General features: G+C 38.1%; 2 protein-coding genes and 1 long non-coding RNA gene across 9 annotated transcripts; 1 reads left to right on the top strand and 2 right to left on the bottom strand.

Annotated features, from left to right (window-relative positions):
• Nucleotides 1–17,048: 17,048 nt before the first annotated feature.
• crema (cAMP responsive element modulator a) lies at nt 17,049–28,707 on the bottom strand. Of its 4 annotated transcripts, XM_056238735.1 has the most exons (9): nt 28,561–28,707; nt 27,254–27,353; nt 25,820–25,936; nt 24,958–25,043; nt 24,210–24,358; nt 23,164–23,352; nt 18,287–18,443; nt 17,537–18,167; nt 17,049–17,495 (listed from the first exon to the last, which is right to left on the bottom strand). In XM_056238735.1, the coding sequence occupies exons 2-8, from the start codon at nt 27,341–27,343 to the stop codon at nt 18,023–18,025; spliced, it is 933 nt and encodes a 310-aa protein (XP_056094710.1). In that variant the 5' UTR covers nt 27,344–27,353; nt 28,561–28,707; the 3' UTR covers nt 17,049–17,495; nt 17,537–18,022. The 4 variants fall into 4 exon arrangements, with proteins under 4 accessions (XP_056094710.1, XP_056094711.1, XP_056094712.1 ...); XM_056238736.1 differs by lacking the exon at nt 25,820–25,936; XM_056238737.1 differs by lacking the exons at nt 23,164–23,352; nt 24,210–24,358; nt 24,958–25,043; ... (1 more) ...; nt 27,254–27,353; nt 28,561–28,707 and adding an exon at nt 20,971–21,186.
• A 2,494-nt stretch (nt 28,708–31,201) lies between these two features.
• On the top strand, nt 31,202–122,990 carry pard3ab (par-3 family cell polarity regulator alpha, b). 4 transcript variants are annotated; one of them, XM_056238728.1, is made up of 25 exons: nt 31,203–31,552; nt 49,637–49,738; nt 60,544–60,727; nt 60,845–61,026; nt 62,349–62,492; nt 66,468–66,547; nt 67,418–67,501; nt 68,257–68,382; nt 69,453–69,847; nt 72,435–72,574; nt 72,674–72,802; nt 73,400–73,435; nt 75,477–75,665; nt 77,458–77,628; nt 78,393–78,543; nt 84,256–84,439; nt 84,684–84,817; nt 87,355–87,399; nt 88,364–88,594; nt 88,736–88,955; nt 97,395–97,502; nt 98,320–98,550; nt 117,862–117,979; nt 120,830–120,951; nt 122,032–122,990. In XM_056238728.1, the coding sequence occupies exons 1-25, from the start codon at nt 31,433–31,435 to the stop codon at nt 122,456–122,458; spliced, it is 4,053 nt and encodes a 1,350-aa protein (XP_056094703.1). In that variant the 5' UTR covers nt 31,203–31,432; the 3' UTR covers nt 122,459–122,990. The 4 variants fall into 4 exon arrangements, with proteins under 4 accessions (XP_056094704.1, XP_056094706.1, XP_056094703.1 ...); XM_056238729.1 differs by lacking the exon at nt 73,400–73,435 and having other exon boundaries at nt 31,202–31,552; XM_056238730.1 differs by lacking the exon at nt 87,355–87,399.
• A 1,863-nt stretch (nt 122,991–124,853) lies between these two features.
• LOC130073375 (uncharacterized) lies at nt 124,854–125,073 on the bottom strand. The gene is made up of 2 exons (XR_008804337.1): nt 124,980–125,073; nt 124,854–124,949 (listed from the first exon to the last, which is right to left on the bottom strand). It is a non-coding gene; the product is annotated as an uncharacterized LOC130073375 (long non-coding RNA).
• Between the last annotated feature and the right edge of the window lie 7,734 nt (nt 125,074–132,807).

Here is a 132,807-nt window from a genome sequence, read left to right as displayed (position 1 = left end):
CTGTAGTATCCAGTATCCCCTCCTCCTCCTCCCTGACTCGAGGTTGCCAGATCGGCTGCAGGATCCAGCAGGAACGTGACGAGCTGCAGCTGTGGTAACTAGAGCAGAGCTGGCAACCCGGATGCCGCAACACTACTGACTTCGTGATTGGTAGATAGGTGGAGGGTGGAGCATCAGACCAAAACACAACATGACAACATCAACATCAGTTGAGGGCTGCAACTGCAATTTTTAAATGACAATATCCTGGCCAGACTACTGTTGTCAGTGATATAAGTATTTGAAATGTACATGGTTTCTTAATGTCTAGTGACATTTCAGGGCCATTTTATGATTAATTGAAATAAATTTCTTACATACAGCTCCTTTAACTCCCGCATCGCGATCGGCATCTGATGAGTTTTGTCGAGTTGATGTCAATAGCGCGCGCTCTCTGTAGGCATATGCTAATTGACTACATAGGCTACACGAAAAAATCTAAATAACTATATAAATGCTATGCTAAATAGATGCTAAAACACTCTGTCCTGATCGTTTTAAATACTCGCAATTCCAACTCCTGACTCACAGTGGTTTTGACGAAACCAGATGGTTTTTATACTGCCAAGGGCGTGGTAGCTCGTACCAAGGGCGTGGTGAGCTGGAACCTGCTTACGTCACCAACAACCGCCTATGTCACGAACCCCAGCAAACATCCAATAGGAAAATTCAACTGCAGTAGCCACCGTTCAACCTGAAGAGGGCAGCACTCAGACGTTTTTATACCATATATTGTAGAATTAAAACACTTTATATCCAAATGTCAAAAAAGTTACTCGAATCAATGAACAGCATTTATGAAGCTGCATTCTTACAGATTAACTAAAAAAAGTTGGTTTAGGGTTTAGTTACCCTTTAAAGGGTTAGTTCACCCAAAATGGAAATTCCGTCATTAATTACTCACCCTCATGTCGTTCCAAACGTAAGAATTTCTTTCATCTTCACAACACAAATGAAGATATTTTTAATGAAATCTGAGAGCTTCCTGCCCCTCCATTTACAGTCTATGCAACTACCACTTTCAAGCCCCAGAAAGGTATAAAGGTACATCATTATGCTGCGTTCACACCAGACGCGAATAGCTCGTCAAATTCGCGCCTACCGATTATTGTTAGATGTTTGAACTTTTTCCAACATAAACTTGCTGTATTTATAAAACACAAATTGTATTAATTGTAATCGGTCTGGTTTTGTGTTGTGTTGTCTAGAGCAGGGGTTTTCAAACTGGGGGCCACCAGGGGGCGCCAAGGGGGCCGCAGCAAGTTGGAAGAAAAGTAAAAAAAAAGTAAAAATATTGATATTTATATTATTATGAGTATTGTAATGAAATAGCATTATAATAATTTGTGCATAGCCTATCTGAACATTATACTTGTAATGCTAATCTTTTAGAGATGCACCGATTGATTGGCTGGTGACCGGAATTGGACGATTTTCATGTGATTGTCGACCGGCCGATCAGTCTGACATGCTGATTTTATGCCGGTCTAATGCACTCGGGCGCCGCATGATTAACATCGCGCAACATCAGCATCCCACATGCACACGGAACGCACATGTAGGAAACCTCGTGAATTACGGCCGTTTCAGATCTCAAGCGCGAGAGGCGCGTATTTTTTCGGCGTACATGTTATCAATGAGTGCATTCACAGCGCGAGCAGGAGCGTAAGCAGCAGTGAAGCGGGTTTCGGCACAATCTATTTTTGCTGCGCAGCTCACACTCAATTAAAGTGAAAGCACACTTTTGATGGACAAAATAAATATGATTTCACACAAAAAGTGCCTAAAATGCACATAATTTGCATGTCTAGTGTGTTTTAACAAGAACTGGAGTAGGCTATGTCAGAAAAGAAAATGAAGACTCAAAAATATTTATAGAAAATTTACCCATTTAAACTAAAACTTGTCTTAATTATTCAGTTTGGGTAAAACTATATGATGTTATATATATATTTATATATGCTATATATATATATTTATGAGAGAGAGAGAGAGAGAGAGAGAGAGAAATATTTGTGTGTTGTAAAGTGGTTAGAAAAAAAGGAAATCAGGTCGGCTAAAATCTGTATCGGCAGGTCAAACTCAATGAAAAATTGTAATCAGCCTAGCAAATTGTAATAGGTGCATCTCTATAATCTTTCTGATAGGCTGGTATCAAACACCATCACATAATCTGATGTTCACCTAAAGGTTTTATTTATTTATACATTTGCTGTAGTAGTGTCGATGGGTTCAATAACACATCCTGCAGAAGGGGGGCCTTGGCCAGAAGCTAGTGGTATTTGGGGGGCCTTGGCATGGAAAAGTTTGGGAACCCCTGGTCTAGAGAACCAGCACTCCAGGATTTTTCGAGAAAGTTGGATCTGCGCAGCCATTCCTGCTCTATGAAACTCTACTGTTAGCAACTGGACACAACTGATCCACTCGTATCCTGCAACTGTTCTTCATCTGCTGAATGTTGTTGACTCGAGCACTGCTGTACTGTTGCAGAGTCGAAGGTACTGAATCAACTTAACTGACACAGGACTTACATTCACTGACATGTTCAGGATTTGAAGTATTACAGACCATTTGATAAGCAGCTTTCATATAATTCTGATGACAGAAATGCCTATAGTGTGCATTCATTGTTTATTTTAAAGGTTAACATATGATGTAAAGGGGCTTGTTCGTTAATAAAATAAATAGTTTGTTAAAACCACTGTTTGCATTTTGCCTTTATTTTTTACTTTACAATGAACAGAATTCTGCTATAATCCCAGACTAAGGTTACAATTTAACTTTCTGGATTGTTTTGAAATAAAGTTTTGAAAGAGTAATATAGAGTGATGTGTTTATTTCAAAGTGAATTTATTCTTTTCAGATTAAATGATTTGTCAGTTTATTTTACAGTTCTTTAAAGTAGGTAATGCAGAACCCTAATAAGAAAAACTGGTAACTTCTTTAGTGTTGTTTTTCTTTGTAAAAAGGTGTTCTATCAACACCAGGATGGTGTAATACTCGACTCCTAAGGCTGAGAAGAATTCCATGATGAGTGATTTTCATCTTCTTTTAAAGTGTTAGGTCGTTACAATTTCCAAATTTGCAAACTTCATATAAGTGATGTTGGTCATCTAAACATGAAATCTGTATGACACACTTTATATAACACGTATAAAAAAATGACACAAAATGTGTATAAATCCTATAGGACTTTAATTTGACTAGCATATGATTCAATATAAGAACTTTAAATGATTTGTTTATGAATAAGTTATTTTCTACTAATACCATATACGATTGCATATGTTTGTCATGTAAAACTCATATGATTCAATATAAGAACTTTAAATGATTTGTATATGAATATCGGGTGTTTTCTACTAATACCATACACCATTGCATACTTTTGTCATGTACAACTCATATAAGACTTTTTACAGTATTCATATATGACGCAAAAATCCCCTATAAGTTGTATGTGTGCTATTTAGTATGAAAGGGGCCATAATCGGTCTGATTTTGTATAGGACATGTATTGGTCTTACATGAAACACATAAGGTAATTCTGTCCAATTTAAGTAAGGAAGATATATGGTTGCTGTATATGAACCATGCAGGTTTTTTTCATATGGGTAGACGGACTTACATTCCCATTAAGTTATGAAAACGTTATTTCTGAATGTTTTCTGAACTTTCCAAAGATCCGGGGCTTTTTTTAAGTATTAAAGAAAGTTTTTTTCTTTGTTTATGTGAACTTTAGAAGAACATTCCATTCTATAATTTTGGAAATGTTATGAAAATGTAATTCTTTTAATGTTTTCTAAACGTTCAAAACATCCAGTTTTTTAAAAAATGTTTTAAGAACGTTTTGTCTAAACATTTATACATAACTTTTAAAGAACGTAAGTGAACATTATGGGAACGCTCTCTTAAGTTTAAAAAAACTAGCAGGGAACGTTCTGGAAAGCTCTCTTTAAAATATACTGTAAAATAAAACCTAAAAATAAAGGGAAAGATCTTGAAAGTTCTCTTTAGGTTATAAAAAAGAGCCTACAGAGAACGTTCCTAGAACGTTCTTATTTGGTTCCCAAAACAATAACCAAATGGGAACCATAGCATTAGGGGGAAAGTTCTGTGTTTGTTGGGTTCTTTGTTAGCTGGGATTGAACCTAATGCATTACACTAATCAATCAGTACTTTGAATTTCCATTTTGTAACAGCAATTCTTCTGATTCTGAATTCAATTCTCTCATTTTCTTTCTATCACTCACAACTCTGCGCATGTGCTCCATTCCATGCCATCTTTACACCAAACATCCAGCGTCTCAAGGCAACCATTAACCAATCCAGCTAACAAAAATAAGTTGTCAGAACGTTTTGCTAACATTCCCATTAGGAAAACATTATTTCGGAATGTTTTTTAAACATTGAAAACGTCCAGTTTTTTTAATTGAGAACGTTCTCTGCAGGTTATTTTTAGGTTTTATTTTATAACCCAAAGAAAACCTTCTCAGAACGTTCCCTGCGGGTTATTTTTAGGTTTTATTTTACAGTATATTTTAAAGAGAGCTTTCCAGAACATTCCCTGCAACTTTCACTAAAGTTCTTTAAAAGTTGTGTAAATGTTTAGACAAAAAAACGTTTTTAAAACATTTTTTAAAAATGGGATGTTTTGAACGTTTAGAAAAGATAAAAAAAAATATGTTTTTATAACATTTCCAAAATGAGAAAACGTTTGGAACGTTCATAAAACATTCAGACATAACGTTTTCATAACTTAATGGGAATGTTAGAAAACATTCAAAGAACAAATTTTTGTATCTGAGAATGTTCTATGAACGTTGTCTTTTTGTGTTGTATTCAGGTGTTGCACCTGTTATAACAGGAGACTTTGTGTTTACAAACTGATAATAATCATAATATGATTGTACTAAATTACTTTTATATCTGCTACTACTATATGTATTAATAAATTATACACTGCGGTACTATGTATTAATAAATTATACACTGAGGTAACGTTACTATGTATTTAATATATAATACACTGGTACTATGTATTAATATATAATACACTGAGGTACTATAGTAGTGAGTTAAAACTACTCACGAGTAGTTACAAATTTAAAGTGAATAGTTACAATTTTATTTACTCTAGTAATGGAAGATGGCATCCAAATACAAAAAGCACAGGGCTATGAGTGAAGAGGAGTGGATGTCACGCCTGTGAAGGTTTGCTGTTGTAGGGGTCTGGCCTTCTGAGGCAGGAAACAGGCCGGCACCCCGCCAGAAAAAGTGGCATGACCTGTATCAGTTGCACTTCCGACTCTTCTGCCATGTCCAGCACTGTCACAAGTGCCATGACAAGGACACCATCGCCTGCCTGCAGTCCCAGGATGTTCATTCAGACTGTCTCTCCTCTGTCTCTTCCTCCCTCTCCTGTGTCCACAACCACATCTTCGATACCATCGGTAGCTGCTAGAGCTGTGAGAAACTCTTAAATTAAGTGGTTTTCTTCACAATGACACTTAACTTCAAATAATCATCCTTCATTATTTGCCTTTTTTATTTATAAAGGAAGTGTCCGCTGCTGCTGCCGCCTCCTCCTCTGGTACCTCCTCTGCTCCTCTTGCCACTGCACCCTCTGGTCCATCACCTGCCACCACCAGCTCAGCCGTCATTCCAACTCCCACCTCTCTCCAGGTCACTGATGGACCTGCTGGACCTTCAGGGCCTGCATCTGTTGCACTTGAGCAACGACTGGTAATTATGCCTGTCCAGGGGCGGATCTACCGGGGTGGCATAGGGTGGCAAATGCCACCCTAAAAGAAAGCCTTGCCACCCCAGTTGGCAGCAACGAATTAAAAGTTATGGCCAATTTGACAATTTACGAGCGCGAATCTCCCATGTCCGACTGCAGTGAATTCGCTACGTGCACAATATGACGACCGTTGATGTTCGTACTTTAGTGTGTGGGCAAATACTTCCGGCGAAAACTTCCGGTGATCTGACCGCGAGAGCGGGAGACAGCGAGAGCAAGAGACAACAGCGACCGATTTCCATTACCAGAGAGATAAGTTTTCAACCCGACCAAATTTTTAAATGCATATCATTTTCAGTGTGTTTCACCTGTGCGTTTCTATGCTTTATATTACTGCATTTATTTTGTGCAAGTGAGATGAGTAAAGCACATCTGTTTCATATATCATTATCTGCCTGGTGTTAAGCAGTAGCCTACAGTATTCCACAGTAAAACGCTCAAGTTGGGTGCTCAACAAAATAATATATATAAAAAAGGGAAAAAAGGTCGGCACACCTTGGCTCCAAAAGTTAAACGCACCCCTGCCTTTATACTCACACAGGGCTGGACTGGCCATAATATTATAACTATTATTATATAGTAGTGTAATGTAGACAGACACTATATCACAACTAAAAGAGTTTTGAGTTTTTCTTTGTTGAATTTGCACACTGAATATGGGTTGGAGCTCTTTATTTTGAACTCTCAAAGTGTACCAGATTGATGAATTTAACATTAAAAAGCACTAAATTTTCTTACGGGGGAGCATGCCCCCGAACCCCCCTAGAGGGACAGAGGTGCACTCACCGCAGATTTTCCAAAATCCTGTGGGAAAAAACGCTATTGCTATACCAAAGCAGCTTATAGCTTGTTTTAGCATTCATCACTGTGGAGTGGGGCTATAATTCAACCTAGTAGTTGTTAACAGGTTTCAAATGAGGACACCACTGCACCCTCTGTCCCCACCAGCATAGCCTCTGCTCCTCCTTACTTCCCCATCGTCCCAGCCTCTCTTCCCACTGCTACAACTACAAGTCCCTCTTGGACACCTGCCATGACTCCAGCAGCACCACAGCAAGAGCTGGTAGGTCTTTTGTGACATGTTAACAGTGTGAAAGATGTGCTATTATTTACCAGGCTGTGGATGAGCGCAGTATCCCAGGGATGGACAGAGTGGACAGCCTGGCAGAGTACTTGGTGGCAGGGCTGGACTGCCCATCGGGCATACCGGGCATTTGCCCGGTGGGCCGACGTGCTTTGTGGGCCGATACATCTTTTCTTTTTGTCTTTTTTTTTTGTCTGAACGGCCCATAAAACTCGTATATCGGCGGCCTATTGCGTTTAGTTTTGTTTAATTGGCGGCTCTGGGATCTTTATGCCGGTGTAATGCATTGGACAAAAAAGTCAGCGTAGGTTTTTCTTTTTCTCACAGACCGGCGCATGATGAAACGCGTAAATCAGCAGCCCATTGGTTATTTTCTTGATTGACACTGGGCTGGTCCAATCACATTCACAGCGTGAAAAAAGAAACTTCAAAGGCCCTTCAAGTGTCTGATGAGGATAGTGAGGAGGATAAGGAGAGAGATGAGTGAGTGCAGAGAACTGTGGTAAGCAGAACTAGGCTACTGTCACGACAACACTTATGGTGTGTTCACACCGAACGCGAATAGAGCGTCAAATACGCGTCTATCGCGTTTAGTTAGACGCTTGAACATTCGCTCGAGTTAAAATTTTTCAACTTGCGCGGAAGACATTCGCGGCAAACGCGTCGCCCAATTCGCGTCATTCGCAACGCCCGGCGCGAATGATGCGTCTATTCGTGTCTTTGCATTGACTTTGTATGTAATCTACTCGCCCAAATAATTAAATTCGCGTTCGGTGTGAACACACCATTAGGCTATGTAGGAACCCACTACCCAGTTACGCATTATTTACACATCTGCATATTTGACGATTACGCATTTTATTAGAATTGTAATGAGACAATAATGAGACGAGTTTGTAAACCATATTTTTCTTCAAAAGAAAAGCTCGATGCCGTTTCCGTCAAAATAAAAGATCATGAGCTTATCTCTGTATAGAAATTAGTACGAAACTAATTATGAAAGTTGCTTTTATTTTTCAGTGCATTTGTTTTACAACATATGGCTATTACTGCCATGGGATTAATATTATAACTATTATTATGTAGTAGTGTAATGTAGACATACACTATATCACAACTGAAAGAGTTTTGAGTTTTTCTTTGTTCAATTTGCACACTGAATATGGGTTGGAGCTCTTTATTTTTTACTCTCAAAGTGCACCAGATTGATGAATTTAACATTAAAAAGCACAATTTTTTTTCAAAAACCCCGAACCCTCCTAGAGGGACACAGGTGCACTCGCCACAGATTTCACAAAAACCTGTGGGAAAAACCGTTATTGCTATCCCAGCTTATAGCTTTCTTTAGGATTCATCACTGTGGAGTATAGTTCAACTTAGTAGTTATTTTCATCGGTTAACTCTTACTCACTCCTATTCACTTATGGCATTAGTGGTTTTAATAAGAGTTGGTATACATATTCAAGGGCGTGCAAAGTTCGGTTGTGTTATATAGTGGGCCAGTCTGGGCCAAAATGCCCGGGCCTATTTTTTGTCCCAGTCCAGCCCTGCTTGGTGGGACTGAGGAACGAAACTGGACAAACACTTAACTCCCAGCAGGCCAGTACCATCATAGCTCTGAGGCAGAACCTTCTACCGTAGGCCTATGACCAGCAGCGTGTAGCGTACTCTCCACGGTACAAGTCGCGCCTGACAACAAGACGCTTCAGGTGCTCTAAAAAGAAACCTGAACTTACGCCAGGTGTGGAGAGCATGACACGTTGCGTCCTAGGATCGACAGGATCCCCTGCCCAGTGGCCTGACTGTTGTCGTCTGGTAGAGAGCATTTTTGTAAAACTCTGTGACATCCATAAATGTCCAAAAAAAACAGGGTACATATGCACTGACTAGATGGACTCTAATTCTCAGAGACTATAGCAAGATCAGACAGCAAGTCCTGGGTAATGGTGCAGAGCTCTACTCTGCAGTTGTTTGATGTTAATCAAACAACTCTAATTCAATGGCACAACAAGCGACTGAAGAGGCAGGAATGTAGTATTCTGCTGCAAGGGGTCAACTTGCCTGCCTCCATTCCTGTTGCTCCCGTACCTCTCCCACCAGTACAGGTATGCCCCACTGCTGCACCACCACAGCCTGCCCCTCAACATCAGTACCACTTGCCTCAAAGTACAGCAGGACAAGCAGTGGTCAAGAGGAAGTCTGCAGCTCCGGCCCAATGCACAGATTCTCTGCAGTCTATTCAGTTCAATTTTCATCCCACATAACACACTGTATATTACAGTTTTTTGTGTGAGCCTTGTAAGGAGTGTTGATTTTGTTTTTTTTTGTATAATTTTTACCAGTTGATCAGAATCTTCTACCTTTATTGCTTGCTTTATTTATTTATTTTATATTTGTATTTTATATTTAATTATTCAATTCATTTGTATATGTGCCATGCTTACTGTGTGTGTGTGTGAGAGAGAAAGAGATAATTAAGATGTATATTTTGTAATAAATTTTTTATATATTTAAACAGCAAGGCCTTTATTTATTGCCAACATTCACTCAGAGAAGACAATTACATTGTTGCAGTACTTTCAATTCTAATTTCTTTCATGTTTAAATTAGATTGTATTAATGAATTGGGTATTTTTTCTCAAGCAAATATGTAAAATACATACATACAAACAACACATGAATATAGTTATAACTTTTTATACATTTAAGTCGAAACATATGGTAATATTTCAGTTAGGGTTTTTGGTTAGAGATATTTCCATCTTTGCGTGTTTACTGCAATTATAATGTATCATCAGACATTTTTATCGTGTGTGTGTGTGTATATATATATATATATATATATCTTTTTTTTAAAAACATTTATAAAAGTGTGTCTTTCATTAATCATTTTGTGAGCCTGAGTCAAAACATTATTATAATAATTACTATTATTATTATTATAGGCCTATATATTATTATTATTATTATAGGCCTATATATCTAATGTGTATAGTACATTTCAAGGAACTCCATATTCATATGGGTAATAAATAAATATAAACATGTATCCATACAATGAGAAAAACATTAATAAAATAAACATATGAAACCATTTGAAATTCCAGTGAAATATCACTATAATATACAGTTAGAAAAGAGTAATTTAAAAAAGATAATAAAGATTTCTTATATTCAATGGTGAACTAATAAAATAAATAATACATTTCAAGAAACCACATATTCATATAATAAATACATTTTAACAATTATCCATACATGTAAAAAAAATACGTTTTTATAAAATAAGTGTTAAGGCATAAAAGCACATTACATTTATACATATGTGTTCATTCATTAAGAAAAGATTAGAAAAGATATTGGGTGATTTCAACCTTGTCCTAGGTGGGACTCGAACCGACGTCGTTCACGTCAGTGATTTGCCCATGAAATATATAAAAAGGCAATTTTCTATCAAATATGAATACCAATCTACCAAAAAATCACATGAAAGGTGGGTTTATCTTTTCCCTTTTTACTTTCCTTTTTCTCTTTTTTTTCTTCTTCCTCTTCTTCCCCTTCTTCCCCCAAGAAACAGACTATTGTTCCCCAGTTTATACTCGAGTATCTGTGTGTAAGCCTGGTGATGGATGGGCCAACCAGGGTGATGTGAACATTCCAAAATGAGTGAATGGAATGTTCACATTAACCAAGAAAAAACGTTCTTGATACATTAAAAAAACTGGACGTTTAAAAAACGTTCAGAAATAACGTTTTAATAACATTTTCAAAATGAGTGAATGGAATGTTCCTTCAACGTTCACAATAACCAAGAAAAAACGTTCTTGATACATAAAAAAACGAATCGGTTACCTAACGTAACCTCGGTTCTCTCTAGATGAGGGAACGAGTATTGCGTAAGCTAGCTTACGCTGCGGGAAAGATTCATCTTTTCTGAGAAATTGAAGCCAAAAAATTATCCTATAATTTTGCATCCATTGTCAACGCAGTTCAGCTGCAGCAGACCATAAGCGGGCTAGCTAGCAGCTCATTGGTTCGCTCACAGAGAACTGCTTAAGCCTATGAGGAGACGCGAATGAACTCTCGGCCAATGAGAGTCTGACCTGCTCTCATTGCGTCAGAGCCCGCCGAAACGGGCGTGGTCAGAGAGTATAAATTGTGTAGTACATAAGCACATGATAGAGAGGGACAGAGCGAAACCGGTCTGAGTGAATAACTCCCTATAGTGTAGCTCAACCAGAAGAGCTGTAACATACTAGACAGCTAGTAGTTTAGCCTGCAAGGCGGGAACTTCCAGATTGTAAAATCTGACAAAGGTGGAGGGGGAAGCCCATCCCGCTGCCACACAAATGTCATGAAGGGAAATTCCGCTGGACCATGCCCACGATGAGGCCATGCCTCTAGTGGAATGAGCCCTGATGCCCAGAGGGCATGGCAGGTCTTTTGATGCGTATGCGGCTGCAATGGCATCAACTATCCATCTGGATAGAGTCTGTTTCGAGGCGGCCAACCCTTTGGTGCGCCCACCGAACGAAACAAAAAGCTGCTCAGATCGTCTGACCGGAGCAGTGCGAGTAAAGTATAATCTCAGGGCCCTGACCGGACACAGGAGATTAGAGTCAGATTCGCTATCGGATGCAGGCAGAGCCGATAGGGAAATAACTTGTGCCCTGAACGGGGTACCAATCGCTTTTGGGACATAACCATGTCTAGGTTTGAGAACGACTAAGGAGTCATTGGGCCCAAACTCCAGACAGGAAGCGCTACTGGACAGCGCGTGAAGGTCTCCCACACGTTTCACTGATGCGAGCGCGAGCAGAAAAAACGGTTTTGAGTGAAAGGTATTTGAGGTCCACGGTGTTTAGCGGTTCGAATGGGGGGGCTTTCATGGCTTCGAGAACTATGGAAAGGTCCCAAATCGGCACCGAAGGGGGGCGTGGGGGGTTCATCCTTCTAGCTCCCCTGAGGAAGCGGATGACCAAGCCATCATTGCCCAGTGACTGGCCGCGCCGGGGTTCAGCGAATGAGACACACTCATGCAAGCGGGAAAGGGGACCGGCTTGGTAATGGCGGGGTACACTGCTGTAGTAGCCGCGTGAGCGGGGACTAACAGAGGGCGAAACTTTGACGGCGGTCCGGCCGCGGCGGGAGAGCGCCGTCTTTTCCTCAGCTGTGCTAGGCAGACTTCGAGTGATCAGGTTTCAGCGTGATCCTGGGCCGAGGCCCCCGGGGAGGCGGCGGTCTGTGGCGGCTGTCAGAGCGAGAACGAGGGCGGCCGCCCTGGCGTCGCTGAGAAGTCTGACTGTGCTGAGCTGGGCGCTGGGGTGTGGCTCGTGCAGGAGCCTGGTCACGTGAGCGGCCTGCAGAGGAGCTAGCGCGACGAGGCAGAAAAAGATTCATGGCCTGGGAGGCTTTCTGCACTTCGGAGAAAGGGTCAACGATACCCGTGACAGCAGATCCGAAGAGGCCGGATGGAGAGAGCGGGGCGTTGAGAAAGGCGGCGCGCTCAGAATCTCCCATGTCGGCGAGTGTGAGCCACAAATGTCTTTCAGACACACAAATGGCGGCCATGCATTTCCCCAGGGCTTGAGCAGCAGATTTTGTAGCGCGAAGGGCAATGTCCGTGGGGGGATTTTTTCCGCTCTCGTCCCACTCACGAAATGTAAATCGCCCTGTAGAATCTGAAGGACGGACATGGAGTGGAGTGCAGAGGCTGCTTGGCCGGCGGCTGAGTAAGCGCGGGCGTGGAAGCTCGAAGTCGCTCTGCAGGCTTTAGAAGGAAGCACAGGTGATGAGCGCCATCTCGTGGAGGGCGGGCATAAATGTGCGGCGACCAGGTCCTCTACAGGGGGAATGGAGAGATAGCCCTTTTCTGTGGCTCCGTCCACAACACGAAGCGGGGCGGAAGAGTCGGAGCGAGTTCTGGCAGAGAGCGGGGCGTTCCAGGACTTCGTGAGTTCCGCGTGCAGTTCAGGCAGGAAGGGCGGGGCCCGTTTAGTGACGGGAGTCGAGTGCTGGCGGAAGTAGCTGCCGTCCATACGGTTGATGGTCTGCTCGGGGGGAGGAGACCAATCGAGCCCTAGGCGTTCGACAGCCTGTGAGAGGAGGCGCACTAATTCCTCCTCGATTCCAGCGCGGGTCCTGGTGGATTCTCGGGCCGAGGAGGCGTGAGAACCGGACCATTCCTCACTGTCTGAAGCGAGAAGCGAACAGGTTTCCTTGATGTCCGCGGCGTCATCGGAGGCGACAGAGCGGCCACTCGGCGGCAACTGTATGTCCGGAAGCGGCGGAGAAGGAGAGCGGGAGACGACAGGCTCCGGCGGAATGAACGCTTCCAGCTGGGGTTCCGGCGGCCTCTGAGAGCGGCGTTTCTTCTTCGGCGGCGCGGAAGCAACTTTAGTGGCCTGAAGTCGAGCCCGCAGGGTCAACAACGGCATCTCCTCGCAGAGATCGCAGCCGCCATCGGCGAGGGCGAGCTCGGCGTGCTCCAATCCGAAGCAGAGAGCGCAGATGACGTGGCGGTCTCCAGTCTCGAGGGGAGCGCGGCAAGAACCGCAGGAGGATATACGAGACATCTTTACAAAGACGCTCGGCTCTTTTAGATACAATACACAATACAAGAAGCTTTTTGGTAAAAAGGATACAAATCCGTCGGATGGCGCTAGCTCGCAGGACGGCTGAAGGTGGCGAAGACGGCCGGCTTCCTCAGTCTCCCAGATGCTCGCTAGAGTTGCCTTTTCGACGACGGCGGCTTCTCTCAGGATCAGCAGATGCGTGTAGCCTCGCTGAAGAGATGAAAATCAGAGTTTGCAGCCTGAGAGGCGAATTTATACTCTCTGACCACGCCCGTTTCGGCGGGCTCTGACGCAATGAGAGCAGGTCAGACTCTCATTGGCCGAGAGTTCATTCGCGTCTTCTCATAGGCTTAAGCAGTTCTCTGTGAGCGAACCAATGAGCTGCTAGCTAGCCCGCTCATGGTCTGCTGCAGCTGAACTGCGTTGACAATGGATACAAAATTATAGGATAATTTTTTGGCTTCAATTTCTCAGAAAAGATGAATCTTTCCCGCAGCGTAAGCTAGCTTACGCAATACGAGAGAACCTCTCGTAAGAGAACTGGACGTTTCCAACGTTTATAAAACATTCAGAAATAATGTTTTAATAACATTTTCAAACTGAGTGAATGGAATGTTCCTTTAACGTTCACAATTAACCAAGAAAAAACGTTCTTGATACATAAAAAAAAACTGGACGTTTTCAATGTTTAAAAAACATTCCGAAATAACGTTTTCCTAACCTAATGGGAATGTTAGCAAAACGTTCTGACAACTTATTTTTGTTAGCTGGGATAATAGACAGACCCGGGCAGACAGTGCAAGAATGCAAAGCTACAGAGCTAACTTGATAACTTTCTAACTCTTGAAAGAATGAAATGTTTATGCAATGGGATTTATATGGTAGTGTGACCAAAAGTCCTGTTTTCCCAGGACATGTCCTGTTTTCACGTCCTGTCCTGGCTGTTAAAGTAATGAAAATGTCCTGGTTTTCAAAAAACTGCTGAAAGATCAGCTCTACAGCAAAATATAGATGGACAAACAAGGAGGATGAGAAAGAAAAACAGGATAAAGAGGAAGAAAACTAAAGATATAAATATATTTTGTTAGTTCGTTTTTGTAAGTTTGTGAGAGCTATTTTTGTTCAATTTGGAGGTATTTCTTTTAGTTATTTATTATTTATATATTTATTTTTCTAATACAGAAGAGACATTATTTCTATCATTATTTTTGAAACCTGTCATAATAAAACATGTTGAGTAACCTCTGAGAAGCCTATCTGAATTTGTGTTTTGTAATATAACAATTTTCTATCCATACAGAGGAGGCATAGCCTACTTTAAATGTATTAAAATTAATAAGGCATCTTGAGTAAACTTCGAGTATCATTTGAGTATGTTTGCCGGGCCGAGTGTCCTGGTTCTCGGTAATCAAAATATGGTCACCCTAGATATGGTAGCCTATATGATTTAAAGAATACAATTGTGATATAGGCCTACTATTTAAATACTACTGATATTTGGATCACGTATACTATTAGTTTAAGAATACTTAGTTACTAGTAACTAAAATAGATCGTTTTACAGTAATAGAGATTTTAATAATAAATGTAAAAACGGCTTGCCTTGAACGTCCACTAGATGACAGTGTCGTACAGGAACACAGTTTTCGAGCGTGTAAAACTATTGTGTTCCAGTAGAGGGCGCTCTAACACACTGGAATTTTCCATGTTCTGCCTGTTCGTGCCAAACGCATGACACAGCACATTCTAGCGCCCAGCCCGATCTGACAGTAATGCAATATCATTAAAAAAACATCACTTCATGCTGATTACAAAAGTCTAAAAAACACTCATATTCAACCCTTAGATAAAGCTAAAAACAGATAAAGATGCTTTAGCTATACCTAGGTTATACATGCAAAGTAACTTGCTATAGTAGAAGTAAAGTGAGGAAATTTGGAAGAAAGAGAGACAAATAAACAGAAACAAGTATGCTGAAAGATTTTAGTTTTATTATTTTTGAGATAACTGACTGAAACCATCTTAAAGCAGATTAAGCTTGTTTGCTGGTCTTTGATGGTTTAAACTGTTTCCCAGTTAGGCCCAGCTGGTGTTAATGCAGTTTAGCTGGTTAGCAAGCTAATCTCCCTGCTAAAACAGCCAACAGACCAGACCAACCAGGCTTGGAGATCATTTAAGATCAGAAAAGCATCTGGTTAAGAATGTGTACTAAACAACATGTTAAGGTTGAAGACCAAATTCTTGAAGGTCACACTCAGGGATCTGTTCAAAAATACATTAAGTAGCCTAGACGCAAGTATTTTTTTAGGATTTCAAAAATTTGTATAACTTATCTAACCTGGGACATTTACTGTTTTAATATACAGCTAGTTATAAATACTACACCTTAAAAAGACTTGGTAGGTACACAAATTCAGGTTTGACCATGTGGGAAGATATACATTTACAAAAATATTTTATTAAAAATAGATGTCAGCGCTCTGTACAGTGTTAAAGAAAGGCAGGGCATACAATCTGTTATATTAACATCAATCTGAAGAGTCTAATTAAGAGGTTAATTGAAAACATAAGCTATTTAAATATCAAACCAAATACATTTTCTGACCAGACTACATAAAATAGAACAGCATCAAAACACAGAAACATGATTGGCTGTAAGTAAAGATGAAGTCATGATGACTATAGCAGTCTGATAAACAGAAGACACACACACACACACACACACACACACACACACACACACACAGGCATCCTAACAGCTGAAATATGAGTTAGTGCCACCTGTCTGACTTAGAGAACCTGCACTTTTATTACTCATAAATAGCTCTTTACTTCCATACTTCACTTCTAATATTTTAATAAACAATGAAAAAGAAATCCACTACTGAGATAATATACAACATTACATCAAAAGCAATATTTGTGACATTCACCTACATGTAAGTAACATTCACAATTCATAATGTTACACCATTTTCCTTCCTTCACCATGCAAAATGTACTGTTCCTCACATTTTATGAATTGGAGCATATATAAAAAAAATGAATATTTTCAAACGGGTAGCTCCGCCTCAAACTCACTCCATTGGTTGATCCAAAGTTGCTATTTTGGGATGCTCAAACAAACAGAGCAATCAACCAACAAATGGATCAAACCAAACCTACTAAATTATAGTTTTTCTGCATATTAACAACAACTTTATATTACAGACATGAGGCAATTGACAGAGGTGTGCTTGTGCTTATATTTTTCTCATTTGTACACTTTTTGAATAAAAGTGTGGTGAATGAATAAAAGTAACTCTGTGTGATATAATATAAATAAAGGGAGTTAAGAGCAGTCTAAAAGAGATAGTTAGCCCCAAAATGAAAATTCTGTCATCATTTAACATACCTAACCCTCATGTCATTCCAAACCTGTACGACTTTCTTTTGCGGAAAACAAGAGAATATTTTGAAGAACAACGGGGTCCAAAACACTGGACACCACTGACTTTGACTGCATGGTCAAAAAAACAACAGCAATAAGACATAAAAAAAAAGAAAGAAAATGTCATCTTTTGTGTTCCACAGAAGAAAAATAGTGCACACAAAATTGAAATATTAGGGTGAACTATCCCTTTAAGCACTTTATGTCATTATGTAATCATCAACATTATGTCACGTTTCTTGGTGAAGTTATGGGTCACTGTTACATTCAGCCATGAGCTCATGACTGCTAATAAACAACTTAAAACAGTTCAATCCATCTAACACACATAATTTCACCGATATAAAAACTACTATGTGGAAACTTGTGTTTCACACTGCACACATAAACAGCATGACCTGAATCTGGAATCTATACAGAAAATATAGTGATTTCTGGGGTACTACATTACTTATTTATTTATTTATTAATAAACCATATTATAAAATAAATATTGAAATGTACAAATGTGATTGAAATCTAATTTACATGAGGAAAAGGACCCAATATACATTCAATAAACTGCTTAAATCACCTGGATTCAATCAGACTTACTGAAGAGAAACTCACTACAAATGTGACCTGCATCAAACAATTAATAAGTATATCACTCCATTATTTTACGTTGCTTCAAATAGGCTTACAGCGTATTTTCTCCATATTTATGTGCCAAAACTGTTAACATGCTGCCTACGTGAGCAGTGTGCAACCAGTTAACATCTACTCAATGATCTTTGCTTTCAACTTAAAGTAAAGCACATACATTTCTCCACACATATCAATGAAGAGTTCCAGTTTTTTCGAAACACAGAGAACAGGAATAATATATGCCAATCTTAAAATGTGTGTCTGTGTGTGTGTGTGTGAGAGAGAGAGGATAAACTGCAGACAGCAGTAGACCTCAGCATCCTCAAAGCAACGTTAGCAACTTCTTATAAAAACATTTGGCTAAACAAACGAGCGAAAACGATCAAATCCAGGCGGTGCGACAGAAGAGGAGAAGAGACAGGTAGTTTGTGTATCACACAGTCCTTGCGCAGTGTTTGTGAGGGCTATTCTGGCTTGTGGCAATAGATGTCTTTGAGAGCTTTGAGCTCCTCTATGAGAGTCTTGTTCTGGTTTTCCAGCACAGCGACGCGATTCTCCAAACACTTGACATATTCTTTCTTCTTTCGGCGACACTCGCGCGCCGCCTCCCTACAACACGCAAATAAAAGGTCAAACACGAGCAAGCTTAAAGAGATAGTTAAGCCCCCAAAAACAAAAAGTGCACGAGTTTCGCACATGCACACATTGAGACTCAGGTGTGTGGGTACCTGTTCTTCATCAGGCGGACTTCCCTCTTGCGTGTGGCCTCCTCTGCATTTGGCTGTGGGCTGTGCATGGCGCCCGGCGACGCTGCCATGACGACACCTGGTGGTAACCCGGACGACGGGGAGCGGATCTGATACGCTGGCATGTCTCCTGTGGCAGCTACATGCACAAATACACCAAAATGCATTATATATTTTGACAGATGAAAGGGTAACATTTTAAAGTTTGGTTGTATTTATTTACAATGAAATTGGTTACACAATAGTTGACAACATGAACTAGCAATGAACAATACATTTACATCATATTATTCATCGTTAATGTTCATTTACATACATGTTAACATTAATGCATTAGAAACTAAAATGTACAATATATTTAGAAATTAAACTGATTTTGACAAAAAAACTAAAAAGTGATGTAAAAATTATTGTTCATGGTTAGTTTATGTTAGCATTTACAACTATATTGTAAAATTTACCAATAATTGATGGTCAGTGATGCAACATACAATATTTTTATGGTTTATTTTGTATCTGAAAACCCATGAATGAAAAATGTAGATCAGTGGTGATATACTGTATATGCTTAGGCTAAGACGTAAAATATATATATAAAAAAGTGTATAATTCTGTATTATTGATAATAACAATATTTTTATTTATTAATTGTATTATTATTATTTCAAAACATATGGAAGCAAAGAGCTGAGTAAATCGTGAAAATATAATAATAATCATCATTATTTGTGCAATTCTGGTTATGGTTTCATCTGCAAAAGGTTTCAAACTCATAAATGAAAAATGTAGATCAGAGGTGATATATGGACTTGAGCTAAAACACCAAATAAATAATAAATAAATAATTAAGAGCATAATTCCATGTTAAATTATAAGTGAATGAAGTAGTTTAATTTATTGTATAATTAAGTGTATAGGTCTATATAATTCATTATTATTGACAATAATTATACTCAACAACACCAACAATTACTATTATTAATGTTATTTATTATTATTATTATTTCCAAACATATGGAAACAAACAGAAATCACAATTGTTGTTATCTTGAGAAAACAGTATGCAATAATAATAATCATCATTATTTTTGCAATTCTACTTCTGGTTTAATCGGAAAAAGGTTTTATCTGTGTCTAATAAAAAAAAAAAAAAGTGTAAAACTTTTTTATATAAATACTTTTTTTATTTTTTATAATTATTAATAATTTATCATTATTATTACTATTAATTTCCAAATATATGGAAGCAAACAGAGCCCATAAAGTAAGTTGTTATCTTGAGAAAATAGAATATAATAATAAGCATTATTTTTGCAATTCTTTTTTGACACTTAGTGAAAATTAGCCGACTAATAAAGAGGCACATAAAACTGGATCTAACCAATCAGCTTTGACTTCTATTGTAACCAGGCTTAAAAGAGCAGGTCTAATTGGACTCATTAGTTTATGTAATAAATCCAAAACAATACCAACGAACAAGCAGTTATATAAAAACTTTCACATCCACCCACACAAACAACATTAAAAGTACCTGAAGTAACATTCAAAACCCCAAATCTAAGTATAAGGTCACTGGTGAAGTACAGACAGTTTTAATGCAGCTATCAGTCAATGTTCCCAGCAGTAAACGTCCTTCAACAAACTGGATATGCCTTGACTTAGTGTGTGTGTGTGTGTGTGTGTGTGTGTGTGCGTTTGTTATCAGACAATGTGACAAAATGCTGATGTCACTGTGTGCGTCGTTGCACAAACCCCCGCCCCATTCCCTCCCTCTCTCTCCCTCCGTCTCGGCTTCGGCAGGCTTCCAGGAAACAGACTGACGTCAAACAGAAAGCTCCTCCCTTCCTCCCCCCTCATTCTCTCTCTGCTTTTGTCTGCCTCTCTCTTTCTCTCAATGATTCATGTGTGTGAATAGACCGGCAGATTTGCAGCCTGATTTCGTAAAACAGGAGCATGTCAATGAGTGTTTACGACTGAGAAGAAAGTTCCAACCACATAAAAGGAAACATGCAAAAGAGCCTGAAAACAAGTGTCAATCTCCCACTGTCTGATGTCCCACTTTCTCAAAGTGTTTACAAACTTTCGCACATGATATAACTTCTGTTTATTTTTATCAGTGTTGTAGGATTGTAATATTCCCTATATTAAATGTTGTTATTATTATTAATAATAATAATCTAATATTATATTCACTACATTAATTACTTTTGAGATTGTTGACATTTTCTGCAGTGACTACTCCATATATAAAATGTAAACAGCATTTCATAATTATTATTGTTTAGTTTTATATGTTTATAATAATTACGATATTTATAAATATAATCAATATTATTATTATATACTTATATTAATGGACTACATGGAATTTATAGAAACACCACATTATTTATTACACCACATTATTTAAATATGCTAGTAAAAGGCAAAAAAAGTTAAGAAGCAACTACAAATCAACTGAATTAAAGTTTAACTACCGATATTCACTCAAAAAACAGTACAAAGCAATGTCTATTTCATCATGCAACTAGCTTATTTACCAAATGACAAAATACAGAACTTCATAAATGCATACAGCATATATACATTAGCATCACTGACTTTTCCCTCATTAAACACACACACACACACACACACACACACATCTCTCTCTCTCTCTCTCTCACCTGACTCGGTCTCTTCCCCGGTCACTGCCATCTCTATGCTGTAGTAATCCAGTTGTGATTGTCTTTTGCGCACTATCTTCTGTATTTCCTCTTAAAGCTCTCTCTTCCTTTCAGCTGGTTCACTGAGTGAGTTTCTCTCTCATAGACTCTTTCTGACTGTCTTAGTTTGAGTTGTGACACTTAATGTTTTGCCATTAACCCTCCCTCTCTCTCTCTCTCTCTCTCTCTCTCTCCCTACGTCCTTCTCTGTCTCTCTCTCAGTCAGATTACAGGTTACTATTAAGGGCATTGACATCACTATGACATCACGGCAGTCTCACAGGGAAATAACACACTCTCTCTTGAGAATGCCCTCCCCGCACTCATGGTGTGTGTGAGAGAGAGAGAGAGAGAGAGAGATTGAGAGAAAGAAGACACTAGGTTTGTGATTAAACTTCTATGCTTAAATTCATGGCCCGAGGAACATTAAAACTGATTTCTAACAAGACTGCAACTGCATGGAATTGAAATGTTTTCAGTTCATGGTAAAAGAGAAGGGAAGAAGACAAGAGAAGGAGGGATACGTTATTGAGTATGTATTTTTAGAACATGATGACGCAAAAGCATTGCAGCTCAAACAAAAGGATACTGTGCCCATTTCACCTCATAACACTACACAGGCATCTGAAATGGTCATCTACACACACACACACACATAGAGACTCTCACGTCAGTCGTCATATTACTCTGTTTACATAGATGAATATCTTCAAGTATATCTCTAAAGGCCTGTTTCAATAGGTCAGAAATCATTTGAAACAATGCAGTAGTTTAAATGTTCCAACTCTTTGTAAATATTACAATTTTACCAGGAGCAAAGTATAAAACATTTATTCTTAGTTACTTTTATTCAACTAACAAATACAAAAAAAAAAACATTAAACTAGTCACTTTGAGGGAAAAAATGTTAGATGAACACTTCATTCACAACATTCCATTTTCTCGACATTCACTGGAAAAAGAATTGTCTTTCTCAGTATTTTTATTGTTTGCAGTAAAATGATTTTAACCCTTAAAATAAATAAAACTTGTTTTAGGAGAATATATAGAGTAGGCCTATATATATTATATTTGGATTTTGGATTTATGCTTAAAAAAACAATAAAAAAACTATTAGCAATTAGGGTAAGATAAACTTAAAATAAGTATTTTAAATATTCTCTGAAAACCAATTTTAATATCTCAAGGATGTTTTGATATTTTACTGTTTAAGAAAATTATTTTCACAAAAAAATGTAACTAGTTTTTTTTCTCACTTGCACAAACCTGACTGCAAATCTAACTAGATTCCCACAATGCAACATGTTTTGAATGTCCTTCCACAATCAGGGCCTGCTATCAGCTAACAGCTCATATATTTTCATATGTTTCCACTTTGCTGAAATTACAACAATTATACAGGGGCGCAAGAAGTGGGGGTGCTGCACCACCCCCTGTTTTCACAGGATTGTAAATGCAACGCAAATTATTGTTCATTTACATTTATACATTTTTAGCACTTAGTTATTTATTTGTAATAAACACTTTAAGTGGGCAATTAGAAAAGTGTTATGTGTTAAATTATGTTTTTTAAAACATACGTCATATTGTGACCGTTACAGTGTGCGTAGAAAGAATTCGTCGAGTGCAAGTCCACCGTCAGTGTTGTGTACGGTAGGCCCTAGGCAGGTTTTTTGTGTTCATTTCTATTTCCTGTCGCTGGGCAGGCACTTTTATTGTACATGACGGTTTAAACAGCTCCCTAACCCTTTTATTTAAAGGCTTAATGTGTGTCCCGTAGACCATTCCGTTGCATAACGATTGATTAAAGCTGTATCAATAATATCCGAAATTGTATGTGCAGTCAAATGTTCAGGACGGGCGTGTGTATGCTGTTTAAATGAGTGTACTAACCAATACGCTTGTTGTGTTTTGCGTAGTTTTGACGAGTTTAGACTTGATATTGTTTCTTATTCAAAAGTGGTGACCGCCCGACACACACACACACACAAAAACCCACAGCACCCCCAAACTTAAACATCTTCCTGCGCCCCTGCAATTATGACATTTTGTAAAAGATATTTAACCTCTTTCTGTCTGACAGACGTCAGAAGAGAAGTGATGTGGTTCAGATTAAAGCATTTAAAGATGTTCATAAAGGTTCCAGTGTCCTACCCTGAACGAGCACCTGTCCAGCACTTAGCAGTAGCTGTTGGCCAGGGTCTCCAGGCTGGGGGCCGTACTGCAGGATAGTGGCCCCGGGCTGGGGTGTGGCGGGGCTGGGAAGAGTCAGAGCCTGAACCCCTTGCAAGGCCTCTCCTCCAGGGCCGGTCAGCTGTATCGCTCCACCCTGAGTGAATGCTACTGCACAGGCACAAAACAAAAAACTGTTTATCTTCAATTTCCCAAACACTTGCTATAACAAATCCCAAGTGGTTAACACTTTACTTGAAGGGGTGTGCATAAGACTGACATGACACTTTCATAATCATGACATGACACATGTCATGAATATGAAGGAGGTTTTATGCATGTTTATGACAACTGTCATTAAGTGTCATGCGCTCAATTATGACATTTTAATGCAAATATGACATTGTTTGAGATGTCTTTGTTATGACAACTTGACATAAACCAATACATCATAACCTGTCAGTGTCTTGGTGACACTGACAGCTAACGTCAAAATCAACCACCTGACAGTTTAATGTAATGTTAACCCATAAAGCTAAGTGGTTTCTTAAGTTTGATAATTAATCTGCAATGTCATATTTATGACAGGTTGTGTTGTATTAGCAATGTCAAGTTGTCATGACAAAGACACTGACAGGTTATGATGTATTGGTTTATGTCAAGTTCTCATAACAAAGACATCTCAAACAATGTCATATTTGCATTAAAAATGTCATACTTGAGCGCATGACACTTAATGACAGTTGTCATAAACATGCATAAAACCTCCTTCATATTCATGACATGTGTCATGTCATGATTATGAAGGTGTCATGTCAGTCTTATGCACACACCCCTTCAAGTAAAGTGTTACCGATAAGAGTAGGTTTCATAAATTTGGCCAACATTTGTGCAATATCTAATGTGTTGCTGTTTAGTAAGAAAGGGCTGATGAACAACAAAACCCTTTAATTTGAAGGGTAATAACTTAAATTCGCACGTCATGCCGCACAATGAGATAATTATTTGAGCAATGAACTCAGACGTACTGTATTGCCCTGAGCTGGTCTGGTAGACTGAAGATGGTGCCGTCACCGTAGCAACACTAGAGGTGGGCGGGGCTTCTTCCTCAACTCTCTCCTCTTCCTCGATCTTTGGCACAGCAGGTACATCTGATGACAACTCATTAAGAATTTTCCTGAAAATACATTTTTAAATTAAAACATCTTTATCTGACAATGTAGATATCAGTATCTATCACGAAATGTCAATACATTCAGACAAGAACTATCATGTGTGCGGGTTTCTGGGTATTATTGGGTTTGGAGTATTTTGTTGTTGAATCCAGGGATGAAATGAATGATGTCAAGTTTTGAGATATCTGATTGGCCACCAGTGTGTTTTCTGAACTTATACAATTTTCGGTAATTAAAATAAAGCTGAAAAAATATATTATAAATATTAGATGAAACACTTTGACCTAACAAAAAATTAAAATTAAAATGAGAAATGTTGCCTTTTTGTAACTAACTGAAATTCAATCATGACAATTCTTGGAATAGTAATAGTTTTAGCATGTTATTGAATATGTTAATGTAATAAAAATTAATTAATTTAAAATATATTTTTTAAATGAATAAAAATGACACAAGCACATTAAAATTACTAAAACTTAAACTAAAATGAAAACTGAAAATATAAAAGTAAAAGATAATTCAAAATATTAATATTATTAATACTATAATAGTTTATGAATAATGTTAAAATAACACTGTATCGTTCAAGAATGGATCTCACCTATAAGACGGGCGTCTGGACAGAATCTCCCTCCTCTTCTGAGAATCTGATGGTGTTGTACCCGGACCGGCAGTATCAGAAGCTACCTAAAAACATTCAAACACACATATGTACTCGCCTTAATGCCAAATTAGCCTTTAAAAGAATCACATGTGGAGGGGAAATTTTCAGTGAATAACTAGTTATATGTCTGGGTGTTCCTAACACAAATCTTTAGTATTAGCTCAGCAGTCATACAGACTATAATGCTTTATTGTCATTTTAAGGCATCATTGAATGAAAAAAAGAGGATATTCTTTCAAAATCCATCTTTAGTGCTTGATGAAATATGTATTTTACATATGTGTTTGTCACTATAGATAACAATTGTGCCAAGTGACCATGAGTCTTCTATCTTCTCCTGAGCAGATTTGTTTTGTCTGACGTGAGCTTTGTGTGTGTGTGTGTGTGTGTGTGTGTGTGTGTGTGTGTGTGTGTGTGTGTGTGTGTGTGTGTGTGTGTGTGTCCAAGAAGATCAGTTGCATTGACTCTCACACAAATCTCATTACTGCTATACAGCTACTCTCACTCTTCTTGTTACTATGTCAATCTGTTTCTCCTTCATCCCATTGATCGCAGGATGAGTAAACGTGCTCTGTGATTGGCTACAGCTCTAACTGCCCGCAATGTGATTGGTCAGTCTCTCCAGGTGAAGGAACCGGTAAATGAATAACAGGATTGTGCTTGAATTGAGCTCACAGAACAGCACACATTATGGTTTAATAAGTGTGGACTGTATAGATGGTAACTTTTCCTAAGACTTATATTTACACCAGCCCTGTTCAAATGACATTACATACATAAAAAACCTGTATGTGTGTACCTGCACAGTTTGTATCTGAGGTGACTGTATAACAGAGGGCTGTGTTGTCTGAATGACTCCCTGCACATGTAGTGTCTGTCCATTAGGTAATGACACCACAGCTACACCCTCGTTCACCTGAGAGAGACAGACAGAGAGGGTAAGACATGTCTGAGGCTGTTTAACCCAGTGTAACTTGTTATTGTTCAATTCTGTCATCATTTACTCACCCTCAAGTTGTTCCAAACCTGTTTGAGTTTCTTTCTTCTGTTGAACACAAAAGACGGTAGCCATTGACTTCCATAGTATTTTTTGGTCACACTTTAGATTAGGGTTCAATTCTCACTATTAACAAACTATGACTTTTGCCTCACTAAACTCCTAATGACTGCTAATAATGGTTAGTAAGGTAGTTAAATTAAGTTTAGGTATTGGGATTAAGGGATGTAGAATAAGGTCATGCAGAATAAGGCATTAATATATGCTTTATAAGTACTAATAAACAGCCAATATCTTAGTAATATGCATGCTAATAAGCAACTAGTTAACAGGGAGAATTGGACCCTAAACTAAAGTGTTACCTATTTTTTTCCTACTATGGAAGTCAATGACTACCTTCAACTGTTTGATTCTTTAAAATATCTTCTTTTGTGTTCAACAGAAGAAAGAAACTCGTACAGGTTTGGAACTACTTTAGGGTGAGTAAATGATGACAGTATTGTCAACTTTGGGGGAACTATCCCTTAACTAAAACTAAAAATACTTTTCACAATTAATTGAAATAAAACTGAAATTAAATAAAAATATAAATATTTGATGAAAATTCTACGAAAACTATCAACTACCTTAAATACAATAAGCAACTGACTAAAATTAAATGGTTTAATTAGAAATACTAAAATTGCAAAAAATAAAGCTAAATAAAAACATAAAAAGTGTGCTTAATGTGCAAAAACACATAACAAAAAATCTAAACCTCAAACTAGAATTAAAACAAACAATATAAAAGCAAATATTAATACTTTAATAGTGTATAAATAATACTAAAATAACATCTTTTAATACAATAAAGTCACATTTTGCACAAATATCTTTTTCTGTTTACATTTAATCTGTAAATATTGCTGTCTATCAACACACATCAAGTCCCAGGATATTACCATGTTTTTTATGGTAATACCATGTTATGAATATGATAGTCGTCAAACCATCTTTTTGCTATGGTTAGGAATGTGTATTACAGTGTCTGTAAATAAGATTTTGAAACATTTTTCAAAATGGTGAGGAGAGACTCCTGATATGATTATAAAGCGCTTTGGGTGTACAATAGTACATAATAAAATGCTATATAAATGCTTCATTCATTCACTTTCACTAGTTTATTCAAACATTAATGTATTTGTGTTCAGTTTGGCTCGATCTTTATACAAAATGAAACAGGCGTCATATCTGTACCTGTGTGAGTGAGTCAGAATCTGACTGTATCTCACTTGTTATTTTCTCAGTTGCACTGGCTTCCTGTTGCGCTATGGTTGCAGTTTCCATGGCGATCGGCCTAGCAACAGAGCAGAGAGGAAATGCACAGTCAGCGCTCTGTAGAAGAGTCATACGTCACAAGATTTTAAACAGCCCAAGTTGCATTTGATGCAATAATCCATCATTTCAGCCAAAGGTTTGGCAATCCAGTGGGGGGTCTTAGATACAGTACCTGCATCAGGGTGAAACATACCTTTCCATAATCTTGTGAGAAATGAAAAATGCATGAAAAAAAAAAAGTTGAGACGGCTAAAGCTGCAATAATATCTACCAATTGGGTTTGATTAGGTCAGAGAGATTTCAAAATCTAAAGCACTTGAAGGTAAAACAAATTTATTTCCAATCAATACTGCAAGAGTTACATTGCTGCAGGTAAACATAAAAAAGCATTCTAAATAATGTAAAAAAAAAAATGAAAATGTAAAAAATGTATTATGTAATTTAATAGTAGTTTTTTGTGGGGTAATTAAAAATTTCACGTCACGCACACATCAGAAACAGAGCGCGCTCTAACGGCCGCATGCACTTCCTTGTTTTCTCTGCTTCTTGACCAGTGCACAAACTTTTAAACTATTCTAAGCAGACTCGTACAATTTATGAGGAAATATATTTGACTCGATTGCTGTAGTAGTTTATTGAGATTGTTCCTTCCAATGTTGATTTATGGCTGTTGTATTATGTCAGCGTTCTCTTAACTTCTGTTTCTTCTGACAGAAACAAACGCGCGCAAACTTTGAACAGCTCGCGCTTATGTAACAGCAAACGGTGGCACGAGGATATGACATAGCCTACATTTGAAACATTAATGGGCTCACAAATGAATACAGCGGTAAAGGAACTTTTTAAGTTATTTAGGCAAGCTGTGTAGGCTACTGTATATACTGGCACATTCCTGGATCAAGCTGCGTCATTCTCCACAGCCTCATTTAATTTTTAATATCGCCAACCCTGAATTTATTTGCTTTCGTAGGCTACTTATAATATGTTTCAGCTTAACTCGGACGAATAGTCTAAAACATTCAGAATATGAAACCTGCGCGTTGTTCGCAGTTTTATTTTATTTTCTACAGTAGTTTAGCTCTCTTTAAACTTGGAACAGCTTCGCCTCGCGCACATATTAGATTTGAGAAACTAATTTAACAGCAGCTACATGTCATGTTCGTCTTGCTGCGCTCATCTCCTCTTCTCTCCAGTGGCGGCAGATCGACATGCCAGCAATAACTTACCCGAGTTTTACGTAGAAACTCGTCACTCGTTACGGGTGAAGAGGAAGCCCGACTCGCTGCACACGTAGAGCCCACGTCAGCCCTGATGATGCGCCTGGGAAATGTGAACTATGCAGCCGGAGGCCCCGACAACACACACACACAAACACATGCTGGGCGGAGCCTAGGCGCTAAAAGGCCGCTGTCACTCACCAAATGCCAATATTTGCTAATATTAATTTATTTCCATAATGAAGTAGGCCTAATGTATTTGAGAGTTACATTTTATAATAAAATGAATCGAATTTAATAACGAGAAGTCATCCAGACTGATCAGACTTAGCCTACCTAAAGATAAACAAACAACTTTATAATCTAAAAATAAAAAAATACAAATATAAAATGTATTATATTTCAGTTATTAAAAATAATCTTAAATATTTGTACATAAAATATAAATTACAGTAAGAAGTTTGATGAAGTAGCGCCATCTTGCGCTAGAAGAACGACGTCATTTCTCGGTTCTTCAGTTCTCACAGTAGTAGATGTAATATAATGTGTAATGTTACACAGACAGAAAGCTATAAATAAACAGACAGACATAGATAGATAGATAGATAGATAGATAGATAGATAGATAGATAGATAGATAGATAGATAGATAGATAGATAGATAGATAGATAGATAGATAGATAGATAGATAGATAGATAGTTAGTTTTAGTTGTTTGTTGCAAGCGATTGGCACTTTGAGGTCGCAATGTAACATGTTGTGCAAAGAACTCACAAGTCAGTGTTGATTGCATTTGTTGGAAACTATTTGCCAAATTTGTTGGACTGGAAACCACACCGATAACTGAAAAACAGGAGGAGGCCACTGACTATGTCAGCGAAAAGCAGATGCTCAGCCATAAATGATGAGTCACTGTAGACTCCACCTCTGGGATTCAACAAAGATAAAACTTCATGGCTTTAAACATACATACAGCAACTCACAGAACTGACAGGCAGAGGGTCGGTAGAACGGTTCTCTACTTCAGTACTTCAGTTCTTCAATAATGGATCTCAAGAGCATCTGGTCATCGTGCCTCATACGTAGATCAAAGCATGCGGACGTAATCCTGCAGCTGTTCCTCTAAAGCTTCCCTCAACTGGGTGTGTAGAACTTAATCTGAATCAGGCCCTGAGTGTGTTTTTCTGTTCCCATGTTTCTATTTTAGTACAGCTTTGTCATACAAGCAGAAAGTTAAATGTGACACACACAAATACATAAATATATACACAATTGTCCATATGTCTGGAAGCTAATGTCCACATGCTGACACTGACAAATGATAGGAGTGATATTTAAAAAATAAAATGAAGCAATGAGTTATACATTTTAGCATTCAAACATAAAAATGGAAATAAATAAATACATCACTTTTTAAATGGAAAAATGTAATCGACATATTTTATTTTAGAGAGGGGGTTGCTCTTAAAATTGAGTTGAAAGATGATTGGTCGCCCGACTCGCCCCCACGGGTGAACTGTCTAGGACACTTGACTGACTATTGGATAAAGAAAAGCAGTTGACAAAATGACAAAGAAAAGCAAATGGCAAATTAATCAAGAAAAGCAACTGGCATTTTTTATTTTAGAATATGAGTTAAATTTTAAACATATTTAAAACTTAATTCATATTTTAAAAAAACAAAACAATTAAATGAAATCCAATTTTAAACAAACAAATAAATAAAAATTATAAATAATTAATAGACATTATAAAATTTAAATAAAAAAAAAATCTAAACATAAAAATGTAAATAAATAAATCACTTTTTAAATGGACAGATTAATACACATATATAATAATAATAATAATAATAATACATTTATTTTATATAGCGCCTTTCAGAAAACTCAAGGTCGCTTTACAATAAAGTACAAACAGCCTATACAAATATATGTATATTAATCTGTCCATATAAAAAGTGATTTAGGCCTACTTATTTTTTATGTTTAAATTATTAAATTGAAAACTTAATCCTTCACTTTATTTTATTTTCGTTTTCATACTGACATAATTGAATTTTTTTTTCATAAGTATTTCCAAGGCCAATTCTAAGTCAAGCCTTAAGTATTTTTCTGTCTCAAGTTGGAGTGAAATCTTAAATCTCTGTTCATAGTTGTGTATATGCAGCAGGTTAGTTTCATATAACTATATTATTTCGAGAGGTTGTTACTTGAGCAATAATTGCATAAAAGGCGTTATTTGAGGTTTTACTTGAATACGAAGGTCATTTGATCTTAACTGAACTTTTAAGATACTTATCCATGCAAACTCTGAGACTTTGATTTGTTCACAAGGCTCTAATTTGAAGTCAGATCAATTTAGTCAATGTTGTGATTTAAGAGATTGTGATTGCATTTCTGCATCTAATAAATGCGATGACCCCTGACCCTTAAACCTGACCCAACCCAACCCTCACAAATTGATATTAACATGTTTCACTATATATGTGAGGTCCTAAAACATGATTTATAAACTTTTCAAAAACAGCAAACAACTGAGAAAAAAAAAGAAAAAAAAGACAAAAACCATGTTGTCATCCCAAGTACAAGCAGTGACATTTACCACCGCCAGAGGGCGCGAGAAGCTCGTTTTTGTTGCTCCCGAACCGACTGAACACGGCGGGGTTCCCGTACACAGATCCCAAACACTAAACAGGTGGTCATACACCGCCACACAGCGCCCGGCCGCCGCGATGAAACGGAACGGGTACCGATTGTAACTTACAGTAAGCCGTCAAGGTGCTGAACCAAAGATTATTAATGATCTGGGCATCAGAGCACTGGAGCCTTTGATCCCGAGTTTCCCTTGGAATCGGGAAGGTCTAAGGAGAGTTGGAACTATGAAAGTGACGGTGTGTTTTGGAAGAACTCGGGTCGTGGTTCCTTGCGGAGATGGCAACATTAAAGTGCACTGGCTCGTTCAGCAGGCCGTGATGCGGTACAGGAGAGCGATCGCTAAGGTGAGCTGCTGTTTCAGTGTATCATCTGATTGTGCTTTGGAAACATAGTTGCGCCGGTGAGGGCTGCAAATATGGCGGTGTAGAGACGGAGTAAGTGAGCGGGGGAAGGGATTGGGACAGTCCGGACACTTCAACTCCACTGAACAGGGGGAAAGAACGCATTTATTCACAAGTTAATAAAGCTTTGTGCGTTTTTACCCTCTTTTAATGCGTTGGGCCGTCTTCTTTGTTCTTAATGTCTACAGCAGATTGCTAGAAACCAGTAAGAAATCGGGCAAATATGAAGTAGCCTAATATAAGAGAGAGCGAAGTTTACTCCACGTTTCAGATGTTATTACCCTACTTTGGGACCCTTTAGAAATGACATTATTTACCAGGGTGCAATATCATGTACATCGACTTTTTGTTTACATGTGGCGGGTTGCTGCAGCTGACGCGTCCTTATGCTATTTCTAATGAAAAAAAATAGTCTTGAACTTTTCTCATATGTGTGTGAGTCCTGCGCTTTGTTTCAATGAGAGCTACTGCTGCAGCTAGGCTAACAGTGATCACTGTGATATGACTTCTACACGGTTGGCACCGTCTAAACCGGGTTACAACATTTTTACACTTAAAGAGAGCGACGCGACAAAACCGCAACCCTGTCGTTGAGGAATCAACAAAGCTGTCTGTGTAGCGCGAGACAGAGCTCACTGTACGCGCGCCTAGTTCTGGACGTTCAGCTTCGTTGATTAAACTGCAAAAAAAAAACAAGTAGTTTGCTTTCTCTCTCTCTCTCTCTCTCTCTCTCTCTCTCTCTCTCTCTCTCTCTCTCTCTCTCTCTCTCTCTCTCTCTCTCTCTCTCTCTCTCTCTCTCTCTCTATATATATATATATATATATATATATATATATATATATATATATATATATATAGGCCTATATATATATATATATATTGCAAATTTAAAGTTTTTACATGCACAAAATGAACAGGGCTTAAAAATATCAAGACTCTAGACATGTCTAGACTAATTGGAAATGTTGTTTTATTCTACATAAGGGGTCGACCCCTCATGGGCGCTACCATGCTGAGATGGCGTGATTTTATTTATTTTTTTCCTTATAAACCAGTTAACGGTAGGGTAGGCAATTTATTTTATAAACACTTTTTGTTATACTGGTTGAAACTCTCTTCACATCCTGATAGCAATCAATAATAGAAGTGATCTAAATATTAAAACACGTACATTATATCTTCTGGACCAAAAAATATTCATCCAATCATTGCATTCGGTCACACATCATCAGTGCGTTCCGTAAGGCTATGCAGAGTTCTACCTGGAGCTGTTCACGTCCTCAGACTCGGATTTATGCGTTTTCTGTGTCAACAACAGTCAACTCAACACCATATCGTAATTGATTTTCGTTTTTGCCTACCAACGAATATGAAAACAAGATTATCAACGTGAAACGATTATTGTGCCGCTGCTGCATTCCGTCCCGCGCACCTTCCTTTCCTTCTCAGCGGTGCACTTCCGTTCCTCCATAAAAGCCCAAACTTGACATCCAAATCAGCCAAATAAGTGAGTGTTGTAAAATGCAGTCTATTGTTGCTAAACTGCGGGACGTGCTTGATATTAAACAGTGTTATTTAAAGCGTTTTAAGCCACGAAAAGGATACTGTTCCTTAGGCGGCCTCCTGTGCGCGCGCTCCGAGATGGGGTGGAACGCGCATAAGCGAAGTATACTATGAGCTTCAGATACACGCCTAAATGGTCAAATACACACAAAATTATATCAAAATGCCGTCTTGACAAGTATTGTTAAACACTGTCAGTTTTGGAATGTTAAATAGGCCTAGTTGAGAAAGATAACAATGTTGTGTAACAGTATATTGGATCCGTGCATAAACTCTTAAAGTGACAGCGTCTAATATTCCTGCTGCTGTCATGTTAATAAAAGAAGAAATGACAAAGAAAATCACTCTCTGCTCTTGACTGAATTCATTTTATAACTTTAATTCTAAGCATTGATTTGTATTTAATCTGAATTTAACTTCGTTGCGATTGAATCCAAGAATGTCTATTCAGTAGATGTGTGTCCGAGATGAACATAGACGTTAACAGCTTGGACTTGTGTTTTGACCACCATTTGGACTAGTTGATCTCCCAGAATACCTCAAAGTCTGATTTGCGCCGGTGGGAAATCAGGATTCAGAATCAGCAGCACTTAGAGTAATAGCGTTCAATACGCAGCTTTTAAAGTTAAATGATCCGAGGCCCAGAGATTCAGCTCGATATGGACGAGCAGGAGTGAGCGAGACAAAAGCATGTTTGTTCCCATGAATAAATAATTTTCTCCTTTAGTAGCGTATGAGCAGAATAGTTTACATGTATTTACAGTGCTAGCCACCTGTGAGTGTGTTTGTGTGTTGTGAAAGATTCCGTGTTAAATGAAAGTTATTGCCACTTTGTTTGCTATTAAAGAGAACATCTGCTGTTGTGCTGTGATGATGACAGTTGTTGTTATGATGATGTAGAGTTTTGTCATAATGATATAGAGTTTTATTGTAATGGAGCAGTTATTATATTCTTATGGAGTGTTATTGTTATGGCAAATCTGAGTTAAAGTCCCACTCCGATCATATTTTTAGCTATTTTTAAACATTCCCAGTGGTCTTTAAATTATGATTATGCCATTTTTAGCCAAAATCACAAAACCCGTGCCGTTTTCTGGGACTTCGCTTCAGCAGAGCGGCAGTAGCTCATTAGCAATTCGCCTCTGCGTTGTGGGCGGAGCCGTTGGCACGGAGACGACCCTCCCCCTGCCCGTTGCTGAGAGCTCTGTCTCTCCCGCTAGCTTACACCCCCAATACCGGTGGGGCAACAGTATTATATACACGTTAATTATTATTATCCGTAGTTAATCAAAGTTATCACCGATCACCGATCATTATTTCACTCCAAGACGTCGCGTGTGGAGACGCCCAGTGGAGTTACTACGTCACAACTCCAGTCTATTTTAGCCGGCATTTTATCGTCTGCTACTGATTCACAGCCATTTGAATGTAGAAATACTCAGAAATACAACTTTGAGCTTATTTTTCTCAAGGTATGTCCTCTAACATCAGAAAAATGCCACAAGAACATGTTAACACCTAGAAAAACATTATTTTCATCGGAGTGGGTCTTTAAGGATGGCCTGTCTGAGAAGTTTGAGCCAATTTGAGTCAATTGTCCTGTGCTGAAAACGTAAACAATTGGAATTGTGATCTGTATATTGAACATTGTCGCTGATAAAAATGTCACCAAAGCTAAAGGCTATATAGAAGAGGCTTTGTCAAAAATAGCAAGAATTTCTGAAAGTTACAGAAGCATCAAGATGATTCATAAATGATGAAGTCAATGTATTTTCCAGCCAAAATGCTTCATTTACAGCATGTCTTGAGGTTACATTATAGCTCTAGGCTATAATACCAGCTAATATGGTTGAAATGGATAAAATGGTTAGTTATTTTATCATTTTGGTAACACTTTACAATCAGGTTTAATTTGTTAACATTAGTTAACATGAACAATACTTGACATTTATCAAATGTATTTAATATTAATCTCAGCATTTTACTAATATATTTTAAAAATCAAATGTTGTTTCTTTTAAAATAAATGCTGTAAAAAAATATTGTTCATTTAATTTCATGCATTATTGCATTAAGTTATGTTAACAAATGAGACATTTTTGTAATGTGTTATGGTCTCCATATGGTTTCTTAAATATTTGTAAATATTTTAATATTTTAGAATTAGCTGATATTATGCTGATTTGGAGTGTTGTTATTATGAGGGGAAACTAACGTCAGTATGATGATGTGGCATGTTTGGGGTGTTGTTGAGATCATTTAGCTGAAATTGTGATGGTGTGTGGAGTGTCGTTGTGTGATGTTGCTTTATTACAGGGAAGTGGAGTGCTGTTGTGATGGAGCTGATATGCTGATGTCCATTTGTAGTTTATCACATGCAGGAAATGGAGTCATGTGAATAATTAAAAACGGTGTCTGTGCTCTGAGAGAGAAAGACGGGCAGAAACAGGGACGGTGTTAGTGAATGTGTGATCTGCGGTGTCCTTGGTTCTGTTATATTGTCACTCTTTCCATTTGCTTTCTCCAAATACCTCTGCTACTCTTTAACTACATTCAGCTCGCCTTTTTTTCTTTCTTTCTTTCAGCCGCTCTTTGAACCAAACACACAAACGGAGGTGTTCTGTGTGAGACTGTGGGGTTCGGTTTGTTGTCTGGAATTATTATCCATCAGAGCACCAGCACACATTATTCCTTTCTGTTTATAATCTCTGTAAGTTTTAAATTTGAAGGGTTATTAGTCTGTGTGTATGTGTGTGCTGTATTGGATGGGCCCTATAATCCCTGTTTGGATCACAGTGAACTAGAATATGACAACAGATTTACAAAAGAAATATGGAAAGGCATCAAACTGAAAACAAGAGCATTTAATGTAATCTTGCATATGAAATGGAGCTATCCCAGCTGATCTCTCCTCTGGTCTGTTGCAGTGTGTTGGCAGGTTTTCAGACGCAAGTGTTCATGCAGCAGCTGTGCCTATAGAAGTGGATTCTTTCTGACTATCTTTTTTGTATTATGGTGCTTTTTCTCTGTCATTTTGCTGTCAGCAGCTTGAAATCTTTTTTGTTGACATGCTGTTTGAGAAATGCATGCATAATAAGACCGAAATTGATCAAACGTTTAGTAGAATATTGGATTTCTATACATTTGAACGCAGAGGGAAGTACAGCATATTTCCCTCATTCAGTGAGTCATGCATACATGAGTTCAGGTCAGCGTGGGAAAAGTCCATCTGCTAAAGGGTATTAATGGAACAGCAGTTGTAAAAATGTATTTCACTATTGTTTACAACAGGATCTGCATTTTCATGGGTTAAAAAAGATTTTTGTTATTAGCGGTTTATTAGATTAAAAAAACAACAACTTTGTGCATCAAATCCCCTTTCCTGGTAAAATTGAAAAAGAAAAAAAGGAACCTGATTTTCAAAATTCAACAAATTTACTCAGTCTCTAACATTTAATTTATTTGAGCCACGAAATAAACTTCATAATTCCATAAAATACGTATAATGACCTACACAAAAAGCATTTCGAAAGTCTCCAGCGCATTTTATAATCACCCAAACAGCAAATATTCACCCCTGGAATATTAGAACTACAATCATCGATACTGTAACACGTTTTTTACATGATTGTTACATTTAATTACCCCTTAGCAGATTTTGACTCCTATAGATTGTAGTAATCACTGCTGAGTGTTCACTTTGATCCGATGACTTAATACGCTTCAAATAAAGTTGATTCTCTCTCACTCATCTTACGGAGGGTGTCTGTATCTGTAATATCTCTAATGTGAGTGAGTGAGTAGACGGAGGGCTCAGCTGTCACACTGACACAGAAAAATAGTTACACAAGCCAGAAGCCACTGAATTGTTTCAAAAGCAGAACTGAAGCCTAAAAAAATGAGGAATTGTGTGCTATAAGGATCTAATAAAGAATTGGTTAAAACAAAAAACTATCATGGTTGTGATCTGAATATGACTGGGAGGAGCTCTGATTTTGAGTTGATTGTTAATTGTGATTCATTTATTATATACCCAATATCATAAATATCTTAATTTTAGTATGAAGATATTATTATAATTTGTATTTAAATTATACATAATATTTTATTCAATATTTAAAATATAAAGAATTGTTTCTGTAGCTTGCTGAATGATATAGGATATATGTGCTGCACAATAGAAGTTACATAAATATATTTTATATAGAGCAGGGTATGCGCATGACGTCACCGTCGGCCGGAGTGAATGCGGTCACGCCCACAAGTGGCAAAAAGAGTAAGACTGAGCGGCAGCATTTGTTTTCAGCGTGAATGCCGTGAAAAACACACAAAACACATCTAAAACGGGAAAGAGCTTTGCGATTGACTGTACAACTAGATTTGACCAGAAATCTGAGGTACTGTATATTTTTACAGACTGCAAAAAGCTACAGAACAGACTATATTCTGCATAATTGGATGTTTTTAAATAAACACTGATAAAAAACTATACAAGTTTTAGGGCTGGACGATATGATGATATACAGTATAACATTAATGTAAGTGATCATTTGGATTTAGACCTATATTGTTTTTATATAAAACGTTTACAGGCAAATTTTCTTAATTTATTTCCCCGGCGTCGAAATCAGGCACATATAAATGTCAGGAAACACGATTCCTGGCTGCATGTCAATATCCATGGATCACTGGATCTTTGATAAGTTGCAAGGAACACTATATCGAGTCCAACTTTTAGTTTAAACTGATAATAGTTTGTTTTACTCGCGTTTTCGCAGTTTCCCCTATTAACTCCAGCCACGCAGCAGCTCTTCTGCCACTCAGTCCGGCTGAGGGGGGCGTGTTCCGGCGGGAAAGTGAAAAATCAATTCCCTCTATTGATAACATTTTAAAACGTTGATTAAATTAAGATTTTATAAATGAGAATTATTAGTTATGCTTTTTAGACATCCTTTGAGAAAAGTGATATGAAAACCCTGAAGAAGTTGCTGAAACACTGCTATATATATTCAACATGCTCATAGTGCTAAAACTATGACATGAATTTGATGTGAAACAATTAATTTAGTTTTGTACAATTTTAATAATATAAATTTCTCTCTCTCTCTCTCTCTCTCTCTCTCTCTCTCTCTCTCTCTCTCTCTCTCTCTCTCTCTCTCTCTCTCTCTCTCTCTCTCTCTCTCTCTCTATATATATATATATATATATATATATATATATATATAATGGGTGTAGCTTTAACAGGTAACCTACGAGGCCCAGGTCTCATTAGCTTGGTGTTCTAGGTGATTCCCAATCCTCCTGACACAACTAGGCTCTGCGCTCCAGGCCACCAGAGGTTTCGTCTTACCGTAAAGCTTATATTTGTACTTATTGTTATTGCTGTAAAAGGGGGAAAAAAAGAAAGAAACTTTTAGCTGAAGTATAACCTATAAGTGTGGATTGAAAACATCTGTCAGTTTACGTTTTGAATGTTGTGTTTTTGTAATGTTTTGTGGCATAGGAAAATCTTGACCTTGAGTTGTGATTGGCTTCCTCTTTTTTGGGGGGTGGGGTAGATCCTCCTATTTCTACTGAATCCTAGATTTCTCCACAGGGAATGACGCTGTTGGTGTACTAGATGTATTTTGGAAAACACAGTGTGTTAGTAAGTTCCCTGTGGAAAGAAACCCTCAGCCTCTTGCTAAACTTTCTTTGGAGAAACTCTCAGCTATAACCTTTCAGAAAACATTGGGGAAAACGTGCCTGTGGCGACATTTCTGCTAAATATTGTGTTGCGCTAACAAGCATGTTCAGTTTTATGCTAAACAGATGAACGTTGATCTGGCAGCATTTCATTAAGTTGGTTGTTCTACGTATTGCGGCAGTTTGGAAAGGAAATGTCCAGGTAATGCTTTTTTGCATTTAAAAATAAGTACTTGCACCTTTCATAAACCTAACCAGTAATGTTAACTAAATCAAAAGTGAGATAAACACATTTTCTAAGCAACCATGTCATTTTAGCTTCCTTCTACAAGTCTTTGAGCTCTTCTATCGTGACTCATGTCTCACGGGACGTAATCGCAAGTGCAGTGCTGTACCAGGTGAATGACAGAGCAAGTTTACTACACCAGTAATTTGTTTCATACTAAATTTATTTTTCATCCATTTTGTTCGGTTAGCTCTGCTGGTTGATGTCGTTGTACTGAAAGAATGTTGTGACAGTTGGTCGGTGTGGTATTAGCCCCGCCCCTCCGTCACTGTGATTGGACGGCTGGGTAAAAAGTGACTGTGATGAGCGCTGCGTTTTATCCAAAGTTGAACATTTTTCAACTCTCGGCGACCAGTATAAACGCGCTCGGCGCTTCAGCGTGAAAAAAAGTTCAGCGCCTAAAAACGTGGCGCTCCCATTGAAAACAATTGAAAACATACGCCAGGCGCGTGGAAAAACGCTTTGGTGGACACACGGCCTTATGGTGTGTTCACACCGAACGCGAATTTAATTATTTGCGCGAGTAGATTACATGCAAAGTCAATGCAAAGACGCGAATAGACGCATCATTCGCACCGGGCGTTGCGTATGACGCGAATTGGGCGACGCGTTTTGCCGCGAATGTCTTCCGCGCAAGTTGAAAAATTTTAACTCGAGCGAATGTTCAAGCGTCTAACTAGACGCGATAGACGCGTATTTGACGCTCTATTCGCGTTCGGTGTGAACACACCATTAGGCTACGCAGAATATGCACCGGTCGCGTGCAGCGCTGCTGCCATGTAAACAGTTTGCCCTTCCCCTACTGACTTTCACTTTCGGTGCCCGAATGGAAGTGAATCAGGCTTTGCGATTTTTTTTTTTATCTAGGCCTACATGAAATTCTGCATCCATTGTACGATTTTTTTTTCTTTTTTCGAAAGGGCAACCTGAGTCGAGAACGGCATATGGGCAGTTGCCCGGGCAACCTGAGCAACCCCCCTGTGCACGTCCCTGCAAGGAACCGTGTGAAGTCTTTTTTTTTACTCGATAATATGCTCTTTTAATCTTAATTTGTGTGAGAAGGAATATTAGTACAGTCCGACATATATGAATACGAAGAAATTAGTTTTTTGCCATTTAATAAATTAACCACAGTAGCACGCTTGGATACAGGAGTTTTTGTTGCATGCTTGTTTGTTTGTGAGGTTAATCTAGGGCTGCACGATTAACCGAATTTAAACCGGAATCGCAAAATGCACTGATATCAGAGCGGATCGATCGATCGGTTTGCAGTAAATGCTGCTCCATCTCTGCAAGTGCTGTGAATTTTTGTCACTTATAGCATTGCATACTTTATTCTTATGAAAATACCCAAGATGTCTAGAAAAATATTGTTGAAATCATGTTTTTTGTCTTCATGTTTCATCGGTCAAAACGTCTCTATCTGCGTTTTATTCTGCCGCAGCAATCTCTGGATGTCTTTATCCATATAAATGATTTCCTGGAACTAGAGGCCTGCATTTCAGCCCGAGCCCGACGGGCCCCGACTTATTTATGCTCCTAGGGCCGGGCTTCGGGCCAATTTTCACGTCATAGTTCACACGCGGGCCGGGCCTCGGGCCTGTTTTAGGCTTATCTTTTTTATAGCCTATTTTAGACATTAATTAAAATAAAACATGAGAAGATGACGATTGAAAAGCAAACATAGAAAGACGTTTTATAACCTATCACACTGACATATGACTGACACATGACAGTCTGCTCATGCTCACGCTCACGCACACACACACACACACAGGTTTCCCGGCAGCGCGATCTGAGATTCGCGCGACCGGCTCGTTCTAGTGTCCCACTATGGCAGCGAGCGTGACTTCAGCGCAGCTGGAAAAAGTACGACTGGATTAAAACCTTCCACTGTGGATGCTGTGCTTTTTCTTCACGATGCTCTGAGACTGTTCTTAGCCATGTTAGGAGGAGGTTGTTTTTTGTTTGATTGGACTTTATTTTCATGAGTCTGTTGGAAACTATTGGAAATGGCCATGTTCTGTAGTGAAGACTTGATTTTTGAGGTAAGATAACCTGCATGTTTGTTTTAATGTAATTTATTTGATTTGTTTAGATTGCATTCTCTGTATTGTAGCCTATATTATAAATTCATTTAGTTTGCGAGCGCTGTTGCGACTGAGCAGCAGAGCAGTTTGCCTCAGCTTTTCAAAAATGACAATAAACGTTTAAACTAACGTTAACTGTCTGTGTGATATGCTTAAGTTGTTTTATATCTATGGATTTTATTGTAGCCAAGTAAAGTGTTGATTTGAGAGGCTATAAATCAATCAATGGATCAAACATGTTTAACTCGCTGTCGGCTGCTTGGTCGTCATAATTTTTTTTGTTGTTTTTTCTTAATTAACTTTATAAAGAAATGAAAATAAACTTACCGGTAAATACTTTGCCATTGAAAACAAAATATATCTGGTTTACTGACTGCAACATAGGTCAGGCTGTTTATCTTTCTTTTTTTTTCTTTTTTTTTTTTACGGGCTCGGGTCGGACTCGGGCTGATCATTCTGATGAGCTGTCGGACACGGGCCGGGCTAGGGCCTGAGCGTCTCGGGGCAGGGCCGGGCTAGGGCCTAGATTTGAGGCCCGTGCAGGGCTCTACCTGGAACATCATAAGTTTTATGACTTCTCCAAGTCTCACTATGCACAAAGAGGATGCCCTCCAGCTACGCGTATGAAGGCAACAGACGTTATTTTACATGTGTTTAATGTATTCACTAATGTATTCAAAAATAGGAAAAGTAATATTTTTCTCTAAAGAAATTTTGAAGTAAACAACATATGCGATTGCGAATCCAGGGTTTTCTCCTGTGTAGAGAAGTGAGTTTTTTTTTGTCTCCCAGTGGATGCACAAGATCTCCTGACCTGATAGTCACAGATTTTTTTTCATAATAATTTAATACTTTATAATAAAACTGTGGAACTTTCTAACGATTTGTAGTGCTCAACCAAAACAGATGGATGTTGTTTGGATTGCGATTAGTGATATTGGCCTTTAGAAACTAAACTAATTAAAAAATGTAATTTAAGCAGGTGGTTACGTTCCTGCAGTCTGCCATTTTTGTAAAAAAAAAAAAAAAAAAAAATGTTGTGTGAAAACATTTCTTGTTAGGCTTTGTATTTTGTGTGCCCTGTGTGGAACATTATATTGTTTCAGTTACTGTACATTTTGAACTGATGAACTGAACTATGTGTGGTTGTTTTCAGAGATGGTAACAGACTTGTGCTACAATTCTGTGGCCTGTGCTACAAAACTTTCAACCTCTGTAGCACCAGTGATATGAGCAAAAACATTGACGTACAGCCCTGGGCAGGGCTTGACATTAACTTTTTTGCTCACTAGCCAATGTGGCTAGTGGTTTTCCAAAGTTACTAGCCACACAGCATTTTTACTAGCCACATTTTTGTTGTTGTGAAATTACCTGATTAAAGTTGACTATGGCGTGCTAAAATTTACTTGAACAAGATTTACAATCCTTTTAAATGTAAAACCACCGTACACACGCAAATCAAGACTAGGTATAACAATACAGGTCATTATCATTAGCTCTGATAAGGTTGTGTGTAAAGCTCCTTTAAAGCTCCTATAAAACCATGTATTAAGATGAAGACATAGCTTCTTATTGCATAATAAAAGTGGTGCATGGATGTAGAAGATTAATAAAAAATATAAAAAAATAAACTGAAAAAACCTTTAGCATTAGAAACACTGTCTGTTTAAATATCAGAATCAGAATTACTTTATTGAGCCCCGATGGGAAATTCTTTGTTACACGTTGCGTTTTCTGTGTCTTTGCACAGCAGAAACGTGTCTGACTGGTGTCTGCTGGTAACGTACATGGAGGGCTATCTCGGGATTCGGGCGTTGCAGCATAGACGGCAAAATAGGCTATAAGAATATTTCGTTCTGTATTGACAGGTGCAATATTTGATTTTTTTTAAATTATATCTGCATTTGCCAAAACCTATGGACTTTCAAACATAAAAATGCCATTTATTAATATGTGTTCGTGTCAACATGACATATTTTCCTATTCTATTTAGCCTGGAAACGCTTCCAACAGGCTTGCGTGTCGCGTGAGAAATAGGCGTCGGTTTTTTTTCTAGCATGCACGCGTTTTCGGCGCGGCTCGAGACGCGCGTCACGCAGGCAGTGTGCAAGTTCTAACCTGTTAACATGGGAGCCGAAATAAAAACGGACACACCACGCAGCGGAGACGCGCACGCCACGCAGCCAGTGCGCTTCAGATGCCTTTTGAAAAGACTACAATTATTCAACCCGCCAAAGTGGCTAGTTGAAGTGACTGTGTTACCCGCCACGAGCAAAATCCACCCGCATTTGGCGGGTTGGCGGGTGTTAATGTCAAGCCCTGGCCCTGGGTATAGGTACATTTTTTTTGGCATATGTTAAGAGAACACTTAAATAGCTGTTACGTTTACAGAAAGATCATCTCCGATCTAATGTGAAGAATTGGGTGAATTTATGGACAGAGTTGTGACATTTATGGATCCTCTTTCTGTACTTGAGGGCATTCTTGATATTACTGCAAGTCATCATGGCCAATTGTTACAATGTAAAATTGTGTTTTAAACCCCACAGAACACAACTGACATAAATGCATATGCCTGTAAAATAGCAGTGTGGACACAACTGTGGTGTAAAGTTCTCAGTACTGCTGTGGGTCACATACACGAATGAGTTCATTGGTTCAATGCTTCTTAAAGTGACAGTCACTCATTATAGATGGGCAGCACAGACCCACGTGATTCACTTGGTTAGTGGTCAAACATTCAGTGTCTGTTTAGGTGTAAATGTCAGAACGACCCTGCACCTTCATGTTTAGGAAATACACATATTACTTTTTATATATATTATTGCCAGTAATTTCCATTTCCATTTATTTTCTTGCAATAAGCTACGATTACTAAAATATCATGGTGTTATTAGTATGTATCAGTGTGAAGTCTGTGAACTATAACTAAAATGCTTATTGTAATTTGCAGATATAAAATAAGACCTTATTTTGTCCAATTATGAACATTTGTTACTAGTTTTGACAGGTTATGCTGTTCTTTTGGGTACCTATTCAGAACTTGTCCCCAAAAGAGTGGCAAAGCCTGCCCATACAAGTGAACACAGTGTGTGTGTTTGTGCAAGTTGTTTATCTGGGTGCCAAGCTATTCTGAATAGCATGAGATCCACAGAGGGGTATTTCAGGCTGCATGAAGCTCACCAAGGACTTATTCCTCTGGAGACGGCTTTTAGCAGCACGGTTTTTGCATTTGTGTGAATCTCCGGCTGTGTGAGTGTGTGTGCGAGAGAGGGAGAGATGGAGGGATTGTGTCTTTATATGGTTGTGTCTGTAAGATCTTTGTCACGATATTTAAAACATCAGCTCTAATGTCGCTGGAATAGTCAAAGACGGCAGCTTTCTGCTATAAGCAGCTTCAAGTGTTTGTATAAACATACAGGATTCAGTGTATATACAGGTGTTTCGTCAGCTATATGGGCACTTTTATGTCCCAGGGGCTCATTTCTATTAAAACTAACAGATTTAAAAAATGTCTGTTTTGTTATATGAAGCCTTCGTTTACTTTTCAAATGCTTTTAATGTATGAATCGGGATGCACAATATATTGATACCATGTCAGTTGATTTAATTGTGCATGCTCATTTTCCCTCCATTTTTTAACATTTAGATGACCTTTTTTGTCATCTAATGCTTACTTGAAGTTTTTCTTTAAAAACACAAATCATTTAACAACACTCTTAAATTAAAATTTTGCAGATCTCAAAATCAATATTCATTTTTCATATTGTACATTATAATATTGCGATGCCTAAATTCACTTGTTTAAATTCACATTTAAAACAATTGCTTTTAGTGTTTATTTTTAATTTATGTAGACAAAATTGCGAAGATTTTTTATCGGTTTGTCTGTACGGTGACATATACCGTTAACTTTTGAAATGTTTATGAAAAAAAATATTTTACACAAATTGCGAATGTCCCCGTTTTACTACTAATGAAGTTTTTGCAAAAAATGACTGTGCTTGGTCAAGATTTTCAGTGAATAACGACTTGAATTTTCTTCGCCACACAAAATGTAACAATTACGCATAATTCATAGGCTATATGGTGCTTTTGGGTCTTTTTTGAAGCTTGACAGCCCCACTCCTCATTCACTTTTATTAAGTGACTGGGATATTCTTACATGCCATTTTGTGTTCCACAGGAGAAAAAGTGTGTTTTGTTCAACCTGTTTCAATAATGACATATTTATCGTTTTTGAGTGATATTGCATTTCTGCTGGACTGGTGTTTCTGTGCTGAACCTGTGACTGGTTTTACAAGGTTAAGTCATTTTGTGAGTCTGTCCTGCCTGCGGATCCAGCTGAAGACGGATGAGTGTTAACCGACGTTCTATTTTTAACTGTTAGACGAGGCATTAATGGATGTGACTTAATTGAGTCTAGCTGAAATGAGTTTGACTGTGTGTGTATGTGCGTTCTGGGGAAGAGCAGCTCGGATGGAGAGCGAGTTTATGGGTTCATTCATTGTCATCTGTTCTAAAACATTGGACAAAGAATGACCGAATGAAAGAATAAAATGCAGAAATGTGAAAACATCAGACAGCATTGTGTGTGTGTGGGTTATGTAAGAGTGCAGCTGTGCTACAGGGATTTGCTTCACTGTGCTGGTGTACAGATATGCTTATGAAGGGGAGAGTGGGCCAAAGGTTCAGAGATTTGGGTGCGATTTTCAAAGTGTTTTAAGCCTTGGTTGGTATAATTACTTGTTTTGTGGATAAATTAATTAATAGCCTAATTGTTTAAATGATTCACTGTGAAAAAGCACCCAAATCATGATAACAAGGAAACATTTTATTATTGAACTGAACTTGCAAACACAAGGTGGTTTATTCATTATTATTATTATTATTATTATTATGATGGGAAATACTTTATTATAGATTTTATTGTACACTCTCTTAAAAATAAAGGTTCCAAAAAGTTTTTTTTTTTTGCAGTGATGCAAAAGAAGAATCATTTTTGGTTCCTCAAAAAACCTTTCAGTGATCAATTCTGAAAAGATCCATTTTTTTATTCGTGTAAAGGACCTTTATCCACTATAAAGAACGCTTTGTGGAATGGAAAGGTGCCATCATGGATGTTAAAGGTTCTTCGTGGAACCATAGATGCCAATAAAAAACCTTTATTTGAGTGCAGGTTTGGGATTAATTGCGTTTTCACAATATTCAGTGTGTAATCTTGATATTTATGCTTTTAATTTTTTCCTATAATTTCAACCAAATGGCAATTGAGAGAGACCGAAGTATGAGGGAGTAAGTTGCATTGACCGCACACAGATTTTTTTTGTGTGATTATAATATGATTATAAGGAGTGTGTTTACACAACACTGTTTTCAACTACAAATGGGAAACTTTTTAATGCGTTTTGGCCGTTCATTTAAACAACAACAGCATTTTGTGGGGAAAATGGGTTTCAAAGTGCAAGTTTTTGTCCATGTAAACTACAAAAACGTGAATTTGTGAAAACGTTGATGGCATGGGCATGCGTATTACATGTTCAGACTAGTGTTTCTTTACAAAGTGACATTGTCAACTACTGGCCTGACATGAATAATACAGCATTTTGAATCTCTTCTCAAATCTCCTTTCCTGTTGAATCTTATTCAATTTTATATTTTGAATCTTATTAAAATGGATTTTTTTTTTAAAGTGATTCAAATCTCCAATTCAAATCAATCTCCAGTCAATTTTAATTATAGAATTTCTAATTGAACGTTATAGGATCACGTCAATGAATCAAATTATGGTGTTTACTACTACAAAAAAATACTTTTGTGATGCAAATTTCTTTTTTTTTATCAATATTGCAATTTTTTATGATATTTGTTACTTGATGGTGGCGGTTATTTCTTTATGCCTTTTTGAACTTTTTTTTGTTCTGTTTTTCAGTTCACAAATGCCTGTATTATCGGTTTTTGGTTCCGAATGTGCCTTTGTTTTTCTCTGTAAACACACTAGACTGACGTCTTTGGCCACTGCACTCACAGTGACACTGTGTTCTCCGCGGCAGTAAAAGAAGTTCAACTTGTAAAAAAAAAACACGTCTCGTGTTTTTAACCGCAACAGTGCGTTCTGTGTGAACGGGCCCTTCTCTGTTTTGCTTCAACGACAGGTCTTGCATGTTACCTGGCTCTGTGATGATACTACATCATCTCTCCTGTATCCAAAATATTCCCAAACCACGGATGTTGATTATTTTTGGCCAAGTCCTTATCCTGTCCTGAATTCACCTTCCCTGTTTCTGTGCTTTCTTCCATGTCGTAACAGTAAACCCATTCTGTTCTGTTCTCCCACTCGATTTAGGCGAGAAAGCACTGACAGAAAAATCATGCTTTTACATCTTGTTTTTATTATGATTGATTTCCATTAATCGCACAGCCCTGTGTATATGACTGTATATATATCATATGCTGTCTGTTGTCATAACTCTGCAAAATATACGGCATTTTTTATCTTTCAAAATGTGACAAACAACGGTAAGGACGCATTCTGAAATATTTCAGATGCCCGCATACCTCTTTAGAGTAAACACTCATTAAGCCGAACATGAGTGTGTGTGTGAGTTTGCACTGTTAAATGACTCTTATTTCCTGTATCCTGCAGAAAGAGAGCCAGTTTATTGAAAAGAGTGGCTTTATAAAGACTCTTTCTCATGAAAACACTTTGCTCTCTGTTGGTGGAGACTGACGTTCCCTTGTTCGAGTTAGCTGACGTGTGCTTTCTCCGTCTGGAGATTTTACGAAGCTTTATTAGCATCATAAGTGAGGGATTACATTACCAAAGCATTAATAAACATATACACCCACACAAACAGTGTAAAGTAAGTTTGAATATCCGGTTGCTGTGTACATGTCTCTCCTCCTCGGATGCTCAATAAGACATGGACTCTCCCGTATCAGATACACTTACTTGTCTTTAAAGGCACAATGCTCTCAGCTTACACACACGGGTCTTTCTGAGAGTGAACTTCTCACGTTACTGAACGCGTCCTCGTTTAGGACTGTCTGCTTCTGAGCTGAGAGGAAGAAAGGAATGAAGGGAAGGCGACAGAAAGGGTGTGTGGAGAAAGATAGATTGTGATGATTAGAGATGTGGAAGCACCACTTCTCTCTGCAGAAGAGACTCAGGGAGGAAAAGGGCTGGGCTAAGAAGGTAGAGTCAGCGCTGATTGGTTCATAACCTTGTTACGTTGTGACATCATGACTTTTGATTGGCAAAATGAATCGTTTACTTACTTATTGTATATGGTTTTGACTCCGTGATGAAACTTTGTCACGTTACACCTGTGCCGTTTGTGCTAGGTGCGTGATTTCTGTTCTCAGCATCTTAAACACCTCATCAAATCAAATTATGGAGTTTTGTGGCTTTCAGGTTTTCTCCATAAGCTTTGCAGATGTGAATTTAAAATGTTCTCTTCCAGGAAAATGGACCAAAAAGTTGACTCACCCAGAACTACACAGATTTTTGCCCAATACATATTATTATTTTTACTTGTGTTAATTTGTATTCTTTTTATTTAAATTGTTGATATTATTATTATTATTATTTATTATTATTGGGGATTATAATTATATTAATAATGGTCTCTATGATTTTTTTTAGTCACTACAGTTATATGCCTCATTTAATATTTAAAATAGTAATAAAATAGTAATAAATTATTATGTATATAAAATATCAATTTTACTATTGAAACTTAATAATCATTATACTTATTATTATTTATATAAAATATGATTATAATAATATTACTTATTCATTAAATAGTAGTAGTACTAGTACTAATAATAATTAATAATAATAATAAATATACAAGTAATATTAAATTCATATTTTATATAAATACATACAAACTATTATTTATATAAAATATGAATTTTATTATTGAAAATTATCTTTTTATCATTATTATATATTTTTTTATTTATATAAAATATCATTTTATTATTAAGTATGACTTATTTATTGAATATTGTTATTATTTTTGTTTTATTACAGGCACCTGACTGGAAAATGCGTTTCATTTTTGATTGACAGATGTTGCTGTCCAATAGTTCAGTTCATGTTCTCTGTGACTTTGAACTTCAGTTGCTCTCTTCTGTGTGTGTGTGTGTGTGTTTGGTGGGTGTTGTGTAGTGGTTATAATGATGACCCGTGTGTGTTGTTCTGTCTGGGTGATGGTCTAGATTCAGGTGCATTATCCTGATTAGTTAAACCCTCATTATGTGTGTGTGCTCTTCCTCATTGATTAGAGTGTCCTTAATCTGATGGAGTCTGTGTGTGTTTAAGGGTGTGAATACTTTCACTTAAGTTCAAGTCAATCAAAAGTTGAACATGTTCTCCCTGTCTCTCTCTCTCAGGGTGAAGAGTACTGGGTTCAGGTGTACCGACTGGAGCACGGTGATGGAGGAATTCTGGACCTGGATGATGTTCTGTCTGATGTGGCTGATGACAAAGACCGAGTGAGACACGCATTCTCACACACACACACACACACACACACACACACACACACACACACACACACACACACACACACACACACACACACACACACACACACACACACACACACACACACACACACACACACACACACACACACTGCTCGCATTCTCTTCTAAAACAGGCAGCGCTCCTGTGTGTGTGTTGGTTTAGTAGTATGTATTTTAGTTTCAGGTATCGGATGACTCTTGTCTCCCAATAACCATGACCTAATTTGAGAATGGACTCACTAACACATCCACACACTGCTCTAAACTCCAATGAGTATTTCAACTGAGGCATCACTTTCAACCACGACCATGAGAAAATTCTACACATTTCTCTCCTTTTGTGTTAGCCTGGGAAAACCCATGACATCTTCCGGCAAATTTAGATTTGCTCTGAAAGTTAGTCTGGCAAAGAGCTCATTCAAGCCCATTTCCAATCCGCCGAAATCGCGGCACCAATCAGAAACGTTGGGGCGGGCTTTACATGATGACGACAGCGCTGGGATTTTGAAGCAGATTTTGTAGCCTACATTACAAAGATGGATGCTGCCGTCGAACATCACTCGTTCGAATCAGCCATCGCGTCTGTTTTAAGCGATTTGAATGTTTCCTTTTTGTTAAAAACCGAGCAAAGAACAACACTCCGAGATGTTTCTCCGCCGCTCTGCATACGTCATCTCCTTCACCGCTCTGATTGGGTTTAGGTCTATCCGCGACGTCCGTTGGTGACGCCCCTCTGGAAATGATTTATCTATGACGCTTTGCCAGACCATAACTCAGTTACAACTGAGAATGGTCTGGTTTTAACCAGGCTACTTTTGTGTGTTTGTTTTGCAAAAATTGAGTTAACTTGCCTTTAGCTTCACCTATAGGAGTAAAGAACTCTCAGTTCCACTTAACAGGTTACCATAATTACCATATTCAGATGATTCCTTAAAGTCCACAGACTCCCACACATGAACTGATGCAAAACAGAACAAAGGAAATGTGTGCAGATTCTGTGTGGAACTTGGTATTGTTAATCTGAGGCATTAGAAGTAAATATGCATGATATATCGGTGCAATATTGTTTATTAACCTGAAAGAGTTTTTTAACAATATATCACATCACACTGTTAAATATTGGATATTAATTTTGCTTGATTATTTACCCTATTTTTTACATTTAGATTAACTTAAAGGTAATCCTGAAAAATGCTAATAATTTAATAACACACTTTAGCAAAAAGCTAAATGATTTTTTTTTGTATTGTACGTTATAATGTTGTGATGCCTAAATTCACTCATAACATTTAAATCATTGATTTTAGTTTTTGACAAAATAATGTAGAATATTAATTTAGATTATTTGATTATTATTATTATTATTATTTTATTAATAATAGTCTCTATGATGTTCTGGATGTTTCCTACATTCCTATGGCTTGGGTCCCTCAATATATATAAAAATAATATAATAACAATAAAATAACAGTGATTTATAATCATTCATAAAATATTATTATATTATTTTAAAATATTAAAACATTTAAAACAATTAATTTTAGTTCTTAGTGTTCCATTTAAATAAATTATTTATTAATAAATACTATTAAGTAATAAATAAAATAAATAATTGGGGTCGGTAAGATTTTTTGGGATCTTTTTGTAATAAGTATCTTATGCTCACCAAGGCTGCGCTGATGATAATTTTTTAAAAAGTATTATTTATTAATAATTAATAATTTCTTTGGAAATTATTATAATTTATTATATCATTTAGGTTTATTAATAATTAATAATTATTATCAGTTGAAAAAATATTGTGCTACTTAAATTTTTTGTTTTTGATAAATAGAAATTGGTAACACTTTACAATAAGGTTCATTTATTAAACATTAGTTAATGTATTAACTAACATGAACTAACCATGAGCAATGCATTTGTTACTGTTTTTGTTAATCATTGCTAATGCAAATCCATCTGTTTATTGTTTGTTCATGTTAGTTCACAGTGCATTAACTAATGTTAACAAGATTTGAATAAAGTATTAGTAAATGTTGAAATTAACATTAACAAAGATTAACAAATGCTGAAGTATTGTTCATTCTTAGTTAATGATAACTAATGTAGTTTACTAATGAAGCTTATTGTAAAGTGTTACCTAGAAAGTTTATTTGAAATAGACATTTTTGTAACACTGCACATGTCTTTTGACCACTTTATGAGTCCTTGCTGAATAAAAGTAAAAAGTGGCTCATTATTACATTGGTATCAGACAGAACTTTTATATTTGTGCATCTCTTTTTAGTAGTACTGTATATTCAGAGTCTTTAAAATGAGCAGTTTCAAACATTTAATAAACAAAATGAATGAATAATTGAAATAGTAAGGAGGGATTTAGTTTTCTGGCTAAGTGTTTAGGTGAATGTCTGCCCCCCTCTGGCCAAACACAGGCAGTGCGCTGTCTTTTCCACATTTCGACATGAACAGATGATATCGGCTTACCGAGACCACAGACACTTTGCTAGAATGTAGTTGTGTGTTTGGTGTGGTGGGTGTGTCTGGGCGTGTGTGCGTTATTTTAGTTCTCTGTGTGAAATAAAAGACACTTCACATCTGTGCCTGAAGGAGTGTGAGATCATGGCACCGGAGTTATGCTCACACATTTAGAGCTGATAGTGTCTAGTTTTACCATAAAAAGGCCATCCTTTCTGTCAGCCAGGGATTATGTCACATCCTGGTATCTCACACAGATTAACTGAATGACTCACACTGCACCTGCGGTCACAGGAAACACTGTCCACAAACAGGAAGTGCTACAATACCGCTTTAATGTGGCTTAGTGTGACTCACTCAACCTGCAATCCCACAAAAGCACAGAAACTCAGTGTATGTGCAGAAATGTGGACAGGGACTGGCTAATATTAACTCTCCATGACCATTTTTTTGTATAATGGACTGTGGTAAACCAATGTCCATTTCAGGTGAAACGCACGGATACACACTTAGAGCAGGGTTTTGATCATTTTGTATTCTTAATTTACTTCTATTTTATTTTTCTATTTGTCCATTCATTTTTGTTTTGTTTTCTGTAGCTTTTTCTCTGTGATTATAAGTTTTAGTTTTTTGTTTTGCTTTTGATTATTTATTCAATATTTTAGTTTTGGGATTTTAATTACATTAGTTATCCACAACTTAAAGTAAAATTAGTGTGGTCATTTTTATTTTATTTGTCTTCTTCTTTTGAGTGATTTGAAAGTGACGCTTGTTTGAGTGTTTCCAGTAGAGTGGTGCAGGTATGATGTCACTGTGGGCCATCCGGCACTTGGCATCACACTGGTTTCCTCAACAAAAACCCAAAGGGGTTTTCTTTTTCTTTTTTTTTGTATTATAGCATAAAACAAGCTCTGTGATCAACAAAAGTTTATGATACTTACACGTTTTGTCCATCAAGATAATTGTCGCAGATGAACAGAACTTTCATGAATTTTGAAGCCTAAATGCAGTCGCCAGAAGTAAAAAATGTTAGACACTAAATGTTTTGGCTTACAAATTTACGTTCAAAAGTTTGGGGTCAGTAAGGGTACTAAGTAGGTTGTTTTCTTTTCATTTCTTCTTTTTTTTTTTGGTAATAACTAATACGTTTATTCAGCAAGGATGCATAAATTGATCAAAAGACATGTACAATGTTACAAAAATGTCTGTTTCAAATAAACTTTCTATGAAAATAAAAAACACAAAACACGTATTAAGCGACACATTTTTTGAGTTATGAATAAATTTTAGAAATTAATTATATAATGAATTAATATAATTTTATATATATACACTCACCGGCCACTATATTAGGTACACCTGTCCAACTGCTCGTTAACACTTAATTTCTAAGCAGCCAATCACATGGCGGCAACTCAGTGCATTTAGGCATGTAGACATGGTCAAGACAATCTCCTGCAGTTCAAACCGAGCATCAGTATGGGGAAGAAAGTTGATTTGAGTGACTTTGAACGTGGCATGATTGTTGGTGCCAGAAGGGCTGGTCTGAGTATTTCAGAAACTGCTAATCTACTGGGATTTTCACGCACAACCATCTCTAGGGTTTACAGAGAATGGTCCGAAAAAGAAAAAACATCCAGTGAGCGGCAGTTCTGTGGGCGGAAATGCCTTGTTGATGCCAGAGGTCAGAGGAGAATGGCCAGACTGGTTCGAGCTGATAGAAGGGCAACAGTGACTGAAATAACCACTCGTTACAACCGAGGTATGCAGCAAAGCATTTGTGAAGCCACAACACGCACAACCTTGAGGCGGATGGGCTACAACAGCAGAAGACTCCACCGGGTACCACTCATCTCCACTACAAATAGGAAAAAGAGGCTACAATTTGCAAGAGCTCACCAAAATTGAACAGTTGAAGACTGGAAAAATGTTGCCTGGTCTGATGAGTCTCGATTTCTGTTGAGACATTCAGATGTTAGAGTCAGAATTTGGCGTAAACAGAATGAGAACATGGAACCATCATGCCTTGTTACCACTGTGCAGGCTGGTGGTGGTGGTGTAATGGTGTGGGGGATGTTTTCCTGGCACACTTTTGGCCCCTTAGTGCCAATTGGGCATCGTTTAAATGCCACGGCCTACCTGAGCATTGTTTCTGACCATGTCCATCCCTTTATGGCCACCATGTACCCATCCTCTGATGGCTACTTCCACCATGTCACAAAGCTCTAATCATTTCAAATTGGTTTCTTGAACATGACAATGAGTTCACTGTACTAAAATGGCCTCCACAGTCACCAGATCTCAACCCAATAGAGCATCTTTGGGATGTGGTGGAACGGGAGATTTGCATCATGGATGTGCAGCCGACAAATCTGCGGCAACTGTGTGATGCCATCATGTCAATATGGACCAAACTCCCTGAGGAATGCTTCCAGCACCTTGTTGAATCTATGCCACGAAGAATTGAGGCAGTTCTGAAGGCAAAAGGGGGTCCAACCCGTTACTAGCATGGGGTACCTAATAAAGTGGCCGGTGAGTGTGTATATATATATATATATATACACATAATAAATAATTAATTATTAAATAAATATAAATTATTCATAAATAGTACATTTTTTAAAAATATATTCAAATATATTTTAGGGTTTTTCTTTTTAATGTTATATATTAAAACAGTAAGTTTACCACAGAAAACACTCATCCCTCAGTTTTTTGCATTAATGTTGTGATTCCTGTGGGTGAATATTTCCGTGTGATCTGTTACTTTCTCTTTGCATGTACCATATGAAATGTTAGTATTTGAAAAAATGGAAAATGTTTTTACATTTTACTTGACTAGGTTGATAAGCAATTTTATCACATCAGCCTCATATTGACAAGATTTTTCAGTTTTATGCCTAGATTTTTTTTTTTTAAGTATTTTTACTATTTAACATTTATTTTAGTGCAATGCCTTGCCCCATATATTTCATTTGTAAGTGCATTACTGTGAACACAATTTGTTTAGTTTTTTTTTTATCTGTTTTTTCAAACTGAAAAACTGTCTCTGTGTAAAACAAACTTTTTTAGGCCACCACAAAAAGAAAAACACTGACTATGTAGTTCTGCTAGAAGACAGTAGAGGGCGCCAACGATTCAGCTGTGATCGCCTAGACATGCATCTCTCTCTCTCTCTCTCTCTCTCTCTCTCTCTCTCTCTCTCTCTCTCTCTCTCTCTCTCTCTCTCTCTCTCTCTCTCTCTCTCTCTCTCTCTCTCTCTCTCTCTCTCTCTCTCTCTCTCTCTCTCTCTCTCCACTTTTCCTTTAATCAGCATTGCTTGCTTTAATGTTTGGCCCTCTGTCAGGTATTAAGCAACACAAAAGCTCTTTAATGCCCCCTTCTGTGATAACGTCCTCTCCTCTCCTGGACGGGAAGCGGTCGCCGGTTATAAACAGGACGTTCAAGCATCTAAACGTGCTGCTTCTGGTCAGACGGTGTATTTGTGTGGATGTTTTCCTCAATGCTTAAGGAAGTGTGTGAGTGGTGGCGTCTTAACAGGAAGTGTCTGTGAATTGGTGCTGCTGGGTGTGTTGCATTCACTTCTGACCACATGATCTGTTGCGTGTGTGTGTTCATGCAGAGTGTGACCGAGGATTTGCCCTGCCACCGATGACCAGTGAATCATTGCATAGATGTTATCATTTAAGTTTAGTTTATAAACCTCATGATGATCACAAAAGTCATGATTTACTCACCCTCATGTCGTTGCAAACTCGTAAGACTTTAATTCATCTTCGAAACACAAATTAAGATATTTTAATCAGTGTTTTCTGTCCCACGCAACTGACACTTTGACGCTTCAAAAAGTTTATAAAGAGATCGTAAAACTAATCTAAATGAATTGAGTGGTTTAGTCCAAATTTTCTGGAGAGACTCGATCACTTTATATGATGGACCGATTGAAGGCTTTTATTCACATATAAAGATTCCTCAACGCACACATCAGTTGTGGTAAACGGAAGCTCAAGCATGTTCGTTTGATGTGCGAGAACCAATGAGGTTCATTCTTGTTACGCACTTATGAGCTTTAGCAAGAACCAATGAGGTTTGTTCTCTGGCGTCCAGTAAGTACGGTTGAGCTTGTTTTATGTGCGCTGATCAATGACAGAAATTTCACTGATTACATTTAAAATATCTTCATATGTGTTTCGAAGATGAATGAAAGTCTTTTGGGTTTGGAACGACATGAGGGTGTGAGTAACTGATGACAACTTATTCATGTTTGGGTGAACGATCCCTTTAAGTTCGGTGAGCTGGTGTGGCCGTCTCAAACACAAACCGGTTTCACTTAGCAACTGGCCTCTTGAGGGATTGAAGCAATGGGCCACGAGAGACCGTGTTTACAGTGACAGTGGGTTTACATGGGTTAAGGGATGTGGCTTGGCACAATGCGAAAAAAAATATATATCTTAAGGATCCCATTAAAAAAGAAAATGCAATTTTGGGCTTTTAGTCTTTGGGGCCATCTATATGTCAAAACACTTTTAAATGTTGATGAAATGGCATGCGGTTTGTTGATATAGATGCATTTGAAATTTTTCTTTTAGGATAATGGACAAAGAATATTAATGGCTTATCTTGCACACTGAGTGAAACAAAATCATTAACCTGAATCTGAAGGGGTACAAGACGAGAGAGAGAGAGAGAGAGAGAGAGAGAGAGAGAGAGAGAGAGAGAGAGAGAGAGAGAGAGAGAGAGAGAGAGAGAGAGAGAGAGAGAGAGAGAGAGAGAGAGAGAGAGAGAGAGAGAGAGAGAGAGAGAGAGAGAGAGAGAGAGAGAGAGAGAGAGTTGTCCTGGTAAACCCTACGTTGTGGGGATCAAATCAAATGTCTCCACAAAGATAGTAAAACCAGTCATTTTTTACCTTGTATGGAAATTTTTTTGATCCCGATGACGAAAACGGCTTATAAATCATACTTGAATGTTTTTTTTTCCCTGAAAATGCAGAAAGGTTTTTGTAATGGGTAGGTTTAGGGGTAGGTGATCAAATATTTGTTTGTTCAGTAAAAAAATCATTATGGAAAGTTCCCATAAAACATGGAAACCCAATGTGTGTGTATAGGCTTTTTTTACAGTAGCTTTAAAAATTGTTCATCCAACCAGATTTTACAGCCGTAACTGTCCAGCTGAAGATGAACTGTCTGTGGTCTCCTCTCCTTTGGTCGGGTTCAGACTCATGGTCAGTTATGTGTAAACTAAGCTATAGGGCAGAGCGTGTGTGTGTCGGAGTGAGATGGGTTCAACAGATTGGGAAGCTCAAAGATCACAACCTTTTAAAGAGAGGAAAGGAATATCCACACAGGAAGTATACAAATGTTCTCCTGGGAACTTCCTGTCAGCACACTTGGCTCACACAAACCTCTGTTGACCTCCAGTGTGTGTGGAAGATGTTTAAGATGCGATTTGGGTCAGTGAGTTCTTGTTTTTAGAGCCATTGTGAAACACATGGAGGGATTTCTCAACGCCGCTGTTCTTATCCAGCTGTAATGCTTCTGTGTGTGTGTGAGAACGAGAGAGAGAGTGTGTCCGTGTATATCAGTAATGCATGAGGTGTCATGTTTGTTTAGGTAACCAGTAACGAATTACTCAACCCTATGAATAACAGCACTGCAGTGTTATTTGTAATGTTAAAGTTCGTTGCGGTCTAGAGTATTTGAAGCAGCAAGAAACACACACACACACACACACTGCAGCTAAAGACATTCTTCACATCTTCATATATCTTTCCCCTTCATCTCTATTGTTTTTCCATCTCTCCTTTTCTTCTCTGCACTGCCCTTTTGTTTCTACACTGGGGAAAATATCATTTTGTGTGTGTGTGTGCGTAAATCTGGCAAAACCTTTGGGGACATTTAGGGTGTCCTCATTTGTATTTACATAAAGTAAATTGTTCTTTTTATTTTTACACTTTTATAGTTTGTCTGTAATATTTATAATTGACTGTATATAAACACAAGAGAAATCTATGATGTGTCCCCATTTAGAAATGTGAGTGTGTGTGTGTGTGTGTGTGTGTGTGTGTGTGTGTGTGTGTGTGTGTGTGTGTGTGTGTGTGTGTGTGTGTGTGTGTGTGTGTGTGTGTGTGTGTGTGTGTGTGTGTGTGTGTGTGTGTGTGTGTGTGTGTGTGTGTGTGTGTGTGTGTGTGTGTGTGAGAAAGAAAGAAAGAAAGAAAGAAAGAAAGAAAGAAAGAAAGAAAGAAAGAAAGAAAGAAAGAAAGAAAGAAAGAAAGAAAGCAGCTTTAGTGTTTAAGCCTCTAACGTGCTGAGAGCAGATCTGTCTCATGGGAACGTGTGTCACAGGTAAATGCTGGGTGTGTGTGTGTGTGTGTGTTTGAACCTCTGCCTGCACCAGAAGATCTGCTGTGAAACACTGGAAGCCTTACTGACTGCTGGTCATATAAAGCTAACAATGCAAAGCTATATACGTATAATGTATACGTGCTCAAATAGCTCCCTTGAGTGCAGTTCCAGAAGCGTCATGTTTGAGATAATCCAGACCGTCCTTCTCAAAAAGTGATATACAAAACAGACATTAACATTTATTTTCTGACAGACATTAGCAATCATCTTAAAGAAATGCAGAAAGGACGCACGCACGCACATTTTAGTGCTTGATTTCCCACATCCAAGATTGGATTGCAAAGCGTACTCACAAAAAGCCTCAAAGGGGGGACCATCCCTGAGGATTCTGGGTAATGTGCCCTTCAGCAGCTCTCCTGTGATTGGTCCCGGACCTCTATCAGTCAGTCCAAGCCTCAAATGCACTGGGTGTGTCCAACCATTTCAACCCACCAACTGAACCAGTGCTGCAAGCATTATCATTCATGTTGACACACACACGCATACATAATTGAGACCAGATGTTCACGTTGTAGCTGAGATGTTTCCTTCTGTCCCAAATACTCGAGTGTCTTGAGGGACACGGTGATGAGAGTGTCCTGCTCTAAATGAGGACACCACACACATGCTGAAGCTCTCTTCAGACTTCATAAAGCTGCATGACTCCCTGTGGTCAGGAATAATCAAGTTTTTATAAGCACTATATTGTCAAAAGCCAGTGATCATGATTTTTAATGTATGATATGATGCCATTGAGCATACGGCACTTGTCTTTCATATTAAACTTAAACATAATGCATCTTAGTCGATGACAAGTGCTCGTATTGGTTCTTACTGACAACATCATAAAAACAGTCACATTGATAAACATGTACGGGATCGTTTAACAATATCGTTATAGTAATAACAATAATATTGTAAAATATGATTACAATTTGAAATAACTCTTTTCTAATTTAATATATTTTAATGTAATTTATTCCTGTGATGCAAAGCTGAATTTTTAGCATCATTACTCTAGTCTTCAGTCACATGATAATTTCAAGTTGTATAAATGAACATTAGTTAATGCATTATTAACAAACATGAATAAGATTAATAAAAGATTATTGGTAACACTTTACAATAAGGTTCATTTATTAAACATTAGTTAATGTATTAACTAACGTGAACTAACCATGAGCAATACATTTGTTACTGTTTTTGTTAATCTTTGTTAACGTTAGTTAATAAAAATCCAGCTGTTCATTGTTTGTTCATGTTAGTTCACAGTGCATTAACTAATGTTAACAAGATTTGAATAAATTATTAGTAAATGTTGAAATTAACATTAACAAAGATTAACAAATGCTGAAGTATTGTTCATTCTTAGTTAATGTTAACTAATGAACCTTATTGTAAAGTGTTACCAGATTATTTAGTCTCAATTTTTTTTTCTTTTATTAGTTCATGATACCAGATGCTTTAACTAATATTAACAAATTGGACCTTATTGTAAAGTGTTACCAACATTTTTTTTAATTTTATTTTTGCAAATAGAAACTTTGTAACAATCTAGAAACTATATAGCTAGCTATAACACACTTTTGTTGGAAATTTATGGTATTTCACATGCCATTTGTGCAATTTTAGCCAATCCATGTTAACCAGCTAGACAACATTATTTTAGTGACAAATAAGCAGTATACATCACAGAAAACCAAATATTTAAGTTTGCAAGGAATAAAAATGGATGTAAAACATCAATGATATATGATTTTCAGTGGCAACGCAACACTGATATGAAACATTGAAAAATTTCTCTCACTGAGTTTGGGGAAGAGGACCATCCTTAATGTTAAGCCTTTTTTACTTTTAACTCTCTTAAATGTGAACGCATCATTCTCACTCTTTCCGTCTCTGTGTTTCTCTTTGCAGTTGGTTGCGGTGTTTGAAGAACAAGAGCCTCATGTCGGAGGTGACGGCACCAGCGCGAGTTCCACAGGCACACAGTCGCCTGAGATGTTCTCTGGAGAGCCGTCCACCTCCACCCCACTATCTGCCTTCCAGCCGTACCTGCCCCACAGCGAGATAGAGGTCACCACATCCACGCTTCGAACCAGTAAGAGACAGAAAGACAATCTGATAGTATAGTCTAGGTCTTTGAAACTTTGATATGTGCCACTGCTGTGGAAGTTTTGGCTTTTTGTGTCACTCATTGGTCTCTCCTTTCTCACAGACATGCCTTTGCATGTTCGTCGCAGTAGCGACCCGGCGATGTTGAACCTGACAGCGATGTCTTTCTCCGAGTCGAGCGCGCAACCTGAGGAACCTTCCAGAAAAAACCCCACGCGTTGGTCCACCACCGCTGGCTTCCTGAAACCACGTTTCTCCACCGGCACCAACAGCCTGGAAAGGAAGGTATGAAGCGGCTGTGGAGAACATGAATCACACCAAGAACAATATCATCCTGTTTATTTTAGGCACGCACTGCAGTAATGCTGTCTTCCGCTTAAAAACAGCATGGATGGATTCTGATTGGCTGTCAGTTTTTTTTTCTCATTCATCAGCGGGAAAAAATGTTTTTGTGAAAGTGATTCCAAATGATCTGTGCCATTATCTTTATAGTTGTGGCATGGACTATGCTATTCTTTTACGATTCAAGCGATTTCTTAAAACTATATATTCATTGTTATAGTCATCGTCCTTGGTGTGAACAGGCCTGTAACGGGATAGTTTACCCAAAAATTACAATTATGTCATCATTATTTCACCCTTATGTCATTAAAACCCGATAAGACATTCTTGTTCGAAAGAAGATATCAGTGTTGTTGTTTTTTGTCCATATATTGAAAGTCAGTTGGCCCCATTGTTGTTTTGGACCCCATTTACTTTCATTGTATAGACCAAACAGTTAAACATTCTTCAAAATATCTTCTTTTATGTTCCACAGAAAAAAGTCATACAGGTTTGGAACGACATGAGGGTAAATGAAGCCATAGTATTTTGTATAAACTATCTCTTTAATGCCCATCTCGGATGCTTATTAATGTTCATACAAAGGTTGTCAAGATATTTAGAGGTAGTAAGTGCTTGCTGCTTTTGAGGCCATTGGGTTCCTGCTGGTGTCGTTTCTCAGATCATATCCGATAAATCTGTCATCTTTAGTGGCAGAGGTCACATCACCCTTTATGACACTTCTATGAATATTTACTGTCATTGCTGAAGGGTTCACAACCCCACGTTTCACAAACAGTAAGAGCTCTATAAAACAAGCCATGTGACTGCAGAGAATGTTGTGCTGCTGTTTGTTAAATTTATTGTGTGCGTGTGTGAGTTAATTTAACGCGTTTGCTGATGTGACCATCATTTCTCTGTCTTCTCTCCTTTTAGCAGAGTAATGCTTATGTCAATGCTAGTCATAAAACTCTCCAGACAATGAGTTATGGATTTCACTCGCTCACACACTCTCCCTCTCATCTCAGTTATTCCTTTGCAGTATTAGCCATTGATTTACAGCCTTTCTTCTTATCTGTCAGCGCAGTACCAAAAAAATATGTTTACTAGTATATTAAATTGTAATCTGACCTTCCATCTATATTTGGATTATTATTATAATTATTATTACTTTACAACAGTTTACTGAGTAGAGGATAAATTATAATAATAAATAAATTTTAGTAGAGCTAAAAATATTATAATATTCTCTATTTATCTTTCCCTCTCTGTCATTCTCTCTTCAGGGCCAAAGTGTTGACACATATCGTAGTCTTCCTCGTGATGCTGGGCAGTGGTCCAATCAGAAAGAGTTTCAGCGTGAGAAGGCCCGTTCCTCACTCAGCGCCAATCATCCCATGGTGGACTGCTGGCTGGAGCGACAAGAACAGGTTGGGACAGTAATAATCCACATTCCCATATATCATGAAATTATTAAAAATAAATATATTTTGGGAATAAAATCAATTTGTCTGATAAAATTGTGATTTAAAATACGCTTCATAAAGCTCCAGGTTTGCTCTGCTTGTTTGTAAGGCTGCACAATTTTAACAAAAAAATTGAGATATTAGTATGACTATAAAATAATAATAATAACTCTTGAAACATGCGTCTCATTTTATTATTTGATATCACTGCCTTTGCAATTTGATAATCACAGTATCATAGCGCGATTTCGGTTTTATTTTGATTAATTGTGCAGCCTTAAATGTAATGGTCGTGTTTCTACATTCTACATTTAAAAACTTTCTGGCAAGTACACAAAAATAATTAATTGAAACTAAGCTATAAAAATGAATATTTGACTTCAGACCGAAATCAGATGTCAGTGATTTAGTGTCTCCTATTGGGAGATCAGATACTTTGGTAGGCCAGTCATGGTTAGGTAATCAGTGGAAAGCATGATAGATCCTATTATTGCTAAACACCAGAGAAAATCACAGTAAAATGTGTGAAAGTTCAGTATTTTCTGGCTGTGTGTGGTGCCTGCTGCTCTCCATATTCTTCAGAAAGATCCCAGTGTTAGGAAAGAACGGCTTAAACATGTCCAAATTTTTAAAAGATTTTGCGGCACATTTTTAGCACAGATTGTTTCGTGAATCTGTCACAATGCTATGCAGGCTTTGTAAATAGGCTCTTATAAAGTATGGGGGGAGGGGGAGGGGGAAACCACTGTTCTTCAGTTCACATGCGAAGGGACTGTTTCTTAAAGGAAAAAGCACACTGAATCTTGAGACAGGAAAATGTCCAAAAAAACCTTTTATTTAAATTAGTAACATTCCCACAGGTAGTCCGAGATGATCACGAGAATCTTCTTAACAAAAGTGCACCATTACATTTGAATTTCCATATCAAAATTCTTACATAATGCCACATAACTCAAAACGTGATATACAATACTGTTGAAAGAAATTAACTATTTTATTCTGCACAATGCATTAAATTGATCAGTGAAGACATTTATAATGTAGCAAAAGATTTCCATTTCAAATAAATTGTGTTCTTTTGAACTTTCACAAAAATATTAAGCTTAATTAAATTTAATACAAATATTAAACTGTTTTCAAATTTGTAATAAATGTTTCTTGAGTAGCATATTAAAATGATGATGTGACAAATAAATTACATTCAATAATATATTGAACAAAAATGTTAGTGAAAAAACCCCTGAAATATAAATACAGTTCATCTTTTTAATAAAGAAACATGCAAAGATTTTCTACTGTTTAAAAGAAACATTTTTGTGAATGAGGTCTGAATAACACTGATAATGTTTGTGTATTTGTGTTATATTGTGTTTATTATTAGACACAGAGGATTGTGCAAGCACTGAATCAGTTGCGTTGAGCATGTAGTGAGAGAAGAGACACAAGGCTGGTTATCAGAGAGCAGATCCAGCAAGAGAGGGTTTGTGTGGAGGAGGGGAGTGTGAGTGTGTGTCTGTAATTAATCATAAAGGTAAAACAGCGATTATAAATCACTCTCAGCTTTCGACTGCTAATGAGATAAGACTATATATAGATCTCTCTTTCTCCTCTTATCTCTCTGTTTCTCTCCAGTAGGTGCTGCTGTAGGTCAGTTCTATCACAGTAATAGTTTTTTTCTCTTTAGTATCTCCTTACATTCATGTTCACCGTGTCAGTCCACTGTGTTTGGTGTTTAACAGACAGACTGACAGACAGACAGACTGACAGACAGACAGACAGACAGACAGACAGACAGACAGACAGACAGTTAGATAGACAGATGGATGGATGGATGGATGGATGGATGGATGGATGGATGGATGGATAGATAGATAGATAGATAGATAGATAGATAGATAGATAGATAGATAGATAGATAGATAGATAGATAGATAGATAGATAGATAGATAGATAGATAGATAGTCAGACTGATAAGCAGACGGATGGATGGATGGATAGTCTGACTGATAAGCAGATAGATAGATAGATAGATAGATAGTCGGATAGATAGTTGGACTGATAAGCAGACGGATGGATGGATAGACAGACAGACAGACAGGCGAACTGATATGCAGACAGACGGATGGATGGATGGATTGATAAGCAGACAGATGGATAGATAGAGGGATGGATGAATGGATGGATAGACAGATGGATGGATGGAAACAACTCCCTTTTGGTTGCAAACTGTTTTTCTGAAATTCTCACCCTCTTCCAGAGGTTGGTCGGTCTCTCACCGATTAATAATGAAAGACTAAACAATTTCCTCTGTTACTTCTCTGGCTTGTTCTCATCATGCATAGCAACACCTCAGCAAATTAAAGTGAGGCTTGCCATCTCCAAAATAACAGCAGGAGTAACACTCGACCAAATACTAATAATTGACTGAATTGCGAGGCCTTTATCCTGCGAATGTGTATTTGTCCCATCAGGGTTTACCGTTGAATATGTATTAATGTGCAGCTTCAGTGAGGATAAAGATGTCCAGTCAATAGAAACAGACTGTTCAGGCTCTGCTTTCTTATGATATTAGTCATTTCAGTTTAAGAAAATCCCAGAAAAATACTTGGCTGCACAGTCACCGTGGAAAACAATCTCTGTTTGCAAAATGCTTTTGCCGAGGGAAAGGTTTGGATCAGATCCCAGCAGGACAATGGCTTGGCAACCGTGTCTGATCATTTCAAGCATGTTGGATGTTGTCAGAGGGTCTGCGGTGCCGGTCTGATACAGTTATGCTGTTAAACACACACACACACTCTTTTGTCATATCAGACAGCTGTTATATAAAACGCGATGCTTATGTCTGCCGTTGAGGGTGTATTGTGTATCACAGCTATTTTCTCCACTTCCTTCCATTGTGTTTTTTCTCTGTATTACACTTTTGAACACCCTTGTTCACGGAGGAAAAGAGTGATTGACCAACTGCCCTAGATAAACCACCAAGGTAATAGTGAAACAACATGGGGCGAACTAATCAGGGCTGCGTTTCCTGGACAACTATGTAACTCATTCAACGTTCAACCACGTCGGTTAATGATGTCACGCAGGTGGTGGAGTAAAAACTTCTATTAATGAATCCATTTGAGATCGAATTAATGGCAGATTTTTTGCTATGAATTTCGGACATGGCATCTGAGGACTAATACGCACTTTTCTCAGTAATTTTGCTTTATTTCCAGATTCAATCATAGGCTTCTTTTTACGTGCTAGAGCACGTATACACATGCGCTCTTCAGAAACGGCGCTTTAAATCTTTGTCCTTTTCTTTTTGTTTAGTTTTTTTTCCTCTCCTTCCTTTTTGTTCACTGCCACCGCTCCCTTGAGCTGAATAATTCATGTAACTGTCTCAGGCCCAGTGTTGTGTTTGGACCTAGAGTTATGTGTGTGTGTGTTGTGTTTCTTCTTTAATTACAGATTGTGTGACAGTATTAGGTCCAAAATAGTTCGATTGTATGAAAACTACCTTCAAAGACATTGAAAGTGTGTAAGTGAGAACATATATTTGGTGCCATGGCAGCAGAACATGGACCTGTTGGTTACTGAAACTTTAATGAGAGTGTGTGTACGTGTGTGTGTGTGTGTGTGTCACTGGTAGTCTGGCACTACTCGGATAATCAAGTGACACAGCAGTGAGCATGAGCTCTTGTGTACCTCTCACCTGATCGTAGTGTATCAGGTGAAACATCTCATGTATGAACAGAGGATGAATTCCTTCAAACTGTTTAGAAAAAGAAGAACTTCAGAGCTTCCAGTAGAAGTCTTCACCCAGGTCATGTCATATATACATGTTCTTTTGTTATTCATTGATGTCATGTGAAAATATATGTCAAATGTCCCACTGGAGGGGGGTTTGTTGAGTGCAATGCATTGTGGGTAAAATGTTTTTCTTCTTGTTGCAGGATGAGGAGGAGAACGGGAGGATAGAGCCTGTAGGACGTGCAGATACATGTTTGGAACACATGGGAGTGAGATCGTTGGAGTAAGTGTCACACACACATGCGTTCGCTGACTGACATCAACAGTGATGTTATCTCTTATTTTATGTGAATCTCTCCTTCATGCTGTCAGTTTGATTTGCAGGTAATGAAACATTTCAGCTCTTGAGTTTTATTGTAAAAGATGACGTGTTTTTTTTTCTAAACACTGAGATCAGATTGAAATGTTTTGGATTAATCTCTTATAAACTGTCATCTATATTCTCAGCTGAGTCTTTCACAGTTCTGTGGGACACTTTCTAGATATGATGACAATGATGCTAAAATGAAAGAGTTTTGTTGTGAATCTTTAGACACTTTCATACATAGTCTTTACTGGTAAATTACCGTTAAGAGATCATGCGTGAACAGGATCTTTTTAAAAATACTGGTAATCAGTTCTGGCTGCATTTCCCTGTATGATAAGTAAATTACTGTATGACGCAGTGTGTGAACAAAGAACAGGATCAGTAGTATGAGCACCTGCAAGGTCTGGTGATTATCTTACCATTAAAAAGATGCCAGAAAAGTATATTAACTGTGTTTACCGGAAAAGTCGCTTGGGTAATTTTACGGTAATTTACCAGGATTGCTGTGTGAAAGGGGCTCTTGATAAAGATAATGACTAAAATGCTAGCTTATATTTTAGGACATATTTTGACATTTTTGAGGCATTTATGGTCTATATAGATGCATGAACATCATTTCAATGTTTATATAGAGTGCAGTTTGTGTGACAGCTGAATCTCAGCAAATCAGAGCATTTGTTCTGTTTGCATGTTGTGACTCCGCCCCTATGGATCTTTATGTGGAACTGTATGCTTTTTTACTCTGAGTGTGACGGTTTCTTTTCTTTTTTTGCCTTGATCCTTCAGTGATATCGTGAAATTGGTGGAAGTGTCAAATGATGGAGGTCCACTCGGCATCCACGTGGTGCCCTTCAGCGGACGAGACCGCAGGTAACAGTCGCCAAAGCCCTATGTTACATCAATAAATGGGCCAAAAGTCAAATAAAATAGTAAATAAAACAATAGTTTTTTTTTTGCTGATGAAACTCAACCACTGATATATCTTGTTCACGGAGGCCAGCACTCAATAAACCTTAGTCATATTTTTGGTGTATGTTTCCCTGAACTGTTCAAATAGTTTGCATGTGGAATAGTATATTAATACATTTAATATTCATTGTGGTTTTTTTGTTGTTGTTTCTGGCATATTCAGAACCTAACAAGAGCTGTGCTTTAGTTCACTTTAAAGTCTTTCTTCTGCATCACCTAAATGCACCTTGTATGTGTTCTGAGTGATCCTTGTTTGATTCGAGTTGACTAAATGTTTGCGTGACTCTAAAGAATCATTGAATCCTCTGCAGAGAGTCCAGAAGAGATCGAGTATCTAAACAGCATCTGTATGTGAGCGGTCAAAAGGCAAACTAATCTAGCTAAAAGCAGCTTTATATCTCTGTGATCTGCATCTATCTTCAGGCGGCGAGCTGCAGCAACAGAACACGGAGTTATAAAGATGAAGAGCGTTATTTATCTTGAGGAATTAGCTTTCGTTCAGAAGTGCTTTATGATGCTGCATTAGTTTCAAGTTCTTTCAATTCGATATCAATCAAATTAATGTTTCATTTCAAATGGATGACGCTTATGACTAAATGAATAATAAATCTCAGGCTCCCAGGCATATATCAAGTGTGTGTGTGTGTGTGCTGTAGGACGTTGGGTCTGCTGGTGAAGCGATTGGAGCGTGGAGGAAAGGCTGATATCCAAGGTTTGTTTCAGGAGAATGACTGCATCGTTCGGATCAACAACGGAGACCTGCGGAATGTCCGCTTTGATCAGTAAGAGCTGAACTCTGATATGTGTACAGAGTGCTTTGTCACTTTAACTCCTTACTCTTTCTCTTCAACTTCCATTATAATGCTTCTCTGTAGGCCTGCCGCTATTATTGATTAATCAACTGATTGTGGTCAGTCAAAACCACAGATGATTTTCTACTTACTACTTCATTCCTTCTTTCCCTCCATCCTTTCACCCCTCTATCCATGCATTCATCCATCTGTTCATTCATTTTTCTTGCATCCATCGCTCCATCCATCCGTTCATTCATCTTTCCATTCATATATTTGTCTATCCATCTCTTTTTTTTTGTTCATCCATCCATCCATCTCTTTATTTGTTCATCCATCCATTCATCCATCCATCCACCTCTTTATTTGTTCATCCATCCATCCATCATCCATCCGTCCATCCATCCATCTATCTCTTTATTCATCATCCTCATGTTTATCCGTTCTTCTGTTCATCCATCCATCAATCTTTCCATCCATCTGTTCCTTTATTCATCCATCCATTTTGTTCATTTTCCCTCCGTCTGTCCATCGAACCATCCATCCCACCCATTTGTGTCTCCTTTTCTCTGATGTTAAAGGGATAGTTCACCCAAAAATAGAAATTCTATCATTTACTCACCCTCAAGTTGTTCCAAACCTGTATGTATTTCTTTCTTCTGCTGAACACGAAAGAAGATATTTTAAAGAATGTCGGAAACCAAGCAGTTGATGGGCCCCATTGACTTCCATAGTATTTTTTCCCCATACTATGGAAGTCAATGGGGCCCATCAACTGTTTGTTTATCCATATTATTATTCTTTTGTCTTCAGCAGAAGAAAGAAATTCATACAGGTTTGGAACATCTTGAGGGTGAGTATATGATGACAGAGTTTTCATTTAGGGTGAACTATCCCTTTAAGTGAGCATCCTATATTTTCTGTTTAGCTGTATGTCTGGTGTTGCATTAAAGCCCATCCACTCACTCATAAATGTACAATTACACAAGTTTAATTTAATTCAGAAAATTAATTCTAATGTATTCCTTAACCTAATTTTTTTTGTTTTTGTATGTTCTCAGAGCTCAGAACATGTTTCGTCAGGCAATGCGTTCTCCCGTCATCCTGTTCCACGTGGTTCCGTGCCCCATGAGATCCCAGTATGAGCAGATATCCTATAATGAGAACAACCCCAGAGCGAACATTGACCTTTCTGGACGTTTCAGCCCAGATTCCCTCGCCAATGATCTGGTCGACAATGCCGGACTGGATCACGCCGCTCACCGATTGGCACAGCACAGGCCGCACCCACCCAATAACCATTTGGACTCTAGCTCTCCCCTTCATCATTCTGTTGGTTCATCAGGGAAACCTCCATCAGGTCATGCCTCCTCTCCCCAAAGAGGCTTAAGCCCCGCCCCTACATCCGGCTTCACTAAGAAGGTTGGGCGGAAGCTCGGAATCCAGCTTAGAAAAGGTATCAGTAAAAACTCCCTGTTTGCTATCACCTAATAAACAAAACTGTTATGCTGGTCGTTTAATCAAATTTAGCGCATATATTAATATTTGCTGAAAAGATACTCGAAATGAAGGTGATTGATAAAAAATTAATTATTGTTGGAGACAATTAAATCATTAAATAGGCATTAAAAATGTATTTAACAATTTTAATATAATTAATTGTACTAAACTAACTTGTAAAATCCCTATGAATTATATATATATATTATATTTTATTGCAAGTTAGTTTTTCTTACCTGTATTACTAAATTATGTTGTTATAAAATATGGTTTATGCCCTGTTTATGAATAAGGATGTGCTAAGGAATCCAAATTTCTATTCTTGAGCATATTTCCGATCCTGCAGAGTCTGCTCAACAACTGGGAGAATGTTGCTCTGTTATCTGCAAACCGCTCCTTCCTGTTTGTGTGTGTGTGTGCCTCTGCTGTAAAGGTGTGGGATGTGAAATGATTGACAACAGTTGGCACAAGTCTTGGCACCTGTGTGTGGACAGGTGGCCCAGCGGGTGCACGGGGTGGCGGCGGGGTTACGGAACAGCGGTGCAGGGAGCGTTGCTAGGCAGCGCCTTGTGTCAGTGTGATGTGTTTCCATATGGCTGTCTGATTCTCTCAGTGTTTTATTGGACCCAAGTCACACACACCGGAAATCTTGCAGTGTTCTTTGTGTAAAGTGTGACTGAACTCCACTTTCTTTCTCTCTCTCTCTCTCTCTCTCTCTCTCTCTCTCTCTCTCTCTCTCTCTCTCTCTCTCTCTCTCTCTCTCTCTCTCTCTCTCTCTCTCTCTCTCTCCTCTCTCTCTCCTCTCTCTCTCTCTCTCTCTCTCTCTCTCTCTCTCTCTCTCTCTCTTTCTCTCTCTCTCTCTCTCTCTCTCTCTCTCTCTCTCTCTCTCTGTCTCTCATGCTCAGATGGTGTTAGCTTAACCGTCTCACACAGGCTCCAATTTCTGAATCTTGGAAGATATAGCCCTTGCTGTTGGGTCAATAGGTCACGATCTTGTGTTGCTATTCAGACCTCCTATAGTCAGGTTGCCTCTAGTCAGGTTTTAAACTGCAGTCCTTTCACGTGTACTTTTATTATTTTAAGTATAGAACTGATGCTGTCAGAATCTTTGTGTTTCAGAACATTACAGGTTACAGATTGATAGTGTCAAGTTTCCAAACATAGAGTTGATACATTAAAAGAGTTTTTCTAAACACATTTTTGTATATAATATTAAATAAAAAAAATAGATATTGTTATTGTGTAACACCAGAAATGTTCTCACTCTGTGTCAACCTTTTTACTAATTAATTAGGGCTGCCCCCAACTAAAGATTTTTCTAGTAATTGGTCATTAAGCCATTAGTCGACTAATCGCACGTCTATATTAATTTAATTACTTAAATATATATGGGGGGGGGGGGGGGGTTTCTAAGCTATAAGTCGTCTTTAATATAGGCTTAATATATAGCATTGTGCACGCATAAAGCTTGCCGCAAAGCACTGGCAAAAGTAATGATTATGAATGTGTCTGAAAAAGTAGCAAGGAAGATATTTTTATTATTTATTAATAAGCTAGTATTTTCTGAGTCTGTGTCGGCTGCAAAGAATGAAGTTGAATACGCTGACTCATCTTCACAGTTCAGTGGATGTGCCTTTAGAGAGAAATGCAGCTTTCGTACGGATTATGTAATCAGAGTATTTGTTTTTGATTTGAATTGTTTTGTTTAAAAATAGACATTTCAAGCTTTCTATAGATATATTTCTCATGTCTGTGAGGCCAAGTAGCCTATTTATGCTGAGTTTCGGTTCATTTTTGTGACGCGCTCCAGATCACGGAGACAGAGACTTTTTTTGTTTTCTTTATTTTTACAGAAGCACAACGTTTTGTTTTGATTATAAATGGACACATGCAAAAGTAGACAGTTTACAGTTTCAAATGTATTACTCTTATGTATGGCCAAAAGTCGTTTTCGCTGTTATCTGGGAAAAAAAATGCAAGTGATTTGGCCAACGCCTCAATGTCATGCAGTAAAGCACGCTATGCTTTAGCTTTCCTTCCACACTCCGCTCAAACACTTGGATACATTTATCTAGGTTTACCTTAGAGCGAACGGCCAAGTAAAGTTGCTACTACTTGCATGTTTCAAATGATAAGCCATATTTAAGGTTGATGGATGATGGATTTCCTGCCCGACATATTGTACTTACCACAATTTTCTTATTATTACATTAATTATTTTGATTTATTTTTAGTTTTTTAATTACTTTTTTTATTAATTCATTTACTTTTCATTTATTTATTTATTTTAAACATTTATTATTGATATTATTTCCATTATTATTTTTATTTTTATCATTATTGTTGTTGTTGCCTTACCAGAAAGTGAGTGACACCATAGCAGTAAGCGTGTATACGGCATTGGATCTGTGGACGTGGATGACCATGAAAGCCATTTAATAGAGCTTTAATCTTACAACCGCTTATTTCTTTGAATGAAATGGATAGTTGTGTATGTCCTTAGGTTTTGGTTGTCTTTCAACTGTGTTCTCTGCGTCTGACAGGGCCTGAAGGTCTCGGGTTCAGCATCACATCAAGAGACGTCCCTCTTGGAGGCTCCGCCCCTATTTACGTGAAGAACATTCTGGCAAGAGGTGCTGCCATACAGGACGGGCGACTGAAAGCAGGCGATAGATTGCTAGAGGTGAATAATATATTAATAAAATGAGTTTTATTAATGAATAAAAAAGTCTGAATATAGAGTGACTTATCAAATGATCAACTGATTTTGTGGTTGGTACAGGTCAACGGGGTGGATCTTAATGGGCGTTGCCAGGAAGAGGTGGTTTCTCTGTTGAGGGCGACGCCAATGGGCGGGACTGTGAGTCTTCTGGTACTGAGACAGGAAGACTCCTTTCTACCCAGAGAGATGGTGAGGTTCTGTCTCTGTGTGCGTTTGAGTGACAGTTATGAGATGTGTGAAGTCCTCCTGCTAATATCTTCATAAAACTGTCCATCACTATCGCACAGCATCTCCGACATATAACTGAGGCTCACTACACAAGTAGTGTGTTTTGAGTCAAGGTTACTAAAATTGAGTAATTTCACATTTTCTTCACACACCATTTCTATTTGCATTTCAATGAAAACTCTATAAAGAGGACTATTTATTTCTCTTGCTTCTTTTATTTCAGTTGATTTTCAACCACTATTTGCAGTTTAGCTTTTTTCCTTTTCAGTGTTTAGTTTCTGTTAAACTTTACATTTATACTGTTTTGAAAACATCTACCGGTACGTTGTTCCCTCTTAGTTTTAGAAGGGTCAATTCAGGTAAATTGGGCCACTTTTCACGTTCTTATCAAAGGCAAAAAGCCAATTTAACTGAATTCACCCTCTGATATTAACCCCAGTTTGAATGATCTTTAAGACCCATCTTTGTTTGCAATGTGTTGCATGTGTTTGTTTCTAAGCATTCATGGGTTTTCAGTTGCAGTTTTACTATAGTCCTCTCCTTCCTCGCTCTCTTTAGAACACAGAACCAGCGATGCAGAACACAAGAGAATGGGTAAGAACTGCACACGCATTTTCACACACACTCACACTTCTCTACATGGCGAGGTTTTTCCCTTATGCAGGAACTGTTAACAGAGAGCTTCAGTGCAGCTGTTGTCACTAAGGTACATACATGTGTCTCTGAGGCTCTTTAACACTCCTGATTCAGGCCAGCGCAATTTCTTTAAGGGATAGTTCACGCAAAATTGAAAATTCTTGTACTCACTCTCATGTTGTTCCAAAACGTATGCCTTTATCCTGTTTTTTTCGCCATTAGGGTTTGGGTATCGTTTAAATTTGAACGATGTAAATTCTGCTTATCGATTCCTAATTTCGATTCCAATAAGGTGACTAAATGTTTTCATTTTCAATAATTCATGGGTGAACCATCTCTTTAATCTGACTCACTTTGTCTCTATGTATCCTAATCTGTTTGTATGTCTGTCTCTCTGGTGTATTAATAGACCGATCATGCTGTGATCTCAAAAATGAAAATTCTGTCAGTAATTACTCACCCTCATGTTGTTCCAACTCCATAAGACTTTCGTTCATCTTCGGAACACAAATTAAGATATTTTTGATGAAATCTGAGAGCTGGCTCACTCCTTCATAGGCTGCTAGGTAATTGCATCTGCCGGCCCAGAAAAGTTCTCGCGCATGCGTCGTGGCGCTCTCGTGAACTCACGTCAGAGGCCCACACGAAAGAAAATGAATAGTTGAATAAAGTATTCTCGTCACTTGATAAACTTAAGGTTGAGCCACTGTAGTCACTTGGACTATTTTAACGATGTCTTTACTAACTTTTCTGGGCTGGCAAATGCAATTACCTTGCAGCCTATGAAGGAGTGAGAGCTCTCAGATTTCATCCAAAAATATCTTAATTTGTGTTCCGAAGATGAACGAAAGTCTTACGGCGTTGAAACAACATGAGGGTGAGTGATTACTGACAGAATTTTCATTTTTGGGGGAACTAACCCTTTAAATTCAAATCGCATGTTGTCTGTATAGAGCCGCAGCTGTTTCGCTTAAGAAACAATGTCAGTGTGAAAGCTCATCCCGCCTCTCTCTCCTTTTTGTCTGTTTTTCTCTTTCTGTCACTCTCGCCGCTGTTTGTGCATTAACCCCTCAAGGCTGATAAGATCTGCTTTAGCAGTGCCGGTCCAGAGAGCAGGAGAGAACTAAATGAAAGCCATCCATTTCCTTCTGAACACAAGTGTGTGTGTGTGTCAGAGGTTGTTACATTAAAGTGAAGGTGATTAAAGCTCAATAAAGATAGACTTTCTAGAGCAGTCACTCAGTAGATGGTTGTTAAAACCGTCACATCTCTCTCTCTCTCGCTCTCGCTCTCTCTCTCTCTCCCACACATACACTCACACACTGGCAGCCGCAAACATGAGGGAGTCACTGGAGAGGTCAGGAGAGCATCAGACGTAATGGGTTTATTATCTATGTGTCTGAATCAGAGAGCAGAGGTTTGGCGGGCATCATTTCTCACGAAGGCTTTCCTCCCCGCCTCGTTCAAATAAGCTGAATTTCCTTCAAAAGCAGGTGAAAGTGGCAGCTAGTGCAGAGATTCATGGTGTTTATTAAAGTCTATTACACACTGCAAACAGAAACTTGCTATCCTGTCATGTTTTAAATGGATAATTTGTTCAAAAATGCCTATTCTGCCAATGCTATTATTTACTTGCTTTATGTGAGACACAAAAGGAATATTCTTCTGTGAGACACAAAATGTACTAGTGACTCTTTTCCAATGAGGCTTCCTGATGATTTCCCCTTTTGTGTACCATGGAGGAAAGAAATGGGTTTGGAATGACCTGAGGGTGACAAAATGTCTTAAAATAGTCTCAGCACAACGGATTTGTAGTGTGTGATCGACCCCAGAGTCCACAAACCATGGTAGTGTCTTAAAATGAAGATATTTGTTTTTTCAAATGAACCTTTCTCTCCAAGCTGTCCTTGTTCCCCCGTTTTTGACCTAAGACCTTAATCAATGCTTTTAAATGGCAGATGACAATTACAGTTGTGTGTCTCTTTCTCTCTCTCTGTAGAAGGTAGAAGAGGAAGAGCTGGTCTTAACCCCAGACGGGACGCGGGAGTTCCTGACATTGGAAGTGCCTCTGAGTGATTCTGGCTCGGCGGGATTAGGGGTCAGTGTCAAGGGTAACAGGTCAAAGGAGAGCCACGCTGACCTGGGCATCTTCGTCAAGTCTATTATCAATGGAGGAGCAGCATGTAAGGTTAGATGTATACACATTTTTTTTTTTTTTTTTTTACCAGATCCAGTCGAAATCTGCTTTTTTCATGATCCTTGTGGTAATTTTTTGTGGTGGGGGATATTTTTTAATAATTTATTTTCTATCATGTTTTTAATATTATATATTTGTATAGTATTATTTTCCATCATGAAAAAGCACTTAAAGCTGCAGTAGGGAGTTTTGAGAAAACGTTGACTTAGCCTGAAAATTTGAACAAGCACAACTTACAGGTCCCACCCCCTTGCTCTCTGCTGCGCTACAGCTCTCCCTCCACAGCTCGTCCTCCACAGCGGAGCCTGTCGTGAACGCGCAGGCTAGTAAACAGGGCCACCGATAACAGCGGATAAAAAGTTATATGGCACATTCACTAATAGGGACTAAACGTCAACAATATGCTTTACATTGACTATGGCCTGCCCATACTTTGACTACAAACTTGGTCCTCAAATCATTATGTATTTTGCAATAGCCTACATGTAACTTTATAACGTTGCACTCTTTCTATAAGTTATAAATAGCTAGTAAGATAACGTTAATATAACGGTAACTAACGTTACAGTATGTAAGTAATTATTCTAGTGATATATAATGCTAGATAAGGTGTGCTAGTACATTATTTCAGCAACATGACAAGCCAGTGAATTAGCAGGTTTCAATTGTTGCTTAGCAGAGTGCGTGACATTTTATCTCATGTTCTGCGGCTAGAGTTTTGACACCGAGTCAATGGGCTCTGTGTAATTCTTTCTTTTTCGCTTGTTTATCGTCATCGGTCTTTTTCCTTTTACCTCTTTGTTTTATGAGCAGGTGTCACTCGAGAATTGGCAGTTTAGGTTGTTTCTCTGTCATAAGCACAGCTGCAGCACGCCGCTAATCTTGAGTTTGAACGACGGCTCGCGCTGTGCAAGAGAGGGGTGTGATCAGCGCGTACACGAGCGTGATTGACACTGCTAAGACATTCCTCCTGGCTCTGATTGGTTGTTTCTGACCGGGAGCGTGTATTTCTGCAAATGGCAATAGGACCACTGGGAGGAGCCAGAAGAGCTTGATTTTTTCACGGATTATCTGTCTCATATTCTACTGTCAGGACATAATGACAGTTTTAACAAATATGTAAAAAATATTTTTTACAAAAGTTACCTACAGCAGCTTTAAGTCCTTATGTTTGGGGTCTGTTTTTGAAGCAAGTGTCCTATGGTCACCAAAGCATTTGGTCAAAAATGCTGTAAAACCAGTAATATTGTAAAATATGATTACAATTTAAAATATCCATTTTCTTTTTTTATATATTTTAAAATGTAACGTATTCCTGGTCCTGTGATTCCTATTCCAGGGCTGAATTTTCAGCATCATTACTCCAGTCATCAGTGTCACATGATCCTTCTTAAATCATTCTAATATGCTGTTTTGGTGCTCAAGAGACATTTATTATTATCAATGTTGAAAACAGTTATGTTGCTAAATATTTTAGTGGAAATGGAAATTAATAAAACATTTTCATGATTCCTTGAATAGAGTTCAAGAGAACAGTATTTATTTAAAATAATATTCTTTTGTAATGTCTTCACTCTCGCTTTTGATCAATTTAATGCATCCTTTTTTTTTAAAAACTTGCCGACCCCAAAGTTTTGAACAGTAGCGTATATATTTTATTAATGTTTTTAATATTGTTATATAAATTGTTTCATTGTCTTATTTGTTATTAGTAGCTCAGTATACATTTTAAATGTCTTGAATTGTGTATGAATGGTCTTCATAACCTCGTTCTCTGGTGTAGGACGGAAGGCTGCGAGTCAACGATCAGCTAATCGCAGTCAATGGGGAGTCGTTGTTAGGGAAGACAAACCAGGACGCCATGGAAACGCTGCGGAAGTCCATGTCAACGGAGGGCAACAAGCGAGGGATGATTCAGCTGATCGTGGCAAGAAGAATCAACAAACGCCTCGAGGTAAAGAGAAGAAGAGTCAAGCCGAGGAGATCCTGAAAGCTTTGATCATTGTTCATGCGAATGTCAATGTGTGAATGGTGCTTTAATGTATTACTTATGTAAATGACATTCATTAGTGTTTTGGGTTGAAATAAAATGTTAATAAATATTTTCAACTTGACCTGGTTCAGAATATAAAGCTCACAGTATCTCAGATCTCTCTCTCTCTCTCTGTTGATCATATTTTGTCATGGCTCACATTTGAAATCCTCCAGTTTTGCCTTGAATTTAGAAACAGACACAGTTTCAGCACAGTTTCATCTCTACTTCAGCACACACACATTAAGGTTGTCCGCATGCTGTTTTCTTTTTCTTTTCTTTTTCTCCAGAGAACGCCTGATCCGTTTAAAGAGCAGGTAATCAGGTCACTGCATTTCTCAAGTCTGTCAACAAGGACCTTCTAGATGTAATTTTTGTAATTCTGAAGGGGAAACTATGATGGTCTCTTGCTGTTTTCTGTCACTGGGTTGTTATAAATTGTTCGGCTGATGGTAATTGTCTTACCCAGAGCAGAATCATAAATGCACAAGATTTTCCCATCGTGTTAAGTGTCTGCGTCTGAACAAGTCAGGGGTCTTGAGCCCAGCGGAGCTGATTCTGACCGCTCTGTCACCACAACACAAACCACAGTAGCCAATTACATCTCTGAGAAGATAAATCTATGATATAGGTTGTGTGCTTTAATTGAATCATGATGTTCCTCGTGTTCTTTTGGATTCCGTCAGGGTGAGAGCCGATGCAGTCCCCGGGGGTTAGAGCGGACCCTGAGCCCGTCTCCTGACGACCACGAGCGACGGATCTCACACTCGCTATACGGAATTGAGGGGCTTGATGACAACCTGAGGCCGCAAGCCAGCACAAATAACCGTAAAATGAGTGAGTTGTAACGCTTAAAAGTTAAAGTGTGTAATTTCTGACCAGCTGAAAAGTGCCTAGAACCTCTCTAAAATGTCTAAATATATATATATTTTTAAACGTTTATTTATTTCAAAAGACTTACATATTTAGTAATATTATATATATTAGTGCTGTCAAAAACGATTCAAATATTTAATCGCGATTAATCGCATTAATGTCATAGTTAACTTGCGATTAATCGCAATTAATCGCACATTTTTATCTATTCTAAATGTCTCTTGATTTCTTTTTGTCACATTATTTTTTTTCTCATTTTAATGCTCTTATCAACATGGAAAAGTGGATCGGCTTGCTTTGTGCAAATGTTTTTTTTTTATTGAAAACAACATTGACATATACTGTGTTCAATTTCACACTAACATTCTCACTTGGAGCAAATAATCTCTCACACAATGTAACACTGTCCATCAATAAAAGGGTGAAAGAAATACTGACGAGGTCCTGATATTGACGAGGGGGCGGAGAATTCGCATCAGCTGTGTGTGTGTGTGTGTGTGTGCTTGGCCATCATCAAGTGGTGTTTCAGACGGGACGTGCTGCGATGATGATAGCTCAGTTCACTACGACAAAACACACAAATCACTTTGGTCTTGTCAATGGAACCATTTGGCAACTTTTTAAAAGTAAACTTTCCATTCATCTTATTGGCATCCATTTCGGCGTCTCGCGCTCGTCATCCACTCAAAACGTAACGTTAACCTACTATTTGGCCGGCTCGCAAGCCCAAACAAGTGTGTGCGGCGTGCCTGTTGTTTTGTTTCTGGTCTAGCTAGATCCGCTTGCGCTTTCAAAACGTCCTCGCGCGGCGCAAGCCATTGAAATGAATGGGTTTCATAGCGCCGCGCATGCCGCGTCCTGTTGCAAAAGCATGTGAAAAAAACTACAACGTTTTTTTTCACATGGCAAAAATACCGTTAATCGCGCGATAAAAAAATTAACGCCGTTAAAATGGGTTCGCGTTAACGCCGTTAATAACGCGTTTAACTGACAGCCCTAATATATATATATATATATAGTCGCCAACTTTCTGCAGAGTCAATAGCTACAGACCTCCAAACTTCTGGGTTTCATGGAATGGGTTTCCATGGCCGAGCAGCTGCAAACAAGCCTTACATCATACAGTGCAATGCAAAGCGTTAGATGCAGTGGTGTAAAGCATGACTGAACATGACTGCGCACCAGTGCACAAAGCAAGGTCCATAAAGACATGGATGAGGAGTTTGATGTGGAGGAACTTGACTGGCCTGCACAGAGTCCTGACCTCCCCCCGATAGAACACCTTTGGGATGAATTAGAGCAGAGACTGCGAGCCAGGCCTTCTCGTACAACTTCAGTGCCTGACTTCACAAATGCGCTTCTAGAAGAATGGTCAAAAATTCCTATAAACACACTCCTAAACCTTGTGGAAAGCCTTCCCAGAAGAGTTGAATCTGTTATTGCTGCAAAGGGTGGGCCAACTCCATATTAAACCCTACCGATTAAGAATTGGGATGTCATTAAAGTTCATGTGCATGTAAAGGCAGACGTCCCAAAACATTTAGCAATATAGTGTGTGTGTGTGTGTGTGTGTGTGTGTATATATATATATATATATATATATATATATATATATAAATTAGTGCTGGGCCGTTATCGGCGTTAACGTGCTGCGTTAACGTGAGACTCTTATCGGGCGATAAAAAAATATCGCCGTTAATCAAAGTTGGGTTGGGATCATAAATAGCTTTTTCGAAAATCGTTATATTTTCGCGCAATTCTAATGTGTAGTAGCCTATGACGCCGCGCCTACTGTCACAGATCGCGCAGTAGGGTATTTTCCTGTCAGGGACACAAGGTGTACTTTTACTTTGTTACGTTGGGCGACGTTCCTCTCGTTACTTTATTTTAATGCAATACGTTGTTAAATGAGTTTATTCCAAGCGCGCTGTGTCCTTTGTATGGGCATGAGCGATGCTCATTTACAAATGAATCACTCTTTTGAGTCGATTCTGTTCAAAGACTTCATCAAACAAGTTGTCAGATGATCTGTCTAAATCGGTTCGCGAATCAGTTGATCTGTTCAGTTCCTCGTGCACTGAATCGTCTGAAGCGCTTTCAATTCACACTTGGAGTCGAAACAGGAAGATTTAAGAGCATCAAGAGCGTTGGATGAAGTGGCCGATCTACAGTCTAGTCTAGTGAATGCAAATCTGCAAATGCATCATATTTTTGCCAGCGATGAAGATCTTTATTAGTTGAACATCTTCGTAAGCTGTCTGTGAATGAATGATTCCACAGGACGATACATTCGATTTCATTTCATTCAGGTTATACATTGTGTGTGTATTGCGCGTGTATTGCGCAGTGGCATAATCACACGAATAGTTTACATTGATTGAAACTAATTTGTTTAAAAATGAGGCTATTGCAGTAACAAGGCAGGTTCACATAAAATTATTATGACATATGACATTATTTTTTGATCTAACGAGCATTGGCGATGCAAAAACGGACTGTCGTGCGTATTGTTTTTTTTCTTCTTCCAATTAGCCTACTATGTTAAAAAAAAGGACGAAAACATGTTACTTGTTCAATTAATAAATAGTTTGTTTGATGACAAATCGCTAAAGATGAAATTGGCCTCCCTTTCTGTCATTGCGTTTTTTTTTTGTTTGTTTTTTTTTTTACGATATTCGACTTTTGCTCCTCGATTGTCGAATGGCATTTTTGGCAGAAATGCACATCCCTACGCGAGGCAAACTATTCTCAAAGACTTACTTTTAGTCATTATTTGGGTAGCACACATATTCTGAATGCCTTCGGGAGAATTCAAATGAGCCATATTAATCTAGATTAATTTCAATATTAATCTAGATTAATCTAGATTAAAAAAATTAATCTATGCCCACCTCTAATATAAATATATGTGTGTGTTTATTTATATATATATATATATATATATATATATATATATATATATATATGAGTATATGAGTGGGTTTTGAGGTATGATCTTAGTTGGAGGGTTTCTTTAGTGACACTTATATATATAAATTAAACACTGCATTGTCAGAGTTGATATTTTGCCTTTATATGTGGTCAAACACTTAATAACATTTGATCAAAATCAAGCGCAATGGAGAACTTAAGACATGCGTGTTTTGTCCGTCATTAGAGCGTCCGCACTTAAGGCAGTAAGTGCATGACATTGTTTTCATCAACTTACAGAATATAAAGTTTACTGTAGCTATGTGGGCGCTCAGTTTTTTCTGTCATTTGGCCAAAATCTCATGTTATTAAAGACTAAGTGCTAAGCACAGGCAATTTGAGACTGTACAGGCAATGAGTCAACAACCGATGCTAGACTGACACCTTTCCTCAAATACATAAAACCTTTCCCTTTATTTATATATATATATGAGTCTTGAATCTCATTTCATTCAAATTACACACATAAGTATATGGTCTTCAGATCAACTAAAACGAATTGGGTTTGGGAATGCATCGTTACTATTTTTTTTCAGGAAAGTAATTATTTGCATTATTTTGCAAGTTAATCATCACCAGATGCTCTCTACGATCACATTTGAACGCAGCATCAGGTTTCAGAAGAAGAACTGGCATCTCTGGGCTGCAGTGTATAAGAAACATGTGGCCTAACAGAAAACATATGAGTGTTACCCTGGACAAACAGATGCAGAGCTGTGGAGGTTCTCTGAGAGCTCTCTGTGTGAGAGAGGGAGAGATAGAGAGAGCGCCCAGCCGGAGCTGTTATCCCGCCTGTCAACAACTGAATCCACTCATGGGAAATGACAGTAGCAGGGTGCCACATACAGAAGTGCATATGCTTTTCCATTCACCATATATATATGCAGAGTCATGCTCATACCATACCATCCATTTACACACACACAGACAGGCTTTCATTAGCTCGCTCCACTCGAAGGCTCCTGCAGAGAGATACAGACTCACTTCTATCAGAATGTGACTGTCTATCTATTTAAAGACCTGTTTTCAAACACTCCCCAGAAGATGTGTGTCAATAATAGGAGGAGGATGTTGTAGTTTGTGTGCTGACTGGGTGTGCATCTGCACGGGTGAGGTTATGTATAAACAGACAGCAGGTTAATGTCTTTATAAAAATGTTATTAAAATTTTAATTGTTTTTTGGATGACTTGGCTTATTATGAGACGTTTGTTTGGTGGAGGGGTATAGTGGATATAGTTGGCTTTCGGAAGTAAAAGTCCTTTTCATTTTCTCCATGGGGAAATTATTTTAGTGATAACTTGTAAACCTCTAAAGACAGATCTACTGGGTTGTTAATCGGTGGTAGGTGCTTTTGTTGAAGACATCAGACAACTTATTTTGTAAATAATCATGTTTAACAGAAGAATTCCTGGTGAAAAACTACTTTACCCATGATTCTGCTAAGAAATCTCCCCCAATCAGAGAATCCCCCAAAAGAAATCTTTAGTGACCGCCCACTCCCATGAATCACTGCAAATGACGTAATGGAGTCACTACACTCTTAAACACCTTAAATATTTTTATTTGCTGTATATGCATATTTTGCAAATATGTATACAGTACACAATCAACATTTTTAAATCAATAGTTTTATTTCTCTGTGGTTTTTAATTTGATTGTCATTTGCCAGGCTTCATGGGATTGTAGTTATTTCCCTAAATAATGTTAGGGAATGTTAATTAGGTACACTGTCTTTAACCTTGGACAAAAATACAATTTTCTAAAAAAAAATGTAAATGTTGTGGTTTGGTTTATGGCTTATAGCGCTTTAACGAAAACTTTTCAAAGTCCCTATTGGGAAAATAAATGGTAGAAATACTTCTGGAACCAAGGCCTCTGAAAAAAGTGGGCTGGGACTGTTGCACTTTATTGTGGTGCAAGCAGATTGGTAGAGCCGGGTGCTGGCAATGCCAAGGTCATGGGTTTGATTCTCAGGAAAGGCACATACTGGTGTGTGTATTGCTTGAATGCACTCTGTGTGTGTTTTACGTGCTGATAACGATATCTCGAGTACATTGTTTGGTGGAAAAAAGATACTCAAGAACTATTATCAAGCTAGATGGCATGAAGAGAATCATTTGTTTCCAGTATTTCTTTAAAAAAGCACTTTGTTCCCAACCGTAGTGCATTGTGTGATCGTTTACATCCCACGCGGTTTCACTTATCGAAGTATACTGAAAAAGCAAAGTGTTTCTCATGGGCTTTATTTTAGACTAGGGTGGGAAATTTCTGAACAGATTAAAAACAAGCTAACAGAACTATTTCCCATATCTAAAATGTATACTTTCTATCTGTATTTAATCAACAAAAAAAGGTAAAAGGTTTCTGCACAAACGAATATAGAAAAAGCAACGAATATGCAAATTGCACCCAGCCTGCATTGCATTTAAAAGTCTTTCATTTGTAAATCTCACTACGTGCAGGGTACAACAGAAATGATCCAGTGTTGCTCTTGATTCTCCGTGACTTTGACCTGCTTTGCTCAGAATGAGTTGATTTATTTTTGGATAAATTATAACTTTTTTTTTGTCATTTTTTTATTTTTACCATCTGCACATCATTAAACCCCCACCATGATTGGGATTAGCTGAATTACTTGATTACTTTATAATAATAACATAATGTGTTTGTCCCTACACCCCTTCCTGCTCTTATCTCTGTAGATCATTATCAGCTCTCACCGACGGTGAACATGCCTCAGGATGACACGGTCATAATTGAAGACGACAGGCCACGTGTTCTCCCCACCCAGTTGTCTGACCAATCGTCATCCAGTTCACACGATGACATGGGTTTCGCTGTGGAGACACCACCGCCGCCACCCTGGGACCAAGAGCTTCCCGACAGGTAAATAAAAGTGGACAGTTTAGAAAGTATTGCAATTTATTTATTGAAGTATCTATTGTCTTTGTTTCTATTTTGAGCATCAACTGACTGACTCTTCTGACGATCTTCCTGCAGTAATTGAGTCCATGGCCTTTCCTTTGTTTGTCAAAGGAGCCTCTGTTATTAGAGCAGGGCCAAGGGCTGGACACTGTGCTGTGATTTAATGTCTCTCTCTCTTTCTCGATCCCTTCCTCGGCTCTTCCAGTGCTAAAGATGAGGGGGTGTTTCAGAGGGAAGGCTTTGGCAGGCAAAGCATGTCTGAGAAACGCACCAAGCAGTTTGGAGACGCAGGCCAACTCGACGTCGTCAAGACCCGCAAGTCCAAGAGCATGGACCTAGGTAGTCTAAAGATCAATCTTAAACACAGTGCTTGGTCCTAGATACTCTAAACATCAATTTGAAAACATAGTACTTGCTCTTAGCTACTCTAAAGATCAACCCGAGAGCACAGTGCTAAAGATCAATTTGAATCAGTGATTGGACCTGGATACTCTAAAGCAGTGGTATTCAAATGGCGGACCGTGGTCCGGACCCCGACTTGATTCCATCCTTGAGACATAATTGTGCCATTTTACCGTTTCTACAGTTTAAAGTGAGCAGTGCATAAAAACATGGAGCGCTTCACACCACAAGCGCTCAGGGTTGTTTACAGTAATGATCTTTCAGAGATACATCCTCCAATATATTTATCTAGAGCCAAACACGATTCATTCAAGCCCATTCTGTTCCGTGCGCATTGCTTCTCTCTCTCTCTCTCTCTCTCTCTCTCTCTCTCTCTCTCTCTCTCTCTCTCTCTCTCTCTCTCTCTCTCTCTCTCTCTCTCTCGCTCTCTCTTTCGCTAAAGACGTATAGCACAGCATTAAGAGCTGCAGATGACACGGCTATTTCAACAAAAGTAGCAGAAACACGGTGAGCAGAAAAATAGATAGGCTACTTTTGCTAAAACACTGCTGAAAATGAGAATGCAGCAAATACAATAAATTTTATCTGTCATACAGATGATTCCAAACGGTTTAACTAAACCAGGTTTGTGACAAGTTAATGCGTGACACCTAGACGATTTTCCCCATAGCCTACATTTAGCATTATCAGCATATTAAGAGCATTTCATAATAAACAATGTTATAATTTGGAAAATTATTTAGAGATGGCAAGGGAAGACAACAAAACTTTGAAAGTTAACTTTCTTTTGTCCTCATGAGAGTTTTGATTATTCGATTGTATACGTTGCTTGTTTATTACTTTGTAAACCCTGCACCTTCAATATATTTTCTCAGTCCCAAGGCTTTTATGTGCCATAGACTTATACTGTGTCTAAATGTAAAAAAAAAAAAAAAAAAAAAATGCCTGATAAAACATCGGATCTAACCTTTTTATATTAATATCCTGGGGCCCAGGATTCTCATCTTTGACTATTTTGAGGGTTAGGATTTTTTCTTTTACAAAGTACTATGGCTGGCCCGATGGAAATGTATAACTGTTCCAAAAAAGTATTGTCCGGACCTCCGCTGGGAAGGAAATATAGAGACCGGACCGTTTGGAACTTTAATTGAATATCCCTACTCTAAAGGTCAGTCCCAAAGACAGTAATTGGTGGACCTAGATGTACAGATTAGGCCTAAACTCAGTTTTTGGACATAAAAACTCTAAAGGTCGATCTCAAAAACAGTAATATGACATAAACATCGCAAAGGTCAGTCCCAAACGCAGTGGTTGGACCTAGATACTCTACAGATTATTCCTAAACAGTGTTCTAGGACCTAAAAACTCAAAAGGTCAATCTTAAAAACAGTAATTGGACCTAAATACTTTAAACATCAGTCTTAAAACAGTCAGTGATTGGACTTAAATACTCTAAAGATCAACTCAAAGCACATTACTTAAACCTATTTACTCTAAGGGTCTGTCCCAACTCTCAACACAGTGCTTGGACCTAAATACTCTAAAGGTCAATCTCAAACACATTGATTGGACCTAGATACTCTAAAGGTCAGTCCCCAAGACAAGTGGTTTGACCACTTGCCTGATCTAAAGATCAATTCCAAACACCTTGCTTGGACCTAGATACTCTAAAGGTCAGCCCCAGTAGATTAAATCCCACCCTGAAATCCAATCCATTTGCTCATGTTACTTTCCTCTCTTTTATAAGAGCACTTCTCAGAATGTCTCTCATTCTGAGCATCACCATTCACCATCCACCGTCACTAAGTCTGCATTGGTCTCCCTTGTGCATGTGCTTTCTAATCTGAACACTGTTTCCACTGATCCAATTCTGCTGGATGTTCCTCACTTACCACTTTACCACTGAAATGGAGCTGGTGCCAGGGCTCAGACATGGGTTCTGCAGTCTTCTCTGAGAAAACGTTCGGGGTTTCCACTGACTCTAGAATATATATATATATATATATATATATATATATATATATTTTTTTTTTACAGTTATTACATTTGACTGTTGTATGTAATCATACTAGGTATAGTTAACACAAGCTATCTAGCTGGAGTTGTTTGTAACTTTGTTACTATGACATTATTATGTTTTCGGTCCATAATGTCAGTGAATCCTGCTTTTAATATCAGCAGGTTAAAGACGACAAATACGAATCACATTTTTCTCACCAAAAACCACCTTTTCTTTGGTGGAAACATGTGGAATGAGGTCAGTTTGGGCCCCGGCACCGTCTCAGTAGAAAAGGGATAATACTGAATCAGCAGAATCACTATGGAAACACGTTGTTTTGTTAATGAGCACTGACTGATTGTTTCTGTCGTCTGATTTGTTGATGGTGATACTTGCCTGGTTGCTTGCTGCATGTTGAATGGTCAAACTAACCACCCTGTGAATGTATGTGTATGTATGTGTGCCCTTCACACAGTGGCTGATGAGATTAACCTCACACAATGCACAGAGAACCACCCAGGTAAGCATGACCACTTACACACTCACTTCTTTTCCACACTACATGATTGTTACATCCCTGCTTGTTCTTCTTCAGTGTTTCATCATTAATTACTTTCCTAGGCCTGTTTGTCACAACATGTTTATTTTAGCACCTATATAAACAGGTTACAGCATTCACACTAAATTCAATGTAAATTCACACTTTGCAATTAAGCAACAGTTTATATAAAGATGACATGTATGTATATATATATATAAATGTAATTTAATCTTGTGATGTCAAATCTGTATTTTCAGCATCATTACTCCAGTCTTAAGTGTCACATGATCCTTCAGAAATCATTCTAATATGCTCAGAAACATTTATATCAATGTTGCAAACAATGCTGCTTAATATTTTTGTAGAAGCTTTTACTAATCTAGAAATCTTTTGTAACATTATCAATGTCTTTACTGTCACTTTTTATCAATTTTATGCGTCCTTGCTGAATAAAACCATTCCTCTTAAAAAAGATTATACTGAAAAATACTGATTCCAAAATTTTAGTTCATTTTATATATATTCTTTACATATATTATTGCCCTGGCCTGCACAACAGGTTTTAGTTTGGTTGTAAAGCATTTTGTTCTGAAAATTAATTTGATCTTAATATTGCAGTATTACAAACACACAGCTGTATTATATTTAAAATAGCAGGAGAGCTCAGACACGCTTCAGTAAGGCTGTGCTGCGTGATGAAGATAAATTCATGCAATCTTTCCTGTCCTCCACTTACATTCATTTATCTTCATCACTTAATACAGAAACACACCTTTGCTTCCATGGCTGACTACATACAATAGAAACACACACACACACACCATGTAATGTTCAAATAAATGTAGCTACTTTTATCAGGGTTATGGTTGAGATTTGTGGCGAACAGACTGCATGCTAACTGCTCGATTGTACTTTGTGGTTTAACTAACAAACTCTTCCTCAGGCTCTTCCTCACATGACGTTGGCCCATCTCTCGGCCTAAAGAAGTCCAGCTCTCTGGAAAGTTTACAGACGGCTGTCGCCGAAGTAACGCTCAACGGCGACATGCCCTTTCACCGGCCGCGGCCACGCATCATACGGGGGCGGGGCTGCAACGAGAGCTTCCGGGCCGCAATTGACAAATCGTACGACAAGCCAGCAGCCAATGCAGATGAAGAGGAGTGCATGGACACATGTACGGCTGCTCCTGATTGGTTTAAACACGCTAAAATGCAGCAAATGTAGTGATAACGGCTGCCAATTTGATTAATTGATGTAAAAAAAAATTATTGTCACTGATAATAATAGCATTTCCCCTCCCTTTTTCTTCCTGTAGTGGATGAGGACACAGAAGGAAGCTCTCGGTCAGGGCGGGATTCGGTTTCCACGGTAGCTGATCTCACTCCGCTTCCCGTCACTGAGCAACAGCTGATCAATGGCAACCAGCCTCAAAACGACAAAAAGAAAGAAAAAGGGGGGAAGGACAAAAAGAAGCCAGAGAAAGAGAAGGGTAAAACAAAGAAAGGAATGCTCAAGGGCCTTGGAGAGATGTTCAGGTAATTAAAAGCAGATCTGAGCAGTGTTTTGTGTCAGATAAAAGAGACTAAGAATAATGATGATAAGAGCGCAGATCAGCCCAGAGCACTTTTTCTTCATGTCCTTAATTAGCTCAAAATCCAACAAAAGAATAAAAAGACTAGTGAGCTCCCCACCGACGCAACCATGTTCCGACTCAAAGACTGTGCCAACAATAGGCAGAAACACAAAACTGGTGAAAGAAGTGAGTTAAGAAAATGAGTGATGTTTGCACATACAAATCTTGCCAACACTTTTGTTGTTGCAAGGGTCTTCTGGGTAGTTTCTGGAGCTTTGCTTGGTGGTTGCTAGGGTCTTAAAATAGCATCGTTTCTTTACATTTTTTAATATCCTGCTTTCTAGATATGAGCTGCAGTTGCCTTAGCAAACTTCACTTATGCTACCTCATAAATGAAAGACTTTGTTTTAGTCAAAACATTAAATGTCTATTTCAGTTTATGTAGTCCCAGAATACATGAAAATCAAGAGAAATGTTGATTTCTTTTAGTATTAATTACTGAAAACTGTTGATGGAAAATATCTAATGGAAAAATTTAAAATTTCATACTATATTTGTGTATTTTCAGTGCTTACATCACATGGTCGGTAAGAATTTTTAATGTTTTTGAAAGAAGTCCCTTATGCTCAAGGCCACATTTATGTGATAACATTAATATAGCCTAGTATAAACAGTAACATTGCGAAATATTATTGCAATTTTAAAACAACAGTTTTCTATTTGAATATATTTTAAAATGTAATTGAAAAAAAAAAAAATAGTATTTCCTGAGTGCGTCTTAAATTGAAGGGTGATCGCACTTTCTCTGTCTCTGGCCCATGATTATGTAACAACCTGGCTTTTGTGTTTATATCTCCCCCATCTTTAAATACCTTTAAGTGCTGTCTAATTTTAATACATTAATGGGTGTTTTATTGGTGGGTGTTCTGTTGTCATCTTTATTGTATTTATTCTTTTTTGTTTATATTATTTTTGTAATGTACAGCACTTTGGAGTTACTGTGTAGCCTGAAAGGTGCTTTATAAATAAATAAATAAATACCAAAATACTAATTCATTCCTGTGATGCAAAGCTGAATTTTCAGCATCTTTACTCCAGTCTTCAGTGTCACATGATCCTTCAGAAATCATTCTAATATGCTGATTTGGTGCATTACAAATGTCTTTACTATCACTTTAATGGATCTTTGTTAAATAAAATAATACATTTCTTAAAAAAAAAAAAATATCTTACTGACCCCAAACTTTTGAACAGTAGTGTATATAGACAGTCGACTGCAATACATCTAACTAGATTACCTGTACTATAAACAAAAAAATAATAATGTGGTTGATAAATGATGAATAATATTAATGGGCTGTGAGTTTGTGTGCTCTGCGGAGTGACAGTATGTTCCTGAGCTCTAGGCAGAATGGACAGTTGAATTTGAGACACAGAGGAAAAGTTTGAGTTTCCATGAAGTTATTTAGAGAGATACGAGAAGACTAGAGGGGAGAGAAAGCAAGAACGCAGCTCATTTGAAGGTTTTTGAATCTGTCAGCAATAGATAAATCATTTTTGAAAAGTCTGATATTTTAGACTGCTTCTGGGGCAGTGGAGTGTTTTAATGGCTGTCATCTGCCTCACTGAGCCAAAGCTACCTGCTACATATTAATGAGTGCTCTACATATTAATGAGCTCTGCCGAATATCACAACTCATACGTATACAAACATATTGAAAAACTCCTTTCAGCTTTCTCACACACACCACGTGCACATGTCAGCGGAATAATAATGAATCTATATGCTTGATAAAGCAAAGATTTGCAGAGAAGTTTTGCAGAGTTGCAAAACAGTGATTAGTTTGTTAAATGAATTAGAATAGATGGATTAAGAGCTTTAATGTCGGTTTAAATAGAGCAGACAGGTTTAAGAGTGTTTTTTAAAGGAGACATGCCTATTAAAATTGAAGGGGTATTTTTGTTGAATACTCAAATTGAATACTCAGTATTTCTGAGCCAAGTAGGGTTTGCAGGGAATGCAGCTTCCAAAAAATGTATTTGTTTTTAGGGCCCAAGCCTTGAAAAGGCGAAGGCCCCTATTGTTTTCCTAAGGATTATTATTTATTATTATTATTATTTTACTACCTTTTGGGCACTTTTGGGGGCCTTAACGTGCTCGAAAACTCTTGAAACTTTGCACACATCTCAGAACCCGCGGCCATCAGGGCCGGGCTGAAGCTGGTACCCGGGCGTGGCAGGGGGGCTCGACAGCGCCCCCTGGAACGGGGTTTGAACACTTGGTCCATAAATCAAACACGCTTGCATGTAATAATATGAAACTCAGTACACATATAGATCTCATCGATTCATATATACTTCATGCTCTTACTTTTTACCCCAGCCCAACAGGAAGTCGGCTATTAAGGGTTGTTTGGAAAACACATGCAATGGAATGTGAAATACTCCTCCTAGAGAATTCAAACACACGGCACGAAACTCGGTCAGCATGAAGTCAAGACACTGAGGATGAAAAATTGCCAGGGGATTTTTGATATCTCGAACGGTTTGGCCGTGGCGAGTAAACGAAATTATGGCGAGAAACGTGAAACAGGAAGTGTGTTATAACTACTGCATACATTAACTAATCTTGATGAAACTTCAGCAGTGTGTTCGTTGTAAGAGCCCGATCACATGGATGTGACTATTGTGAGTCAAAGTTATAGCGCCACCAACTGGCAGCAGGAAGTGTGTCACTTTCAAAATGCTTTTAAATCACCCTCTTATTTTTACCCGATTTGCTTCAAACTTCATGTGCATAATGTAGACACACGCCAGATGTAGACCTGTGAAAGGATTATTGATATCTTAGATACTGTTGCCATGGCAATGCATCAAACATTAATATTCCTTTTTTTAAGCTTTTTCATGCTTTTTTATGCTTTCGGGCACTTTTGGGGTTCTTAACGTGCTCGAAAACTCTTGAAACTTTGCACACGGGACAAAACCCGCGGCCATCAGGGCCAGGCTGAAGCTGGTACCCGGGCGTGGCAGGGGGGCTCGACAGCGCCCCCTTGAACGGGTCAGACAATTTGGTCCATATATCCAACACGCTTTACCCTATTTGCTTCAAACTTGATGTGTATAATGTAGACACAAGCCAGATGTAGACCTGTGAAAGGATTGTTGATATCTTAGATGCTGTTGCCGTGACAACGCATCAAACTTTAATATTCTTTTTGGATACTTTTGAGATTCTTAGCGCACTTTTGGGGCCCTTAACATGCTCAAAAACTCTTGAAACTTTGCACACGGGTCAGAAACCGCGGCCATCAGGGCCGGGCTGAAGCTGGTACCCGGGCGTGGCAGGGGGGCTCGACAGCGCCCCCTGGAACGGGGTCCGAAAACTTGGTCCATAAATCAAACAGGCTTTACCCGATTTGCTTCAAACTTGATGTGTATAATGTAGACACACGCCAGATGTAGACCTGTGAAAGGATTGTTGATATCTTAGATGCTGTTGCCGTGACAACGCATCAAACTTTAATATTCTTTTTGGATACTTTTGAGACTCTCAGCGCACTTTTGGGGCCCTTAACATGCTCAAAAACTCTTGAAACTTTGCACACGGGTCAGAACCCGCGGCCATCAGGGCCGGGCTGAAGCTGGTACCCGGGCGTGGCAGGGGGGCTCGACAGCGCCCCCTGGAATGGGGTCCGAAAACTTGGTCCATAAATCAAACACGCTTGAATGTAATAATATGAAACTCGGTACACATATAGATCTCATCGATTCATATATCCTTTGTACTTTTACTTTTTACCCCAGCCCAACAGGAAGTCGGCTATTATGGTTTGTTTGGAAGCGTATGCCCCTGGAATTCGATATACTCCTCCTAGAGAATTCAACCAATCGCCACGAAACTCGGTCAGCATGAAGTCAAGACATTGAGGATGAAAAGTTGCCAGGGGATTTTTGATATCTCGAACGGTTTGGCCGTGGCGAGGAAACGAATTTATGGCGAATAAAGGAAACAGGAAGTGTGTTATAACTTCTGCATACATTAACTGATCTTGATGAAACTTCAGCAGTGTGTTCGCTGTAAGAGTCCGATCACATGGATGTGACTATTGTGAGTCAAAGTTATAGCGCCACCAACTGGCAGCAGGAAGTGTGTCACTTCCTAAAGGCTTTGAAATCACCCTCTTATTTTTACCCAATTTGCTTCAAACTTTATGTGTATAATGTAGACACACGGCAGATGTAGACCTGAGAAAGGATTATTGATATCTTAGATACTGTTGCCGTGGCAACGCATCAAACTTTATTATTCTTTGTTGATGCTTTTGAGACTCTTAACATACTTGAAATTGCATGAAACCCGACAGACACATCACATTTATTAGACAGTAGACATGTGCAGAGTTTCAGAAACGGGCGTGGTGAGGGGCTCAGTAGCGCCACCTTTTGTCAAAAGTGGGGGGATTGATTTTATCTACAGTAATAAAAATCGGTATGTGTATTGTTCTCCTCCAGCCAGACAACTTTCTAATTTACACTCAATAGCTCCAACCAACAGGAAGTCAGATATTTTGGTTTGAAAATTGTCATTTTATGTCTCTCTCTCTCTGAGCCTACGTCTATGTGTGTGTGTGTGTGTCTGTGAGTGTGGGGAGGGGGAGGGGGGCTAGATTAACCATTTGACTGCTGTGTGGTTTGGCCTGCATTAAAAAAGAAAAAAAAATGTCTTACGCCTTGTATTTTTTAAATAAGTTGTATTAATAAGTAAAGGCATATAACCAGTTGAATTGTAGTGCATTGAAAATAGTTTTATATAATTAGTTTATTAATTAAATTAACTTGGTCAGAAAATTTGGTCCATAAATCAAACACACTTGCATGTAATATTATGAAACTCTGTACACATATAGATCTCATCGGGCCAAACAACTTTAAGCCAGCCCAACAGGAAGTGGGCTATTTTGGTCTTAATGTGGATGTTTTGCAAAACCAGGCTCTACATTTTTACCCACTCCTCTTAAGTGGTTTATTTTATTCCCACCAAACTTTTTCAACATGATGAAAAAACATTAAAGAAGCATAATTGTGAATATCTATTGAATATCTCTAATTGTTTTGCTATGGCGAGGGATTAAAGTCATGTAAAAAAAAATAAACACTAAAAGCCTCATATCTTCTAAAAATTTAATTATACACCATTTATTTCTAGATAAAATTATACAAATATCAGAACTAAACCCATTTTATTCTTGTTTTCAATTTAAGAATAATGTACAAGTTTAAAAACAGCCAGGATGCACTATTCAGTTAAAAAATAAATATATCAAATAATACATAGGGCTATACTGCCCTCTTGTGTTCAAAATCAGGTAGGCCTGTTGTATTTAAATATAGGTAGCTGCTATGTGACTCCGAGAATTTTTTCTCACCGGTTATTTGACGTGTAACACCGGGGGCTTTTATATCGCTAAGTTAAAAGTGAAAGTAAAGTAAGGACATTTATAGTGGTGGCGCTCACAGTGCGCTCGAATGAATTTCTATGGAAGTAGAAATGAAAAAACGTTCGCTCTGTTTTGCTCGCTCGTCGCCATGGACGCGCACCGTAATGAATGCCACTGCAGCCGCATACTTTTTAGTGTCACTTTAAAATTAGTGCAATATCGGGGGCCAATTGCTTGAATTGTGAGTTCAATAGTCTATTATTTTCCACGGAAAACACAACAACAAAAGAGTACAATGATAGATTCGCTTAAATAGGCGTTTTTACATAAAATAGCCTATTCCGTCATCATCTTTTCAGTCAGCTCTTCACTCTCGTGATTAATGAAATTTGACTCCTGTTGCTGATATTTGCTGCAACTTTCGTTCTGCTCACAATTTAGTAAGCAAACACGCTTCAAATGTGTTTTTATTTTATTTTTGTGTGTATATATGTGTGTATATATATATATATATAGCTTATGTTTCAAATATGAGTTAATTAACAATCGTTTGAAAGAATGATACTTTTAAACATATCACTAAGCCGTCATTAGGTGTCGCCAGGCGACCGTCTTAATGAGCGAGTCATTGATTCATTTGTTCGAACGATTCGTTCGAACGGCTGAGTCATTCATGAATGAGACAGATTATGGATTGGTCATTGAATCTTTGAGTCAACCGATTCGTTCAAAATGCTGAATCATTCAGTAATGAGAAAACACGTTGCTGTGAGATGCTCGATGGTTCTGCTGTGATCTTTGTTTAACTAGTTTCACTGCTGAAACAGAAAAAAGTCAATATTGCATATAAAATGTAAGTGATTTGACTTGTGTGTGTGTGTGTGTGTGTGTGTGTGTGTGTGTGTGTGTGTGTGTGTGTGTGTGTGTGTGTGTGTGTGTGTGTGTGTGTGTGTGTGTGTGTGTGTGTGTGTGTATGATTGTGTCTGTTACTTTTTGGATATATATCTTTTTATATAAAAAAAAATAGGCATACAACCCATATATTTTAAATGTATTGTTTGCTTTAAATTACATTAAGATTTGTATGTTTGGTAATTGAACCTGAATGAATTTTAAATGAATGTGCTATATTTCAGAGTTTTCCTTAAAATTTGACCTAACACTAACTTTATTCTCATCTGAATGATAGATTATTTATTTCTGTATAAAATAAAAAAGAGATTTTGGTTGGGTGACAGTTGTAGTTTACAGTTTGACAAAAGCACAATGTTGTGTTTTATTGCGATTGTTCACAAATATAAGTAAACACTTATGAGATAGATGTTTATGGATTGATTGGTCATTGAATCTTTGAGTCAACCGATTCGTTCAAAATGCTGAATCATTCAGTAATGAGAACGCGTTGCTGTGAGATGCGCAATGGTTCTGCTGTGATCTTTGTTTAACTATTTTCGCTGCTGAAACAGAAAAAAAGTCAATATTGCATCTAAAATGTAAGTGATTTGACTTGTGTGTGTGTGTGTGATTGTGTGTGTGATTGTGTCTGTTACAGTGATAAGAGTTTAACCCTTGTTAAACTTTAGACCTTGTCTTTTTGGATATATATCTTTTTATATTAAAAAATAGTCATACAACCCATATATTTTAAATGTATTGTTTGCTTTAAATTACATTAAGATTGTATGTTTGGTAATCGAACCTAAATGAATTTTACATGAATGTGCTATATTTCAGATCATATATTTGTTTTCCTTAAAATTTGAACTAACACTAACTTTATTCTCATCTGAATGATAGATTATTTATTTCTGTATAAAATAAAAACACCTTTGATTTTTCTTTTTTAATCAATGTAGAATGTGTAACTGAAAAAATAAACAGATTAGGGCTCTGTTTGATGACAAGAAATGAAAACCAATGCGATATGATGAATGTCCAAAAGATGGCTCCCACAGACTGTTTTTAAATAGGATTGTTTGATATGTTTTGCTTTTAAACTGTGTGTGTGTGTGTGTGTAAGAGATTTTGGTTGGGTGACAGTTGTAGTTTACAGTTTGACAAGAGTTTATAGTTTGACAAAAGCACAATGTTGTGTTTTATTGCGAGTGTACACAAATATAAGTAAACACTTTGCAGTTTGAATAATGTCCTGTATGAACAAAAGGACGGAGTATGTCTTTATGTCTACATTGTTCAATTACGCCACACACACACACACACACACAAACACTATTTTTCTAATCAGATCAGGCAAGTAATATTCTGTCTTGTCTCTTAAAAAAACAATATATATATATATATGTGTGTGTGTGTGTGTATATATATATATAAATATAGCTGCGAGCAGCGTGAAAGGGCCAAAGCCGGCGGCACCGCCACCCCGGTTATAGCGCCACCAACTGGCAGCAGGAAGTCTGTCACTTTCAAAAAGCTTTGAAATCACCTGATTGCTTCAAACTTCACTACTATGATGTAAACACACGGCAGATGTAGACCTGGATGTAGACCTGACCTTTCAGAAGGTTGCTCTCGCATACTTTGTGGTTGACATGTGCCCTCAATGCACACTTTTGCAGAGCCCACACTGATACAAGCTCTACAGCACACTTCTTTTCGACAGTCAAAGCAGGGTTACGTTTTTGCACGTCGTGCACAATAACCCTAAAGGCACCAGGGTGGCGGTGCCACCGGCTTTATATATATATATATATATATATATATATATATATATATATATATATGTAAATATAGCTGCGAGCAGCGATGAAGGGCCAAAGCCGGTGGTACCGCCACCCCGGTGCCTTTAGGTAACTAAAGGCACCGGGGTTGCGGTGCCACCGGCTTGGGCCCGTAATCGCTGCTCGCAGCTATATTTTATAATTAAGATGCACTGTTATTTAGCTTTTTAATTGTTGTTGAAACAGTTTCATCAACCTGAAATGTGTTTGTGTGTGTTCAAGGTTTGGGAAGTACCGTAAGGACGAGCGTTTGGATGGTGCAAAGTGGAAGCCAGAGGAAACTCATGTGTCGGAGGAGGAGATGCGCAGAATGAGACAAGAACAAGAGAGGTACACACACACACACACAGTCGGAGCTAATCTCCCCATCATCAGCCTTTAATCAGAGGCATTTCCTTACACTTTACCTGCCAGCCGTACCCACTTCCTCAAACCCTCTTCCTTCATGATTGTTTGAGTCCTGTTTGTTTTGTCAATGTGTTTTGTTAAAGCACTATGATGCTTTCATATGTTTTATATGTTTGTTTAATATGTTTGTCATTTTAAGTTCATCGTGTGTATGTTTGCCTGCAGGTGTGTGTTCATGTTGTTTTATTAATAATGCCATGTGAACCCCCTCCCGTTTTCCCTTCTGTCCTGTGAGACCCTGCTGAGATATCACCACTCTTTCAATTTCTTTCTTAATCTCCTACTCGTACGCTCATTCATCATCTTTTTTTTGATGGAGGTTATATAGGTGTTTTTTTAGGTCCCGTCCCGTGTGAAGAAACTAGCTTTCAATGGGGTCCAAAACAACATGAGACCCTACTGATCTTCATTGTATGGACAAAAAAACAGACATTTTCCAAAATATCTTCTATTGTGTTTATTTGCATAGTGTGTTGTCAAAGCATCAATATACACAAACAACAGTGACATATATGATGTCAAAATTAACATTGACTTTATAAATAACATTATAACAAGTGGCTGGTGTTTAGGTTAGTACCAAACTGAACAACATAAATCTGGAATAAATCTTGTTTTTTTTTTATATCAGATAAGGACATTTCCTCATTTTTAGTGTTTCGTTCATCCTGATCTATCTGTTATTCCTTGTTTGTTTTTTCTGTTATTTTTAATGTGTGTTCTGTTATTACTTTTTCAGGATCCAGGCTAAAACGCGAGAGATTCGCCAGCGTCAGGCCAGAGAACGGGACTATGCTGAGATCCAGGACTTTAGCCAGTCCACCCTGACCTCGCTTCCTCCCGAGGAGCCCCCGTATGCCGGCATCGGCTCGCTGGAGCACGGCGGGTACCATCGGATCCACACACCTCCGGACTCACCGTACACACTTAAACAGAACGGCCGCAACGGACACCCCTCCTCGCCAGACAGGTATTTACTGTAATGACACTCATTTTCTAAATATCATAGTACTTCCACTTCCTGAGTTATTAATGAATTAATCTGCCAGTTTGAAGTCAAGATGCTATTCTAAACACTCCGTCTGAGACGTATCTCCTTAAGTTGGATAAAGTGTTGAAAGTTTTCTCGAGGGCTTTCATAAAACCCAGTTTGTGAGAATGTTTTGTTTGGGTTGTGTGAGGGTTGCATGTTTTTTCTGAGACTAAAACAAACACAGGCGGAGAGAGACAGGAAGGCCACTTCCTGCAAGAACCCTCAGGGAACAGGAAGTGGGTGTCATTCCACAGAGATGCAGAAAATGGGACTGTGGGAATTATCCTCACAAATCTGCACAGGGAAGTGGATCTTAAAGGGGGCACAATGTGTGGGTGGGTGTGCTTTTATGGTCTTTAGAGACGTGTGTGTGTGTGTGCAAACAGTATAGTGATCTTACAGCTTCCTGTTTTCTGGGTTTCAGCCAATCAGCTTTATCTATCAGTTTTTTTTAACTGTTTAAACTTTTTTAACTGTCATTTTGACTCATTTAACGGTCATTTTAGTTGAAACCATGAAGTTGTTGGTGTGGCAGTCTGAAAAGACTGAGATGCCTGATGTGATGTTTTAGGATATTTAGGCTGATTGAAGCTGTTATGTCATATAATGGCAAGATGATGACATTGGCATCAACAGGAAGTCATTTTTTGTGTCATTAAATTGGCCGGAAAAAACATCTATCCCTGTAACCTATTGTAACAATTTTTCTTTAGCTACTACTTTTTAACATTAATGATTAATCTTTTATTTAAATCTTTTAATCAATCTAAATCATCCATAGACATTGAGAATGAGACATTGAGTGCATTTTAGATAAGGTTGTACAGGAACATGTTTCTTGTTTCTCATTCAGCTTTAATTATTTTATTTATTTTGCATCAGCATTATGCACCCAACTTTTAGGGTTTTTAGATTTTAATTAAAACATTTTTCATACATTTATTATTATTATTTTTTTACTAGTGAGGACTCCTGCAAGTTGTTTTTTCCCCACATTTCCAGACCCTAAACTAAAGCGCACACATTCACACATTTCACAGAAGAGACTTTGGCTTGAGTAAACTTGTATTGTGTAAACTATTGAAATGCACAGTTGGGTCCAGAACATGAGCAATCTAGAGCCATCAGTTTGTTTCTAAACTCTCAGAACAGCGCCAGAGAAAGAGGTGAAAGAGGTCACAGTGGAAATCCAACTATAATAGTCTCATTTTTACAATGTCACTGCTTTAGCCGTACACACACACACACACACACACATATATACCGAGCATCTGACCTAGAAATCAGAGCGTTGCAGCATTCTGGCTGTCAGCTGCAGTATGGTTGAAGTCCCTCAGTGCAGAACGTTTACGTAAATGAGAAATATATCTGTTCAGTCAGCAGAACTACTTTTTGGAGCCTGATAAAGGGCTTATACTCACACAAACCAACCCAGTTCAAGTCCAGTTGAGGTGTAATGATGCATTAAGATGCAAGGTGAGGAGTCTTAGGAGATGTTTGTGCATACTAAAAGGTTCTCTATATATTTCTCTCTCTTTGTCCGTCGTATGTATATATATGTGGAGTGTGTGGAGATCAGAGCGGTGGCTGATGTCTGAGGGTGTGAGTTCAATTATAAATATCTCTCTCTCTGGGGTCTCTGTCCACCCACTAGACTACATTTGGCTTTGTTAGAACGTGTGTTTTTGATCTTCGAGTCGTAATCTGTTTAATCTCTGTTTTTGTGATCGGTTGGTATGTTGTTGTTGCTTTTTTCTTGAATCACTCTGAGGATTTTATTGTTAATGGAAGGATCAGAGAAAATAAGAGAGATGAATGCCTTGCGCTGTGTGTGTGTGTGTGTGTGTGTGTGTGTGTGTGTGTGTGTGTGTGTGTGTGTGTGTGTGTGTGTGTGCGTGTGCGTGTGCGTGTGAGACGGGCTGTTTAAATGAATTAAACTCAATCTCTCTTATTCATTTCCACTCCTGACCCCTCCTCTCTGAGCTGGGATTTGATTCTCTCAGGTTTTATTAAATTGACTTCTTAGATTTGAGTCAGAGAGCGACAACGTGCGCACACACACACCATTTATGTGTTTTTTTTTTCTCTCTGTCTTTATGAGCAAGGATATCTGAGCCCTTGCTGTTCACATCTGAGCTGATGACCATGGGGCCACTGTCCATGTCTCTGGTCTCCCACCACCCTGTGTAATCAACATTCCTCCCTTCTCCTGCTGAACTTTAGTGTGTGTGTGTGTGTGTGTACTCTTGCTGAGTTGACTATGAGCCCTGTAGGGAATTTTAAAGAATGAACGTTGCAGAGGCCAATTAAAGCAGCCAAACGCACACAGAGGGTAAACATCTGACTAATCCCACAGCATTCACGCTGAGAACTCACACACACACATGCACACACACACAAGTTTAAGCTCATTATCAGCATTCCCTGGCACGCTGCGTGGAAAAAAAAAAGGCTGGGATTAAGAAAAACCAAAGCGTCAGAAACAAACTCACAGCTTATAGATGGATAAAGAGAGTGTGACACCACTGCTAATTAAAAGAAATAAATGAGTAAAGAGGAGAGCAATGAGTGGTAGCGAAATTCAGATGTGCCACTGTAAGGAAAGGCCACCTATGTGGGTTTTTAAATAGATTGATTTCAGTTACAAACAACATATTCTACACATTTCTTCTCTCTCTCTCAAGTTGAGTGAAAATGTTAGTCAAGGTTTTTTTGTTTGTTTTTTAAACCTGATTGTTGTGTAAAGTACCCTCTGACCTTTAGGTTTGAATAAGCTGTTTGTGCTGCTGTAATCAAAGACTTTTGATTTGCTTTTGCTTGACTTCTGATTGACTGTCCTCCCCATGTGTGCGGTTCACAGTATTTTAAAGGGATAGTTCTCCCAAAAATGAAAGTTCTGTAAATATTCTGTGGAACACAAAAGATATTTTGAAGAGCGTTGAGAACCGAACAACGCACAAAATATTATTCAGATATTCTCAAATTATCTGTTTTTATGATTTACAGAAGAAACAAAGGCATGCAGGTTAAGAACAGCATGCGAGTGAGTGAATAATGACAGAACTTTCAGTCTTGTGTGAACTATCCCTTTAAACAGAATGGGCTGAGTTGTTGAATAATAATAGATCTTGTATGTAAAAGTAGGTGTTAATATACTTTATGAGTGCAGTATCGTAATGACTTCTGATATAATCGTTTTTGCAGTTTAGGCCTGTTTCACACCCCATAGTGCATAACCAACCGTACTCAGAAAATATGGGTCAAATACAGAAAATACATGTATATTTTTGTATATCCTTTAATAACAAAATTGGAAATTTGTCTTTATGGACTTTTTTTTCCAACTATATTGTAAGTACTAAGTATTGTATGAACATGTAAAATCTTGATGACAACTGTCATGAATCATAATTTTCATGAGGATGAGGAATTTACATTTAGATCCTCCTTATATCTAAATCATGACACAGACCCCAAACTGTAATTGTAACCTGCTTATAAATCAGCTAGATTCAATGCAAATTATGTTTATAAGTGTGTAGTACATTCTAGAGAATTCTGAGAAGTCTGTTTACTTAAAATGTAATCTTTTGTTTAAAAGAATTTGCTAAATGAAGTCTTAGATACTGATTTACTGTATAGAAAGTGTTTGTTTGCCTGTCACTTTATGTTGCTTTAATCCTGTATACTAAAAGATAAACTAGCTAAATGGGTTTATCATGCATTTTCTGAAGCAAGAATAGGCCTTATTTTGAATATTTGCTCTGGGTGGACTGGGTGGGAAAGGGAGCTTTCTATTATACATGTTATAGCATATCAAAAATCTGAAGAGACAGAAGAGCAAAAATAATTTTGTACATGCTATGTACGTCCTTTAGGTTTATATTGTAAGTTATTTTATCTGTGAGCATAACACAGCTGATATTCCAGACCCTGCGGCTGTTCCACACACTCCACTCATGGTTTGTTTTGGAAAGATCCGCTGAGGGGTCAGTGTGTTTGCAGTGGCTGGTGGTCTGTGGTTTCAGCCACTGAGAGTTTGTGTCTGATTGTGGTTTAATGTTTATAAATGAACAGCAGGGGGGTGACATTAATGAAGCCCAACAGCGCTGGTTGTTGAACCGTCTCTCATTTGGGCCAACTTGCATGCTCTAATGATGAATGGATCAGAAGACATTCAACACAATATAGAGCTACATTACCCTTTTCATGTTGTTTTTTCTCTGAGACAATTACTGAGATGAGTTTTCGCAGTAATTCTCTCTCCTTCGCTTTCCTTCTCGCTCTGGCTAGTCAGTGAATGCTCATTTAAAGGAATAATTCAGCCAAAAATGAATATTCTGCCATAATTTATTCACTCCTACAATATGACTTGTCTTTCTTTTGCGGAGCACAAAAGAAAGAATCATCTTTCATGCAGAACTCTGTCTCTGAGCTTGTGTGTCTGTTATTGATGAAAATATTGCGCAGATTAAGCTCAAACAGGCCTCCCATGATGTAGCTAAATCCAGTATTTGCAATGTTATCTAATGGATTTAATCTGCCACAACTTGTGATTATTAATTAAGGGGCCACACATGCAGACGACAATCTTGAGTACTACAATAAACAGACATTAGCAGATGATAACCATCTGTTAAAAGCTGAGTGTTCCACTGAGACATCAGATTGTGTATTTTGTGTGATGTGGCATATGGTTTAAGATCTTCTCGGTTTCGTGTGCCTAAACTTGTAATCACTGGAGATGTGACATCAAATAGAGGTCGAAAGTTCAGAACTGAGTCAGGGTGACCCAAAAAACCAGCGTTACTGAGATCCCAGACCTCCTCGATCACCACTATGCCCTTAATTGCTTCTGGGACTGTCTCTGTAGCTTTTATTAGAAGGTAATTGCTGTATGACTTCTATGGCCCTGTTTACACCTGGTAGCAACATGGTATTTTTGGCTTGCCAATTATTATCTCTAAATATCCAGAAATATAATTTGAATCTAACAAAAATTGTGTTTTTAAACTGATGTTCATACCAGGTGTGAACAGGACTTGATTTGCAATGTGACTAGAATAGGAGTGGGTTTGTTGACTTTTGTCTCTTTTTTAGAAAGTCGAAAATTATAGTTGGGTGAAGGATAGGAAAGGATCAGTATGTAAATGTGTTTGTGTGTGTGTGCGTGCGTGCATTCGTTCATGCGTGTGCCTGTTCGTGTGTGTGTGTTTGTGTGTGCGTGTGTGAATTGAAGAGTTCCGCTGAAATGAGTGGATGCCCTCTCTCTGACCCCTCAACAAGATGACCTACTTTACTGACAGAACATTGTTCTTCTGTCGGGAACGTGCTTCTCCTCTCCCTGTCTTTTTATACTCCTTGGTTCTTTCAGGATATAGCTCCACTGCAAGTAGGCTAGTTTCTCAGTGTATTTAAAATTCTACACTTAAGAACCAAATTTGCATTGTTCTCCTCCTTATTCTAGGGTGTCATGTGCGACTGTTTGTAAAGTAGATCTTGCATCTGGCGTGAGAACACCAGGTTTTGAGCATGTGAAGGCATGAAAAGCGACTCTGTTCCAAAACTAAGTAAGCTGTCTTGATGTCTGCTGCCTACCCAGGTATCTGCATTTTCAACTTTTTTATTTTACTGTTATTTATACACTGTTATATTATGGGGTTGTTGAATGCTTGATTCTGATTGGTTGACAACAATCCACACACATCCTGAAAAGTGAAGCCAAAATATTTCGATCGCCCCCCTGGTGGTGCTGTAGTATAATTTCCATGTAATCAAATGGGACGCAAGCCAAACTAAAAAAATCCAATTAAAACTGGTTTCTGTCATTTTAGGTAGTTCTTATCACGCTGGCCAATGTTTAAGTGTGCGTTTTCCAAGAAGTTTGGATTTAGTTAGTTATTTGATGCTATAAAAATGGTGTGTAACGTTATGATGGACATCTGTGTTTGCGTATGACCTTGATACCTCGACTCCACTTCAGAATCACTACTGAGCAGATTCGGGTTCTAAATGACGTAATGGGCAACGACTGTTTCTGGGATATTTTGGCTTCATTTTTCTACAGTGAAAGAAAGCGGAGACTTGTCGAGAAGTCTTGTGCGCATTACAGTTCCATATTACTTCTACACATTTCAGTTATCAAAGGTCCTTACAGCCAACAACAGCAAAAGAACCAAAACCCTCAAAGACATTGACCAAGCAAATAAATGTAACAAACAACAGGATAAAAATGAACAACTATTTCCATGTTTTTCCCATTAAATTACCTTTTATTATCTTTGGAAAGCACACTTTCTTTCACCCACTCTTCCCACACCAAGGCAAAATTTTTCATCTAATTTATATTTGATTTTATTTCAGCTTTATTTTAGGTAATGAAAACTATTTAATTGTTTTAGTCACTGTATCTAAAGTAACCTCCTTACAGAAATGGCACCTCATAAGTTAGCGATTTGTCAGAGGGTTTTTGTTAAACCACGTTAGGCTGCCGACAGTTTTACTGGTGTGAGGCGACTTCATATTTCAGAGAGAAGAAGTGACTCCAGTGTGACATTAAAACTGTCCCCCTGTGCGCTCGGCTACATGTTCAGATTTAATTGGTTCTGTTGTCGACGCTCATGCTCAGTCATGCTGTGAGCTCTGCGTGTGCGTGTGCCTTTATAAGACATTAGCTTAGAAATATTATCTCACTCTCTGTGTTGTTAATGGCTGCTGTAGAACATGTCACTCAGATGAATGAGTCATTATGAGTTCATATTCGAACGTCGTAACTCATAATCATGGCTTGGATATAAATATGAGCTGATTTTTTTTCAGGCGCACTTAGTGGGAGTTTCCTCAGCCCATGTATGATGGTTAACAGAGTTTTTCTGTAGGTCTGTTCGCGTCACATGACCTGACTAACATGTAGAAAGGTACAGTGAAGTGTGTGAGGTGCCGCTAACAGACTGACTGCTTGAGTTACAGGAAGTACAGAGAGCCAATTAGACCATTCATGCCAACAGATCACACAAACACACACACACCTACTCAATCTCTCCTGTGAAGACATTAGGCCTGTTCCAAACCCTAGCGATCTGCCTACTTAGCCATTATGCTGCTTTTTAAGATAACTCATTTTGGCCAAAATTGCAGGCAGCATTAGATAAATACTTCAAGGAGACATAAATCCCAGAATGCTCAGTGAAATCATTCAATTCTGAAATGTTTTTATGAAATGGTTCACAAATGACTTATTTCAGACAATGTCTCTGTGTGCTATGGAGATTTTTCTTATTTTGCAGAGTAGGCTACATCATTCAAAGTTGAGAGTGCTTTTTAAATTTCAATCCAATTCATGATATTGAATGTGAAATAATTTAGCAAACAGGAACTACACTAGTACATTTGAATAAAGGAAGAAAGAAATCAAAGAAAGTAATGTAGTAAAAGGTTTAGTTCACCCTAAAATAAAATACAAATAGGCCATAAATTACTCACCATGGTGTTGTTCTAATGCCATATTCCCTTCTTTCTTTTTTGGACCACAAAAAGAGAATTAAAAAAAAAAAGTCCCGCTCGTGCTCGTCCGTATAATGGAAGGGAATAGCGACCAGCATCAAGCTTTTAAAAAATGGTGCAAAAGTATCACAGAATAGTCCGATGCTCCACGTGTCTTATATTCCAAGTGTTCTGGTTATACGATAGGGTTTGGTCAAAAAACATAATTGAATGTATTATTTCAAGGCAAATCCTGACCTTGGCCATTGGTCTTCTCTGCGTGTTTGTGAGACTGTTAGCGCCCCAGTTCACTCTGACTCATCCAGAAGAAGCACACAAGTTGTGATAAATCAAGACTAAGACAAACGCAACATAAAATATAATATATACTTCCTTTTCTGTGTTGAATGTATCCGTTGTGTTCATCGTTCAACAAGAAGTTAGCGTGTTCACATTTGTCAACTGTCATTCTGACTGACATCAGACAAACGGAGTTCCGGTCTGGAGATTTTCAACTTTTGATTTGATACTTTTTGGGGATTTCTAGGTTTTGTATGGCATTTCAGTTTTTATTAATCTTGATTTCTCACAACTTGTGTGCTTTTTCTGGGCTAATAGAGTCTCACGAACGCGCACGTCGCGTAGCTGTGCAGAGAAGACCAACGGCCAAGGTCAAGAATTTAATTATTTTTATTTATGTTTTTACCAAACCCTATCGTATACACCCAGAACACGTGGGATATATATTTTTTCAAATCTTGATGCATTCTTCCTTTTGTGGACCGAAAAAGAAAGAAGGGCATACTGCAGTAGAACAACACCAGGGTGGGTAAATGATGACTTAATTTTCATTTTAGGGTGACCTATCCCTTTAAGTAATTACCGAGAAAAAGGAACGTTTGTCAAGACAAACTTCAAGTTAAAGTCTTGAAGGTTGCAGATGTATAGATCATTGTGGAAGAAATCCATGTTATGGATCTTATTGCAAACGATTCATCCATACATATGTTTTTTACCTCGTCATTTTTAATCAAAATGTTATAACTTGGTCTTCCAGTAAAACAAGACTTCTCTCTGGTGACTTATGCAGGACTCCCAATATTTAGTCTGTCTAAACTCACCCCTGCATGACTAGAACCAAGTACCCGCCTTTCTTTTTTTCCTTTTTGGTAATCTGTACACTCAAATCTGTCACTACTTCCATTTCATTACTACTTTAACATGCTAACTATGAACTCTATTGAAGTCAACCAGCAGTAGTTGAGTCTCATGCTGCCTTGGAAGACGATTGGAAGCATAGAGGTTTGAAAAAAGTTTTCTTTTTCACTTAATACTTTCATATCCCTGCATTCACATTGTGTCTTTGTTTGTCTTACTTTTTTAGGTGTCTAGACTTGTTAAACTGGCCTTATGTTAAAGTTTACATGGCTGTCATAGACATAAAAATGTTTCTGAATGTAAAACCTCTCCTATGTCGAGACACTGATCGGCAAAGCAGATCTAATGATCAGAAAGGGGAATCGCTCTGGTCTTATCGATCTGACACACACACATCTCACACATGATTCTGTTAGCAGAAGTAATGAGAAATCAATAAGTACTGACTCCCTTAAATGCACAGGATTAATACTATTAGGAGTCAGTATGCTTCGTACACACACACACCCACACTTACATACACAAACACACACTCCTTGCTCGTAAACCGCCAGTCCATTAGCCTTATCTTTTGGTCATATTAATGAAAGCTCTTTACCCGCAATGCACAGTGCCGTAACCCTGGCAACCACACCACACTAATGTGCCCACCTATATCTGACGGTAACCATGGAAACCACACACCCTTCACTCACATCATTGACTTTCTGTAACCATGGCAACCACGTGTAAACCACTATAACATAGTATAGAATAACCTGGCACTATATGATCCCCATACTATATGAGTTCAAAAGTTCCCGCCCTCTTTTTCAGCAGCGTTGATCCCAGAAGTTTTTTTTACTTCTTTTTTCTTTTCTTTTTTTAATGCAAAAACCCTGGACATTTTAGCCGATTTACAAATCCAGACATATCTAGGAAAAAGAGGATGTATGGTCCACTCTAATGTGTTTGTACGTTCAAGTGTGTGTGTATCCCTTGTGCACTGTGTATGTGATAGTCCCATGGTCCGGTGGTTTCCTGATGACTTTACTCCAGTCAGGGTGAAAGTAGGTCATCTAGAGTTTCTCTGCTCTTTTTTTCAGTCTCACCCATACAATTCAGGAAGAAGCGTTGATGGACATATTTGCGGAAATGTCACCTCTCTTGCTCCAGAAGTTCCTATTGTCCCCCGGATGCTATAAGTATCTATACTACTGTGGAAGTCTCTCATGCTGAAGGGAATTTTCATTTATAATCATTGAATTCTTTCAAATCTAAGTGCATTTTCTAGTCAGTTTTTTTTTAGAAGCAGTCCACCTCGTTTTTGCTGCCTCTTGCATCATTATTATTGCACATAAATATTCAATTTTAAGGCATCCTTGACATGAATGATACCTCAAATGGTGCAGCTTGTTGAGCAGAGGTGCGCTATACTTTCTCAGTCGCATGGGAGTTCAACACATATAAAAAAGTATAGGCCAAAGAATATTACACTAATAGAAACATGCTACAGCAGTGCCAAGGTTCAGTTTTAGTTACCAAATGGTTACCAAATATCATGGTGCTGAATAATTACAAAGTATTACAGTCATAGTAGTATCTAAGAAACTGTGGATGGAAATGCCTTTGTACATTTTTGTAAGTGTATGTAGGTCTCTGTGTGGGTGAAAAAATGGTGTCTGTGGGTTTGTAAAAAAAAAAAAAAAATTATCATACATTCTTTGTTGTGGTTGTTGTTCTGCCGTTTAATAAGTTCCTTTGATTGTTTCCAAAAGTCTATAGTCTGTATATTCACATATTTGCTGTCTGTGGTAAGTGTTGCCAAGTCCGCGTTTTTACCGCAGAATTCGGCTACTTTTACACTGTTGCCGCTGTTTTTTTTGTGTTTTTTTCGGGTTGAAGAGAATATGTATTGTAGCCTATTTGCTCCAATAGTGAAAGTGAAAAAGAGAGAGTGATGTTTAGGCCAATTATGGTATACTCAGGGTTTGTCCTCTGCATTTAACCCATCCAAGTTAGTGCACACAAATTAGGAGGAGTGAACACACACACTGCAAACCGTGGACACACACACCTGGAGCAGTGGGCATACATTTTGCTGTGGTGCCCGGGGAGCGATTGGGGGTTAGGTGGCTTGCTCAAAGGCACCTTCAGTTATTTTCTGTCGGTATTAAGAATCGAACCTGCAACCTCCGGGTTACCAGTCTGACTCTCTAACCACTAGGCCATGACTCTCCCTACTGCCTACTTACCCCAATAGCAAAATAAAGAAATCCACAGAAAGGCATTTCCATGACTTTCCCAAAGAGGGAATAATATAGAGATGTCAAATTTGCAGCCGTGTTAAAGAGGCTATATGCGTTTTTCTGAAATTTAAACTCGCGACTGACACCTGTGGCCAAAAAACAGAACTGCTCTTCCTTTCTGTTCACTCTCGCAGCGCGCGCTCGTACGTGCACACTTCACTAACAGCATTTACAAGTGAACTGAAAACAACACAGTGCTATTTCAATGAACAGTTTTATCACGTATTACCTTTTCAGAAAAAAAAAAGCCATTTCTGACAGAACAAAAACACAGATCTGAGCTCCCTCCAAGGCTCAAATGCGAAGCCGATGTTCACTGTAGTCCTTGCTCGGCGCCGGTCGCTCTCAATCTTCGATCTTTTTCGGCCACCAACTTTTTTAGTCTTCTGTGGAGTTACTGTTGGTGTCCTGAGTTGTCCTGGGTCTCTTCTGTGTATTCGCAAAATCCATTGCACTGCTTGCGAGTGTAGGCTACTTGCTGACTAGCGGTGGTGGCAGAGTGATCTGAAACGTTTAACATGAACGCGCTTGACGTCACATCCGCAGACAGCGCGGGAAAAATCCGACCCGACAGAAAATAGGAAAAATAGGATACAGGCTTATAGGTGCACCCAATGTGAGCGGACAAGGTGTCAGTATGCTCATCAGGAGATGTTTAAGTCATAAATGGTAAAATAAAAAGGCTATTGTTATGTTTATTTTGGGGAAAAAGTTCCATATAGCCCCTTTAATTATTTTTTTTGTAATTTACTGCCAATGTGAGATAACGCATTGTTATTGCAATGATAACGAGAAGTATAGCATTGTTAATGTATACAATTTTTTTTTTAAAGATTATGAAAAACTGTTTCATAAGTGTTGATAACTGTGTAAACGTGTCATCACAGTCTGTGAAAAGGGTCCGTTGGACTTATAGTGAGTGAATCCTGCAAGTGTTTCCGCAATAAACAGATCAGAAAGGCATATGTACACAATCTCCTATCTTCAAAGGTGAAGTCTGAATGCCACTTTGCTACGCAGTGTCTCGTGGGAGCTGAACCTCACTGACTCTGACAGTGCTGAAATCAATCATAACTGTTTATCCACACACACACACACACACACACACACACACACACACACACACACAGGTCTCTGTGACTCTGTGTGTGAGTGTGCAAAGGCCTCTTGAGCCGTTTACAAGACAGATCCCACACAAGCCTAAACAGCACCTCTGGACCTCGACCATCTGTGTACGTGTGTGTGTGTGTGTGTGTGTGTGTGTGCACGAGAGAGAGAGAGAGTGTGTTTATGTGAAGGTCATTCTTTGATGTGACTTAAACTCGAAGCCCAATGGACCACTAGAGTCATTCCTCACACACTGCCTGAAGAGTTTATGCTCCCGTATGTTTCAAATTAGCAGCACATCTGACATAAACACAACACCATCATTTAAACAGATACTCACTATAACCTTCAATCCCCTTTTAAAGACGTTTTCCTACTGTGTCGATCCCCTTTAAGCAGAGTAACACGACCCTCTGAAAGTCAATTGCAGAGTTAAACGCTTTATTAAAAAGAGCTTTATTAAACTCTTTATTAATTCAGAGGCTGTACAGTGTTGAAACACAATTAAAGCTCTGACAGCTCTAACATTACTAAGAGTTATTGACTTAACAATGGTTAATTGAAGTTGTCAGTACTGAAATACAACTTCATGTGCCTGCATGTTTCAACCTAGGGGAAGAAAAGGCAAAAAAATATTACCCTTACAAAAACATTGTATTATTTTTGTCTGTATTTGTTTGATCAAAAATAAAACGGTAATATTATTTCAATTTCAATATGCACTGTAGATAGATAAATAACTCTCATGTAAAAGTTGCTTGTACAATAAAAAGAAGCAGGCAGAGCCTCAAAAGCCTCATGTATATATATGTGTGTAAGCTGGTCTGCATTGTGAAAATGTTTGCCACAGTCTTGGCGCCTGTTTTTTTTTTTTTTTTTTTGTCACCTCTCAGTAGAACTGTAAGCTGGCAGGACTTTATGCCTGTTCTCAATTTCCAGTGAGCACAGAAACACACATGCCCCCACCCTTCACTGAGATTTGTGTCTGTTTGTGTTTAAGTGCGTATCAGTGGCTATATCCCCGTACAGTAATGTCTGCACATATTGTTTCACTCAGAGATTGAGAGAGATTGAACAGAGACCCGTCAGTCCCTTCAGTCAGCTGTGACTTGCAGAAAAGCTTTACAAGAGTTTGGAGGTGGGCAGTATGACCAAAAATACTGTTTCAAAAACAAGACTTGATATTAGCTTCTAATCTATCAACCTCATTTAAAATAAAATAAAAAACAGTTATAATATTGGTCAATCCTGATATGGATAAAGATATATTGTCTGTTCATTGTGGATATTTTTGTTTTATGCTTTCATGTTTATATTCTCAATAAGGTGTTGAGTGCACAGCAGCATTTTTGACAGTCTTTCCATTTGTGCACTTATAGCAAGCCCTGAACTGCCCAAAATAATGTGGTCTATCCATTTCAGCAGGAAAGCATGGTTACCACGGCAATGGTGATTCTTATATGCTCTAATGGCGACTGGAGGTCTTTTAAAGTACATTAAAACCGACGTTATCACAATTCCTCACATCACATGCACAATACTCTCAAAACAAATTATGATCCGTGAGGAGACCATATGTCTCCAAATCTCTTTCACGAGGCAGAAGCTGTTTACATATTGATATTAGATGCCGCATTATATGCTCAGGTGGAACATTCATTCATTTTATGAAGAGAAAGATTTTATCTGCTCATATCTATCTTTTTGTGTATCAGTGGTTTTAAAAGCTTTGCTGCATGACTGTACGCAGAGGCTTTGCATCCTCTGGATGTGCTATTTTAGTAATGAGTCCTGCAGATAAACAGTCATTATAATCAGACGTCTCTCTCTCTCTGCATATCACTTTATGCGGAAGGCAAATGCTAGATGAGGCTGTGAAAGAATGAATGCTGCATGAGGCTGTGTGAGGATGAATGTAAGATGAGGCTGTGAGAGAGTGAATGGTAGATAAGGTTATTAGAGGATGAATGTCAGATGAGGCTGTGAGCGGCTGAATACTAGATGAGACTGTAAGAGGGTAATTTGTAATTGAGACAGAGAATGAATGCTTAATGAGGCTGTGAGAGGGTGAATCCTATAGGGATGCACGATGATATCGGGACAACATCGGTATCGGCCGATAAAAGCTTAAAATGACCATCATCGGCATCGGCCGATATGAATATTTCTGCCGATGAGTCTTGCCGATAGGGTGGCGTGTTTCCTATGCGCACGTGACGACCGTGAACGAAGCATGAGCGCCAGCAACTTAAACTTCCAACTAGGGGTGTGCCGTGCGTCTCACGGTTTTTGATCGTGGACGATTAAAATGTCTCCACGATCTGCTTTTGAAGAAAAATCATAGTATCGTGCATTCTATCAGTTCAATTCTGGCGCCTTCATCTCAACATACTGTACAACGCGACGTACATTCACATCACATCACATGTAAACGCAGAGGTAGAGTTACACTCACGGTCACGGGACACCGCAATTCACAAAAGTTCATTGTTTGCATGTGCGTCAAAGTCTTGCTAGGTAAACATGTCATTCACGTGCTGATGCGCTGTTCTAACATGCGCTTTTCTGAGCGCGTTACACCGGACGCTCACAGGAACTAAAGCCTGTCACAGCGCCTGCATACTGGACTAATCTTTCGAGTCTTATTGCGCTGATACTGTCAAATACACACAAGGTTTACATAAACAAAGTTGGTTATGTCTAAAGTGAAAGCAAACAGAGAAAATCTGCTTGTCAAATGCGTGTATATTAGACGCGTCGCGTTACTCGCGTGCAGTTCTAAAGAGACAGTAATAATATTCTGCCGCTTGTCTTTAAAGAGATACTGCACCCAGAAATAAAAATTCTGTCTATCTAATGTTGTTTCAAACCTGGATTCATTTCTTTCTTGTGCTTAAATATACTATGGAAGTCACTGGAGTACAGCAACTGTTTGGTTAGCCACATTCTTCCAAATAACTTTTATAATTTCAACAGAAGAAAGAAACTTGAGAGAGTAAATGATGACAATTTAAATTTTTGGGAGAACTATCCCGTTAATGTTAATAAAACAACAAAACACAGAGGAAATCACTCACTGCTCTTGACTGAGAACATTAATAGCAGCTTTAATAAGCTTTTTTTGCACTTAAAAAAAATACAAATATATCGGTATCGGCATCGGGCAAAATTAGTTTGAAAATATCGGCATATCGAATATCGGCCAAAATCCTATATCGTGCATCCCTAGAATCCTAGATGAGGCTGTTAGAGGATGAATGTCAGGAGAGGCTGAATACTAGATGCGGCTGTGAGAGAGTGAACGGTAGATTTGGCTGTAAGAGGATGAATTGTAAATGAGGCTGTGAGAGACTGAATACTAGATGAGGCTGTGAGAGAGTGAACGGTAGATTTGGCTATTAGAGGATGAATACTGGATGAGGCTGTGAGAGGCTGAATACTATATGAGGCTGTGAGAGTGAATAGTAGATGAGACAGTAAATGAATTGTAAATGAGGCTGTTATAGGGTGAATACTAGATGAGGCTGTGAGAGGATGAACACTGGATGAGGCTGTGAGAGGATGAATACTGGATGAGGCTGTGAGAGGCTGAATACTAATATGAGGCTGTGAGAGTGAATAGTAGATGAGACAGTTAGAAGAAGAATTATAGGTGAGGCTGTGAGAGAGTGAATACTAGATGAGGCTGTGAGAGAGTAAATGCTAGATGAGACTGAGAGGGTGAAAGGTAGATTTGGATGTGAGAGGATGAATTGTAAATGAGGCTGTGAGAGGCTGAATACTAGATGAGGCTGTGAGAGGGTGAATGTCAGATGTTAAAGTGGGTTGGACCCTTAATCATATCAATGATGAATTTACAGTGAAGTGCACTTTTGATTGTGACGCACTTTCTTGACCACAAAATGGCAGCTCTTATAGAGAGCTGAGGAAAAATAATGGGGTAAATTAACTTCAAGTGCCCACTTAAACTGTGTTTTTCATAAACATGTGTGTTTACCTGTGAGAAGTCAGTTTAAACAGATCTGATTTCATCCCTTCTTACTCCCAACTCCCTTTCTGTTCATTTAAACTGATAAAACAGTCAAGTTATTACTACGCTGTGATTTTTAACCATGGTTGGTGCGTATTGATTATTTTGACCTGATTCTGCTGCGTTGAGCTCACAGCTGTTAGATAAAAATGCCAGGAGGAAGTAGAGCAGTGTTGACAGTGGTGATGATCTTTTAAGGGGATAAAAAAAAAACGAATCCATCCAAAAAAGAAAATTCTGTAATTTACTCACACTCAAGATATTTTGAGAAATGTCTCAATTGTTGTTTGGTTTCCACTTTCCAGTGTCCTTCAAAGTTATCTTCTTTTGTGTTCCGCAGAAGAAAGTAAGTCATGCAGGTTTGGAATGATATGGTGCATTTTATAATATTTAAATGTATTTTTAATCAATTTGAAGCATTTATCAGGCACACACACAAATATACAGTGCATTCATTCATTCATAACACAATAGTTCTAGTGTAAAAGCTGTTTACCCTTGTTTTTTTTGTTGGGGGGGTGGTTTCAAAAATAGATCACTTTTTTTTTGTTAATGTTTCTGTCTAATGTCTCCCACACAAGCAAATAAACTAGCTATTTGCATAGACAAGGACATTACGAATGTTGCATTTTCATAAATGTATTAGATTACTGTTGTAATTCGTTTATGGTGATTAATCATATTGAAAGTACTGAATGAGTACTATTATTATTATTGAGTGTTATGCTTTGTAGGAGATTTGCAGAGTAACTTCAACGGGTCACGCAAACATTTATACTCAAACACGACTGCTAAATAAGCTCCTCTATGTGTCCGCATCGTGTGTAGAATGAATGTGTGTAATTCCAGTGAGTCTCTCAGTCTGATCTGAGAGTTATGCCACTGTTTTAAATGGCTCCAGCTGTTGGCAATGAAAGAAGTAATCCTATGATGGGGTCAGAGGGACATCCTGTCTGGCTCAACTGTATCTATGTGTGCACATATATAAAAAAAAAATATGTCAGGACATAACAAATGTGTTTAAGTCAATGCAGCTGACAATGGAAATGTAATTTCACAGGTACCGTTACTGCCGTGTCAGCACATACACACACACACTCACACTCGCACTGGCTTTCTTTGTTCATCTGGGCATTGTAATGCATTTAGATGTTGCGAGGTTATTCTTTTAGCCTTTCCGGAAACATTACAGCAGTTCTTCATTGATTCTCTTATTGGATTAAATGGCTCCATGGTGTTGATGTATTTGTGTGTTTTTGATGAGTTTGTATTGATTGGTGTATGTTTTAGATCAGGTCTAAGTGTTTCAATGCCAAGAGAAAGAGTTCAGTGGTGGTTTTGGAATGGATGTTTGACCTATATGTATTTTTCTGTATGTGTCAGTGGCGCCGCTCAGCCGCTGCTGAATCTGCACTGACACGCCAAATGTGTGAAATTATAATTCTGTTGTGAGTTTGCACAGTCTGAAATGTGACGAGTTACAAAACCCTGGGTGCCGCGAAATAATGCTAACCATTGCTGGGCTCAAAAACAACAATACATTGTGACTAGTGTAGTCTGAATCATGAACAGATTACTCTTACGAGCCAGTTCTTTTTACTAAAAAAATGCACAAAAAGACTCGCGCATTACAGTCGGTTTGAATCATTCTAAAGATTTCTTCTCAGAAACTAATTGAATCCATCAGAGTGAACACTGAATTAATAACTTGCATGGATCTGCACGTTTAGGCCAAACTACGGAAAAACGAGTTAGCATTTTAGCACTTCCGGTTCCATCGTCCCAAAGTAAATGGCTAAAATATGGTCGGTGGTAAACACAAACTCAAGATACTTTCACGTTTTATTCTTTGACATAAAATACATCAGTATTACAAATGTACGTCATACCTGCACTACTCCATTAGACAGTTAAAATACCATCACCCCGCTGAACATGCCCAGTTTGAAGAAGCTAAAAAGGGAAAGCGGCTAAAGCTAGCCAGAGCTCGGAGCCAGCCACAAGTCAGCAGTCTCTCCTATCTTTTCTTGTTATGAGCAGTGAAAAGACCAAAGCAATTACGAGGAAAATTATGGAATTTATGGCCCTGGAAGACCAGCCGTTCTCCATAGTTGAGGACAGAGGCTTCAGAAATCTGATAAATTGCCTCAGCCCAAAATACACAATACCGAGCAGGCGGTACTTTTACGACATAGCATTACCCGAGTTGTTGATTCTCGTGTCATGTTACACACTGTTACAGGTATTGAGACAGGTTTTTTCTTTTTCTTTTTTACAACTGACTGATATTTGGACTTCTAACGTTAAGCAACTCGTTTTCAGTTAATTGATATTTCTACATCTTTCCAGTCCCAGAGCACTTTATTTGACATTATGAGAGTTGTTTAAGTAAGATCCTATAATTTAGTGCAGTGTGGGGAAAATTTTAATGTTTATTAATTTATTTTATTATGAAAATAAAAGTTTGCATTGAAGAAGGTAGATTTTTGTTTGTGTATACTGTCAAATATAGTTCTTAAAATCGGTACAAAAATTGGTATTAGCTGGTCACACAAATTGGAAATTGGTGCATCTCTAATATATATATCATATTGTATATCATTTCATATATTATAACACACACACATATATATATATACTTGAGACATGCATATTTGCTGAGTAGTCTGCAACTGCGTTCTTAAATTATCTTCAGTCATTTCCTATGACAGAATTTATACTTCATCTGTGCGTTTTAAAACTGGACATCTGCTCATGTGTAAAAATCCCCAGTTGCTGTCTGCTATATCGTAAACACTCAACATGTGATCATGGAATTTTAATAAGAGGAAATCTGTCTGGTTCCTTCTCACAAGCACACACATTCACGTCTGTACTATACTTATATCGTCCGTGTCTGGTGATTTCTCCTGCGGTTTATCCTGATCTGATCTGATCTGATCTTGTGGACCGTAGGAGCCCAGAGAGACCATGTCTGTTGCCCATTGAGGTATCTGGACCATCTGTGCACCGTGTGTGACACCTTGACCTTTGTTCTCATAAAGTTAGTGGAGCGTAACTAGGTGACCTTTTAGACAGGGTCGCAGTTCCAACACCTGTCATCCCGGAGAGTATAGGATCAAAGGGATTATGATGTAATGTTGTAATGTCTCATCATGTGACCTCTTCCTCCTGCTCACACAGGCTGACGCCGAGCAACCTCGACCGAATTCAGCGCTTACGCCAGGAGTTCCAGCAGATCAGGCAGGAAGAGGTAGAGCCAGATGATCACCAGCGCTCCTACAGCTTGGAGCAGCCCTGGGTGAGTGTGTGAGCTGTGTGTGTGCACCCATGATCACTGGACGTACGCCCATGGTCTCTGGGAACTCCCAAGAAGGATAAGACAGTCTGAGGACTGGGGCGGTTACGTGCATGACCTTCAGGCCTGGGATAACGCTAACTGCTAACCTGAGACCACTGCATGCAGGAGCATGTCACTTTTGACACTGACATTATCCGCTAACATTGCTAACATCACATGTGTTCATCCATCTGGACTGTTCACCCATCCATTCATCTGTTCAACCATATCACCGCAGCCATGGCTTCGGCAGATCATGAATTAAGGCAAGAACTGTGATTGGCTGAGTATGTGTGTGTTTGTGGTATGAAAGAGTGAATGTGTGTCTGAGAGTAAAAATCAACGTTTTAGACTGAAATTGTTTAGTATTTAAGCTATTGAGTTTAAATCCAGATCATTCGAATCTGGATTGAGTGTGAACTCAATATGATGATCTGGATTGAGGTAAATTGAAACCCCTTATGCCTTTAAAATTGTGCAGAAGGTCCTAATAAAGGGATTGTTCACCTCAAAAATAAAAGTTCTGTCGTTCCAAACCTGTATGACTGATTTTCTTTGATGAACACAAAATTGTCCATACAATGGACAAGGTCAGTTGTTGTGGACCCCATTGACTTTCATTTGTATGGGCAAAACCGTTAAAAAAATTCCTAAAATGTTTTTTTTTGTGTGTTCCACAGATTAAATAAAGACATACAGGTTTCGAAGCAACAAGAGTAAATGATGACAGAATTTTCTTTTTTGGGTGAACTATTCCTTTAAGTCAGGAATGAGTTGCACTAGAAAATGATCTTCCTTAAAAAGGGGTCTTGTCCATTTCAGAAACTCTTCTGTGTGGAATATTTTTAACATTATTCATTTGTAATCATCTTTCCAGGGAGAGAGTTTCAATGAACTGTTACACACGGTATTATGTGCATTTTCCTTAATGTAAATTTGTCTTTTTAAAATTTTCATCTTCTTAACTTTTTCAAACACCTTTAATGTATGGAATTATTTTTGTTGTTTCGCTTTGTAATGGTAGTGATTATGTAACTGTATTAAATAACGTCTTCAATGTCTTTTACCTTCCCCCTTTTACATCCCCAAATTTTTCCCAGTTTACAAACGTCCAAAACCCCCATGATAAATCTAAGCCCTTTTTTTTATTACTATGCCTAAAAACCCTTTTTTTTTTTGTCTAACAATAGGCAACAGAATAAAGATGGGTGGTTTTCTTTATGAGTCAGTTTTGTTTCTCAAGCCAAATCAAATCCAATTCAGGTATGTTTTAAACATGTCCATCATTTCTTCTTGGAGTTTTTCTCTTCAAGAGATGACAGGTGAGAATAAACAGAAAAATTTCCACCTTTGACCACCTAACCATTTTTCGTGAGTGTAACGTTAACATCATTGGCTGTTATAAATCAGATAGCGTTACTGCATTCGAATCAGACCTTTAATGCCGTAATCTGTTTAGCAAACAAATGGTACGTTCCTGTGACGCTGATGTTGTTTTAGGCAGTGAAGTGTGTGTGTGTTAATGAACTGGGCTAAATGACCCGGCTCCACACATCCTTCATCCTTCAACACCTCTGTCTCCACGGCAACATGGCTGGCAAGCTGTGTCAATCAATCCCAGCATGCTGTTCTCCTTCATTAGAGTTAATGGAATTCTCCGTGTGGATCGGCTCTTGATTGAGCATGCCTGGGACGGCATTCATCTGTTTGACCGAGCGTGACGAGAGCAGGGAACTCAATGTAAATGTTGCCATAAAAGAAATGGATTCTTATGGGTCATGAGCAATTTACCGCAGTTACACCGTTCTGAGTGTGGAACAAAGCCGTCAGTGTGTGTGTGAGAGAGAGAGGCGGTGTTAAATGAGTCTTTTATTGTTTATAATTACACCCTTATGTTCCGTGCCGACCAAGTGTGAGTGTGTGTGTGTGATTTCTTAATGAATTACATTACAGAATTGCTTAATTATGTTATCACTACAAATCCACCCCTCACCATAAAATGAGCTAATATTCACTCAGTTCATCTAGCATTCACCTAACATCCAGCTAACACTTATCTAACATTCACCTAACGTCTGCTGTGACCCCTCATTCCAGTGCATAATGTATGTAGACGTATAGCTCAACTGGTAGAGCATGTCTCCAGCAATGCCAGGGTCATGGGTTTGATTTCCAAGGATCCCTGAATCCTAGAGGAATAAAACTAGCACCACTGGAGATGAAAAATGTTTAGAACTAAAAAATATTTTAAGTAGAATTTAATTGTTTTAAAAAAGCCTGTTTATATAATAAATATGATTACATTTAAATCTAAATATATACTTCAGTTTTTGTTTCGCATTTGTGGTTTGATATGGGGAATTAACATCAAGGAGAATATAGAGATAAATAGATCTGGAATAATTGCACATATTTTTAATGATGTGGTCATTTGAATAATGGATAATAATTTTATAATAACTATTGAGGACCGTAATGTAGCTGTAATTTTGTTATGAAGAGTAATAACCGACTCCATGAATATTTTATGGGTTATAATCTACTCTAATGGTTTCATTAACCGCAGTAATGCGCTAAAGGTCATAGGACTGGTAATAATGTTGCATTCAAACACATTTCTGCACTAATGTCACAGACCTCTACACAAAAAAAACATCAGTGATACCTGGTAAGTGCTTAGCTTAAGTGTTTGTTTGTTTGTCTGTATGTTCAAAATGTTCATTCCATAACTCCATAAAGTTTTTTTCTCTACTGAACTTTTTACCTGTTTGTGTTTAATTAACATGGTAATAACTCTTGTTTCTGTTACAGTCCAACTGCAGCTCGCAGGCTTCATCTGGCCGTCACTCGGTGTCTGTGGAGGTGCAGTTACAGAGGCAGGAAGCCAGAGATGCTTTCACACATGCTCAGAGACAGTACAGCTCTCTGCCACGGTACGCGTGCAGTGTGGAGTGTATACCAATGGTGCTTGTTGTTATCTAGGCCTATTGGTCGAAGCACTTAACCGTGTGAAATCAAAATTAGGAGTTGGGTGGCTTGTAGTCCATGTCTGTTAGCTGTAAGACAGGGTCAGTATGATTTTTAAAGTTAATACTTTTATTCTGTAAGGATGCATTAAATTGATCAAAAGTGAACGTAAATACGTTTTAGATTAAATGCTAAATAAATGCTGTTCTTTTCATGAAAGAATCCTGCAAATTGAATCATGGTTTCCACAAATATTAGGCAGCACAAAAAAAATTCTTGTGCAGCAAATCAGCATATTAGAATGATTTCTGAAGGATCATGTGACACTGAAGACTGAAATTCAGCTTTGTCGTCACAGGAATCAATTATATTTCAAAATATATTAATATTGAGAACAGTTCGTTTAAATTTGAATAATTTTTCACAATATTGCTGTTTTTACTTTTTTCAAAAATTATTCAAAACAAATAAATATAAAAGAACAAAGGGAGGAAACGCATCACAAATCAAACATACAAGTGAAACATGAAACCTCCATCTGAATCCCTTATTTGTTATCCTTGACTTGGAAGTCTGTTCATATACGTATCAAATTTTGACCAAATAAATGCCTTGGTGAACATAAATACTGACCCCAAATTTTTGAATGGGAGTGTACATGCTAGTGTACACCAAAAAGTTGACAAAATTCAGTTTTAGCAACTTTATATTCATTCTCTATAAGCAAAATAAGGAAAAAATGAATTTAAAAAAAATTATAAAAGAAATGTTGGAAAATGATTCCAATAAATTCCTCCTCGTGGTTACGAAGGAATTGACTGGATTTCATTCATTTTGAAAGTGTCTTCATTGTGCTCGTCTATAATGCAAGCTGTCAAGTGTTTTTGCTGGACTGTGATGAAAACTAAAGGACATTGGCTAAAACAATAAGCAGTTCTTTGATATGTCCCGCCCCCCGTTTCCAGTTTCAATATGAACAAACTATGAATGTCTTTAAACACACATACACCAAGCTTCTCACCTTTCCCCTTTCTCCGTGTGTGTAGCCACCCTCGTAAGACGCCCACCCCGGCGTCAGAGAGCGAGTGGGCGAGGACGTGTCCAGCCGGAGACCGTTTCCAGGCAGCGAAGGACAGCGGCCGTTACTCCAGCTACCAGGGACATCGTTCCGTCCCGCGCACCGTTCCTCGTCACGGCTGCAGGAATGGCCTCTCCGTTCCCCCGGGAGCCGGTGGTACCTCGGTGGGTGGAGGATACAATGCACGTGTCCTTCTGGAGGCCCAGGAGCTCCTGCGACAGGAGCAGAGACGCAGGGAACAGGAAATCAAAGGAAGATGCCCATCAATGCGGCTAGACTACGAATCGCAGGATTCTAAAGGGCCCCACAGACAGGACGTCCCACCGTCCCCTTCACAGGTTGTCCGACTCAGCCGCATACACACACCTGAGAAAACGCGCCCGTTTTTGTCGTGAGAAGAAAGGAAAAACCTTTCTCCTGTTTTCAAAGAGGCAATCGCAAACAAAGGCTCTCTTACAAACATTTATTTGTGTGCCACTTGTACACAGACTCCCCGAGTGCCTTTTCTTTATGAGGTCACAGTGGTCCTGCCCAGATCGACATTGGCTCATTGGTGCGTCCAGAGGCAAGAAGTCTCTTGGTTCGCTGTGAAGACCTTCGTGCTCTGACAATCAGCCTGACACAGACCTGTTCCTCTCTAGAACCATGTAGAACTTGCAGTTTGCACAGGTTTCAATGAAGTTTTGTGAAGTAGAGCTTTTTTTTAAAAAGATTTATCAGATTCATTCTTACACATCAGGTAAAAGTTGTCAGTTAAACTTGTATTTGATGTAGTCAGGGGAGTCGCTAGTTTTGGGGGAAAAAGGGACTGAGTACAGGGGGCCCAGAAAACCTAGCAACACCACTGGACGTAGTCACATGTTTGTAGAACTCGACAAATCTAGGTACAAAATACACGGTCAGAGACTCCTGGGAATCCAGTGAAAAGAGAAAATCCCAAAAATGCAATGGAAAAGAAGAGAGAAAGGAAATGGGGTCACAGATAGCAGGTCATTAATTGATGCTCCTCATTAAATTTTCAGAGCTCTTTCACACACAGACACAGAACTCACGACCCACTGCTGTCTGCCAGGTGTGTGTGTGTGTGTGAGTTCCTGTCTCCCAGATGACCCACACTGAATTTTTCATCACACACACCAGCTGCCCCTGTATTGACAGGCCACAGCGCTCTGTGAAAGTTCAGACAAAAAGATTGTCTTCCCTTCTCCCTTAAACATGCATAAATGCGCGGACACACACACACACACAGGCTGTGTTTGAAATACCACATGGAATGTAATAAAAACATGTATAGCTTGTGTAGACAGACACACACAGAGTATATATGTACAGTACAGTACATATATACACACACATATATATATATATATATACAGTATATACATGAAATGTGCATAGCTTCAATATAGGCTATGTGTACAGAGTTACATGGATATATATAGATATCTATGGAAAATACAATGTATGTATTTTGAGTGTATATATATATACTATATATATATACATTACATGTATATATGTATAGCTCTGTACACATATAGCTTATAATGCTATACATATGACCCCAGTGTCATCTCATTTGTACCAATTGTACCAAAACTTGAGACTTTTATACACATAATTGGATATAAAATAATTGTATATACACTACCGTTCAAAAGTTTGGGGTCAGTGAGAATTTTATTTTTAGGAGGAAAGAAATCAATACTTTTATTTATCAAGGACAGTAAAGACATTTACAATGTTACAAAAGATTCTATTTCAAACAAATGCTGTTCTTTTGAACTTCCTATTCATCAAAGAATCCAAAAAAAAAAAAAAAAAACTGTACAACTGACAGACCAACAACTGTTTCAACATTGATAATAATAATAAATGTTTCTTGAGCATCAAATCCTCATATTATACTGATTTGTGAAGGATCATTTGACACTGAAGACACTGACACTGGTGATGCTGAAAATTCAGCTTTGATCACAGGAATAAATTACACTTTACTATATATTCACACAGAAAACAGCTGATTTACACTGGAATAATATTTAATACTATAACTGATTTTTGTTGTATTTTTAATCAAATAAGCGCAGCCATGGTTAGCAGAAGAGAATTCTTATAAAAGTATTTAAAATCGTACCGACCCCAAACTTTTGAACGGTAGTGTATACAATATACATACAAAATGAGCATTGAATTTAATAATGCACTTTTTCCCATATAAGCAGTATTCAGTGCATACTGCACTCTGCACAGTAAACATCACACTAGTATTCCGCTTCAAAAACAGCCACACACTCCTCTGCAGCACATGATAGATTGATGGATTTTATTGATCATTTAAATAGAAAGTCCTTACCCACTCCCTGTGCCGGAAGCATCACTTAAGCCCCGCCTCTTTGCATATCAGCTCCGCCCCCAACAGCTGCCGAGATGGTGAATCTGCATGAGAGTGATGCGTTTGAGTTCTCAGACTAGAACTTTGAGTCTCTGATAGTTCTGGGCTTTGAGTCAAGAGCTCCCGTTGAGCTGAGACTCTCTCAGACTGGAGTGTAAGAGGCTAGGTCAGCGCTGTGTGTGTATGTGCGCGGGGGCAGTGCCATATGAGCCAGCCCATGCTCGCTTGACACATAACAGTGGGACACATGGTGCGCAACACACTCTACTGCCCAGGCACAGATGGTTGGGTGCGTTTGGTGTGTCTGTGTGTGTGTGTGTGAGGATATAAAGATGATAACATGAAAAGAGCCTCAGTACGACATGACTAAACAATCAAGACACGTTGTTTTGTTCTTTTTCTTCTTCTTTGTTCCTCCGTATATCCAGTATGGAAATTTGCTCCTGATCTTGCCCTGCTCATCCTGTTTTGAACTTTCAACCCTTTTTAACCTTTTCAAATGAACAAAACCTCTTTTGCACCTTTTTAAATGTCACATTTCCAGATTGTAACAATTTGAATGAAGAAGCGTTAAACACATGGCGCCTTTGGTTCTTTTATTTATGTGTGTATCCTCCATAAGTGTCCTAAAGGTCAGAGGTCATGAGCGGGCAGAGATATGGGGTTTCCAATGGACTAATGTATGATTTTCTGGATATTTTGTGTTAGTTTGTTTACAGGACTCTGTACAGGGTTTTTTGCTTTTTGTTTCTGCCTGTGTCTGTTATTTTGTGTTGTTTATACGCTGTTGAGAAATTGGTGATGTTTAGAAACACAGCAGCTGTTTAACTTTAGACTGTACAAAACTCTTGTAAAATAAAGGAAGGGGATGCTCTTCTGTTTGCTGTACACTCTGTGTTTTCACGTGTGTGTGTGTGTGTCTGTGAGGGAGAGATCCATAGATATGTATACGTAGATGCCACATTCAACCACTCTACACACGTCGGCATGCCCGCCATCTTGCAAAAGGTCAGCGTGTCGTCACTCACATTAAGATTCAATGATGCCACAACATTGTGCAGCTTCTGCTTATGAAACCGCAAAGATTTCAATTCACAAAGAATTCACAGGTGAGAATGTGTTTTTATGTATTAACTCAATATTACAGGTTTCTACTTTGCTACTTTTGAATGTTTTTACTTTTACTACGGTAACTTTTTAATGTCGTGTCAGCTGACTCCTTAGTCTTGTTGTTTTGCTTTAGTTTAGCAAAATCATCTGCTGAGTTTTCATTTGTGCTGGAGTTATTTTGATGCCTGCTGTCCTGATCATGAAATTTTGCTTGTTTCCACCTCCTAGCCTTTTTTTCTAGAATTTTCATTTGCTTTGCAAAATTAGTCATTCTGTCATTGATGGAGAAAAGGTCACCAGGGTCAAAGGTCAGTCTAAATAGAAAGTCAATCCAGTTTTCCTTTACTCCAGATATGCCCCACATACTCCTGCTTACTTCTAAAAATGGTTACATTACAATAAAAAATGAGAAACCTGCTCTTATTCAGAAGAAATTCTGCAGCAAAATTATTTTCATTAACATTTGGTTGCATTAATGACTTGATGTAGACAAAACGACATACTAAAATGGTCTGATGGGGTTTTCTGGGTGAAATTATGTTTTAAGATATTTTTCGACAGCAAGATAATACAAAGACAATTAATATACATATATTAAAAAGTTTGGGGTCGGTAAGAATACACAAATAGAATAAAAAAAATACAGTTAAATGGTAAAATAGTGAAATATTATTACAATTTAAAATAACTAAATTCTAATTTAATAAAAAAAATGTATTCCTATGATGCAAAGCTGAATTTTCAGCATAATTAATCCAGTCTTCAGTGCCTTATGATCCTTCAGAAATCATTATAATATGCTGATTTGAATTTTTTTTAATTTATTTTTTTATCAAAACAGTTGTGCTGCTTAATAATTTTGTGGAAACCTTTGCTGCGTCCAAATATGCCAACTTCCATACTATATTATAGTAGGTGAAAAAACTTATGTGAGCTGAGATTTCTAAATTCATAGTATTCATAAGACAGTAGGCGAAAAGTATACTGGATGACCTACTGTTTCTATCGAGATCTGAAGTGCGCATTTGAAGGACACTTTACTATCCCATGAGGCCACGGGAGAGGAATTATGAATGGCAGTGAAGCGACACAACTGACGCTGGTATCACGTGACAGTAACAACATGGCGGATGTAGTATGTCCGAATTTCATTCACACTACCCAAATTGATACTATATTGAACATACTTTTTTTTTAATGGTTGCAAAGTAAGTTTCAAACCAAATGTAGTAACTACTATACAATATGAGATTTCGGATGCAGCACATGATTCTTTGACAAATAGAAAGTTAAAAAGAACAGCGTTTATTTGAAATAAAAATCTTTGGTAACATAAATATATTTACTGTCACTTTTGATCAATTTAATGCATCGGTGCTGAATAAAAAATATGAATTCCTTTACAAATCTCTCTGACCTCAAACTTTTGAATGTGTTGTACATTTCCTTTCGTTATGTGTAAATTGCACAATCATGCAGTTTAGCCTGAAACACTGATTAGTGGAATAGGAATCATTCAATTCCACACGATTCTTATTGCTACTGAAACGACTGCTATTTTAATATTTAAAAATGTGCATGTTCACCAGGATAAAAATGGAAAGAAAAAGCTGGAGAGAGAGAAAGAAAGAGGCAGAGAGTGCTGGGCCGGAGCAGATGGAGAAGCCCTTCCTCCAGATGTTTTTGAAGGTGCCACTCTCACCTGGAACCTAGCAACAGATGTGCTAATTACACACATGGACACACACTTTATTTCTTCTTGTGCTTTCTCTCTCACACAAACAACTAGATAAAAAGAACAGTGAATATTTCCCACACACCCAAAAGCATTCCTGACTGTAATTTTTTCCAATTCCTTTAAGTATTTATGTGTGTGTGTGTGTGTGTGTGTGTGTGTGTGTGTGTGTTTCAGCATAGTAGATGTGATTGCTTGAGTTTGTGGTTTATAATTCGTAAAAGGTCTTATTCTGACCGTGGGGCAGAGCACACACACACACACACACAGAAGTGACAGGAGTCTGACAGACTCATCTCTGTGAGACAAAGTGGTGTGCAGGAGGGCAAATTCAGGAGAAGCAAAGGCAACTGTTCTGCAACACTATCTGAATTGGTTCATGTTTAGAAGAGACTCGTTGGTTCTGCTTTACTGGATAAGTGGCTTGATCAACTGTTAGTTCAGATAGAGCAGAAACATTTTGAGGTCTTTAATGTACAATTAATGTAGTTAAAGACTGTCAGCAGCCTGTAATTAATATCTAGAAAAAACAACAGTTTCTATTGAGTTTTAAGCTAAGCAATATAATTAAACAATCAATAATTAACCCATTTGATCCAAAGCAGGGTTGGTATTATTTATATATGGTATATGCCATTTAATATTTTTCAGCTTTATTTTTAGTATTTTTGTCGTCTTCTTTTTTTTAATGTCTTCATTTCTTTGTATTTTAGTTTAGTTTAAGTCATTTTACCTCCGGTTTCACGGACAAGACTTAAGCCTAGTCTCAGACTAAAATGCATGTTTGTTGAGCTGTTTTAACTAAAAGCAGCTTGCACTGATATATCTTAAATGATGTCAGTGTCATTGTTTTGCATGTCTAGAGATGCACACCAGTGATGTTTTTTTAAGGCATGTTTATAAAAGCTACTTAAATGTCCTAATTGAACTAAGGCCCAATCCTAGCTTAATCTAAGCCCTGTCTGTGAAACCGGGCCTACGTACTATAACTTATTTCATTTGGTTCCCAAGGCGTTTAAATTTTATTTTTATCTAATATTTACATTATTTTTATTTCAGCTTATTTCAATTACTGAAAACATTTTAGTTAACAATAACAACACCGATCCCAAATGAATTAAATAAGGGCTTCTTATCAAATAAATAAAATATTCAATTGTTTCAAGTCGAAATTATTTTATGTCAGAAGAAACTGAGGGATATATCATATGAGAGACATGAATCTAGCCAGTCATTATATAAAAATATCTGAAAGCTGAAATTGTCCAATCAGAATCAAGTGCTCCAGTGAGCAGTTTAATGATGAATGAAGCTGGAAATTAGAGATTTGTATATTACTCCTTGGATAGACCGATGAAATAAGCCTTCATGGTTTTTCTGAAAAAGTTTTTAAGATGTTAGTGAAAGTACATGTGGATTATTTTTGGTCACAGTTGTAACCGGTGGGAAATAACAAAGAGAAAGAAGCAAAATTTGCTCAGTTGCTCAATAAGACCCAAAAGAAAATTGCAAACAATAAAGTAACATGATTGTAATATTTTTTACCAGCAGACTTTTTTTTCTTTTTTTATAATGGATTGAATCAGTTACATATTAAAAAAATGTAGCTTCATTTTTTCCACTGGTCACATGCTGCTTTTTTTTCTCTTTTTTTTTAACTTTAAGACAAGAGGGGCAAACTGGAATTAACGAGCTCTGATCATGTGAATAATTACATGATAAAACCAATAAGGTCACCCTGGTCTTATGTGTAATTAGTAAAAAAATAAAAATAATAATTTTGCCGGATTGATCACCATTAATCACAGTTTTACTACAAATACCGTGGTTAAACTATGGTTAGTGTAGCAAAACCATAGTTGGCATAGTTTTTGGTTTTATTTGAAGTGGTTGGGGACGTTAACTTTAATAAGGGCAGTCAGACTTTTATTTACAGTTGATAAAGACATTTTAGACTCTAATTAACATAATGTGTTTTATGCTGTTAAAAACGCGAGACTCAGGTCAGTGGAAGTGGGAAAGCGCAAGGTCTGGAAACGCTTTTTTTTAAAGTTGAACTTTTAACTTGAGCGCCGCGTTTTTTAGAATTCCGCGTCTGTTAAAGACATCAGTCTAGCACAGGTTTACATTGAAAAACAATTGGAAACGCTTTCTGTTTTTACGTTCATTTATAACTTGACTTTGAAACTAGAAAAAGATTAATTCAGCATTCAACTCCTGTCATTTTCTCCGGAGATCTCACACAGAAAAAAAAGATACTGAGGGGTGTGTGATCTGTCATGTGAGGAGGTCAAAAAGGATAAAGAAGCTAAGAATTGTATAGTTAGAGGACAATGCAGTGGGGAAAAAAAAGAAAGCGATAGAGAGTGACGGAGAGAAAGAGTGACCTACATTCTCAAAATCACCATTCATTACCGTTTATTCACATTTCCTCCCAGTGTTTTCCATACCACAGATTTAATGAAGATGCATCTTGTTTTCAACTCCTGATTGGACACATGGTAGCTTCATTCATCCTGTCAGAGCAGCGCGGTCTTTCTGTTTATCTCTGCCCTTCATTTATCACGCCATCCAGTCAGTGAATGAATAGTCCTGCTATTGTGGGCCACAGAGAGAGATTTCAGAGGTTAATGAACACGTCCACATCGAGTCAGAGACAATCACCCCACCCCACCACACCACGTACGCCTCGCTCTCTCGCTCCTCGCTGAAATAGTCTCTCTGTCAGCGTGGTATTGTCTAAGACTCTCAGTGGCCATTCACTCCACTTGAAGAGATTGACTCTCACAGCTGTAACGCAGCCAATAGCTTCAGTCCTCAGCCAGCGGTTGTCAATGAAAAGTGCTCTTATTAGATTTCCAATTTCAGCTTTGCTCAGAAAACCATTTCTGAGATGGGGGAAGGGGGCGGACACATGGAAGTGCATATAAAAAGAACAAATCTCTCATTTCCAGCTGCATAATACATCATTTTATTACACTGCTCACTGGAGCACTTGATTCTGATTGGACAATTTCAGCTTTCAGATATTTTTATGTAATGACTGGCTAGATTCATGTCTCTCATATCCCCCAGTGGTCTTTCTTCTGGCATAAAACAATTTCAACTCGAATCAATATTTCATATTTTATTTATTTGATAAGTAGCCCTTATTTGATTACGCAGGATAATGTACAGTCGGCGGAAAATAAATGCTTATCTATAAAATTAACAATCAGCACCTGTAAAATGTTTTTAAGCGCGTTATTTCAATGGTTTTCCACCATCAAGCGGCGACCCAACAGAGCCAAAAATTTTATTGTACAAAGGTTAACAAAACAAATAAGCCTTAAATCAAACTAATAAATACATTTATTATAATAATAATAATACACATAAAAAAATATGATCAATAAGTAATGACAACATGCTTTTACATTGCTTTAACTCGTCAAAATAAGTTAATGTTTTAAGTTATACAAGATTTAACTCATTTTTAAAGGGATAGTTCACTTTGGAATACATTTTTGGTATGTTTTAGCTTACCTCAAGGGCATCCAAGATGTAGGTGTCTTTGTTTCTGCAGTAGTTTCAATTTTGATATTTTTAGGTCACACCATTCTTGTCTGTTAGTCATATAATGCAGGTCTATGGTAACTTCCTCAAAGAGTATGCACAGAGAAGTCCAAATTAAACATGATTTAATGACTCGTAAATGTAAGTACACATTGATGGCCTAAGACACGAAACGAGCAGTTTGTGTGAGAAAACGAACAGTATTTATATCGTTTTTACCTCTTGTAAACACAGCCACATCCAAGTGATCTGATGGCGCCGGCGCTTCGGTCTTTTCCGGAAAGCGCCGGAAGTGATCTCTCGCGCGTGTACGCGCCATCAGATCACTTGGATGTGGCTGTGTTTACAAGAGGTAAAAACGATATAAATACTGTTCGTTTTCTCACACAAACTGCTCTACCTAAAAATATCAAAATTGAAACTACTGCGGAAACAAAGACACCTACATCTTGGATGCCCTTGAGGTATAAAACATACCAAAAATTTATTTCAAAGTGAACTATCCCTTTAAGTCTGTTTAATGATGAAAGTTGAAATGACTTAAACATCCAACTTGATTGTACTTAAGGCAAGTTTTTGTCACTCACAGTCTGGAGGAGAAACCTGCCAGCTGGCCAGATCGTGACACAGATATTCTTCATACACTGACAAAACTATTTTTTTTTTAAATAGCAGGCCTATTTAACGTAGTCTCTCATTTCTATATCCTTGTGTAGTTTTGTTCATGGTTTTCAGAGCATGTCATGCAACCTGTTTATATTGATATCAACGTAATTTGGAAATCTTCTGTCATTTTGTGCTAAAAAAGTGAGTTTGATTGTCTTTGATGTGAACAACAAAAGATATTAAGCCTTTTCTCTTCTCTTTAATAAGTTGATAAGCCTATTTAGTTTAGTAATTATGCACTATTACATATATTTACTTTTTATTATTTGTATTTAGCATTATGTATGTTTTTGTTTTTTCAGAAAAGATGTAGGCACAACCCATTTTTTCGGCCACCATCTCTTTCACCGGCAGGAATTTGTCCTCATTTGCGATGTCTTCAGGCAAAAGTTACAGTCATATGATGCAGGAAGTGCTTTAGGATCATGACACAGTTTCTGTTGCGTTAAAGTGCTGTTTTCGTCTGATCAGGGATCAGTTTTGCTGTACATAGAGTGATGGAAAGCGAGTCCAGGATCGGAGCAGAGAGAATATTCCACCCCGGGGTAAATGTATGATCAGTAAATGACGATGGATTTTTTCTTTTGCTATGCTAAAAGCACAGGACACTGATAATAGGTCTGTTTGTGCTGAGTGCCGACTGCTATGTTTTACACAGACGACCCGCCACCGCTCACGCATGGACAACTGTGTCACCAGTTACACATGACAGCTTTGTGTGTCACTCACAGTCTGGAGGAGAAACCTGCCAGCTGGCCAGATCGTGACACAGATATTCTTCATACACTGACAAGACACAAACTCTGGGTCTTTTGTTATGTGTGTTCACAGAAGTCTGCTTCACTGTTTCAGTCAGTGAAAGTTTTGAATATTTGTCTAATCTGTCTGTAGTAACCCGCAATTATAGCTGTAATGCAGGTGGGAAGTTGACGTGTCCTTCAGTGTGACATGCTTTGTTCCATTCAAAACTATTTTCAACAGCATTTTCTAGATCTTTTAAAATTATTATGCAGCTTTTAGGGCCATATTAATTGAAAGACTTTTAAAAACGATTTTTTTTCACACTGCAGGACCATTTAGATGAAGTAGTGAAGGTTAAAAGGTGTTTAAAAAATGATGTGAAAAAACACTATCACACTACCATCCAAAAGTTTCGAGTCAGTAAGATTTTTTTCTTATAAAAATTAATACTTTTATTCAGCAAGGAGTAAAGACATTTATAATGTTACAAAAGATTACTATTTAAAATAAATAGTATTCTCTTGAACTTTCTATTCATCAAA

This window comes from Rhinichthys klamathensis, unplaced genomic scaffold, assembly GCF_029890125.1.
Source record: "Rhinichthys klamathensis goyatoka isolate OS25496 unplaced genomic scaffold, OSU_Roscu_1.1 h1tg000534l_1, whole genome shotgun sequence".
In the NCBI taxonomy this organism is placed as follows: Eukaryota; Metazoa; Chordata; class Actinopteri; order Cypriniformes; family Leuciscidae; genus Rhinichthys; species Rhinichthys klamathensis.
This window is presented reverse-complemented; position numbering and strand designations above follow the sequence as displayed.

Excerpts from the sequence above, each read along its gene's own strand:
- crema (XM_056238735.1), bottom strand. The coding sequence starts at position 27,343 with ATGGAAACTGCAACCATAGCGCAACAGGAAGCCAGTGCAACTGAGAAA. Across the intron at positions 25,937-27,253 it reads ATTCTGACTCACTCACACAG|GTGAACGAGGGTGTAGCTGT; the intron begins GTACAGATATGA and ends TGTCTCTCTCAG. Across the intron at positions 18,168-18,286 it reads GTCCGCCTGATGAAGAACAG|GGAGGCGGCGCGCGAGTGTC; the intron begins GTACCCACACAC and ends TGCGTGTTGTAG.
- pard3ab (XM_056238728.1), top strand. The coding sequence starts at position 31,433 with ATGAAAGTGACGGTGTGTTTTGGAAGAACTCGGGTCGTGGTTCCTTGC. Across the intron at positions 66,548-67,417 it reads ATGGGAGTGAGATCGTTGGA|TGATATCGTGAAATTGGTGG; the intron begins GTAAGTGTCACA and ends TTGATCCTTCAG. Across the intron at positions 72,803-73,399 it reads CCTTTCTACCCAGAGAGATG|AACACAGAACCAGCGATGCA; the intron begins GTGAGGTTCTGT and ends CGCTCTCTTTAG.